At 39.4% G+C, this 144179-nt stretch overlaps 1 protein-coding gene across 2 annotated transcripts; it reads right to left on the bottom strand.

Moving 5' to 3' along the window:
• Positions 1-78377: 78377 nt before the first annotated feature.
• Positions 78378-139405, bottom strand: ST8SIA4 (ST8 alpha-N-acetyl-neuraminide alpha-2,8-sialyltransferase 4). Of its 2 annotated transcripts, XM_087742467.1 has the most exons (6): positions 138893-139405; positions 134084-134215; positions 125296-125553; positions 113694-113987; positions 80212-80285; positions 79113-79255 (listed from the first exon to the last, which is right to left on the bottom strand). In XM_087742467.1, exons 1-6 carry the CDS (start codon positions 139003-139005, stop codon positions 79245-79247), a joined length of 882 nt encoding a protein of 293 aa, XP_087598593.1. In that variant the 5' UTR covers positions 139006-139405; the 3' UTR covers positions 79113-79244. The 2 variants fall into 2 exon arrangements, with proteins under 2 accessions (XP_087598592.1, XP_087598593.1); XM_087742466.1 differs by lacking the exon at positions 80212-80285 and having other exon boundaries at positions 78378-79255.
• Between the last annotated feature and the right edge of the window lie 4774 nt (positions 139406-144179).

The raw sequence follows: 144179 nt of genomic DNA, 5'->3' as shown, positions 1-144179 counted from the left end.
TTATTCAATTTTCTGCTACTGAGAGCAAGAATACAGAGAGAAATGGAAGTTTCCAAAATAAACTCTTAGAGTCAATTGCCATCCTCTCCTAGCCATTTGATATACTCAAAGGCAGCCCAAAAACCTGTCTAAACCCTCAGCTATTCAATATCTGCAAGACATTACTGACACATGTCACAAGTTCTTTCCCAGTCACTCTTGAATGATTTTGTGTGGTTTATTTAGTTTTACGGTTTATGCTGCTATATCATGGAATTCAAAATATTAAGCTGGTCATTTCATTTTAGTTAAAGTGTTACTGCTTATTTTATAGATGTCTTAGGAAGCATCATTTACTCGCATAAAAGGAACTTACTGAAAACATGAAAACCCAGCACCGTGTCATGCATCAGTTTGCTATGATAACATTTTGGAATACAAATTTCATGGTGTCTATGAATATCAGTAATATTATGAGTTTCCAGTTGTGTTAAATGCTTTAAGGAAGGTATGTTCAAGTTGAAACTAATGTAATAAATACTAGCATTTCTGCATTTCTGAAAGTGTAGTTTTTTGTACTCTTCCATATATGTAACAAATGTTTCAGCATAGAACGAACAATCTCAAAGTTTTATGTCACTTAAAGCTATGGGAATACTGAGAATTTAAAGTCCTTTAAAGTACCAGCCTTAGAAGAAGGTAATATTGAGGAAATATAGGAAATGTATTCTGGACTTCATTACAAGTAGTAAAACATATAGTCTGGACATACACAGAAGTGATTCCAGTATATTCATTAAATAACACCAAGTAAGGAGAGCAGTAGTGATAACGATAGTCATATATTATTCCAAATATTTATGTGTCTGTCTGGTTCTGCTGCTGTTTATCCAAGCCTTATACAGTTTGAAAACTGGAGACCTCCAGCCGTGTGAGACGAAAAATGTTTATTCTTTTCCAAAGCGATCTTTTTTGTAAGTGTCTGGGCTATTAAAAAGACCAATTATTCACAGAAATAAAGCTACTAACAGCAAAATATTAATGCTAATAAGAAGGAAGTTCTGCCAAGTTAATCAGGAGGATTATTCTAGGTATCTATCCCTGAACATTACGTTGAATAGATACATTGCAAAGCACTCAACATTACTTTTATGAAAATAAAAACAAGCTTATATTAGGTACTCATTAAAATCCTAAACTGCTGACTTCTTGAAGCATTTGACTGTGACTGTTTCCTCAAAAATCTTGATTCCAGTAAAAAATCCCTGTTTACCCTGGGTAAATATCCTACATATGAAACCACCAGACAGAAACCCTGTTTTCTTTCTGAACTATGAGAAAAGCAATACATGAAGAAAAAGTTGTATTCTGTTTGATTTAGCTTCATTCCTTATGGACAGAAAAATCTGGTAGGGACTGGACCGCATCAGCTTTTCAAGAAAGGAATTAATTAAAGAACTGCCTGTCAAAACTAAACACAAGAAGCTCATTGATATTTCAGCAAAGCCCTTCTCACAAGCTGAAGGTATGAGAAGCAAACACCAAGCGTTGGATTTCTCATCTGGCCACTAAGAAATACCACATATTTGATACAAGCAGGACTTATCAGAGCTGAACACCTTACTAATCTCTCATGAATTCCTCTAGAAGACCATAATAATATTGGAACAAGACTACAGCTGAAATACTACTTTTAACTAACACTGCATTGAAGTGTGTACCTGTTTCAAGAAAGCCTTTGTAAACTGTCAGACACTGGGAAATTTCTAGGTGCAATTCTAGTCTTACTTGTTGCCTGCAGAACTTTTAATATGTGGTTTTTCTTTTAGACAGGTTACAATTTCCACATTGTAAAAAAACCTAAAGCTCTCAAACATATGTATCTTTTAAATGCCCACAAAGGCTTTCATGTACATACAGACTGGGGAATGAGAGGCTGGAGAGCAGCCCCGCTGAGAGGCATCCGGGGATTCTGGTTGGTGGCAAGTTGAACATGAGCCAACAGTGTGCCCTGGCAGCCAAGAGGGCCAGCCGTGTCCTGGGGTGCATCAAGCACTGAATTGCTAGCCAGCCGAGGGAGGTGATTGTCCTGCACTACTCTGCACTGATGTGGACTCATTTTGAGTACTGTGTGCAGTTTTGGGTGCCACAGTATAAAAAGGATATGAAGGTACTGGAGAGTGTCCAGAGGAAAGCCGTGAAGATGGTGAAGGGTTCAGAGGGGAAGCTGTATGAAAAGCAGCTGAAGTCACTTGGTCTGTTCAGCCTGGAGAAGAGGAGATTGAGGGGAGACCTCATCGCGGTCTACACCTTCCTCACAAGGGGAAGAGGAAGGGTAGGCACTGATCTCTTTTCCATGCTGACCAGTGATAGAACCCAAGGGAACAGCAGGAAGATATGCCAGAGGAGGTTTAGGCTGGATATTAGGAAAAGGTTCTTCACCCAGAGGGTGCTGGAGCACTGGAGCAGGCTCCCCAAGAAGGTAGTCACAGCACCAAGCCTGACAATATTCAAGAAGCATTTGGACAACACCTTCAGATATATGGTATGAATTTTGGGGTTGTCCTATGCAGGGAGAGGAATTGGACTCGATGATCCTTGTGGGTCCCTTCCAACTCAAGACATTCTATGATTCTATGATATGAGTAAGAAGCTGGAAGTGCTGAAGCTGTTTATTTGATAAAGTGAGAGATAAGGGTCATGTTTAAGTGATTTTTTTTTTCTTTTTTAGGATGTTTTTGCAGTTGTTGGACTCTGTTCATGATAGTTCTAAGACTCAGTGGGAACTCAGCTTTGGTTCTATTTTTGGTTACATTTTTTAGTTATAAACATCAGAATCATTTCTTGATGAGTCTGCAATGTCAGATTTCATAGCTTTATAGAAGAAATGCATCCAATCCTTGTAGGAGCCCACCTAAAGAGAATCAGAGATGAGGTTTTCAAAGGTGTTCAACCTGCTTTCCTCTGACAATTTTTGTGCTATATGGTCTCAGTCCAGTTCTGCTTATTGTCTTTCATACAGCCATTTCTTTGCAAGATCAGATGCTTTTTAACTTAGCTGCCTGGTATTGCAACACATCACAGCTCAAGGTTTTTTCTCCATGTGCCTCTCTACCTTGTCATTGGTTTACCCACCAGCAAGACAAAGTGGTTTTGAATAGTCTGTTATTCACATTGCCTACAGAATATTCAGGTGTACATTGGGTACCCAGGTTTGTATAGTTGCTCCTGTAGGAACTTAGATTAATTCATTTTAGAATTTCATAAATTCCCTGGGACTTGTGAAGGAGCTCAAGCTGTGACTGCATCATCAAATAGGTGGCGTAGGGTGGCAAAATCAAAGATGCACATTTGTCTGAAGTGGGAACTGAAATTTCCCAAATCTCTGCCATACAGCCAGAGGATGGGAAGTCCTGGGAGACTAGCAGAGCTGTTGGTTCTCAGAGCTCCTTTGATTGTTTCTGAACAAAATTTGTTTGGAATCTACTTTTTGGAAAATTTCAAAAAATAGACAGGATGCCATATTGTTTATCATTATGCTCAGAATAACATAGTCATTCTTGAGAGTTTCTAACAGAAACATACCCTTCAATCAATGTCTATAAAGTCATAAATGTGATGGAAATTTATAGAGAAAAATTGTTCACCAGTCACCATAACCCCCCTAAATTAAGACGTCAGACTTCAAAGGAAGTAATTTTCTACCTAGCATAAAATTAAAATTAATTACCAGACATCTTGCCACAGGATGTTGTGCCTAAAAAACATATGGACTTAACAAATTCAGGAAGGAAAAATCCATTGATATGGGATAACTATGGGAACAGAAGAGCCACGGTAGAATTTCTGACTGAGGAACTTTCTGAATTTTGCTTTTTGGAGGCAAAGAAAATATATCCTCTGTTTCTACCTTCTTTCTCTACAGATCCAGTAGTAGCCAGTGTCTGAGATGGCATACCTGAGCAGAAGCAGCTTTGGTCTTGTTTTCTTAAGGCTAGGCTGTCCCAGAAAGGACAGATTCACTGTGAATGAGAGAAGGACATTTGCTGGAAATAGCAAGAAACCTGGAACTCAGATTTTGTTACAAGAGCATCTACTTTTCATTGTAAAAGCAGGAAGAAATCTTAGAATCCAGATCTATTATTACTGCTCAGCTTTACAGAGCTGTTTAATGCAGCTATGCCTGTGTTTAAAGCACATGCTTAAATGTCTTGTTAAAGGCTTGGAGCAAATATAACCAGAAACTCCAGTTTTCATGATCCATAAGCTTTAGTTCAGGTCAAAATCAATTTCTTTACCTTCTAGTAAGAAACAAAAGAACGGAATAATTGCTGAAATTAAAAAAATGAAAACCATTATGTTGAAAAGAATGAGGTCCTTACTTTTTCCTGGCAGTATAAAATGTGTTTGTTACTAATTATGGGCTAAACTTTCAAAGACTTTAACCTATCAGGTGGCAGTCCAGGTTGTGTACTGCTACACCTGCACCCATATTTACTGCATTAGAATAAGAATATATGTTTAAATATAATAATGTTCTTCATTCGTGTCAGTTAAGCATGAAAACTATTATAATATAAATTATCAGGTTGATTATCCTTCACATATACTGATACCGCATTTGCTAACATATTGTTTCAATTTGGTTTTGTTTTTTTGTTTGCTTCAAATGAACAGCTTCAGTTTTGGTGTTTGAATCAAAACAGTAAAAAAAAATATATCTGAAACAGGGTTTTCCATTTTTTCTATATGATAAGGAAAATGAAGAATAAACTACTTAATTAAATATAAAAAAATCAGAAAATTAATATTTAAGTAATTATCAGTGTTATATTTGTAACCTTTCATGATAAAGGTTCTGAAGAAACATATTAGTATAGAGAATATTACAGCAATTATTCTTGCGATGATGGGCTTCATTAAAATATAATTGATTCCAGTAACTTTTACACTCCTCAGACCAAAAGCAATGGTATGTAACAGGATAGCATCCAGTACCTGTACATGGCCAAAAGAAGAGGTTTCATTATTAGTGTGGTGAGCTGACCTTGGCTGGACACCATGTGCCCCCACAGCTGCTCTGTCATTCCCCTCCTCAGCTGGACAGGGGAGAGAAAATATAACAAAAACCTCATGGGTCAAGATAAGGACAGGGAGAGATCACTCACCAATTACCATCATGGGTAAGACTCGACTTGGGGAAATTAGTTTATTACTTGTTGCCAATCAAATCAAAGTAGGGTAATGAGAAATAAAAATTAAATCCTAAAACACCTTCACCCCACCCCTCCCTTCTTCCCAGGCTCAACTTCAGTCCCAATTTTTTCTACCTCCTCCCCCACAGCAACATAGGTGGACAAAGAATGGGAGTTGCAGTCAATTTATCACACATTGTCTCTGCCACTCCTTCCTCCTCAGGGGGAGGACTCCTCACACTCTTCCCTTGCTCCAGCATGGAGTCTCTCCCATGGGACACAGTCCTCCACAGACTTCTCCAGTGTAGGTCCTTCCCACAGGCTACAATTCTTCATGAACTGCTCCAGCGTGGGTGCTTCCCACAGGATGCAGTCCTTCAGGAACAGACTGCTCCAGTGTGTGTCCCCCACAGGGTCACAAGTCCTGCCAGCAAACCTGCTCCAGTGTGGGCTCCTCTCTCCACAAGTCCACAGGTCGTGCTGGGAGCCTGCTCCAGCGTGCGCTTCCCATGGGGTCACGGCCTCCTTCAGGCATCCACCTGCTCCAGCATGGGGTCCTCCACAGGCTGCAGGTGGATATCTGCTCCACCGTTAACCCCCATGGGCTGCAGAGGGACAGCCTGCCTCACCATGGTCTTCACCATGGGCTGCAGGGGAATCTCTGCTCTGGTGCCTGGACCACCTCCTCCTCCTCCTTCTTCACTGACCTTGGTGTCTGCAGAGTTGTTCCCTTCACATATTCTCACTCCTCTCCCTGGCTGCAGTTGCACAGGGTTCCCCTGCCCTTCTTAAATATGTTATCACAGAGGTGCTACCACCATTGCTGATTGGCTCAGCCTTGGCCAGCAGCAGGTGCCTCTTGGAGCCAGCTGGCCTAGGCTCTATTGGACATAGGGCAAGCTTACACCCCCTCCAAAAAAAAAAAAAACCAAAAAAAACCCCAAACCAAACAATCAAAAACGGTTGGCTTTTAATGGAACAAATTTTTCAAAAAATTTTCTGACTGTTGTTTTCAATAGCTGAGGGCATTTCTTGCACCTCTCGAAGATATATCCACTGAATACAATAGGACCCTAAATTAGACATAGCAATAAGTGAACGGTAATCAAATGGAAAATGGTACGTTGGCAACAAACCTACCTTAATCATACCGCACCTTCCACAAATGATTCGGTTCATTGCACAAATGGAGTGTATTAGACTTTCTCATTTTATCTTCCTTCGAGTAATTATAAAGAATGTATAGTCTGAAAACTAATTAAAGGGAAAGTGTAAACAATGGCAAAGGCTAATGAATTTCAGGCAGTATTTACAGGTGGGGGAGTTTTTCAAATTCTTTATTTAATACATGTGCACACTGAATACTTGCTCAAATGATATCTTCTTGGGCCCAAACCAAAAATAGGATCTATATTCTGTGATACAGAAGAACATATAAATCACAGCAGTTCAATTCTGTTGATTTTTCTTATCAGCTCTACAACTAATATCAGCAGTGACAATACTGGCAAGCACCTGAGCAGTACCAGTGAGGCTTATTGTATCGCTGGTACTGAAGCCATGCACCACGCACATCTCCTCCTCCAGTCCTGAGTCTTAGATTCAGCCTTCCTGAACCCATAGTCAGACACATCAGGGGTACAAGCTGGTTCCTGGAAACATCCTCCTTGGATAAAGCCAAAGGGTCAGGGCTTGGGTTGTTTTCATAACAAAATATTGTCAGGGTAAGGCCTGGTGCTTTCCAACCTGATCATGTTTTGAATCTTGCTATACACATGATTAAATTTTCATCATTCATGTAGAGAACACCATAGCAGCTGCACATAGGAACTGCCTGAGAGACAGAAGAATCAGGGATCTGATTCTTATGACAGAAGTGAGAACAAAGGAATATTGACAGCTGTTTTTTTGCAGCATTTTAAAGATGGAATCCACCCGAGGATACTGAGGGAGCTGGCAGAGGAGCTGGCCAAGCCACTCTCCATCATTAATCAGCAGTCCTGGTCAACCGGGGAAGTCCGAGATGACTGGAAGCTAGCAAACGTGACGCCTCTCTACAAGAAGGGTCAGAAGGAGGATCCCGGGAACTACGGGCCTGTCAGCCTGACCTTGGTGCCGGGAAAGGTCATGGAGCAGATCATCTTGAGTGCCATTATGCAGCAAGTGCGGGACAACCGAGGGATCAGGCCCAGCCAGCATGGGTTTATGAAAGGGAGATCCTGTTTCACTAACCTGGTCTCCTTCTATGACAAGGTGACCTGCTTAGTGGATGAGGGGAAGGCTGTGGATGTTGTCTACTTGGACTTTAGTAAGGCCTTTGACACAGTCTCCCACAGCATTCTCCTGGAGAAGCTGGCTGCTCACGGCTTGGATGGGTGCACTCTGCACTGGGTTAAAAACTGGCGGGACGGTCGAGCCCAGAGAGTGGTGGCTAACAGAGTCAAATCCAGTTGGCGTCTGGTCACGAGTGGTGTTCCCCAGGGCTCAGTACTGGGAGCGGTCCAGTTCAACATCTTCATTGATGATCTGGATGAGGGGATCGAGTGCACCCTCAGCAAGTTTGCAGATGACACCAAGTTGGGTGGAAGTGTCGATCTGCTGGAGGGCAGGAAGGCCCTACAGAGGGACCTGGACAGGCTGGACTGATGGGCCGGGGACAACTGCATGAGATTCAATAAGGCTAAGTGCCGGGTCCTGCACTTCAGTCACAACCACCCCATGCAAAGCTACAGGCTGGGGGAAGAGTGGCTGGAGAGCTGCCTGGCAGAAAAGGACCTGGGGGTGCTGGTTGACAGCTGCCTGAACGTGAGCCAGCAGTGTGCTCAGGTGGCCAAGAGGGCCAATGGCATTCTGGCTTGTATCAAGAATAGTGTGGCCAGCACGACCAGGGAGGTGATAGTGTCCCTGTACTCGGCATTGGTGAGGCCGCACCTCGAGTACTGTGTTCAGTTTTGGGCCCCTCACTACAAGAAGGACATCGAGGTGCTGGAGTGTGTCCAAAGAAGGGCAACGAAGCTGGTGAAGGGTCTGGAGCACAAGTCTTATGATGAGCGGCTGGGGGAACTGGGATTGTTTAGCCTGGAGAAGAGGAGGCTGAGGGGACACCTTATTGCTCTCTACAGCTACCTGAAAGGAGGTTGTAGCGAGGTGGGGGTCGGTCTCTTCTCCTTAGTAACGAGTGATAGGATGAGAGGAAACGGCCTCAAGCTATGCCAGGGGAGGTTTAGGTTATACATTAGGAAAAAATTCTTCACCGAGAGGGTGGTCAAGCATTGGAACAGGCTGCCCAGGGAAGTGGTTGAGTCTCCATCCCTGGAGGTATTTAAAGAACGGATAGATGTGGTGCTCGAGGACATGGTATTGATGGACTTGGCAGTGTTAGGTTAATGGTTGGACTCGATGATCTTAAGGGTCTTCTCCAACCTTGATGATTCTATGATTCTATGATTCTATGATAAAGTGGGCATAACCTTAGAGGGCTAAATCTAAAATCTTGCAACAGTAACATGCATTGCAAGCTGTGGATGTGTATGATACAGTCTTACAGAAATCTTCAAAAGGTTCATTAGGTTTTCCTGATGTACAGAAACATAGCATCAGCCTAATCTCATGGATTAAGCAGGTCATGTCCTTGAGGGAAAAATATTACAACACTAATAGAATAGCTACACTACTTCAATTAGATGCCAAATACTTACTCCTTTCTGAAGCAGAAGACAGTATCCATGAGGACTCTTGCCTGCCTCATGAGGGTTGGGAACAAAAAGTTGGATAGCTCCACAGAATACAGTGCAACAGTGATTTGAAAGCTCTGTTAGTTAATTAACAGAAATGTGAACCATGTAAGAAGTCAATTAAGTGGAATTGATGTGCATAATCTTTAGTTATGCCAGCCTTTGGTTTTTACAAAGAGCTCACAAAATGCGTCAAATCCCTTAGCTTGGATACAGAAAAGCAACTTTTTTTTTTTTTTTTGGCTGCACTTTAAAAGATGATTTGGTTCTTGTGCTTCCTCCAAGACTGTTCACAGTACTGCTCATTCTTAGAGAGTGCCTGCTTCTCTGAAAGAGAACAGGCTTTGGAAATGAAACGGAAATATATATGACAGCCAGTCAGCTGCTTGAATATCAGAACAGAATTAGAGAGTGAGTGATACATTGCAGACATGGTTGCAGATACACATGAAATTGTTTAAAACACTGTTTACCAACAGCTTTTCAGAAATGCCACCCACTGGATGTGACAGTCCCCTCAGATAAGGCAACACAAGAGGTCTGATGTGTGTGTGCAGTCCCTCTGCACTACTCAGACTCACCTCTCTCATCTGGTTTGTTCAATGAGCTTATCTGGGGGGCAGTAATAGCAAGTAGAAGGCCCATAATAAACAGCTGAGGGAACAGGAGGGAGAGAGGTTCAGATACACTATTTCAGCATACCCCCTCTGATGAACAGAACTGGTAACAACAGACAAGGAGAAGGCTGAGGTACTCAACAACTTTTTTCATAGAATCATAGAATCATAGAATCATGGAACCATAGAATCATAGAATCATCAAGGTTGGAGAAGACCCTTAAGATCATCGAGTCCAACCATTAACCTAACACTGCCAAGTCCATCAATACCATGTCCTCGAGCACCACATCTATCCGTTCTTTAAATACCTCCAGGGATGGAGACTCAACCACTTCCCTGGGCAGCCTGTTCCAATGCTTGACCACCCTCTCGGTGAAGAATTTTTTCCTAATGTATAACCTAAACCTCCCCTGGCATAGCTTGAGGCCGTTTCCTCTCATCCTATCACTCGTTACTAAGGAGAAGAGACCGACCCCCACCTCGCTACAACCTCCTTTCAGGTAGCTGTAGAGAGCAATAAGGTGTCCCCTCAGCCTCCTCTTCTCCAGGCTAAACAATCCCAGTTCCCCCAGCCGCTCATCATAAGACTTGTGCTCCAGACCCTTCACCAGCTTCGTTGCCCTTCTTTGGACACACTCCAGCACCTCGATGTCCTTCTTGTAGTGAGGGGCCCAAAACTGAACACAGTACTCGAGGTGCGGCCTCACCAATGCCGAGTACAGGGACACTATCACCTCCCTGGTCGTGCTGGCCACACTATTCTTGATACAAGCCAGAATGCCATTGGCCCTCTTGGCCACCTGAGCACACTGCTGGCTCACGTTCAGGCAGCTGTCAACCAGCACCCCCAGGTCCTTTTCTGCCAGGCAGCTCTCCAGCCACTCTTCCCCCAGCCTGTAGCTTTGCATGGGGTGGTTGTGACTGAAGTGCAGGACCCGGCACTTAGCCTTATTGAATCTCATGCAGTTGTCCCCGGCCCATCAGTCCAGCCTGTCCAGGTCCCTCTGTAGGGCCTTCCTGCCCTCCAGCAGATCGACACTTCCACCCAACTTGGTGTCATCTGCAAACTTGCTGAGGGTGCACTCGATCCCCTCATCCAGATCATCAATGAAGATGTTGAACTGGACCGCTCCCAGTACTGAGCCCTGGGGAACACCACTCGTGACCAGACGCCAACTGGATTTGACTCTGTTAGCCACCACTCTCTGGGCTCGACCGTCCCGCCAGTTTTTAACCCAGTGCAGAGTGCACCCATCCAAGCCGTGAGCAGCCAGCTTCTCCAGGAGAATGCTGTGGGAGACTGTGTCAAAGGCCTTACTAAAGTCCAAGTAGACAACATCCACAGCCTTCCCCTCATCCACTAAGCAGGTCACCTTGTCATAGAAGGAGACCAGGTTAGTGAAACAGGATCTCCCTTTCATAAACCCATGCTGGCTGGGCCTGATCCCTCGGTTGTCCCGCACTTGCTGCATAATGGCACTCAAGATGATCTGCTCCATGACCTTTCCCGGCACCAAGGTCAGGCTGACAGGCCCGTAGTTCCCGGGATCCTCCTTCTGACCCTTCTTGTAGAGAGGCGTCACGTTTGCTAGCTTCCAGTCATCTCGGACTTCCCCGGTTGACCAGGACTGCTGATTAATGATGGAGAGTGGCTTGGCCAGCTCCTTTGCCAGCTCCCTCAGTATCCTCGGGTGGATCCTGTCTGGCCCCATGGACTTGTGAACATCCAGGTGGAGGAGCAGGTCAGTGACTGCCACCTCTTCGACAACTAGGTCTTCATTCTGCATCCTATCTCCATCTCCCAGCTGAGGGGCCTGAAAACCCCAGAGATGACCAGTCTGACTACTAAAGACTGAGGCAAAGAAGGCCTTCTCCTCATCCTTCGTGGCAAAGTTTCCCTCCGCATCCAACAAAGGAGGGAGATTCTCCCTGGCCCTCCTTTTGTCGCTGATATATTTGTAAAAACATTTTTTGTTATCTTTAATGGCGGTGGCCAGTTTAAGTTCTAGCTGGGCCTTGGCCTTTCTGATCTCTCCATGCATAACGTCACAACATCCTTGTAGTCCTCCTGTGTCAACTGCCCCTTCTTCCAGAGGTGGTAGTCTCTCCTTTTCTTCCTGTGTTCCAGCCAAAGGTCTCCGTCCAGCCAGGCCGGTCTTCTCCCCCACCTGCTTGTCTTACGGCACATGGGGACGGCCTGCTCCTGTGCCTTTAAGACTTCCTTCTTGAATAACATCCAGCCTTCCTGGACTCCCTTGCCCTTCAAGACTGCCTCCCAAGGGATTCTGTTAACCAGACTCCTAAACAATCCAAAGTCTGCCCTTCTAAAGTTCAGGGCAGCGGTTTTGCTGACTCCCTTCCTTACTTCTCCAAGAATTGAAAACTCTAACATTTCATGGTCACTGAGCCCAAGACAGCCTCTGACCACCACATCACCCACCAGGCCTTCTCTGTTTGTAAACAGCAGGTCCAGCAGGGCACCTCCCCTGGTTGGCTTGCTTACCAGCTGCGTCAGGAAGCTATCTTCCACACACTCCAGGAACCTCCGAGACTGCTTCCTCTCTGTTGTGTTGTATTTCCAGCAGACATCTGGTAAGTTGAAGTCTCCCATGAGAATAAGGGCTAGGGATTGTGAGACTTCAGCCAACCGCTTGTAGAATACTTTGTCTGTTTCCTCATCCTGGTTGGGTGGTCTATAACAGACTCCCACCAGGATATCTGCCTTATTAGCCTTCCCCCTGATCTTTACCCATAAGCACTGAACCTTATCATTACCATCGTTGAGTTCTAGACAGTAAAAACACTCTCTAACGTACAAGGCTACCTCACCACCTCTCCTTCCTTGCCTGTGCCTTCTAAAGAGCTTGTAGCCATCGATTGCAGGACTCCAGTTGTGTGAGTCATCCCACCATGCTTCCGTGATGGCGACCACATCATAATTTTCCTGTCAGGCAATGACTTCCAGCTCCTCCTGCTTATTGCCCATGCTGCGTGCATTGGTGTGAATTCACTTCAGTTGGGCTATAGATCTCTTCTCCAACACAGGCATGCCACCCCTAGGCTCATCCCTAGCAAGCCTGATTTTATCCCCTTCCTCCTTCGCATGTAGTTTAAAGGTCTCTCAATGAAGCCTCCTAGCTCCTGAGCCATAATCCTTTTCCCCTTTTTCCCCCTTTGTGATAGGTGAATCCCATCTGTCTCCAGCAGGCCTGGTGCCATGTAAACTGCCCCATGATTGAAAAAACCAAAATTCCACCACTGGCACCAGCCTCTCAGCCACATCTTAATGAGGTGGGTCTTCCTGTTCCTTTCCATATGCCTCCCAGCTACTGACGGGATGGAGGAAAACACTACCTGCGCTCCTGATCCTTCAAGCCTCAGTCTTCACTGGCAACCTCTCTCCTCACACCTCCCAAGTCAATGGGCCATTTGACAGGGATTGGGGGGCAAAGGTCCTCCCACTGTAAGAGAAGATCTGGTTTGCGACCACCTGAGGAACCTGAACATACATAAGTCTACGGGTCCCAGTGAGATGCATCCCAGAGTTCTGAGGGAATTGGCTGATGTAGTTGCTAAGCCACTCACCATGATATTTGAAAAGTCATGGTAGTCAGGTGAAGTCCCTGGGGCCTGGAAAAAGGGAAATATTGCAGCCATTTTTAAAAAGGGTAAAAAGGAGGACACTGGGAACTACCAACCTGTCAGCCTCACCTCTGTGCCTGGGAAGATCATGGAACAGATTCTCCTAGAAGCTATGCTAAGGCACATGGAGGACAGGGAGGTGATTCAAGACAGCCAGCATGGCTTCACCAAGGGCAAGTCCTGCCTGACCAACCTAGTGGCCTTCTATGATGGAGTAACTACATCAGTGGACAAGGGAAGAGCTACACGTGTCATCTATCTGGCCTTCTGTAAGGCTTTTGACATGGTCCCTCACAACATTCTTCTCTCTAAATTGGAAAGATATGGATTTGATGGGCGGGCTGTTCGACGGATAGGAAACTGGCTGGCAGGTCGCATCCAGAGGCTAGTACTCAATGGCTCGATGTCCAGATGGAGAACAATGACAAGTGGTGTCCCTCAGGGGTCCGTACTGGAGCCAGCGCTGTTTAATATCTTCATCAATGACATAGACAGCGGGATTGAGTGCACCCTCAGCAAGTTTGCAGATGACACCAACCTGAGTGGTGCAGTTGACACACCTGAGGGACGGGATACCATCCAGAGGGACCTGGACACCATCCAGAGGGACCTGGACAAGCTTGAGAAGTGGGCCTGTGTGAACCTCATGAGGTTCAACAAGGACAAGTGCAGGGTCCTGCACATGGGTTGGAGCAATCCCCAGTATCAATATAGGCTTGGAGATGGAGGGATTGAGTGCAGCCCTGCTGAGAAGGACTTGGGGGTACTGATAGATGAAATGCTGGACATGTGCCAGAAATGTGCTTTCACAACCCAGAAAGCCAACCATATCCTGGGCTGCATCAAAAGAAGCATGTCCAGCAGGTCGAGGGATGTGATTCTTCCCCTCTACTCTGCTCTGGTGAGACCCCACCTGGAGTACTGTGTCCAGCTCTGGAGTGCTCAGTAGAAGAAGGACATAGACCTGTTGGAGAGGGTCCGGAGGAGGGTCACAAAAATGATCAGAGGGATGGAGTGCCTCTGCTATGAGGAAAGGCTGAAAGAGCTAGGGTTGTTCAGCCTGGAGAAGAGAAGGCTGTGGGAAGACCTTATTGCGGACTTTCAGTACTTAAAGGGGGTTTATTAGAAAGATGGGGACAGACTTTTTAGCAGCGCCAATAGCGATAGAACAAGGGGTAATGGTTTTAAACTAAAAGAGGGTAGATTCAGACTAGATATAAGGAAGAAACTTTTTACAATGAGGGTAGTGAAACAGTGGAATGGGTTGCCCAGCGAGGTGGTAGATGTCCCATCCTTGGAAACATTCAAGGACAGGCTGGATGGGGCTCTGAGCAACCTGACCTAGTTGTAGATGTCCCTGCCAATTGCAGCGTGGATGAACTAGATGACCTTTAAAGGTCCCTTCCATCCCAAAGCATTCTATGATTCTATGATTCAGCTGTTTCCTGTGTCAATACATAACACCTGGCAGGAAGTTTCTTGACACTGAGAGAGGACTCAGAAATGTTTTACTCTTCCTCATTCTCAAGAGTGACTGTTGTTTGTTTTCTTGCCCATTTGAAGCTCAATAACTAAATCATTGTTATATCAGGCAGTGAGACTCAGGTATCTCTTTCCTCATTCAGAAAATGCCTAAAAAAAGATCCAGGAGGACTCCTCCTCCCTGGCCTGCTCAGCGCCCCATGCAAATGGGAACTTGGCATGACTCCAGACTTCAGTGTATGTCACCAAGGTGGTTTTCATACCCATCACACATAAGAGCCTCTGTCATATGCAGGTGCAGAAGGGAAAGGGGGAGTGGGGGTCAGAGAGGAAGCTGTGGGTTCAAATTTCCCTGTGCAGAAGAAGAAATGGCAAAGGTGAAATAGTACAGCTGTTAAGTATTGGTTAAAAAAGTGTGCCTGTTTCTGCCAGAATTGTTTTTGAAGAAAGACCAAGCATAAACATCTGACCTCAGAAGGGAGTTCAGGACTTTAAGTGCTAAACATCCTCTGAAGTAAAAGTGGTAAAATCTGGAGCTAGACAGGACTGCAATCAGATCTTGCTCTCCAGGGTTTTTGTTTGGCCAAATTAACTCCTCATTTCCTGCTGTTGGCTGTTGTGGAGCACCTTCTGAGACATTTATGTTGACTGACCAATCTAGTGGTCTTCTACAATTAAATGACTGCTTCAGTGGACAAGGGAAGACCTATGGATGCCATCTACCTAAACTTCTGTAAGGCCTTTGACATGGTCCCCCACAATATTCTTACTAGTAAATTGGAAAGATACGGGTTTGATGGATAAAGCACTGTCTGGATGGCCATGTCTGAAGAGTTACAGTCAATGGTTCAATGTTCAAGTGGAAACCAGTAAAAAATGGTGTCCCTCAAGGGTTTGTATTGGGAACAATGCTATTTAATATCTTCATCAATGACATGGTGGGACTGAGTGCACCCTCAGCAAGTTGGCAGATGACACCAACCTGAGTGGTGCTTGAGGTTCACTTGAGGGAAAGGATACCATCCAGAGGGACCTTGACAGCTTTGAGAATTGTGCCCATGTGAACCTCATAAGGTTCAGCAAGGCCAAGTGCAAGGTCCTGCACCTGGGTCAGGGCAACCCCCAATATCAATACAAACTGGGGGATGAATTTATTGAGAGCTGCCCTGTAGAGAAGAACTTGGGAGTGCTGGTGGATGAAAAACTGTACATCAGTCAGCAATGTGCACTTGCAGCCCAGAAAGCCAATGGTATCCTGGTCTGCATAAAAAGAATTGTGGCCAGCAAGTTGAGGGAGGTGATTCTTCCCCTCTACTCTGCTCTCATGAGACCCCAACTGGAGTACTGCATCTAGCTCTGGGGTGCCCAGTACAAGAAAGACTTGGACCTGTTAAAGCAGGTCCAGAGGAGGGCCACAAAAATGGTCAGAGGGCTGGAACACCTTTTCTGTGAAAAAAGGTTGAGAGAGTTGGGGCTGTTCAGCCTACAGAAGAGAAGGCTCTGGGGACATCTTATTGCAGCCTTTCAATGTACAAAGGGGTCTTATAAGAAAGATGGAGAGAGACTTTTTATCAAGGGCTCTAGTGAGAGGACAAGGGGCAATGGTTTTAAACTAGAAGAGGTTAGATTTAGACTGGATGTAAGAAAGACATTTTTTCCAATGAGGGTGGTGAGACACTGGAGCAGGTTGCCCAGAGAAGTTGTGGATGCCCCATTACTGGAACTGTTCAAGGTCAGGTGTGGATGGAGCAACCTGATATAGTGAAATATGTCTCTGCCCATGGCAGGGAGGGTTGGACAAGATGATCTTTAAAGATCCCTCCCAACCCAAACCATTCTATGATTCTATGACTGTATCTTCATATGCACAGATAGGCCTGTATGCAGGATCAAGTGCAATTTCTCCTGACACTAGACCGTCCTAAACATGAAAGGTGTCTGAAATGGACTAACTAAATACAGAAGTCCATGCAATACAAGGTTTTTTTCCTATTTCAGTTTTAATCTGGGTTAAGTCCCCTGACATGAATCACTAACCCAGTAATGCTCGCAGTTATCCAAAGCCCATGTATTTTCATGTTTTGATGTCCCCAAAACTTTCCAGACAAATGAGCTAGTCCAGTAATGCATCCTTTCCAGGGACTCATATTTCCCTGAGTACTATTCACCATGTGCATCAGCTTGATCTGCAGCATTGGGAGTCTAATCATCTTCGTTTAGAAAATAAAAGCAAAATCTATACACAATGATCTATGACAGATTAGTAATGCAGTGATGGTATGATGTTTTGTGAAGTCCATCATAATGATGAAACAGACTCAGTGGGAGAACAGTGCTGTCTAAATAAAGAAAGGTTGGATCTGAAATCTAGTTTTGTAGGCCACCATAAATTATTACATGAGACGCTTGTCTGATGAGCATTTGCAGACAGCAATAATACTGGGATTTGCCAAGAAAGTGATTGAAAGCAGCTTCAAGGAAAGCTCAGTGAAAACTTTCCTGCAAAGGCTTTGCTGTTAAGTATGTAAGTGATCACACCTAGAACAACAATTTCTTTAGTTTTAAGTTCCATCCATTTCGTTGTCACTGCTCATGAGTTTAAAAGGAGACAAAACAGTTGCAGAAGGATTTGAAGAAGACAAGCTTTGCATGTATTTTCACTGAATGCTTCACTGTAATTCCCCCAGGCTCCCAAAAGCTGGAGGGTCGAACTCTCCCTGTGGAAGAAACAATTCAAGTAATGTGTTTCCACTGCTGTGCATTACAAGGATGAATTTAATATTTAAAAATCTTTCTATGTATTAAAAAATCAATCATCTTTGAACCACACACCTTTCTTGTTTGTCTACATGTGTACTAAAGTGAAAAGAACATGTCCAGGTGCAATGTGCACTAAAAAGCTCTGTTTGTGTAAATTGGTACAGGCCCAGTATTTTACACAAAATGTCAAGCTCTTAATTTGCTCATTCTGTTTCAGAACACGAGAGCCTTTTTTTCTGAAAAGGTCATCTTTCCTGGAAATAGCTGAAATGTGAATTATAAGCAGCCAGTACCAGTTTGAAATTGGGATGGGAGGAGTGGGTGCTATAGTTTTGCTCCAGTTTTTGTAGAGACAGGGACTACGACATGCAAGTAGTATTTTGCTTCTCCAATTCTTTTGCACGCTAAATGAGGACATGTTTTGATTACAATGCATTATACAGTGTCCTTCCTAGATTTCTTTTTTCTTTTTTTTTTTTCCACCTGTTTGTATTGTGTATTGCTGAAGTGTTGTGAAATAGATTTGCTTCTGTATCATGCTTGCCTTGACACTGATTTTGATAATAGCTTGATGACTCACTGGCTGATGGCTGGGATACAAAACAATGGGTAAGAAGAGCATTAAAGAAAAAAGGCAGATGCCTTCGTTAAAGATATCTAAATCTAGGGTACAAATTTAATCTGTAAATTTGTTATAACATTAATTATCCTGATTTAAAATTATATTCATAAGGTGTTTATGAATACTGTTCTGCCAACCACTGCATTATATACAACTTGAAACACATGCAGAAACCAAGAGCATTTTCTGCCTGATGCACAGAAACATATGCTTTTTGTTTGCAAATGCTGATAAAAGGACTAATGTACGTTGCAAACAATGGAGATGTAGACTAAGAATATGCGGTTATATGTTCTGTTAAAAAAGAATTGTCACAAAGGCAAATGCACTCAGTGCTTGGTTGTTTTTTTTTTTTTTCTTATCTCTTAGCTGGGATTAAAGCTTGTACAGAACAAAAGAATTGTGAGCTGAAGTCACAAAGAGACCGTGGGTATCTAAATGCCTCTCCAGACCCTGTACACTGATTTGTGGTCTGTACATTAGTGTCCACCATGCCTTTTACTCCTTGTTGCCTGGCATAAGCAGCTCCCTGAGCTTCAAGGAGAGATAAGTGTGACAGTTTATGCTGTCTGAAAGGTACAAGTCTGGAACCCCTGTATAACTGCACTGTCTGTGCTGACTTACTGCCAGTATGGGTGTCTCTCACACAGTGCTGCATTGTATCATATAGACTTGCCCCTTTTCCTGTGTTAATTGCAGGGACCCCTGACTTCTAGCTTGCAGCCGTGCAGGCAGCCAGGTGGCAGACCACCAACACGGTAGGAGCCCTGAGTCTTGTTCTCTGCTTTTAGCTCTGGTTGAGGCATGTCAAGCACTTTGTTCATCTCATTTCTTTCCACCCAAATGTTCAAGACTGAACAGGAGCTGAGAACCCCTGCTCTGCTGACATGGAGCAGAGCCCAGAATAAATATTCACACTGAAATCAGTGGATTTGGATCAGAACTTACAGACATGCTTAAACCTTTTTAAGTTTATTACCAGCCATACATCTTTCCTGAATAGGCATCACTATAATCAGGTTTTGCAGTTTCACTGTTTCACAGCATATTGCCACCGCTAAGCTGTTAAGAACTGTGCTAGCAAAAACCCTTTTGTGGTTACTGCCAAGAAAATTTCAGCTTTCTTCCTTTAACATTCAGATGTGGAAAAACAAAGCCAAGTGCTTATATTATAGAAACTCTGGGTCACGTGTACACACACTTGCAAAACTCTGAAGACAATCTCTTAATTCCATGCTAACTAGACATCGAGATAGAAATAGTGTTTTCTGCTGGGAACTTACAAGAGGCTTTTTAAATTTTTTTATTTTTCTATAAAGGAATAGAAAGAATTCAGGGAAGGAAAGGATTTATAGTATCAAGTAAAATTCTTCATTATTGAATCTCACAAGCCTCAGAATTGCATAGGATGAGGTGTCTTTTCCCATTTACCCCAGCAGTTAATATTATAAAAAATAGATCTGTAAGTGCTCCATAGTGAAGATACTTCTTTACTGTGTTGTCTTTCTTTTCCCTTTTGTGGAATGCAGACATGAAGTTCAGATACAGTTTTGGATAACAATTTTTTATTTTTATTTTTTAGCAGCAGCATCTGGCATCTTGGTAGACAACACAAGCAGTTTTGTTGGCAGCTCCAGACTTGTCCCTTGGTGCAACTACTGTTAATGGCTTAAGTTATCTCATCCTCTTAACCAACATTGTTCAATAATGAATACTTTTCCTTCAGGGAACTCACCATGTTTCCCTTTGTGCATCAACTTTTACAGAATGGTCTGCAATATGGAAAAAGCCAGGAATTGCTAGAATTTTATGACCAGCTGACCTCATATAAAACCATTTAATCCCTACCTCTCTGATGCTTTTCAAATCTCATATGCAAACAAATTTTTTTTGCCCTTCAAAGAATTTTAATTCTTTATCTCTAATTTTGTTTGTCAGTTCACACAGAAAAGCAGGTTATGAAGCATTTGGTATAGAACTTGCTTGAAAGAATTGCTGTGAAATGTTTCCATGTATTATCAAACTGCAGGCTAATTTTTTGCCCATTCCACCTCAGTAAATGCTTCTATTTTGCATCAGAGTTCATGTTATTTAAATCACATTACACCTGCTTATTAATACGTGAGATATCACTTGCTGTGCCATATTAATCAGGGAAGAGTTCTTGGGTCTGATAGCTTCTTTTGCTCTGAGTAGCTTGATTCTACCATAATTAATGCATAATTCATCTTGGAAAGTAAGTAATCTTTGGCCTTTCTAACCCTTGGAATTAAAACCAGTTAGAAATGCCACACAGGCCTGGGATCATGCTGAATAATTAGCAGTCACTAGACCATGGAACTAAATGAGTTGAAATAATCTGTTAGCCTCCGTTGCCACTACTTTGCTATTGGAAGGGAAAGAAGGGGGAACTGCAGGGTACTGGCAAGTTCCCAGTGGCCCTGTAGAGGAAAATACAAAATACATTTCTAAAACCTTGGGTTTAGTGGCAAGCATTTATTTATTTGTAGATAGATTAAGAAGTGAATAGTGACTCAAATATGGGTTGACTTTTTCCTGCTGAATAGATAAAATGTTTTTTAAATAGGAATTTATTTAAATAAATAACTTTCTCTTTCAAGTGCCGTGAGTGAACCTGCCATAGGCACTTGGGACAGCTGTCAGCAATAGCTGGTGCCCTGGAGATGCAGGAAGAGAAAAACACATCTGTGCATGTGTGTGTGAAAGATGAAGGAGATGGCAAGCCAGTTATGAAAGGGTTAAAGCCAAGCTAGACAAAGCCACTGCATCAAAATGCCTCCTGAAAGAATTAAAGCCTAGGGGCAAGGAGGATATTTTAAATACCTTAGTCACTTAATAAGGGGGCTCCGGGATAATCCCATCTCAGACAACTGGGCCTTGGGAGAACAAATGCATAGAAGATAAGAAAGTTGCAAGCAGATGACAACAATAGCCTTGAAGGACATGGTCCCAGAACTGAAGCAAAGGTCAGTCAGCGAACACAGTGAAGAAGACTACGAGCCTTCATCTGAAGACCCCGATGACCATCTAAAGGAAGACGAGTGAGCATGCGGATCAGACATATGCATATGTTAATAAGTTCCAGGAAATCTCATGTTTATGTAAATGAATTCTCGGAAATCCTGTGAATATGTAGGACTTTGTAGTATAAAATCTCTGAAAGTCTACCAAATCGGTGGAGCACTTATGGTGGAGAATCCCCAGTGCTGCCCAGCGCTGCAATAAAGGATACCTGCTTAATAGTAACTTTGTTGCTATTGAGTTTTATTTCAGGGACTCTCTGAATATTCCGTTTCCCCCTTGGGGAGATTCGGACTGTGAGGAGAAGAATCCCTGAATTTTTGTGTCAGTTATGTCTAATAAATATCAGAAATATCAAATCTGACAATTATTTCCATGGTTGCATTCTCACAATCCCCAAAAATACATTTTCTGCAAGAAAAAAAAAATCACCATTTTCAGTGGAACCAGGAGTTTAGCAATTTTTTAGAAGAATGTATCCAGCTAGTATGACTAATATAGGTCATATATTCACCAGTAAGCACTAAGCTACTATGCAAAAAATGGGGTTTTCCTCTTACATCTTTACTGGCTTTTCAAAAGAGAAGTGAGCCATCATTGTGCATTTTAAGACATGGCTTAGGTACTTCATTCTGGAGGGAATTTTTGACCGTGAATCCCCATACTAAATAGTCATGTCTCACAGCGTTTAAATTCAGGAGGGGAGAAGTGGGAAGATCTCATGTACATATTTAAGTGTTGTGGAAAACATGATAAATAAATATCAGATGGCTCATCCTGTGATTTTGTAGCCCACAACTAGATTGAATGTGTATTGTTTAAAATATGTTAAGTAAACTGTTCCTTTCTTTATGCACCTCTTGCTGCCCCACATGCCTTTTGAGAAATGATTCTTTCTGAGAAGACATCTAGTTCCTCAATGTTTTTCTGCAAGCTAAAGAAATTTCCGTACCTGTTTCTATGAACAAAATATACATCTTTTCTTCTTTAGCTGCAGCAATATCATCAGAACAATAATTCAGGAGCATGGAGAGACTGAAACCACCCTCCAAGACTGCATTGCCACATCTAACCATATATCACACCATGCCATAAAAAAATGGATTCTGAAAGCCTTTTTCCTTTCTTGACCACATCTACAGGAAAATGAGACCCAAAATTTGCACTCACTGCTGGAATCCAGCTATCATTAGTAATGACCAGGCTGGGTTACATGACAGCTTGGCAGAAAACCCCAGGCCCAGTTTTCTGTTTTGTTTCCACCTCTGTCAAAGGACACCATCAATAAAAGTGTAGCTTTATTGTGAGTGTGGATGAGGACTTTGACATTGGCTTCATCTCAGCAATATTCCCAGTCTGGTCACAAGGGAAGAGCATGCCTGTGCTCAGCAGCACATAGTTGCACCAGAACCCAAAGCTGTCTTCCAAGCAGGAGGGCAGGATTCAGCTGCCTAAAGACAGGTTTCTTATGCCATTGGAGAGTCCATGGGGAGTGTAAGACACATGTGTGGCCTGGCAGACATGGAACTTGAAAGCAATACAGCTCTTTTCCCATGGTATTGCATCTCTGGATGCATTGTAGAGAAAGGAGATTACTTTGCCTGTGGTGATGGGACTGCTTTGCTTATAGTACTGGAACTGAATAGACCAGAGCTGCCTTGAGCAATGGCATAGCACTGCACTGGGCAATGCTCCAGGAATGATGCATCTAGAGTTACTACTCAATGCATACCCAGTGTAGGAAAAGGTGGGTTTGGTTATTGAAAAGTACTCTGCTTAACATAGATTAGGAAGCTATTGCTTAATGATTGCTATGCAGAAGACCAAATAATAGACCAAATAGACCAAAGCACACATATAAACCACATGAAACTGATAAAACTACAGGAAAAAAGTTACACAGTCTCCTTTCTCTAGGGTGTCACAGCATCAGAACTTGAATGTTTATAACTTTTTCAAGCCAGAATCTGAAAGGTGTTGAGCAGAAGTGTATTCTCCTAAAGCCAGAGTGAATCACATATTCAAGAATATGCCATTTGGATTTTGATACCAAATATCAAGGCCTTTATATGTCCTTGGGTACTCAAGAACAGCTCTTTTCATCATTGAAGTGTGAATATTCAGAGTTGAAAGTCCTACATCATCCATGCCAATTACAACACTTTTAAAATGTCAGTCTGATCCCCTCCTTTCTAAGCAATTCTTTACTCTCTAAGCACAAGGTCTTTGAAATCTGTTACTGAAAATCAGGCTCCTTAGAACTGTCGAAAGCATTTTATATATAGGTAAAACTTCTTTGACAGTTTAAAAAAGGAGTAAGAGTGCTTAAGGACGATGCAGGAGTTGAAAGAATCAACTCAACATTTCTAAACCCTCATATACTTACACATGAAAAGAGAAGTTGGACATTCATAAATAGAAAAGCTTTCATAATAGCTACTCCAGCAAATGCAGATTTCTGAGATACAATGGCAACACAAACAACATGCAGTGAATCACTGCAGTACACAGAAAGAAGAAATAGTTCCTCAGTGCAATAAAATAAACAGCATGGGTGGAAGATTTAGTTTTGGTTATTCCTAGCAGCCCAGCAGAGAAAAGCATTTTTTAAAAGTAGAGCAGTGACTCCCAGGACAAGCGAGACATGGAGCCTCAGCTCCCAACTAAAGGAATCCTGGAGTAGGCAGGATGGAAACTCCTTCTGGAAATACAAAGAGGTTCAGCTTGAAGCACAGTGTTTTGCAAAGAAAAGACAGGCCACCAAACCATCAGGTTTTCTGCTGATTTTTAAACACCTGACAGCAGCCAGGCAGTGTTTCATCACAGGGACAGTGCTCTCTGAAGACTTACAGAGAATTGCAGCCTATATTTGCATTTTTTTTATCAAACATCCAAACATCAAAAAAGGACTCACCCCATGTTTTTCACTTCTCATGTTTCCTACCTCTCCGCACCATGTAACTCCAACTTCTCCCAAAGGCAGATGTTCCCCGCCTTCCAGTCCTAGCCCAGAAGAGAACAGGATTTGTACACCAACAGTTTAAGATATGTGCTCGCGACTCTGCCATGGAGCACATGGCTGCGGATACTGGCAGCTCCCTCGCAACAGTAGCCTCCTGGCTCTGCCTGCTCTGAAGCCTGCTCTGCTTTATACACTGCCCTGAAGCCAGCTGCAGACTATGCCACTAACTGCCCTGGTACCACCAGTGGTCTGAGAGCCATGCTGGTCTTGTGATTCTGTGACATCTTTCTAACCAGGCAATTCAGACTAGTCAATTAGTCTCTAATGAACTTAACACCATTTTATTTACATATTTACATTTTATTTCTTTCCTTTCCTCATCTCAATGAAAGTTTTAATTGTATAACATACTACTACAAGACTTTCTGGCTTTAATGTTTAGCTTAGAATTCCCCTGTCCTATTCTCTGATCCTTTTTTAGCTATATACTATATATATGAAATTTAAATATAACATATATGTGAAAGTATTCAAAATAGAGGAAAGATATACAGCATAATTCTCCACGGTATGACTCATTTTTTAATCTGAGTTCTAGTATTTTTAGTAGATTTTTCTGGAGTTCTTTTCCTTAGTTCTTTTTCATTGCTCCTAATTATACTCTTTGAGCACATTTCGTAAATCCTCTCTTGCCTTTTATATCTTAGTAGGAATGGTGTCTCAGTGGCTTATTTTTGAGCGTAAGGTATCCATATATTTGTGGCAGAGTTAGGCAGTATAATGAAAAGTTGTAACTGTACCTCAAAACATCCTGTGCATTCTTGTCACAAAGCAAATGCCAGGTCTGAGATCCTTCGGTGCAGATATCTTGTGCCTGTGTTGTACAAAACAAGGTCTTGCTAGAACAGAAAATCTACATGCATGGTGTTTAGAGTATCCAAGAGTATATCTTGACTGCATAGCTACCTCATAAGCCTTTCTTACTCAGGCCTCTGTCACGTGCCCCAAATGCACTACTTGTCTACCTCACATACATTACACTGAATTTACCATCTAAAGAGACACCATAAGTTTTTGTGGACTATGGCACCTGACCACTTCATCTAGTCCAATTCTTCATGGTTTTTATTGGTCAAGAATTAAGTTATTCATCCTTTTGTAGAAGGGAGCCAGGTCCACCATTTGAACATACAATTGGAAATGGCAGTCCTGGAGAAGCTACCACAGCTATTGCTTTAGATCAGATTTAGCAGCATCACATATATCAGTCACAGGCATGGATCACTTGTTGGCTCATGAAAACACAACCATTCTTGCCAGGATCATGCAGGGGTTTTGGCTGACTGATGACGTGCTCACAAATGTGGAGGATCAATTAAAGGCGAGAATGACTATTACCGTGGAGATCACGTCAGCCTGTTGCAGTCTGGGTAAGGATGTTGCAGAGCAAACTAAAAAAAACTCTGTATAATGTGTCATGCCATGCTTTCCCAGTTTTCACACTCTCTGTAGGCACCCACTTTTCACCAGTGTCATCCTGAGGATATGACTGGAGAACATTGGACCAAATGGATCCTACACAGCTGTTCTTACATTCATACATACATACATTGTATCATGCCAAAAGAAAAAACAAACAAAACAAAACAAAACAAAACAAAACAAAACAAAACAAAATTATCTTTCCTTATCATTCCTTTCTTTGCCTCACAACCATTCAAAACAAACTTAAATGGAGTTCCTTCATTCTTATTCCTCTTCCAAAGCCTTCAAGAATAAGAACCCCCCCCCCCCCCTTTTCCTTTCCTTCTGCCCTGGTGTGCTTTTGCAGCCCTGAAAATACTTCGCTTTCCTCTATCCAAAACTAGGGAAAAAAGGTGGGTTTCTTTTCTCCCTTCCAATCCAAAAGACAGTAAGATTTACTTCACCCAGCACTCTTCTTTCCCAGCCATCCTGCATGGATTGTTACTGTTCTGTGGATCATACCTGGATATCCTGATAGTCAGTTATCTAGTCTTCATGCTCTTTTATCCACTTACTATCCTTTTCCCCCCAAATAGCCATGTATGTATGGATCTAATACTGAAAAAATGATTATGGCCACTCACACCAATCCCCACCTCGGGACATAAATATTCAGTCCTGAGCCATTCTTTTCTTGCTTATCCACAGTGCTATGTCCTAGGGGAGGTTAATAAAACAAATAAAGTTACAAATGCAAAAGAGCAGAGCACAGCTAAAGTAAAAAAATATTTTTATTGGATAAAGAGTGCTAAACTAGAAAATTCTAGTATTGAAGGAAAAAATAGAAGACTTTCTGCCCAACAGCTAAAAAGACTGGTCAGGGACAAAAATAACATAGCATAATCATAGCAGTGAAAATCCTGGATAAATGAACAAGAAAGAGAAGCTATTAATAGGCATATAACCAACTGTGAAATGACTGGTATCAAAAAACCTGTGGAACAGGAAATACAAACCTCTGGGGGGCTCTGTAAAATATAATAAAAATTAGGATGTTTGGTGACATAGCCCAGGAACTTCATCTACTGTATCCAGAGCAGATCCATTCCCAGCAGAGAGAAGGCCTCTGCCCAAAGGTTGCCAGGGTAGCTCTTGGCTAAGTAGGGGGATCAGGAGAATTATCAGGAGGTTTAGCAATGTGGGAATGACACACTGCAATGCGGTGTTGAGGTTTCTGCCTATTCCTGAGCCTCCTTTGCTGGGTATCCCCATGGTGGCCTTCACCATAGATACTGGCAGGACCTGGTGTCCAGACTGCTCTGCAGCGTCTGTCAGCAAATATTTCTTAAATGTCTTGTACCACTGTCCCATTGGCACCAGGGCCAATGCCTTGTCATTTGAAGAATCTGGGGCAAAGAGAGAGACCATGTCTTTACTAGTGACTGGAAACTCACAATATTCAGCACTGTGCCTAAATCAGTCTTCCCAATGACCATTCACATGCCAACATCCTTTGAGGGTATGCCTGAAGATGCCAAAGCACTGGGCAGGTGCTTTACAGCGTTTTTTACTTTTGGCCTTGGCCCTAGAAAGGCAGCAGCATACCTGAGACTGCAGCTCCTTTGGCAATTTGGCCATAAACAAGGGCTTAGAAGATCTGCAGGAGACAGATAAGTGGTGTGGTTGGGAATGACATAGTAAAAAGCTGGTAGAGTATTTAAAAGTCTTATAAATTGTCTATTGTTGTGGTTTAACCTGACAGGCAGCTAAACACCACACAGCCATTCACTCACTCCCCACCGCAGTGGGATGGAGGAGAGAACTGGGAAAAAAAAAGAATTGTGGGTTGAGATAAAGACAGTTTAATAGGACAGAAAAGGAAGGGGAAGTAATATTAATAATGACAAAAGAATATACAAAATAAGTAATGTACAATGCAGTTTCTCACCACCCACTAACCCATGCCCAGACAGTTCCTGAGCAGCAGTCACCCCCCATCCAACCAACTCCCCCCAGTTTATATACTGAGCATGACATCATATGGTATGGAATAGCCCTCTGGCCAGTTTGGGTCAGCTGTTCTGGCTGTGCCTCCTCCCAGCTTCTTGTGCACCTGGCAGAGCATGGGAACCTGAAAAGTCCTTGACTAGTCTAAGGTCTACTTAGCAACAACTATAATATCAGTGTGTTATCAACATTATTCGCATACTAAATCTAATACACAGCACTATACCAGCTACTAGGAAGAAAATTAACTCTATCCCAGGTGAAACCAGGACAGCCATCTATCAAATACACTGTAATTTGAAGAAAAGGGGAGGGAAATGGGCGTAAATAAACTTAAAAATTAACAGCACAATGGAAGATGGAAAAAAAGACTAAATACAGAAATATATCTCTAGATTCATGCTCTGCATTTATGTAAGATTTAGGCACAGAGAGTAACAGAAATAGAACCTCACCCAGCTGGCAGTATAACCTCATATTACCAGCCTACTCCTGCCTGACCTATTGAAGTAAGATGCTTCTGACTCCTGATGCTAGAACTTTTCAAATCTGACAAGTTTCCAGGACCACGGACAGTTTCTGTCCTTCCTCAGTAACCATGAGCAAATTGCCACCAAAATCCTGAATGGAGAGGAAAGAAACTGGTAAACACCCCAGTGTGCTTGCCAGTGGCTTCAGCCCTTATTGCCCCATGGGGAAAGTGAGACAAAGCAACCCTGTGATGCAGTTAAGACTGGAGTAGTCTGTTTTATACTAGTATCATGACTTTCAATACCACAGGAAGTGGAACCCAGAAATATATTTATTTCATTTAGGGGAAGATCATAGACTGCAATATTGGGGCAACACCTAAGTCCTTTATGGAGAATATGGCTTGTGACTGCCTATTGCCCTGACATCTGATAGGCAGACCCGTTGGAACCTGACTATATTTTTGAAGCATAAGAATTTTACTAAAACAGCTCATACAGACACTTAGGGAGTGAGCAAAACAACATAGAAAACCAGCCCATGCCAAAGCTAATGGTATTTCATTTCCCTTAATGGAAAATGCAACTTTCACTGATACGGTGTGTCCTGATGCTCTCAGAAAAAAACAATCATTCTGTTTCTTTAGTGGAGTTCAATAAGTAAAGGAATCCTGCTTTCTCATTTCTACAAAGGACATTTGTAAGTTAATTTGGTGGTAGAATGATGTGTGTCAACACAGAAGCAAAGAATGGTAGGAAATACAACTGGCTGATGCCAAAATGAGATGAAATGTGTAAAATTGGCAGGGTCAGGGTACAGATTACTGAGGTGCCACAGCGAAATTTGAAGAGAAAGAAAATTATTTACAGAGAAATATAAGCATGTTAAAGAAAAAGTTTTCTCAGATCCAATGCCTATCTCGTATGTGTTGATTTCAGTTGCCTTTTTTTCTTTTATTTACTTTGTATGCCAAACTCTTTCTGATATGAAGAAGTGGAAGTGTGCAAAACTTACAGCATGTTACCCCTGCGAATCATAAAGAACATAGTCTTTTGCTTTTTGATAAAATACATCAGTATTTAAGACTGGTAAAACAAAAATCTGCATTAATTTTAACATTCATAATTCAGCAGACTTCATACATACCATCAAGTAAATAATATAGAGGCAGGCTACAGCCCTAATAGAAAAGGCAAATAGCACACAGATATCAGATGTAATTTAACAAATTTAAGACAGGTCTGCTGGTTAACAGTAGTACACAGCAGGATTGCTAGAGAAGCAATGTGCCTCTGTGACTACAAATAGAAATACTTGGATGTGGCTGAACATATAAGGAAATCACTGACAAATGAGGAAATTCTGGATTGTTTTCTCAGATGGTATAAATCAGGATGCAACAAACACTGTGAATCGGACCCATGAATTTAAAGATTATTTTTTAGCCTACAATTGTTGTTCTATTTTTGCAAAGATAACAATACAAAATGCACAGCAAAGAAAATACCAATGTAAAAATAGAACAACCTTAATATTGTGTTGTTTCAAACATTATATTGTAGTTACTCTTTTCACTAAAATGTCATCAGCTAGACATTTATCCAGCATTGTTTTAAATGAGTACTTTTTAGAGCCGATTCATTTAAGCCTTGTGCAGAAATTAACTCCCTTTCGTTATTGCTAATTATTATTTCCATTTTTGCAAGATTTACTGTTTACAATATTTTTCCTCAGCAACATGTCACTGCTTATTATAACTATTTTCTTTGACTATTTAATCAAATACAATTGATATTCATTTAAAAAATTAAACTGCACTGTAAGACAAATCAGCAAGTGCATCTTAATCCAAATTTCCAAAAAGGTTTCAAAACCCGTTACTTCTAAAGGGATTAGGCGTATAAACTTCTCCGTGTATTTGGCAGTAGTAATTTCAGACATATGTAGGAATCTAAATGCAGACATACAGAGAAAGGCTTTAGGAGCAAATGAAGCATGCATTGATGAGAAATTAGAGGCAGACCACATATTCAGAATTATACTGGAAAAGCTGCTCACCACCTGAACTGAAATTATGTGTCTGAGATCCGGCTTGCAAATCGTAAATATTAGTCCTGGTTCTGAAAAAAATTGAAGTTGGGGAGAAGCTGACCTGTCTATTTATTTATTTCATATAAATTGAAACCAACGAGTTATGAAAACATTGTAAGGAAGCATCATATAATGCTTCTTTATATTTTATGCATTTTATTGGAATAGTAAACAATATTTGATTTCTGTTCCTCTAAACCAATTAGTCATAGATATCAGTCTTCCTGGGCCTTAAAGTAATTAAAGATGTGAAGATACTACACAAAAATATTTGATAAATTACTGCCTTGTTCACATCTGTTTTCAGGTAAGCATTCCTTATAAGCTCTTTACTGTGCTTAGATTTAGAAGGAGGCTAGATACTTCCATTTGAATTATACTATATTTAGTGCTGAAAGTAGTGGCACTGTCAAAAATTAATATAAGGTTCCCTGAGTACAGAATTCTCCAAATGGATTTTTAAATGTTATCTTAATCTCAAACACTGCCTTTTCTCCTTGCAAACAGTTCTTTCTTTTTTATAACAGCAGCCACAAAAATCAATGGAAGTGACTTACACTACAATTTTAGACACCCACATTATCCCCTTCCCTAAAAGTGCACCTTTGCAATGACCTGTACAAAAGTGTTTTCTGTAGTAGCAAGGCATGTATTAAAGCAGATGTCACTGTAAGGCCCTCTATTCATGTTTCCTCAGAGGAGTTTTATATGGTGTCTTCCCACGTACAAAGTTAGCAAACTATTCTGTCCACACAGCTGTGTGAAAGCTTAGTATACCTGATGTGACAACTTAATAAAAGCTTCTGGCTTCTATGACAGTATGAACATTAAACAACAAAAGCTGATTCTGCATTTTAGTGCCAATCCTCAGTAAGAGGTAAGGGCCTCATCTTCAAACAGCACAATTCTACAGAAAGAGAGTGCACAGTACTTTCTAAGCAAAAGTGGTTTCCAGGCAGGTTTAAAAAGATATATTGTTGCTAGCCATACAGTGAGTTATCTGTAAGTCGTCTTAGAGATTTTCACCTTAGAAAGCAGGATAGACGCTGAAAAATTTTCAATAGAAAACTGCTGGGAAAAGACTTTGCCTAAGGAGGAATTTCAGCTTACCAAAGCATGTTTGACAGGTATCACATATCAAACCTTTGTCGTTGTAGAGGAAAGAGCAGTTGTCTGGTAAGACTAACTGCAACAAAACTTTGGAATCACTTAAGTTATTCTTAAAAGCATGTCCAATTATGATTAGAGTTATGATTAGAGCATGTCCAAAGAAGGGCAGCGAAGATGGTGAAAAGTCTAGAGAACAAGTCTTACAAGGAGTGGCTGAGGGAGCTGGGGTTGTTTAGTCTGGAGAAGAAGAGGCTGAGGAGAGACCTTATTGCTCTCTACAACTACCTGAAAGGAGGTTGTAGTGAGGTGGGGGTCGGTCTCTTCTCCCTAGTAACAAGCGATAGGACGAGAGGAAATGGCCTCAAGCTGCACCAGCGGAAGTTTAGGTTGGATATTAGAAAAAACTGCTTCACCAAAAAGGTAGTCAGACACTGGAACAGGCTGCCCAGGGAAGTGGTTGAGTCTCCATCCCTGGATGTATTTAAAAGAAGGGTAGACGTGGTGCTCGAGGACAAGGTTTAGTGATGGACTTGGCAGTGTTGGACTCGATGGTCTTAAGGGTCTTTTCCAACCTTAACGATTCTATGATTCTATCATAAAAAACACTTAAAAATAACCAGAGTCTGAGGTATGGCAGCCACAAAGTCATAGCATTTAAATCCAGGACAAACATCACTCTTCTTGGTATTACACCAATTCAACTATACGGATAGAAAACAGTAACTTGCATTTACTTGGAGCATATTTCCCAGAAAACATGGCACATTTTGATCAGAAACCAGCAAAAGAGAGAGAAGCTATCACATTCATATTGTAGTGGTTTCTTAGTTCTCAAACCTTTTTTGCATCTCTCTTCCACATTGTATCCAGTTTTGCATTACCTTTTAAAAAAGTTGTGTATTAGAGTTGGTCAGTCTCATCAATTATTCCTCAGGATTAAGTTCTTTCTTGTTTTTACTTCCATGCCATGTTGATATAGGACAACCCTTATAATTTATTGTGTACTCTGGCTACTAACGTATAACTCAAAACCAATCCATCAGGTAGAATTTAATGTACATTTCCTATACTGGTTTTATTACATTGGTTTTGTAGCTTTTAGTCAGTGTGTCACATGGTCAAACAAGTTACAACATCCAAATATATCTATTTGCCTTTCTCGATTAAATTTGTTGTTTCAGAAAAGAATAAAATTAGGCTTTTTTGAGAAGACAGACCCATTTTCCATATAAAAGTATCAGCTGAATTAAATTCGTAACCTTCAAACTGTTTATGAAATGATTCTTGCAAGAGCTTTTTCATTATTTGTGTGGATCTCTCTAGCCCAGCATTATTTAGATCATCATCTTTGGGTGCTTTTTGGTTGTTTGTGTTTTGTTTTTTTTCTTTAAAGTCAGCATAATGTTAATATTCTTCTCCTTTTTTAGAGATTTTATACTTCTCTTTTAGAACCCTTAGGTGCCAATTACTCCAGCTCAATGATATAAAAAAAAAATTTTATTCCCTTCACAACAAAGCACCTTCCCCCATGATTACTGAACTTTATACTGAACTGTATCACTCTGTGATACAATAAAATCATCCTCATTCATAAACACTTACTGGAGAATATCTATTTTTTAAAAAAGGTATTATCAACCTTCTGTCTACTAAATATCCATTTTCTTCTCCCTGAATACTGTAAACTGTCTAGCTGTGGAGGTTTAGCTGAAATCCTTACCTGCCTTAGTAACTTTCTTTATTTCAGAACTCATCTGCACCAGGTGCCATTTGGCAACTGATTTCCTATTCATTATGTATTTTCCATTAATTATATATTAAATTATGATAAATTACACAATATTGCTTTTAAATGTCTAATTCAATTCACAGCTGACCAGAGATGGCTAATCACTAAAGTTTTTTTATTTTATGTTGAGAGGAGCTGGACTTCAACACACCTTTGTAGGTGTTTTCAGCAGTCACTTTTCCTCTACTTTGTTCTTTTAAGAATGCAGGAAAAGGAATTAGGAATTCAGAATTGAGTCTATTTTTGAAGAAGACAATATGATCTGATGGAGTGATTAAACAGCTAAGATGCAAAAGAGTCATTCAAACAGCTGGAGAAAGCCGCCCCAGGAATGCACATGGCTGATATCCTCTTTTCCTTTTATGCAGAGGCTGATCTCATGAAGCTGCTCTAAGTAGTAGCTCTGGCTGAGAGAAAGCCTGTAATTTGGCATTACACAGTATTTAAGTATTTAAAAGATGATTTAAAGAAAAGCGGAAAATTAAATTACTAACCACATTGATGAACTCTATACCTCAGTTGATGGAGTTAATAGGAGATTAAGAAAATGAGATTACGGGTCAGTGAAGTTGAAATGAAAGTGAGTAATGCAGAAGATCTATGTTCTCCAGAATAGAGATTTTCCAGAATAAACTGGAGTCTTTGAATAGAAAATGGCTAAATGAATGCAATAGCAAAGATTGAAAGTAGGTGGATTAGAAAATAAAAGAAGGAGAAACAATCTGTTGTCTTGACTTGTCTGAAGGAGAGGGAAAAATAAGAACAGAAGAATTAACAGATACCTCTTTAAATAAATGTTTATAGAAAATTTTACGGCTGCATCCTTTGTCATGCAAAGAACAGTGGGCAGAGCACCTGGTGGCCTCCACAAAGCAATGAAAATAAAGTTCCTTAATTACAGTAATACAGATAAGCTGTTACAGCTGGCTAGACTGAATAAACATCTGATTTATAATTCAGATAAGTATTGCTATTCCTTGATTGCAGTATGAAAATACAAAGGAAGCAGAATCCATAGAAACTGAGAGGAACCTTTGGGATTATAAAATTGAGTGCTTGTTTTATCCTGCTAAACTTGAAATTGATGCGGTTGAAACCTGATTATTTCTTTTATAGTACAGAAAGATTATCAGTCTTGATCTACACAAAAGAGGAATAAACAAGATCACGATAAAACAGAAGGAGTGATATACTGAATGTCCCAACATACCTGTTTAATAGCTCTCACAAGAGCGAAGAGTCCTCAAGGCCCATTCTCAGGATTACTTTTGGATTTTATCCAGGCTGTTTAAATGACAGTTTAATAGATAATACCCATGCAAGACAGAACAATGTCTTTAATTCTCTTACCTGTTTTAATATTTAATATTAAATATTTTTAATATTATGATTCTTCTTTCTCAAATGCCTCTCCCCTTTTGGGGTGGTGAGGAAGGGTACATACCTGGCACACATTTCAGTAGGCTCCTGGACTCCTACAGAGTATGTTCATACACACATACCTGCACACATATATGCCTACACATGTACAATCACTACACGTGCAAGCACACACACACACATACACAGTCCCTTTCATGAATGTTGTCTAGCACTAGTTTGGGATGAAACCTGCAGTGAGGTGCTGTGGGCTCAGAATCCCACAAGCTCAGGTGCTCACAACCCAATATACTCACTGGAGAGCAGGAGATTAAACTACAAGACCTCCATGTAAAAAGCGGGGTTTATCCACAGCCAGTTGTTGGTTCATTTTAAAAAAGCAAATAATGATGCAGTGGCCCGTGCCCACCTAACTGAGTGAAATGGACACCTAATACTAGAAGGATTTCCTGCCACTGAGCCTCAACCTTACAGAGGAACTTTCCTTAGAGCTTTTATTAGGCATCTAGGAGGGAGAGTGAATTTCAGCACATCCACCTCTTCATCATTTCCTCTTAGGCATATTAAGGATTCTGCTGCTCAGTATGCTGATTTCTGTGAATGCATTTTTGAGTATCTTAATCTGCACAAATTGCTTGCGGGAATTCAGTCACTTGAACTCAGCATTGTGAGTTTTATTTCTAAGAAAGAAATCTAACTTGAAGGCATGAAAAAGCATCACAATATCTAATCCCCTCTTGGCATTTGATCCGAGAGCTTCACAAAGTCTTAGAATGGGAATTATCAAGCTGTCTCAAGAGTCTCTCAGCCCAGCCTCTTGTATGTTGACAAGCTGTCTAATATTCTTATTGGGTAGTGTTACCTGTTTCAGGTAAATGTATTTCCATTTGCAACTATGTTTATCTAAGATTTCTATCTAAGAATGATGCAAGTTGAATAAAATATTTTTGCCTTAAAAATAACTATAGAGTGAATACTTCATAAGTGTTCTGTATTGTGGTTTCTCCTGAGGAATCTCCTGGTAGACAGTTAATGGAAAGAGCATCTTTCACTGTAGTAACTGTGGCAGTTCCCATGTGGATAAAACAGCTGGAAATATGATCTGATTCTCCCAGGCTAGTTCTTGAGAGAGATGTCTCTAAGCGACTTATCATGAGCTCTCTCCTGGCATGGAACCAGGTACCGCAACTGCATTCCCAAGCTTTACACCTTATCATATATTAAGCCTCTCCAGGTGGCAGGGAATATAATAGTCATTAATAATCCCTTCTTCTGCTTTCTATGTTCACAATAAATTGCTGAAAGTCTTCCTGATAATATTAGAAAAATAGAAGAGATCAATTATATACAAAGTATTTTAAAATGACAAGTCCATGCTGGGGTGGCAGAAGAATGGAATTGTTGCACCTCAAAGACTGGTGTAAAATTTGCAAGCAGTATGGCTAATTGCCTATGGGGATTTTTTTTTTTTTTTAAAGAAGAAGAAAGCAGGTGAACAGTTAAGCAAGTGAAAGCAAGTGAAAGTATCTGCCAATAACAATATACCTTGCCTTTCTGTCACATGCTGGATTTTGCTAGAACCTCCCTTCTCCAAACAGAGAAGCAGATTGAAAGGATCAAAGAGCTGGACAGCCTTTGGAAGGGCATGTAGCAGTTTGTATCCCTTGATGGGCCAGGAGAAGATCATGAAGAAAAAGGAATCACCTCATTCACAAATAATTGCCACTTCTAGATGTGCAAGCTGGACTAAAATGGCTGTATAGACATTTTTATTGCAGTAAGGACAGAATGATCTGAAAGACCAACACAGATGAGTTCTGCCATTGTGTAGGAAAACAGCTCAAAAGCCTAAAGAAAACTTTGGGAAACACACTCCTCCATAATACATATTCCAGACTGGCAAGTATAATACACCCCAGATAGACTGCAAAATGCAGAGCGTTTTATCAAGCATGCTGTCAGTTTTGGAAAGGAGAAAACCAAGATGGTGAAGTCTTTATGTGACAGTACAGGTTTAACTCAAAATGAATTTTAGAATTTGTGAATCAGTTTACCATGCACACACTGTCACAAATATCCCTCTGCATTGTTTGTCCAAATCACATGTATTTTTGTAGGGTATAATTCCAATAATCTGAAGGCTATGAATTGTGTTTTCAGTCAGATACACCAAATGTTATTGAGCAATTTTGAAGCTTAGACCATACCAATAAGGGTATAAGGCTCAACAGACCCTCAACCTTTGACAGCATCCTGTTATGTAAATCACAAAATCTGGAAGCACAGAATTGTGATAAGCAGCATTCACTGGAAAGCACAAAAAGTCTCGCAGATCACTGAGTCATCTCTGCTTCCTCTGTAAGCTATTTATTATGCTGATCCTAAAACATACATGAAATCCTACAGAGACAGTGTTTGCTCATGTCAGTTCATGCTTTATGCATTGCCTTCTAATTAGGCAGAACACTGATGGCTCAGTCATTGTATATTCACACACTGAATTTTCAGCAGGCAACATACTTCTTTTATGCTCCAAGTAGAGCTATCATATAAGGATACTGACATGCCATTGAGATAGGAGTTTTAGCAGTAATAATTTCAATAAAATGTAAGAAAGAGTTAAATATACATTATCAGGATCTGGTCCTAGAACACACTGAGGAAATGCATTAGACACACATCAGCTATTTTAATTACCATTTTTAAAGCTTCACTAGTTCTTTTATCCTTTGTGCTTAATAAGCTTTTGTAACAGTTTTGTATTATCTCCAAATTAAATTTTTCTTCTCTATTTTTTGTAGAAGCTATGAAGTAACTCAAATATTTTGTTTCCAATATACAACTATTTTTAAAAAGATTACTTACAGTGTCTCCTTACTATGATATTGTTTGTCTAAATAGCTAATAAACAAGAACCTCTTCCACAAGACTAGTATTTCTCATTTGTTTATCTTCCGCTCTTGAATACAAATGAAAATGGGTTGATACTCTAAATTCCTGAGGAATTCAGAGAACTTATGAGCTAATGCCTTGAGAAGAGGTCAGGATCCTGCAATGCAAACTCCTAATATTCAAATATTCCTAATATTCATCTGAAATGACATGAATCCTTCTATGCTTGGTAAAATTCTTCACAGTGCTTGTTTTTCATGTGCTTTTTTCAATACCTGCTCAACAACAAAGGGAGAGCCTTGCAATAGAGATTTTTCTCTCAGGTATGCTGTTCTTTAAATGGGAAGGCATGCTCCAAAGAATTTTAAAACATTAAAACAGTAAGTGAGAATGCTAATAGAGAATATGTATTTTGAAGTAGACCTCTGTTTCAGGGTTAGATAACAAGAAACTGCTAGTTTCTGGTAATACTGCTGTTACATTGCATGATAGATCACAAGTAAATTTGCAAGCCCAGAGTAACATCACTGCTTTCAAGAACATTACTTGAGATTTATCCAGTGTCACTGAGATCAACAGTAAGATTTTAGTGCATTCCCAAAGGACTTCAAATGCTCCGAATGTCTTCAAGTAAAGCCTGGAAAGAAATACTACCCATAATTAAATAGATTAGAGGGCAGTTTCACTGAGGTGTGACGTCATGGGTCTTCTACCCAGCACAACATGGGAGAAATACTTAGTAGAACATAAATGTTACAGCCACGGAAGTAGAAGTCATTTTAACAGGGTAGGGTTTATTATGTTGGTTTTGTCTCATAATTGTTGGTGGGGTTTGTAAACGTACAGTCATTAGAGTTATTTTTTTATAGCTCTCTTGTTATTAGCTTATATTTTTTTAAAAGCATCTGGGAAAATCTAAAACAATCCCACTTACATATCATAAACACAGCCACAGTGCATACCATATATGAACCTAAAACTAGAAGAGCATTAATATAAAATAATGTAAATGTCTGCCAGGTTCTTAAGCTTACAAGAAGGCATCCAAATGTCTTTACTGCTTACCTACCCATTCAAACTTTGATGCAAAAAGTGACTTAGATGTTGACAACTCTGTTTTGAGCATTCCCAAAGATGGTAAGCATCTAGGAGCTTTGGCTCATCTAAAATTGTTTGAGCTTCACAGGCAATATGTTCCTCCCAACCTGATACGCAATGAAGATCCCACTCTATTGAATGTACTATCCGATACTTGATAAGTTTTGGTTTCACTGCATAGCAAAGGAGCATCAGTACTTTGATTTAAAACACATATACATGAGAAGGACTTGCCTGTCTTCTGGCTGTTAATGCAGAAGAGACTCATCCAAGAAATAAGAGACTTGGCCTAATAGGAGTCAGATTTCCCTGTTTCCCAGTGATCCATGTGGAAGTCAGAATCCAGAAACCACATTTGGAGCTGATTATAGACTACATTATGGGCTTATGAAGAAAACTTGCAAAAGCAAACATTACTGTGAATCCTATGGTAAAGGCAGCCAGGTAGCTCCTGTCCCTCCTTCCATGACTCTTTGTGTCCTACATTAGGATGTTTTTGCATAAAACCCAGAAATAATCAGACTGAAAACATACTTTCTTTATGATAGCTTCACAACAGTGGTAGAAATGCAAGTGTCTGCTTCAATTTTCTTTGCCATTTTTTGGTTCCATCTTCATTCATCTCCTACGTGAAGTCTGTGAGCTCGAGAGGGAGGTTTCAGTAGCACCCACCCACCTCATTACAATAAAGGCACAATACCCATAAATAATAAAGGCCATTTCATGCTATTTTAGTTCCCCAAAATTTACACTTTATTCCTGTATAATCAATAGTTTTATGTATAACATCACAAGCAGTGCCATTATCCTGAATAGCAAAAAACTCTGAGAGCTCAGAGCAGAATAGAGAAGGATTAGAGCTGGACTGATTTGTGAGTGCAAAGAGCACCGATCAGGTTCTTCACAAGGTCCCACTGACTTCATTGTCCTCTTTTCTATTTTTACAATGTGTATGATTTTCATTTTTCTAATTCAAAGGATATCTCAGCAGAACACCTATCCCTGAGTTTGATATTCAGAACTATTTCATAGTCTGCCTCAAAAAAGAAATCATGTTCCGGAAATGTAAAGTACAACATTTAACCAAATATACTGGAGTCCATGCCAAGATAGATTTTGTGTCCACAAATTTTAGATCTTTGTCTACTGTGGCAACAGTGAAAAACTGTAATGTTTAAACAGTTATTTCTCCAAGATGGCCAGAATAAAATATGTAGCAATCCATCCAAGGACTACTTCTAGTCTTTGTTATATTTTTTCTTAGATGTAAATAGAATAAATGTAGCCTAAGACTATTTTAGTCTTTCTTGATTATCACTAGCTGGTATCACTGCAGTCAGAAACACATAGCTTTAAAACCATGAGCCAGAGGAGCAACAACAAAGGGAGGTTTGCTTTAAAAGGTCCTTAAAAAGAACTGTAATTATTTGGAGCCATTAAATCTGTTAGGTGAAAGCGTTTAAAACCCATTTCTCTGAAAAATGAAAATTCATAAAATTGAAATAACAGCCAGAACTACCAGGAATTAATCCTGTATGTTATCCTTTTATTTTTGATTTCTTAAACTCAAAATGTAACAGATTGTCAAAGTCAAGAAATACGTGTGCTAACTTTTTCATTTATTTGAATCTTTCTTGCAATGAATAGAGCTGTCTTCAAGGCCTTTTTTTTTTTTTTTACATTGAGAATTGAAAACAGACAGCAACAATAATGATGGCTTTTCAGTAAAAACAATAACTCAAATAACAAGATGAAGAATGTTGGTAGTGTTGAAACTGCCATTGTTTCCAAAATGGTGCTTCTTTTCCTGTTTTGAATCTTCTACTCACTGTCACTTTGTTGATATTATCATACAAATAATAATACATAAAATGCAGAAATCAGAACAAATTATTAAACAATCATAACATGATCCGGAATTGCTCGTGAGAAATGCCTTTTAGTTTCTTCCAGAGTTTCATTGTGTAAGAGACATTTTCTATTTTGAAACCAGAAGTGCCAACTATATTCTTGGTCCTTCAGGATTCTTGCCAATTATATTCTTCAGTCCTTCAGGATTTTCTCAGATGAAAAATTCACTTCGCATATATACATATATATCTGTAGATAGATAGATATAGATATATACCAATGTGTGGACTTCTCAAGTTCTTTTTTCCCTGGTCTTTGAGATTCTACCTGCTGGGTCATCTAGTAGAGGAAGGAAGGAGGGAGGCAGGTGCAGTGACAAGTGGAGAGACTGCAGACTTTATGCTAGGGGAACACAGCTTTCAGCAAAGTTCCTTTAAACCTGGCGTAGTTACCCTTGGCTGACATAGAGTGACATGAAATCTTCCCAATTTTGTGATTTTGTTGTCAAGACACAGCTGGTCAGCAACCCTTGCTGCGGGAAAGCTGGAATGGTGAGGTGGGAATGGAGCCCAAGGAAGCCTATAGTATACACAAATGGTACGCTATTCTCCAGCTGAGTACAGAGTTACGTTGAGACCTGCAGCAACTTTGATGCTGCAGATCCCTTCCTGGCGAGTGGCATTGTAAGACTCAGTACACTGGAGCCACATAGACCTGCAAGCCCTCTTAGAAAGTACCTAGCAGCAGCACTAAGTCTTCTGCTCTAGGAGCACAGGTCTCCCAGGAGGTGAAACAGATGTCTCCAAGTGCTGTGCAAGGAGAGAGGATGGTGTGATCCTCTCTAGCTGTACCTTAAGTGTGGGAATGTTAGGTTATGTGATAAAAGCTCATCTGCACACCCACAGAGGAGCACAGAGAAACAACAGCAGGTGCGGAAGCCCAAGAACACCCTGCCTTCCCTACTCCAGGCCTATCACAGGACTCATCAGCCCATCAAATGCCCATCTTCACAAGCCCAGAAGACCTCAGAGACACAAACACAAGTGGGAACCCAAGCTAAGGACTCAGAAGAGACACCTTGTTTTGGCTCCTCTCAGAGCCATCCCAGGCATGAAACCCTTCAAGACAAGTCTATTCCAGAGCACCTTTCAGACTGAATGGTCACTCTTAAGGGAAACGGGACACATTATGGCATGCAGAGGAAAAGCATTTGGGGACAAGACTACTTAGGGGATGTGTAGGGCAGGAACCACAGGCAGGGAAAGGGATGGATTTAAGTGGTTTGGGAGAAACAAGATTGTGAAAATAGAGGAATAAGTTAATAAAAAGGGTCAGTTTTGTGTAAATAGTGTGCTGGTCAGTACACTTGTCTAGCCATGCCGTGCACCTGAATAATGCAGTCAGCCCTATCTTCTCTGTGTGTAAAATTAAGACATGGAGCTGCAGCAATTTCAACTCTCTTGGGCTGTCAGATCTGGCATGACATATTTTCCTCCTAACAGTACCAACTACAGTGATATACATGAGATCACAGGCATATGTGAGGCTCACTTTTCTCAGGATAGAATAGAGTATCTTGTGGACAGCTTACACAAGAGCTGAGATTTGGGACTGTGAGCACAGGAATTGTTTCTGCTTTCACCCATGCTGGGGAACAACAGGATGTATATCTTCTGGCGAAAGAAGAACCGCCCAAAGAAACCTACTCTGTCACAAACATTTACATGCTGACAGGTCAAAGGTTCAAAAAAAGGTTCAAAACAGGATAAAGAATTTATAATATTTGACAAACCTAGAAAATTATAGAGGATAACCTAAATGTGTGTTTTCCTCTAAAATGGGGGAAGGAGGACTGTACTGGTCTTGTGAGTTACTTTGTGTCCTAGACAGCAAATGCTGTTTCTGTAACCCATCTCTTCCATACACCACCTTGTGTAAACTGGTGTCTCTTCTTTGCAGCGTTAACCAAGATGGTTAACTGGTTGCCCCTCTGAGTCACATAGCTTTTGGTAAATGTACTTTCTGGATTGAACTGCATATTTTGCAAAGAAAATGCAAGACCAAACGAACAATTTCTAGTGCCTTCCCTAAACTCCCGCTGTGTTTCCAGGAGATACAGTTGTTCTTCCACAGTCTACCAGCAAGAGATCAAAACAGTTCGCTCTCTGCAGCATAAAGAAACAAGGAATATACCCCAGAAGATTACATATAGCAAGAGAAAATTACAATACCTTAGCTCATCTAACAGATTGCTGCTGCTGGAAAGGGTGTTAGACTGGTTTAGTCCATGTAGTGTAATTTTATCCCCAATGGAATACATGTGCAGCAGCAATAAAGCTCATTAAATGTCCTCAGTTAAATCATTGTATCCAAATTTATAACAGAAATGTGAGTCAAGGTGAATGGTGTTTCATATAATCCATAGCTTGGATTTGTTTGACTTTGTTCTAATACTTAAAAGAGACTGGCTCTGTCAGATTCAGCAGAGTTTTCAGACACAGGAAAGACTGAGACTTTTTTTCATGTTAAAATTTTATCCATCTTCCTTTCATCAGGAAAAATAGTTTACTGGCTAGATCTTAATCTTAATGCAGTACCTTTATGTGTTGCAAACCAACTTCTGAATACATTTCAGGCATTTTCACCATTTTGTTCATTTTGCTCATCACTAAACACATAAGGAGACGTACAAAAGCTACAACAAAATGATCTGACCACTTAGCATTACTGCCTACTAGTATTTAATTTTATGTGGCACAAAACTTTTCATATTAGGTATGCTTATTGTGGATTTTGCCAGCTCAGTAGGCCACAATGCTGTTTCAGAACTGAGCTTTATGGTAATAGAGATGTTAACTAATAAGGTAATAGTTGTATTCTTGAGGACATTCTACTACTTGTTCTTCTTCCCCAGTTATCCCTATTTCTTTGAGCTCAACGTGATGACACAAAGACAGATTACTTTTGCACTTGCAAGAACACATCCGGTAAACTTTTAAGTATATGCAGTTATTATATAATACTGGTTTGGGCGATACCACAAGTAACAGTCATGCCTAACAGGGTGTCCTTTTGTAATTCCTTACATTCATGACAATAATGGTCCAGATGTAGATGATCAAAATTCTGTGGTTTTAGCATTTCATGTTGGTAGAAGCCCCTGAAAGCCCCAGGCCACCCACTAGGATGCACTAGGCTGGGGGATTTAGAAGGAATTTAGGCTATGTAAGTCTGAGACAAATTTATTTGGTGTCATGTCTGTTGTTATTTAAATCTTTTGGTTGGCATTTTTGGGGACTATGAGAGTTTCTTTCATTTTGGATTTTTGATAATATGTGTCCTTCTCTTCACCTTTTCCCTCTTGCAAATAAATTACAGTGGCTTTCCAGGGATATCTTTATACTTCTGCTATCTACCTGAGATGCACTACTTTACCAGGTACTTCTCAGCACCTTTGTCTTGCCTTCCGAATTCCTGCTGTAGATACTCTCTTCAAACAATGCCAGTTTTCCTTGCCTGGATACTTGCTCCACTTACCTTACAGTAGGATACATCAATCTATGTATGTACTACATCCTTCCAAAGCCAATGACCTGGTGTCTCATTTAAACATTGTCTTAAGCTTTGAGATCCTAAAGGTCAGAAACCTTCATTCAGATAATGGAGCCACTACAAATAAGCAACATCTTTTTATTTATCTAAATTTATCATTCTGGATCTTACACTTGTTTTATTGACCACAGTACACACTAAAACCACAAGTACTAGGTGTTTGGTTTTTTCATGAGATCCATTAACTTCATGCCTTTTAGAGGCTATAAACCTCCACATTTCTAACTGCTACAAGTGAGTCTGTTTAAGCTCAAAAGAAAGAATTGTTTCATTTTGGCGCCAAAGACTCTGAGCTTAATTTCAGTGTTATATAACTGTCAACAGTACATATGGGACAGGATAGATAACTTTTAAATCTTCATCTTCTTATAAACCTTTTAGATGACAAGCAAATGAATCTCGAAGTTATTTAAAACCTCAGATAAAAATATGAAGAACACTTTATAAATAACTTGTTCAGTCAAGGTGCAAAGTAGTGGAGAAAAGGACCTAAAAATAGTAGAGTATGTGGTGAAAATAATAGTAAATTGAGAATGGCAACAACATGAATTTGGAAGCTAGATCAAGTGTCTTACAAATGGAACAAATCACCTAATAGCTCTAAATCTTTGTTGTAGCCTGTAAATAAAGATAGCTATGTATTTTTTGTTTGTTCTGCTGAAAATTGTGTATATATTTCTGTGCTTGAAGTAGTGAATTAACTAATATAATTAAAAGGGAACAATACTGTCACTTAATCTTGAAATCAAATCTATATATCAAGATATCAATATATATCAATAACAATCTGGAATGAATCAACTAATTCAATTCCTGGAAATCCACAGGTATGATGTTACCTAACTTAGTATGAGCCCTCTGAAACAGTAACCCCAGATGTCAAGATATCAGAAGGACAGGGTTTGACATCAACATAAGGCTGCAACTGCGCAATTTTAGCATTCTATTTTTCAAGCAACAGGTACAGCTAACTCTTATCCCACCTAAATGTCCTCTTGGGATATGGAATGTCTTGCAACCATGACTCTTCCTTTTTATGGGGAACTAGTTTTATGTGTATGCTCAAACTTATGGTGAACAGTGACTAAGTTAGTAATTTCTAGAAATATATCAATGGATACACTAATATTTTAATAGAATTTCAATTATTCTTTGGTTTGCATGGTATCTTAGCAGACATTTAGGAACAAGCATAGATTATGGATGCTGTAGTCTTTGTCAGAGCTAGTATGACATTCAAAGCAGAACAAAAACCAGACCATGTCACTGAAAGACTCCTCCCCAGAGCAATAAGCAGGGATCAAAAGCTCCCTGTCTCTACAATGAGCAGGGATCAAAAGCTGCCATTTCAGATGCCACATGGCATCACTTTTAGTTAGTATCTCCAGCCATGTTTTTCCTTTGGACACTTGGCTCTGGGGTTGGTACAGTAAGAAGAATTTCTCCCTTCTATACTGACAGGACAGCAAAGGCTTCCATTATGATGTGGGTGCTGAAGGAAGACATGCCTTTTTGGCATTTATGAGTACCTAACTTCATAGCTGAGACATTAGGTTTTTTTCTCCTTGGGTACTTCCACAGAATTCTTTGAAACAAAACAGACGTTCAATTGTTTTGCTCTGATAGCATGAATAGGGTAATAGTTTGATCTTAAATCATATAGGCATAGCCCAAAGATCACTTCTTTCCAGTATTTGCTTTGATTGTCTCTTGTTTCTATCAGCAAAAGCTGTGTTTCAAAGGTGCTATGTACAACATCTGGAAAGGACAGGTCCTCACAGGCAGAGCATTAATGTCATCGTCCCTCTCCTCTTCCTGGTGCTTAACCTGCCTAATTTCCTTTCTTGTTCTTTGTATGTTCAATGACCAAACGACTAATATTCCACACACACCCCCCAAACATCTTATATTTTCACTTGCATTTCCATTACCCAAACAAATTTAAAAGTCATCATGACCCCTCTTTGTTACTATGAGGAAACAGAAGTAACTTTCTTTTTTTGATCAGATAAAAGTAATTCTTGACAACACATCTCTCACTCATATTAATATACATTTCTTAGGTATCAATTAAGCAATAACTAAGAAGCAGTTTGCATGTTTAATTTTATACACAAAAAGCCTTGTTCATGTAAGCCAGCATAGCTATAGTAACACAGCTTGTGAAGTAAGATCCAAAATATCTTCTTTAGATGAGGTATATTTGATTTTGGAACACTGACTATATGTGAAAATAATAATAGAGACTATTTTGAGGAGATTTTTCTTTAACTAGCTGTTATAGTGCTTCTATATCACTTTTCGTCCAAATAACAGTTTTATTTCATAGTTTTAATCAATATTTCGCAGTGCAGAACATGTGTATTCTACCTCTGCCAAGACTAGATCATAAACTGTAGGAATTTTTCTTCATTCTTACTATTCTTTAGTCAGCACAAAATATAATTTTTTATTTCATGAGGAGAGACAGATTTTTCTTTGCTGGACCTACAGCTACTGATCTGATTAAGTATTTACCCTGAAAGATATACTGTTTTAAAATAGCATTTAATCTTCTTTTCAAAGTAAGGCCACCTGTCCTTTATTTTTACCTTTTAAATTTAGGAAGCAACATCAAGCTCTATGGGAAAAACATCAAAAACTATAAAATTATTTTCTTAAATATGCTGAAGAATTCTCAATTAGCCAAATTTTTTTAACCAGTTTTGCAGTTAGATCTAAGATGATTCCTGCTGAGAAGCCAAGTTTACAGGAACTTTGGGCATCTTTGCACATGCTGATATGAACCCTGTGGAAGTTCTACGGCTACTACAGTACAGCACATTTCGAAAGTTTTCTCAAGCCCCACAGACTTAAATAAGTACAATTTTCGTAAGCACAAGATAAAAAAAAAAACAGTGATCTCACTCTAAGATAAGATGTCTTTTCAATATCAGATGAAATTTCCAAATGCAAACTCTTGTATTGCATGAAACCACTCTTCCCTCACACTGGTGTTTCCACATTGTTCAGATAAGCACTGGTCCAGGAAGTGAAAGAAGGAGTAAGACTTTCATTTCTCCTATATATCAATGTGGAAAGTCTTTTGCAGTCTGATCTGAAACTGTTGACTTCTCCCTTTCATTATGTCTTTGTCTTCTGTTGAAAGAGAGTCAAACAGGACAAAAATGAAATGAGGTGAAGTGTGTCAGTGGGAGAGTACACATGGAGGCACTAACCTCAGCTGGGCCAAATCATCCTTTTTTTCAGCAAAGTTCTCAGAGCGCTGGGAACATACCCAGGCTGAAGGACTGTTCTGTGTTGAGTAAAAATGCCAGAGAGAAGTGGCCACTTAACTAACAAGGGACATGCTTGCTAAAATTAGAATAATTGCCCTAGTACTGATTAGCTGTAGATAATGCACAGCTAATGAAGTATCTGCTGTCTAACAGCCAATATCATAAAAGGTTTCTTTTTTCATCTCAGTCTACACATTGGAGGCTTCTACACCCTTGAGGAAGAAAGGAAGATAAAACTTACAGGGCAAAAAAATGGGATTAATTAACTGAGAACACATAACATACAAAATAAAGTAATAAAATGCCACCACTTTGTAAGTAACTAAAAATCCTGCAGGAAATGCATGCAATTCAGTTTGGTTTTATATATATATGTTTATTTAATATATACACATTTTGCTTCAAAAGTTTAGTGTTACATATATATGTATTTATATCTATGTATGTATGTGTTCTAAATCTATGAAACAAAATAGGTGCAAGTGCACGTTGACAATTAGTAAAGCAAGAAACTAATTCCATGTCAGTTGGGAATGAGCAAAATTAAGAACTTCTGGGCTCAAAATAGAAATCTTCTATGCTGTTGAGAACCTGACCTGAAACAGACTAACATCAGCAGGAAAACGAGTTTCCTAGTATGTCAGTTTCCTGAAGTTAAAGAAGATTAATTATCTTCTTAGTATGTACCATTAGGGAGTCCTGTGACTCCCTAACAGATGGGTAGGAGAAAAAGCAGAAAAACAGACCTCAGAAACCCAGTGAAGGAGTCATGGATAAAAAGAATGAAGAAACATTAGGCCATTAAAGCACACAGACTCCACTTGGTCCCATCATCATTTGACATGGCAAGGGTACAGAAATAAAACTCTGCACGTACACGGAGAGGATATCCTCCAGTTCCCCAGAACTTCCCCCTTTTCCTTGGGATATCAATGCTTAATATCAAGTAAGATTTTATCCTATTCCAGCTTAACTCTGTTTTGGAATATATACCCTCCATATATATCCATTTGGATATATACCCTCCGTACTCAAAGCTAAGCTCTGAGGCATCCATGCCAGGAGATCGTAGAATAACATACTTCCTGGCTAGACAGCCATTTGTCCTTATCACATTCAATATTTAAAAGTGTGTTATTTCTATATTTTGAGGGTCTGTAAATTTACAGAAATGGAACAGTCTCACTTTAAAAGTTAACATCTTCAGTTACAGGTCCTTGTACAAGTCTTTGTTACAGTATTAAATTCATGCATGTACAGCCAAAAGCTGAGATGACAAAGTATAAACAGGAAAGCTTGTCACTGGCAAGCCTCTCATGTCTTTTTAGTCTATGTATAGCTTTATGTTGTTCAAACCAGAACTGTCTTTAAAATATATACATATATATGTATGCATATATATATACACAACGATGTAAAGGATCATTTTGATAAGATATCAGCTTTTGAATCAACCAGATTTCTATTCTGAATACTATTCTGACAGCTTCTGCCTGTCTGATAATTTCTCAGTCATCTAACTTACTGTAGTTGAAGTGACCTTAATTTATATCATCAGATACAGAAAACAGAAGGATCCTTAGAGTGAAAAGTAAATGCTACTGGTTTTAAGTTTTTGTTTGTACTGTCAGCTTTTGAACATATTTGCTGCCTATCCATATGTGAATAAAATGCCACAGATTGTGAACAAATAAGGATTATATGCCATTTCTTCAAGGTTCTGAAGCTTTGTTTCATTCTTTTTTGATAGAAGGTGAAGTCAAGGTGATGACGACCTCTTTCTGTTTTGCTGCAGATGTGTAAAAAGGCTTTGGAGACTTCAGAGAGTGTCTGTAGAAAGGTTTTTAGCATTGTGAGGGTGAACATACTTCCTTTCTCACATATGCAGTTTGCAATGCTGCCATTCATCTGAAGAAAGGTTATCTCTGTCCCCCTCCATCTGTTTCAGCTTATGCACCCACAAAATTCACAGGAAAGGGAAGAGCTTCCATTGGATACTGCTACATCTTCATTCTGTTGTTGTGCGATATAGTCCCTGCTGTATTTTTTTACCTTTCCTTGGCCTCTTAGAAACTCTGTTTCTTCTGACATTATAATCAACCATGTTCAGTCTTAGTCAAGAAATATACATTTCCCACAGGCAAAGATTTTTAAAGTATCTAGAACTGTGTATTACCCATCTCCAGACAAGCCATGGTAGGATCCTGTGATTAGACAGGGATCATTTAAAGCATTTTGTTAGATATGTAAGATAGCTGTTGTGTTCCTGGTTACATATGTAAAGTGCCCAACACCATCCCAGTTACACACTGTTCAAGCAGAGCAATGTGGATCGATATACACTACCTATTGAGGTGTCCAGTCTGATGCACCTAGGCATGCTTGCTACCTGCTTCATTCTTTACAGTGGTGAATTGGATGACATAAATAATTTGTGCTGAAAGGAGACTGTTTCTCAAGCCAGCTCTTAAGGGACCCTTTCCACTTCTGCTATCAGTGTCCTGATAGCCATTTGGCTAATGCTTTGACTGATGACCACTTTCACTTTGGACTGCCTAGCAGTGAGATGCAGGATTCCCCTTCTTCCCAAACAGCTTGTTCCCTTTAACCATACTTCAGCTTGTTCCTTAGATCCTAATGTTCATTACAGCTCCTCAGCAGAAGTTAAATGATCCCCAGTCAAATCTCTGCAAACCAGCTGAAATCGGATCATCAGTAGGAGCAAACATCAAGATTAGCTGGTATTCCCACAGAGCAACCTCAGCTGAATACTCAGCTGAGAAAGTAATATACTTGATTGCAAGGCTAAACTAGTCATAAAAAAGTAAAGGAGAATAATTATATCTTTACATTTTACATACAACTGGGGGTTTAATATATCATCATCTGCCAGAAATGACTGTTCAAAGCTTACATTTTTATGTTACTATTACTTCTCTATCATAGCCAGAAAGTAAAATTGCATCGAAGAATGATTTATTCTTTTTTTATATACTCTTTAGTAAAGGAAGAAAAAGATAGGACCTGAACACTTTCATTTACCCCTCTAAACTGTAACTCATTTCCAGGAAGATTTATTTAAAGAAAAATCCAACATGTAAAAATTAAAACAGGGTGACAGAGAAAGAAAGAAAGAAAGGAGACCGGTAAGGTAAAGAAGCACAAGAATGTAACATAAACAATTGGGAAATAAAAAAATGAATGCATAATCACAGACTGTCCTTGCATGACATCACCTACATGTCTAACTAAACAAGAGTCAACTATAGTTTCTTTAAACAGTTCATCAGTTAAACAAAGAGCCTGTAGACAAGAAAATATTTTTCTATGTATATTGGCAGAATACAGTTTTTCAATTCATGGCATTCTCTGGATAAGAATAATAGCAAGACTAAGAGCTGTCATTTTTAGAAGAATCTGGAGTTTTTCTTTGTTTCTTAGAGCCCACACTACCATGTAAATACAGTCTTGTTTGCAATTACCCCACAGAAACAAAGAGGCAGGCTAAGTCCAAACTGTTTATAGATATCATTTACCTTAACCTAAGGGTTAAAAAAGCAGATTTATTAGGTGAATTTTCAATTTCACTACTTTTGAGTGAGCTATTTAAAATATGTTCCATCAACAAGGGATTGAACTGAAGACACAAGAAATGCAAGTGTCAGTCTTAAAATAAAAGAGACTTTTACAGGTATTGTAAATAAATATTAGGATTTTGTTTTTAAATCTCATGTATATATATTTAAAAGCTTCTTACCAAATAAGATTTAATCAATGTCATGAGCTCGGAGACACAGCAAGGTGATCCAAGAGAGGGTTTTCTACATTCTTAATTGACTAAACTTCAAGAAGCCGAAATCAAATCATCAGATATCAAGGACTGAACATCCAAATTAGCTGCTATGCATATAGCTCAGTCTCAGCTGAGACACTCAGATGCAAAGCAACATACTTTTCTGCAAATATAAACTCATTGTAGACAAGTAAAAGAATAATGAATACTGGAGCAGAAAATCAGAGACCCTAGTGTCCTATGTTTAAAAATTGCAATGCATTCCTTTTTTAATATCCCAGGAATTTTGTTTTGCTTGTTTTACCATGACTAAATCTGTATGTTTACTATGCTTAAGCTTTCCCTAATGAAATCCATACATCAAGTTTTTGAGGAGCTGGGAGACAGGAAGTATTTTTAAAAAATAAACTTTCTCATTGTAAGTTTGGGGGTTGGAGGGAACAGAGAGATATTGATCCTTATGATCAAGAATTTGGAACTGGGGGGAGAAAAGCATGCAGAAAAAATCTATTTCCATGGGAGGGAGAGAGCAGGAGGTGAGGCTGGGTGTGGGAAGAGAGTCAGAGCATGAGGGAGACAGAGTCAGTGACAGAGGGTGTGTTAGAGAGAAAGGAAGTGAGAAAGAGTGAGAGAGGCAGAGTGAAAGAGAGACAAGAGGAAACAAAAAAGGCAGGGGGAGAGAGAAAAGGAAGAATGGGGGTGGGTAGAGAGAAAGTGTGCATGAGAGAGGACAAGAGACAACTCATTTTTGCTTTATCTTAGTATGACCAAGAATGATTTCTGACATCTAATGAAAAGTAAACATAACTTTTGAAGAAAAATAAACTTTGTTTTCTGTCATAACTTTTCCTATTTTACTAAATTGGATTTCATCTTAATTTTTAAAAACTTTCTCAAAACCAAAACTTTTCCCCTTTTTGCCATCAGTGCCAACCAGCTGTAATCACAACCCTTACACCAACTGCAAGGTCCTGTCAAGGGAATTGGTCTGCCCTGTCAGAGGCTAGTAGATTTGGATTAGAGTACTGCAAAGATTACTTTCAAAACTGCATTTCTACCAGTAAGCAGGTCAGTGAGTCCAAGTGCAACAGACACGGAGTTTAATCTCTCTGCCACACCTTCTGCTGTGAAATGGTGAGTAGTTATTTTGGTCCTGCTCCTTCAGGCATTGTGATGTACTAAGCACAAAAGCAATATTTCTGTAAAACAAATGTATCTGAGGGTCATTCAGTATTAAGCTGGGATGAGAAGAATCAGCAGTTTTATTATAATTTGAACTGGAGTATAGAAGCAAGTAACAAACAAGCAAGCAAAAAACCCCCAACATCCCCACAGACAAACTCCCAGCCCACCCCCCATTCGTCACCTGCCAAAGATTCAGTCTGCAAGAGGCAGTTCATTATATGCACTGTGTGCACTAAATAAAATAATCTCTTCTAGCCACTGATTAAAATGAAGACAGTGTTTTAATAGGGTGACATCAGCTGCAGCACTTCAGCTGGGCTATGGCTGCTGTCTTTGAAAGACTTTGATTTAGCTAATCACAGTCATTTTTCTGGGATGCTAACTACAGACGCCAAGCAGAACAAATTCATTCCTGATGGTGCCTTGCAGTACACAATATGGAATAATATCAATGGAGGCCCAAAAAATGTGATCAACATGAAATTAAAAGCCTCTGTCAGAACAACTGGACAACCTGCAGGTGAGCAACAGAGATGTTAAGGGTTATTGAGCACTTCCTGGTGAGCTGTCACAAGCTCTGAGCAAGTGACCCTAAATTAAATGCCCATTCAATAATTTTCATTGATGTGATTTGTATACTCTTTTCTAAAGGATTTCTCTGACCTCATCTTACAATATTTACTAGGCTGCAAGCAAAAAGAGATTCAGAACACCCTGAAAATGATAAAGGGATCATATTCTGCTTTGATCCATTCCCATGTCAAAACATGGTTAGTAAAGAATGAGAATGGGACAGTTTCTCTACCAATAGTCATGATCACCTTCCCTCATCTTTGTAAGCTAGTGCACAGGCTATTCTGGGAAGTCTTCCCAAATACAACTGTGCTACTGCTCTCCGTGTCTATCTATCACAGTAGCCTCTGAAGTGGTCAGGATGCAAGACACACAAGTCGTTCAGGCAGTAAAGTTCAGTTTGCTGGCTGCAGCTTATCATCTCAGCATTGTTTTAACTTCCTCTTCTCTATGTTACTGGCAGGGGAAAGGAAAAGGGTGTGGTATAATAGGGGCTAAAACAGCATCCTATCACTCGCATCTTGCATCATGCTCACGAGGACAACTTAAAGCACAAAATAAACCCCGTATATGATTAATCTTTCATCTTTTTTTCTATATATTATTTCAGCCAAATTTCCAGTCAGGAGGAATGTAAATTTTTGAAAACCATTGCTAAGAAATAAATATTTTCACTCAAGCAATAAGAATCACCAAGTCACGATGCATTCCTGTGATTCTTACTAGAAAATATGGTTATTTTAAAAACTACATGAATGCCTGTGGCATATAAACCAATTATACACTCATCTGCCAAGCACCATGTTAGTCTGAGGGTATTTAATGCACCAATGTTTAGTCCTGCAGTCCTCCTACAGGCACTTTTCAGAAGATATTAGCCCTCTCAGATTATCAGTGCCAAACTCTGTCCCTATAAGTGCACCCATGTCCAAAGTAATTCACATTATGCAGAGAGGGATCAAAGATTTTGCTAGGATTTACCTAGGTCTCTGCATGCAGCTACCTCTACAAAAAGTTTAGTTATAGCTCTCTGTTATGTTTGGCTGATATCAGAAAAAAAATTCAGGTGTTGCGTTTTCCACAGTGGTTCCCAGACGGTTTCCTGCAGAGAGAGTGACCACAGATCACAGGATTGCTTCTGTTGTAACAGTTCAGTGACTGACAGGTCTCTCAAGGCCACTTCAGCTCAACTCAACTGAGATCAAAGACTACTTTAATATTGCTGAGGGGCCACTCCATGGATCAGGGAATACAGGGAGGGACAAATCCAACTTTGCAGTTCCTCTGTTTTATTGAGCAAACTAAAGATGCCAGAGCTGCGGCCAACCCATTAAATTATATATATTTGAAAGTTATTGCCTTCTGAAAATTTGCATAGACATCCATGCATATTTTATAGAAAAACTGACAAAACACATTTACGGAAAAGTGGTATGAAATAGCTGAATAGTTGGGGGGAAAGAAGTATCTGCAGGATAATTATGAACACATTCACTTAGTGATACAAGATAATGAGTTAGAAAAATGATTATATGAATGTTATTTATTTTTCAAGGACAAGGCTTGTGGAACTACAAATGCAAAATATCATTTTAGATGAGAGACCCATTAAGTAGCTCTTTCTTTTTTTAAGATCTTCAGAATAAAAGGAGAAGTTACAATTTTCTCAATGTAAATGTTAAAAATATATGTAACATAAGGACTATATTTTTGCCTTTTACTTGTGGGTTTGCATTGTTTTTTGAAAAACAAACATGTACATCTTTCCGCCCATCTTCCCTTGCTTACTCACACAGAAAGCGGGGGGTTTACAATCATATTTTTGATAAGACACACAAACACACCCCATACTCCCACCTTTTTTAGTATTCAGTTAAGTAGTGAGTGCTGGTTTGTTACTTTGTTCTATAAATACTCAAGACAAATGAGAAGCATACTGTGGAAGCTGATATTTTGCCGTTCTTTAAAACCAAGCTTTATTTTAAGTAGCACTTCAGTAAGGAGCTCCCTTTCCATTGGATTTGAAACATTTACATATACGTTAAGTGTTTTTTTTGCATAGCTTGTGCTAAAAGTCAGTTCTGTCCTAAAATCTGAAAAAAACCCCATATACATTAAAAAGTACATAGATTTTACCTACAATATGCATAAATGGCCAGAATGTATGTTTACAATCCTGAAGTAGGGTATCTGTACTGCCCCAGGAATGAACTACTACAACAGGAGGAAGAGTGTTACATTCAACTGCCTGAAGATATTTTACTGTAAATATTGCTACCATGAGCACTTCTCTATCAGCAAGCTGATAACGCATCTCTGTTGACAAGGTCTCTGTTATATCCCTCCCAGCAGGTGGCCAAGAATGCAGGACTTTTGAATTTAATTGTCTAAAGCTAAAAATCAAAACACTCTCCAGCCAAAACCAACTCATTGCATCTTACCTTCCTACCAGGTACAGATCCATACTGCTTAACAAATAGAATATATACTGCTTAACAGCTCTGGAGATATTGTGTTCTGCAGCTGCACATACACTGGGAAAAATGTGCTAATGATAACTTAAATAAATCTGCTTGGCCATTTTTGTCTGCAGGGAGTAGGACTTCAGTCAGATATCCAAACACTGGAGAGGGGTAAAGGACTAGGGAAAATAGTCTTAAAGAGAGCCTCATTCAGTGTAGTAACTTGAGTTACTACAAGTTACTTAGTTACTACAAGTTACTTAGTTACTACTTGAGTAACTAAGTGGCTTGCCCCTCAGATGCATCTTAGGCACTCTTGTTGGTATGATACAGAGGCATGCAGTTAATTTTCATGCATTGGATCATGCTCTCAGGATCAAGCATGTCATTTTTAGGCTTTTCAGTACATAAATTGCAGAGTACATAGGTGCTCAAGATTTTGCCTACAGTCATGTCACATTCTCACTATAAAAGGTCTCCCTTCAACTAAGTGGAGTTTGACTGCTGAAAAACTAAAGGATTTGGTGCTGCATTCTGGATCCTACACAGTGACAATATTTTTGTTTCTTTCCCCTTGTCATCATTGTTAAGAGTAATGCCACCACCCTTGAGTACATGGTTTCCAACTACCAACTACCTTTATATAGAAGTTTGTTTATTTTTTAAACACAAGCAGTGTGAAATGTAGTTGTATGTCTCTACATATATCTCTGCATTTTCACAGGGTAAAATAATTTCCTGTCGGTAATAGGATCCTACTCAGCAGATGTTAATTTCATCTGATTACAGACATAGGCAGAAATAAATGAGTACACAGACTTTTCCTAGATCCTTTTAGTCATCTACAGTCCCTTTGAACTAAAACTTTTATCAGCTTTCTTCTGTGAAACTTCATCTGAGGACATGACCATATGAAAGGTTGTTTTGCCCGTATTTTGAGCTAGATAGAAGGAGCCTGCGGAAAATCAAAATATGTTTGGTTCTGTTAGCATATCTTGAAACGAAATTAAGGACTTCTGCTAAAAGGCAGAAGATATTAGTGTAGCAATGGATTTAAGCTAATGCAACAAAATAGTTTTAGGCTCAAAGCTGACTTATATTCAGTGTGCTCAGAAAGTGGGCTGCAATCTCCAATGAAGTAATTCCTCAAGTATCTCTTATATTTGCTACCTGTGTATTACTGCAATTAATCTTCTTTGTGAAGTTTTTTCCACCTTACAAATTTAATTCTCTTGGTGCTGAAAGCTTTTACCTACTGTAAAAGATTTCGTAAAATGTTAATGCTCAGCACATCACTGGAGTGAGACCACAACACCCTGTGTTTCTCACAGAGCTCTCAAGATGCAAGAACTCAGCAAAGCTATTTGGAAAAAATATTAACTGTCGTTATCCATTCTCATTTTTAAAAATGTATAATGTTAAATATTTTTTGGATAATGGTGATGATTTTTCTAAACAACTAAAGATGCCTCTATTCTAGGATGTTCAGCATGAGGGATTTTGAAAAATCCGTATTTTTCATCCAGAAATGCCTCACCTATCAAATTCTGAAAAGCACAACCTTTGAAACTGTTTTATCTTGAATATTAAACTTCTGTGACTAGTCAGTTTGAGAACATTTTACTTTAAATATCTGGAGTATACAACTTCCACTGTCTACCTGAGCACCAAAAGTTTTCTTAATATTAGTTTAGCACAAACTTTCACTTTATATTATATGAGTGAAGTGGAATAGACTTTGCTAAGGCCTATGGGATCCTTCTAAATCTCATGGAAGTCTTGCTATGATTGACATATTTTTCTGGGGAAAATAAACGTGACCATTCACTGTTCTAGGCAAGTATACATGTGAAGTGATAACACTTGAAAGAAAAGAAGAAAGAAAAGAAAATATAGAACACTAGGGATTAATGTAAAAGTGACTGCATCTTTACACCTGAATGAAGATAAACAAGTTTTAAATTATGGACACATATCACTTTCAGCAAGTTATGAACAACTTTGCTGTTTTTCTCTGCTAAATGTTTAACTCTGATAACTACAAAAGAGAATTTGTTTTAAAAGCATGAAGTACCCAAAAAAAGGAGATTGAACTGTACATTTAGAGAATGACAAAAAGGTTACACTAATTTCTTACTTTGTATAATTAAGAGAGAGATGAGCCTGACATCATTTCTTATTTCACATATATTTGCCAGCTAAATGGATGGCTTAATATATTGCTCTTTCACTGAACAAATCTTTTGTGTCAGCTTACATTATTTTGAATACAAGGAGCCTGAAAATTGAAAATCATCTTTGACCAGGTAATCCTTGCCTAATATCTGAGAAAGTCAACAGGATTTATGAAGACTTTATTGACTTTTGAGCATTAAATATTACCTTTGAAGAGACGTTCTGTCATTTCTCAGGAAACAAATTTCATAGTGGTACTTTGCTAACTAGAGCTAATAGCTGAGACAACTTGTAGAGCTTCTGCTGTCCCAGGTTGCCAGGGCTCTTCTTTCAGGGACAGAGTCACCTACGTCTTCTCTGATTTACCTCTCTGGCTGAAGCATTATCAGGTATGTACATCTGGCACTGCATCACAGACCCGTTCAGACACCCATCCAAGCAGTGCCCTGTTAAGCAATGCAAACTACTAAAAAAAATCAACAACAAACCCACTTTGTACTCTTATGTGTATGTATGCAAATTAAGAACAAATTGAATAAGTATGCTTCCTAGGCACTCTGTAATGATGCTCAAGCCTTTTTTTTTGTGTGAGAACAGCTTTAAAAACTAGTGTGTTGTCCTAGCAGTTGTGATATCCGTAATTAAGAAATGCTATGTCTGCTCATTTGTGGTTCCATTTTCTCTCTTTTACCCTTTTTATCTTCAGCCTGCCTTTTAGCTTCAACAGTCATCTTAAAGTGGTTGTTCCATCAAAAATTGCATATTTCATGATTACAAGTGTTTTACAAAGTCAAGAGCATTTATTCTGTGCTCTCTTAACCAAAGATTAATGCAACATGAGGAATGTTGTATTACATGTAAAAAATAATAATCAACATAACAACATCTTTGGTCCAGAAATTTTTCCTAATATAGATTATTTTGAAATTTCCCACTAAATTAAAATGCTCTATTTCCTTCCCCTACCCACCCCATGCTGATTTCAACAAATACAGCTTCAAAAGGCATTCAGATGACTTGTTTTTCCAGTTCTAAGATGAAATTTCTCAGAAAAAGGGAGGAAGATAAACCACCCCACAGATGTTATGTCAGAGGTACTTTAGAGGTGGGATTCCATAGGCTGCTGTTAAGCTCATGGCAGTGCTCACTACCAGCCCTGTGTGTAAACATGTAGCCCTGTAAAACCCTATTGCCATTGCTAGTAACAGGCCATATGTTTTGTACTGAGTCTGCAAGGCCACAGGACTGAGGCTTGTCACAGGCTTGCTCCGTCTGAGTTTTCTTGACCTGCCTGCAGCTTTGTTTTGCCTGATTTAGATGTGACAGCAATTCCTCTAACTGACTAGCTGTCTATGGCTAATTTGTTCTATTATTTTTCTTTGTATGGCACACAACATTTTTTATACTGATAGTAACAAGCAGTCATCCTATGTAGCATGAGATACTATTCTGACACATCATGTAGAGAAGCCCAGGTCTGGTACAACAGCAGAAGCTTTGCAAAGTGGAGGCACAGGATGTGGTGCAGGACAGTGGGCTGAGTGATGAGGCACAGGCTTGGCCCTGAAGACCCCACAGCAATAAGCAACTGATCAGTAGCCAGTTAAAAAATGCAGACTTGTAGCTGGAAATAAAATCTGATTTTAGGTAACAAAGAAATGGTGTCCAACATAAACAAAGGCATTTAAAGTATATATATAGTAAATTTGGGTGTAACAAGGAGCTGCAGACTAATGAAGAAAAAGCTAGATGTAAAGATATGTTAATGAATATAAAAATGACACCAAACAGATCCTAGAGTGAGAAAGAAATGACCAATATGAACATCACATTCCTCCTGGCAAATGACACCGGATGCTGACAACTCCCCATAATTCACCATGAACCATGAGAATGACCACACTGACATATAGACCAAAAAGAGCAGATGAAGGATTAGCATAGCAGCAGAAAAAAAAAAAAAAAACAAACACAGAAATTAAGTGTGTTTATTACAATTTAAATTGTATTGTTACTAAGATTTTTTTTACCTGTATTCTAACTGTATTATTCTTTTTCTGTAATAGTTAGATCTAGGTTAATAATGATTCTTGAATTACATTTTCCAGATTTTGGTGATGTTAACAATAAATTCTTGAATTTATATGTAAAGAGTGTTTTGTCTTTGCCCATAAACAAGATTTTGAAAATAACTTATGTATTGACCTGACATTGTGCCAGAACATTTCTCAGCTGGATGAAAATTCAGGCAATTCAGCTAGCAGTAAAAGTGTCCCCAGGAGACTAGAAATGTAAGAATGATGAAATGGGAACTACACAGACAAACAAAGGCAAAAAAATTTTTGTGGAAAGTCCCAACCATTGCCAAGACATTTCCTGTTTCCATATATACTGTGTTATTCTTTTTTTATACTGTCTGTCAAGAAGTATTTGAGTTAATGCTAAAAGGGACCCTATTAGAGCTGGTAAATCAAAATTCTATCTATCATATGTTCTAGTTATGAGCATTGACGCTGGTTTGTGTTCTCACACTCATGATCTGATCATAAGATTACTTTGAGCACTGAAACAGGCATTTTTCGTTCTGTGGGAGTAAAAGACAAACAAGCAGAATGGAGAGCTGGTCAAACAGTCAGCACAATTTAATTCAGTGCTTTTTGTAGAGCATTGGCAAGTGGCTTGGCTGATAAATGGCAGATTTAACATTTCAGCATCTAAAGCAGGTTAATGTGGACTGAAATATGCTTTAAAGATCATTGCTTGGAAATGCTGTTTCCTTCTGAAGTATATTCAAATCTCTAGCCCACTGATTCAGTTCTTTTTTTTTCTTCTTTTTTTTTCCCCAGCATTTATAGCCAAAAATGCCATTGCCATCAGGCAAAAGACTTTTGTCACTGAACCTATCACTCTCAGTATTTCATAATACCCAGGATTTGTTAAAAAAGTACCTAGAGAAGGAAGACTGATTTTCTGTCACATTTATTCCCTGTCAGACTGCTACAGACATCCAAACTGTCCTCAAGAAAAAACCATTTAACTCCTTTCCACCTCAAAGCTTTTGGCAGTACTGCAGTAATGTAAAACAGCTTCAGCATCATCTCTTGTACTTCAAGTCTGCATGTGAAACTTTGTGCCATAGGCAGTGAACAGTTTCACAGAGCATGCAAGACTAGAAGTGCTTTTAGTTAGCAGTTTTCTCAATTATTTCTATACTTAGGTAAATAATGCTTCATTATTTTAAAATCATACTCCAGAAAAGACCACAAGAAAGGGAGAAGCCACCATTGTCTTACCTAAGCCTTTTGCTAGAACTTTACAGAAGCAAAGACAATGGCACTCAAATTTAAAGGAATATTTCTTTCTTAAATTTAAATTTTGCTTATACCCTTGTACAGAATCATGGGAAAATGAACTAAAACCACTGGTGCTGAACAAGTTAATTTTCCCCTTCCAATAAACATACATTGGTTGGCTTAATACAAGACAAATAACTTGGGGAACATAAAGGGGCTAAGAGTAATTTCCAGATAACACACAGTTCCATGATCCTAAAGCAAACTTGTATTTCCTTTAGAGCCCTGTTCCTTGGTGAGCTGCCTTGGCTGCACACTTTTACTGCCCTGCAGGAGCACCTCCTCATCACCAGGGAACTGTCAGGCAACGCTGACTGAACTGCTGTTACTCTTGGGTACAGTCTGCAGGTGCTCCCATATAGGACCTGCCTGTGCCAGCAAGGGTGGGTGCAGTGTTGAAGGCTTACCTGGTTCTTTTGCAAACAAACAGGAAGCTCCCAAGTTCATTTGAACTTCATAGCTCCTCCCCCCCCGGCCTAAAGCTACCTAAGGCATCCCTTAATAAGCCCACATGTTCATACAGTGCTCCAAACAGAAACTTTTTACCTCATTAAAATAAGGAAGCTTTGGACTCATTTCTGTAAAACAAAAAGTAGAAAAAAGTAAAAGCAAAGGCCTTTTTGCAGGCCTTTAGACCCTGCATTAGTTCTTGTTTTCTCTCTACTAGATTCAGGAGGGTACTTCCTCCAAGGAGGTCTTGCTCTTCCCAGCTATCACCTTTATCCATCCCTAGTGTATGTCAGACTACTTAACCACCCTCCCTGTTAAAATGGTATCACTTCTTTCCTGCTAGAATTTGTCTAGCTTCAGTTCTGGCCACTGATTTCTTTCAAAAACTTTTTTACACCTTTAGCTCCTGGCACTTTTTCTGTGTGTATATACAAGATGTTTTCTCTTGATTATTTCTGCATCCTGCTGGGTTTTCATACAGGTAGAAGAAAACACAAATACCCCTTTACTTTTTCACTATTTAGCACACACAGCATCAGAAAATAATTTAGCGATTGGCTGCCTCTAACTCCTAATTCCTGGTTTGCTGCAGGAAAGCTTTTAATGTAAGAGGAGAGCCTGATAGCAATCAGCAGCAACACAAAAGTGCCTGCTCTGGAATTCACTCTTCAGTTTTAATCCTAGCTGTTGCTTAAGCCTAAAAGCTAAAAAAAAAAAAAAAAAAAAAAAAAAAAAAGAGAGAGAGAGAGAAAAAAGAAAGGAATGACTGATGTCATGGTTTAACCCCAGCCAGCAACTAAGCACCACACAGCTACTCACTCACTCTCCCTGGTGGGATGGGGGAGTGAATCAGAAGAGTAAAAGTGAGAAAACTCATGGGTTGCGATAAAGACAGTTTAATAGGTAAAGCAAAAGTCATGTATACAAGCAAATAAAAGCAAGGAATTGATTCACTACTTCCCATCAGCAGGCAGGTGTTCAGCCATCCCCCAGCAGGGCTCCATCACGCATAACAGTTACCTGGGAAGACAAATGCCATCACACCGAACATCCCTCCCTTCCTTCTTCTTCACTGAGCATGACATCATATGGTACGGAATAACCCTTTGGTCAGTCTGGGTCAGCTGTCCCGGCTGTGCCCCCTCCCAGCTTCTTGTGCACCTGGCAGAGCATGGGAACCTGAAAAGTCCTTGACCAGTATAAGCACTACTTAGTAACAACTAAAACATTGGTGTGTTATCAACATTATTCTCATACTAAATCCAAAAGACAGCACTGAAGGTAAAACCAGAAATGTTTATAAAGTTTCTGCGTTGATGAACCTCATTTAAACAGCTTAAGATTCCAACAGTCTGAGTATATTAAATAATGTCAATGGCTGTGTTGCGCCACTACTCTGAAATACGCTCACCCAAGTGGTATTTGCTAGCAGCACTTTAAAAGGCACTTCCCTGTCATTCCCCCTCTCAAATCCCCTCAGACCAAATCCAACCACCAGCAGCCACAACCTTGTCCCTTGCCTCACAGCTGCGAGGATGCTCATGCAGCAGGGCTCCCTCAGCCACTGGAAGTGGACATTTGCACAGCTGGCAGCACTCCTACTTACACAGCATCAGCAGCAGGGTCACACCATTAACATCAGCTTTCTAAACACACACCGTCTCTCCCTCTTGTCATGTTCATAGTCCTCATAATTTGTCCATTACCTCATTATTACTGATTGCTCACCTGGACTAAGTTTCCTTTCATGTATTTATTTCTGCCAGTGGTTTCAGTCTTTATTCCAGAATGCCTTTCCTAAGGCAACAAAATCTCTATTCTTCAATAAAACTAATTTATGTAAATATTAGCTGTTCACAACATGTTTCAAACATCACTGCTAGGTCACCTTGCTCTTGCTGCATCTTCTTCCCATCCACACTCTAGGGTCTCTGCCACAAAGCAGCCACAACAGTGAACATCCTCTAATTTCACTGTCTCTGGATGATAAATTTATACTGGAAGGAAATATTTCAATTTATCCTATGTACCATCAGAGAGAAGCTGTAAATATACTGTTAAATCAAATTTGAAAACAAAGTATGTTTTTCAAATATCCACACTAAATGTTTGGGAGATTTGTGTGTGAAACGATACACTGAAAACTACTTTGATTAAGTACTGAGGAAAATCTGGTTTCACCAAACACATAGCATTTTCAAACAGCTAAAATCTAAACCACTTCTCTGCATATATTTTATATGTTGTACTGTAGTATAAGCCAAGACAGTGACTCAGGTGACCCTGAGGACTTCCTCTAAGTCAAACAACAGAAGTGTGTCTTTCATATTACTTGAGTGTAAGAAATTGTGGGACAGCAATCCTGCCTACAGTATTATCAGAAACTAAGCTGGCCTCATATGTAGGCTGATAGCTTAAAGCAATCACTTACCCAACGAGGTTTTTGGTCCGCTGTCTGTATAATATATACCCATTTTCTACCTGGCCTCCTTTTCACTGTAGATTGTGTCTCCATCATAGCAGAAGGAAAAGAAAAGCATTCAGGAGAGTTCTTTGCCAGTTGCATCATCAGCCACTTCAACAGTGAGATCAGCCATAAGCAAAGGAAAAAACCCTAGTTCTGATATATACGTTGTTAATGAGCTCAGTTTGAAGTCACATCTGTTATGGCTCTTTCTTGATTTACAATGCATTCTGCATTCAGAAGTAAACAGTTTTTGCCTTTTGCAAATTAGAATTTTGCTTAAAAATTTCATTGATTAGCTTATTCCTTCAAATGCATTTAACTGACTTGGATGGTCAGCAATATTTCTACACTTCATAAATTAAGTAAATATATATCTGCATGTTTTATCTATCCTACTCTGTAAAATATGTACTATTTTTTCAAGGCAACTCAAGAAGAATTTGCTTAAATTAGAACCTGTATGCTTCTGTTCAACAGCTAAGCAGAACAGTGCTACTGCAAACCAGAGATCTTTTCAGATCCACAGCCCTGCAATACTGTGTTCTGCGAGAGGGTACTGTCACCTCCTGTGAAGACCAAAGACTTATATAAATAACAACTGAGTTATTTTCCATAGATCTTCTACTATTTCTTACACAATTTTCACATTGCTATGCTCTCCTGCCTAGCAAGGTGGAGCTGAGTACCTGGACAGGTGACCTGGTGAGGATGGAGTGATTGCCCTGTGAGAAAAGATTGGCTGCACACAGATGTTTTCCCAGTTTACAAGGTTTCTGCTAATTTTCCTCTTAATGTTGGTGGGTATATATAGACCTTATATGTTCTGTTAAAATTATCAAAGCAGCAAGCAAATAAGAATACTGAGGAAGAAAACACCATTAAAACAGTACAGTGTTTCCTTAGCAAAAAATCCCCCCCAATCAAGTCAGAGCACCATCCTCAAAATTTCCGTTATAAATTTTAATTAACTAGGAGTATTGCTATAGCAGATTAGATCCTCTGCTTAGTGACCAAGACCCCATTTAGATGTGTACTATAGAAAAACAGAAGGACATTCCTCTTAACTCAGCTACTTCTTTTCTGTCTTTCTGTTGACTTTCCTTATGGTAGCAACTGAACTGAAACTGAAATTTATCAACACTTTGCTGTATACTAGTTAAAAAAAGTCAAGCAATTGCTGAGAAATATACTTTATGGAAACTATTTCTATGCCTAAGAATTGCAAACACGTATTCTAGTGCTATGTCCTATTCAAATAAGCCCACAAATAAACAGGATACAGAAGTGAAAAAATGTTTCCTACTTTTAGAGAACTAGTAGTTTTCAAACCAGAAAGTTCTCTTTTTCTTTAACTGGGTTCAACAGCAAATTGGAGAAAATCCAAATCATCATCTTTTTTCAGCATAAGTGTTTGCCTGCAAGACAGCTTCCAGATGTATTGGTCTATTTAGCTCTAAAGATATATATCAAAACAAAGCCATAAGTTTTTAACAGATTTTCCATTAATTGACACCCTTTCCAAAATATGAAAGCAACCAATACACAAGTGTGTCTAGAGTCACTTGCTTCAGCATAGTCACCTGAAGATCTGCTTAAGCCAGAAGCCACGTTAAGGCTATACAACTATAATCTGGTCTAGCGAATCCCAAGAATCTAGGAACAAAATTCTCCTGGGCTGCATGGTAACTCTCTTATAGTTCTTGAAAATCAATTAACTTTCCTTATCAGGAATTTTTCATCATCTTTCCAAACTTTGTCATATGCTCCAGATAAGAAGATAATGAAAATGAAAGGGAGAGAACATGGACTGGATTTCTACTCACTTGCCTTTGTTTCACAACTGATACCCTCAGTGATGGGGTTTCAAACACTAGCAGTAGTAGCAGAGACTGGGATCTAGGGTTTACTTTTATTGAGAAAATAAATACCTGAATTCTCTTCAGGTATTTTTCCATCCTATCTACAGTCACATAGCTCTGTCTTTACCTACAGCTCAGTTCAGCTTGGTTTCCTAAAGCAGTAAGGCTTAAATGATGCCATTGCTTGTCTGTCAGTTGATCCTAACAACTTCGCCAATGATCCCAGCATAGGCCCACGAAAAAGATTAAGGGACTGACACATCTTTCACATGAGGAAAGGCTGAAAGACCTGAGACTGTTCAGCATGGAGAAGGCTCAGGGAGTTCTCATCAATGTGTATAAATATGTGATGGCTGGGAATGAAGAAAGAGATAGACTCTTCTCCATAGTACACACTGACAGGACAAGAGGCAACAAGCACAAATTAAAAACTGGAAATACCATATGAACACAAGAAAATGCTTTTTTTACTTTGAGCATGGTCAAATACAGGACCAGGTTGCCCAGAGAAGTTGTGGAGTCTCCATCACTGAAGGTTTTCAAAACTCAGCTGGACGTGGTCCTGGGCTGTAGCTGACCCAGCTTGAGCAGCAGGATTTGGACTGGATGATCTCAAGAGGCCCCTTTCAAGCTAAGTGATTCTGTGATTCTGTACTAATCCCTTGGTCAAATTCAGCCACATTTGCTGGAAAAGTAGCTCTTTTAGACATTTAAATTCCTAAAACTTTCTGGAGATCAGTAAGTTACAAGGAGAGGGAGAGTGAAAACGACTCTTGCTGCTGTAAGAAAGACAAGTAACACTCTGCACTCCCTCAGCAGCAACAGACTCTCTAAATAGGATACAGGTTTATTAGCATGGGCATATTAGCCCTTGCATAGCTGCAAACTGGTATCATACACACCTTCACTTGTCTGGCTTGTGAGCTTCTCCTGCCTTTGCAAAACAGGTCCTCGGTCCCATGCTGCAATAGTGGATACTGGAGGGATGTGGGATTATTGGAAGAGGAAGCAGCTTAGTGAGAAGACTCTGGAAGACACTGGAAGTGGAAAGATGGAAGGTGGAAAAGCAGTGATGCACCTGGCATGGAGCTGAGGTTACTTCAGGACATAACTTTGTGTAAAATCAGGCTTTACATGTTGTACTACTCATAGGATGACTTGTTTGACGAACAGAGTTAGAGCTATTATAGCACTGAACGCTCTTTGTGTATCACACAGCACTCTTCTATGTGCTGTAGAAGCAGAGTAGAGAGCATTACAATGATGCACTGTGCAGGCTACTCCATCCTTCTTCTAAAAGAAGCAATTCATCCACATGGAGTACCATACTACAATAGCTATTCTTACAGGCTGATGCATTGCTACATAACACTGCCTCAGGCTTAAAATAGTCTCTCTTCAGACACAGATTTAGGAGTCAGCTTGCACTTGCCAATGATTCAGCAGGAGTAAGAACGAGAGCTTGGAGAGCAAATGGACAACCATGGAGAGGAAAGGGTGAATGCCATTCAGTTGGGGATTCAGGAGAGGGACATCTGAAAGCATCTTCTCTTATTTTGTTACTGGATTTTTTCTTGCTATCTTCATACTATCATAATGTCATTACCTTCACTTTGACTCTTGCTTTGCTGCAGTCAGAGGATTATACAGGAAAACAATGTGGGAACTGGCTGCTCAGACACTGTTCTTGAACTTACCGGACCTGAAGCTGTTTTTTGGTAGTGCAACAAAGCAATGGATGGAGACAAGGATTTGAATGCTCCAGAACAGCTGCTGAGTCATGCAGGTGAGTATGAGAAACCTGATAGCAAAAGCAGACAGATTAGTTGGATTTGATAGCAGCTGTCAATCTCTGAAAAGAACAGAAGCTACTGAGAATAATATTCATGAGGTAATAGGGAACCAAAAGCAGTCTTAGAAACACTATCTGGGCGGTAGAGCTAGCTCATCAAGTTTTTTTTTTGTTAAGGTACTATTTAAGAAAAGGTGTGCACCAGTAAACACAGAGCTTGCACCTGCCTACCTATTACTGTCTAGGGCAATAGCCTGTTCCAGCCCTTCTCTATTAGTGAAACATTTTGTGAGCATGATTTCCCTTTTTCAGGATTTCATAAACTGACTGATTACTTAATAACTTGAGGCAAGAAGGCCAGCTACAAAAAGCATACATCTCCTTAAAGCATTTGTTAGAGATATACATTAACATTAAAGGATGATGGTGACTATTTGGAAGCATTCCTTCTATGTACAGAGCATATTTTCAGACAGTCAGGGCCTTGGCTCATTCTGATGCTGGAACTAATTACTTTCCCAGCTTTACATTGGTCTGGGGCTTAACTCCTGGACAGCACCCCAGTGTGTTAATAGGCTTTTTTTTTGGGGGGGGGGGGGCAGGGGGGTGCCCAAGAATGCCTTTAAGTGTCTGTTAGAAGAGTACTATGTTTAAAGGCAGAAGTTGAACTTAACTTCAGTAGACTCATAATTGTTCTCTGTATGGTATCCACATGTTGACATAATAGTAACACTCAGAGCTGTACCACCACAGTAAACAGAAGAAAAAAAATCCATTAATAATAATGACCTACAAAATGGTCTAGTTCTGAGGAGAAATACAACAGTCCCATTTAAGCTATTCTGGAAGAACTGGAAGGATTGTTTTATGAAACACAAAAATCTGAATTCATCCACAGATACACAATCAAAAATGCTATTGCTTAGGCAAAATAAACTATTTTGATATTTATTTTTCTCTGGAGCAAATAAAGAGCTGAGAGACTGAAAATTTTTTACATTATATTTGGAAATGTCCATACATGTAGTTTTGGCTTTTGGAGTCCTAGCACATCAGTTTGCCATTTCTGACTGGAAATGTTTTGTTTTGTAATGTTTGCCTGAGCTTTATAGGAGTTATATTTTGGGCAGCTGTCTGCATTTTCCACTCTGGGACAGAAATTCAGCCTTCACACTACCTCTCAGAATGGAAAAGAGTAATGAGATGCTCCCTGGCTCGTCAACAGAGGATGCTCCTTTGTGCACCACAAGAGTCACTAGTCCATAGAGGAGAAAGGGGACAAAACTTCCCATCTAACCCTAGACAGTAGCTTTAATAGCAACAAAGTGAAGACTGTATTTCTTCTCTGAGTCTTTGATGTACAGGTAGTATCTGACATGTGTCTGTAGATCCATTTTTCCTGACTCTTTCAAAAGACTAAATACCATTTTATTTTAAACACACTCTGTACTAAATAAATAGAATAAACTCCACTACTTCCACTCAAATTATGGCAATGTAAAATGAGTGGAAAAGGTGAGAATACCCAGAGTATGTATACAACACCCTAGAGAACATGGAATGACTGTGAGGAGACCAAGAGGCTGACTTGTAATCAACAGACACCTTTTATGGAGAGAAATTTCCTGTTTGCTCTAAACCAACAAAGAGCACTGAGACTCAAGCAATGATGTTTCCTTTAGAACAGACCCTTCTCATTCCATCTTTGCAATTTTATGTTTCTCATTGCATTTCCCTTGGAACACATTTCAGTCTCCCGAAAAGAAGTATTCTTTTTCTTTGAGACCACAGCCTCTCTGCTGAGCTGACTAGCTACCTGTGCAGTTGGCTAGCTCTGCTATCACTTGAGTGCCATAAAGGAACAACTAACCTGAAAGTGGAAATTACACTTTTTTTGGCAATACTCGTTTGAGAAGGAGGCTTTCATATTGTCAGTCAATTTTCTTAAGGCTTAGAAGCAGCACTTGAATCACATCAAATATCTTTAAAGTTTTGTAATAAGAAAATGGTGAAAACATCTCCTTGATTTATGTAAGTATTTATTTTGGGACATAAAAGAAAAACAGAATATAAGAAGGCATACACTGAATACAGAAAGGTGGGGCTCAGAAGGCCACTGTTAAAGGCTGCAGGAGAAAGCACAGCTGAATATTGCCAGTGTAAGCAGGTCTTCATTGCAGTGCAAGAATTTTTCATGGATGCAGTTACTGATTATGAATTACATGCTTATATTTTTGATATAGTAAGTAATCAAAAGACAGCACTTTCCCAATAAAAAGGATAGTCATTTCAAATAATCTAATTAATATTACAGAGCTATAAGCAGGATTCAGCAAAATACGGCCTTTTTCACCTGTGCCATGAAAAAGAACACAGCTCAGCAAAATATTGACTGTCATAGCATTTTCAAATACACACAAGCTCCAACAGTGTGTGAAGGCTGAATCTGCAATTACAGAACAAAAATATCAGATTCATCATGGAAAAGACTGGTTTTTTTTTTCGAGTTTCTATAGCCAGGGTGGAGTTGTGTATTTGCTTTTGCAGCATGGCTGGTAAAGGTTTAGAAATTTAGGTTAATGGTTGGAGTTGATGATCTTAAAGGTCTTTTCAAACCTAAAGGATTCTATGATTCTAAAACTAGATTTGAAAGGGGAAAGGGACAAAACCAGGCTTGCTAGAAATAAGCCTGGGGGGTGGCATGCCAGTGTTTGAAGGCTGGTGTGCTTGTGAGTTCCGTCGGTCTGCCGTCTCAGTGGAGGTAGGGAGGGTGGAGATCCATGCGGCAGCAAAGATGCAAAGGCTATGGATGTGTTAGAAACCATGGAAGCACCTGAGAATGGTCACGTAGAAATTAGGGCTTCTCCCCAGAAAACGGTGGGGGAATCAATAGACCAATTGAAGTGCATCTACACCAAGGCACACAGCATGGGCAGCAAACAGGAGTATCTGGAAGCCATTGTGCAGCTGGAAAACTATGACATAATTGCCATCATGGAAACATGGTGGGATGACTCGCACAACTGGAGTGCTGCAATGGATGGGTATAAACCCTTCAGAAGGAATAGGCAAGGAAGGAGAGGTGGTGGGGTAGCCCTGTATGTTTTGATTGTTTAGAGCTTAACGATGGTGACGATAGGGTTGAGTGTTTATGGGTAAGAATCAGGGAAAAGGCCAACAAGACAGATATCATGGTGGGAGTCTGTTATAGACCATCCAACCAGGATGAAGAGGAAGATGAAATATTCTATGAGCAGCTGGGAGAAGTCTTACAGTCGCTAGCTCTTGTTCTTGTGAGGGATTTCAACTTACCAGATGTCTGCTGGAAATACAATACAGTGGAGAGGAAACAGTCGAGGAGGTGCCTGGAGCGTGTGGAAGATAACTTCCTGGCACAGTTGGTGAGTGAGCCAACTAGTGAAGGCCCCCTGCTGGACCTCTTGTTTGTGAACAGAGAAGGACTGGTGGGTGATGTGACAGTTGGGGGTCATCTTGGGGATAGCGATCATGAAATGATAGGAGTTTTTGATTCTTGGAAAAGTAAGGAAGAGGGTCAGCAGAACTGCTACCTTGGACTTCCAGAGGGCAGACTTTGGCCTCTTTAGAAGCATAGTTGACAGAGTCCCTTGGGAGGCAGTCCTGAAGGACAAAGGAGTCCAGGAAGGATGGACATTCTTCAAGAAGGAAGTCTTAAAGGTGCAGGAGCAGGCTGTCCCCATGTGCCGAAAGACAAGCTGATAGGGGAGAAGACCATCTTAGCTGAACAGAGAGCTTCAGCTGGAACTCAGGGAAAAAAAGGAGAATTTATGACCTTTGGAAGAAGGGGCAGGCAACTCAGGAGGACTACAAGGATGTCGTGAGGTTATGCAGGGAGAGGATTAGAAGGACCAAAGCCCAATTAGAACTTAATCTGGCTACTGCCATAAAAGACAATTAAAATGCTTCTATAAATACATTAGCAACAAAAGGAGGGTGAAGGAGAATCTCCATCCTTTATTGGATGCGGGAGGAAACATAGTGACAAAGGACAGGGAAAAGGCTGAGGTAGTTAATGCCTTCTTTGCCTCAGTCTTTAATAGTCAGACCAGTTGTTCTCAGGGTACCCAGCCCCTTGAGCTGGAAGACATGGACGGGCAGCAGAACGAAGTCCCAATAATCCAAGGGGAAATGGTTAGCGACCTGCTCCTCCACTTAGACAGACACAAGTCTATGGGGCTGGATGGGATCCACTGAAGGGTACTGAGGGAGCGGGTGGAGGTGCTCACCAAACCATTTTCCAATATCTATCAGCCATCCTGGCTAACTGGGGAGGTCCCAGTTGACTGGAGGTTAGCAAATGTGATGCCAACCTACAAGAAGGGCTGGAAGGAGGATCTGGGGAATTACAGGCCTGTCAGTCTGACCGCGGAGCTGGGGAAGGTTATAGAGCAGATCATCTTGAGAGCCATCATGTGACATGTACAGGACAACCAGGTGATCAGGCCCAGTCAGCATGAGTGTACAGAAGGCAGGTCCTGTTTGACTAACCAGATCTCCTTCTATGACAAGGTGACCTGCTTAGTGGATGAGGGAAAGGCTGTGGATATTGTCTACCTGGACTTTAGTAAAGCCTTTGACACCATTTCCCACTGCATTCTCCTGAAGAAACTGCCTGCTTACAGCTTGGACAGCCGTGCTCTTTGCTGAGTAAAAGACTGGCTGGATGGCCAGGCCCAAAGAGTTTTGAATGGAGTTAAATCCAGTTGGCGGCTGATCACAAGTGGTGTTCCTCAGGGCTCAGTACTGGGGCCAGTCCTGTTGAATATATTTATCAATGATCTGCATGAGGGGATCGAGTGTGCCCTCAGTGAGTTTGTAGATGACATCAAGCTGGCTGGGAGCGTTAATCTGCTTGCGGGTAGGAGGACTCTAAAGAGGGATCTGGGCAGGCTGGATCGATGGGCCAAGGCCAACTGTATGAGGTTCAACAAGGCTAAGTGCCAGGTCCTGCACTCGGGTCTCAACAACCCCACGCAATGCTACAAGCTTGGAGAAGAGTGGCTGGAGAGCTGCCCAGTAGAAAAGGACCTGGGGGTGCTGGTCGAGAGCCTGCTAAATATGAGCTGGCAGTGTGCTCAGGTGGGCAAGAAGGCCAATAGCATCCTGGCTGATATCAGAAATAGTGTGGCCAGCAGGACTAGGGAAGTGATCGTCCCCCTGTACTCAGCACTGGTGAGGCTGCACCTTGAATACTGTGTTCAGTTTTGGGCCCCTCACTACAGAAAAACGATACATGGACACACATACACAGAGGACACTGACATGGCTGGTCACACACACTGCCACGGAGGAGGTGCAGCCTCTGACAGCACCTCCATAGACGACTCACACAAATACAAGGGCAGACAGCTCAGCACCCTCCTCCTCCTGCACTGGCAGAGGCAGAAGGTCACTAGTGCAGAACACATGGGATAATTTCCATGTTCACAAGCTCACACACGTTCGCGGACCCCCAGAGCACCAGCATGGCCCTTCTGCCCACCTGGCACCCCTGCCCCAATCCCAGCCCCCTTGCCTGCCCCACAGGTGTCTGACTCTCCGGCTGGTCCGGCTCAGTGCTCGCTGCACACAGCATTCACAGGCTCACCCTTCACCAGGGCCCCCATAGGCACACCAGCATAGACCCTCTGCCCGCCTGAGAACCCTGCCCTGATCCTGAGTCTCCTATTCACTGGTTGGTCCAGCTTTAAGTTTGCTGGATATTACACATGCACATTGGGTTTGGGGAGGATAGAGACTTGCCTCCCGCAGCTGGCATCAGGCACACAGGCTGTGATCTGCAGTCCTGCTCCAGCCACCAGCGCTGAGCCCCTCACTTGCCTCACTCATGCTGGTAAACCCCAGCAGCTGGTTTTGGGAACACACAGTGCTCCCACCCCAATGCTGGAGGTTAAAGACCCCCACTTGCTCCATCTGTTGGCACTGAATCATAGAATCATTTAGGTTGGAAAAGACCTTTAAGATCATCAAGTCCAACTGTGAACCTAAGACTGCCAAGTCCACCACTAAACCACATCCTTAAGTGCCACATCTACATGTCTTTTAAATACCTTCAGGGATGGGGACTCGACCACTTCCCTGGGCCACCTGTTCCAATGCTTGACAACCCTTTTGGTGAAGAAATTTTTCCTATTATCCAATCTAAACCTCTCCTGGCGCAACTTGAGGCCATTTCCTCTTGTCCTATCACTTGCTACTTGGGAAAAGAGACCAACACCCACCTCACTACAACCTCCTTTCAGGTAGTTGTAGAGAGTGACCGAGACCCCCCACTCACTCCAGTAGCCAACACCACAGGCCAAGGGCACCCACACCCCCAGTCTGACTCCAGCTGCTGGCACTGAGTCCTTGCAGTGCTCACACGCATGGGATAGAGAGTGAGATTACACAGACAGCTAGTTAAGAAAAGATTTAATGAGGAGTTAGGACAGACTGCAGCAATCAGGCTCAGGGCTCAGCCAGACAAGCATACTGACTGGCCATGGTTTACACGCAACCGGCCCCTTTTCTGTCTATTTCTTTTCTTCCTCCCCTGCGCATGGCCTCGTCAGTTTGCACAGTTGCACCAACTCCACCAACTCCCCTCCAACATCCTGGACTCTCAGGTCTGCATCCTTACCAGTCACAATGTACCATCTGCCTGCAGTTTCTTGATAGCTGTTCAGTCAGTGTGACTGATGAGGTTGGCTTCTTTTCTTTGTCTCCATTATGATTTGCCTGTCAGGTTTGTGTCTCCATATATTTTACTGCTCCCCCCTTTTCCTTAGGATCCCATTTGACAAGGTCCTCGGTCAGATAACCTTACTGGAATAAACATTCCTACACTCCACATACCCTTACCAGTTAGTGCGACTGATCAGGTTTGCTTCTCATCGCTGCCTCCCTTATAATTTGTCGGTCAGGTTTGTGTCTCTCTGTGTTCTTGTTTATGGCTTCCTCCTTTTCTTAATATCCCCTTTTGTGTTGAGAAAGTCCTTGACCAGACACCTTAAAGGAGCAGACACTCTCCTCCCACATATCCTTACAATTAGCACATAATTGAAAAATATTATCACAACTGTGTTACAAAGGAATATGGAACAGAATATAGCAGAAAAAAAACTTCTTTATTTTACAGTTATACCAATAAAAAACAATCCCCATAGCTGTACCTGAAATAATATTAACAGTGTCAAACATGACAATCCTGACAGAATACATATCAATATTTTAAACCACAGAAACTGTATTACATACGCTCAGTAGCAATAGTACTGTGCAGGAATGAAGCTCTCTGTAAACGCTCTTCCTTTATTTTATCTACATTTATAACAATTGTGCTTTTCCCTACACAAAGTAACAGTGCTCTTAAAAATAAATAATGTGCAATTTCAGAGTTATATCCTGAAATATGCTACTCTAGATCCCCATCTAAATCCTGGACATCTCCCAGGAAAGTCACTGTAAAGAGTGCTCAGCACTTTGCTAGATCAAACACTAAAAAAGGTACTGAACCCACATCTATTTTTCTTCAAATTGCAGTCAATTAGAGAAAAGGTACTGACCTCAAGCACATGTTGATTATGTTGTTTAACAAAGGAATGGTACAGTCTTTATTACACATCAGATTGTGTAAACCAGCCACGGTTTGAAATGTTCAGTAGATCTATCTGGAGAGTGGCTCAGAGCTGTGGGAGACAGAACTGTCCCAAAGCTGAAAACTTAAAAATCAAATATATTTATCTATTATTTTTATGAAATATGAAAAACTCTCTGCCACAGAAACATTAACATGTATGTTAATAAACAATATACAATAAATTTATCTGAATTAAATCAAGTTGTTCAATGTAAAGCTGCCATAAGATTCACAAAAATATACACTGTCTGCTGTCTTGATGTAGCTCCCAGTTCTTATTTTCAACATACATTTAGGAACCGCAGCTGGCAATTGATATGACTGATGTGAGGACACATTTGAGGAACACTCAACTGATGGGCATTCTTCAGTTGTTCCTCACCAGGGCAGATATCATTGCAGTATTAGGGATCCTTCTTCTTTTTATCCTATTTACTTCGTATTAGTTGTTGCTAGTGTTGGACGATAAAAGTGGTAATTATAATATCTGCTCCTGTAGGCAGCACAAGAGGTGTGAATGTATATAAGCAACAAAAATTATCCAAGGCAGCTATGGAGGCTTGAGCTGTTGACTGCTGCCCAGTGAAGGACCACAAGGTGAAATTTATTCCACTGTAAAGTCCCTATACAGCAGTTAAGCCTTTGGGGCTATGCCCCAGGACACTTATAGGGATAAAGAGTCACACAGTGGAAGTAATCTGTTTTTTCATTCATGACCTATCGTGCCTCAATAGAAATGCAGAAAGAGCCCCAGGGCAATACAGAGCCAGGAGGTATAAGGGGAAGGTAAGAAAGGGTGTCTGCAAGGAGTCCACTGCTACAGCTTCCCAGCAGTGAGAACGCTAACAACCAAGGGCACGTACCCTAAGAGAAAATGCTCTGGGCATGTGCCACCTCAGGTCACTCTAGAGTAACCAGTAACTGGTGGCCACAAACCACCTCAAACCAGATAATTTGCAGCGCAACAAACCACACACCATGGAGCCCCAGAAGCTTTGAGCTCCACATGGACACAGATTTTATACAAGAGCAATAGAGTAAAATGCCTCCTAGTGCTTGTGAAAACCTGCATGGTCAAAGACTATAACTGCTACTTGCCTCATAGGATGGGTTGAGATCTACCACTCACTACATTAACACTTCAGCTCAGGATAAAGCTGAGGCAGGTGAAACAGGAGATGGGTTTGTGAGGAGTCCTATGCTTTTGGCAGGGAGACACACCTGGGTGCCAGTTTGAGGGGAGGGTGCTATGAGAAGGATGAGTGTGGATGACGGTAGGGAGCCATGAGACCATGGCTCATGGTGCCAGAAGCGTGCAGTATTGAAGGTGGAAAGCCTGCATAAGGTGAGGTTAAGGCCAAGTTTTGAGAAGGTATGGGCAAATTCTGTTGTATTGGAAGCTGGTGCTACTGTCATGTCTTGAGCCAAACCAAGTCGGAGAAACCTTGCCCTGTATCACCCTGTTCTATCAGATTCAGTGATAGGGTAAAAATTTGGACTCCATGGCTTGTGTACTAAAGTTAATTTCACTTGCAGAGTATCAAATGTGAAGCCTGAAAAACAGGCTGAGGCCAAATTTTTCTTCATCTGCTGACTTCCAAAGACAAACTTTCTCATCTGTCTTCCTGTTTATGTCTCATTGTTTTCACTTATTCAGTTACACAAGTAGTAATTTTTTTTGTACTACCATAGGAATTAGAGTGTTTCTGTCTACTTTGCTCTCAGAGAAATAATCAGTTGGTGTATTAAAACCTTCCCTGAGGTGACACAAATTACCTGTCAATTAATATTTTAGTCTACTTGAATTCCCTTTTTGTTGATGGCCTGACATTAGAGAGAAGAAGAGAAGACACTCCCAGAAGAAAAGATAAAGCTAAACAGATGCTTCTCTGAGCTTCTGTGAGACTGGCACCTGTGAATTCTTTATCTCAATAGACATTCTGTCAATGTATATGAAATATGTTTTAAAAGATCAACAGCAGCAAAATCCTAACAGGAAGAACACGAATATGCCCACCTTTCATCAAGGAAATAACCTTGTCTGAAACTGCAAGTTTACACAGTGTACAAATAACACCCTCTGGCTTATCAACAACAAATTGTCTCTATTTGCTGTTTAGTTTCTTGTGATGCCTTGGTTTCAGTGGTGGTCATGTTAGGACCAAATCCCATACCTTAGCATATAGCCAAAGTAGACTGTCCTGGGTAGGAGAGACTGGTGAATAAGGAAAGATGCTACTGTGTCTTACATATAGCAGAATGACTTTCTATTTCCCATCAACTTTTGGCAAAACTGTCTGCAAGGCAGTGATTCAGCTACTAAATTTGCATAATCACAGAGCTCTAGTCATGCATGATGAAATACATGTGAACTTAAGAGGAAAAACGGGTAATAAATGACACTTTTAGCTAGTAAATGTTTGTGAGTGTTCTGCTACACATGAAATTGCTCAAGCTAGTTCAAAATTCAACAGATACACCAAATACCATATTTGGAGATGAGAACCTAATGTAGAGCTGAAAACTTAACAAGAAAATACCCACATATTGTAACTGCATGCCTCCCCTTTAGTCTAGCCTGACATGAAAACGGTGGAACCATGGTGTTCTTCATTTACCTGCTCCATTAGCACTAAAATATATCATATGGAGACAGGTTTTGTATCTTAGTATGTGCTGTACTGACACTCCACCCTGTCCTACCCTCCTGTAATTTCTTTTCTCTTTTTAGAAAGAGGAGTGTGAAAGAATTCTTGGTTTCATCGATAAACAAAACTGATGCTCAGAAAAATCACTGTGAGGTAATGCAGCTCTGTGTTATTTCAGTCAATTACACATCAGAACACCACGCTGATACAAGAGAGGTATATTAGAGAGAGATATCATCCATTAGAAATTTAAGTTTTAACAGAACTGTTTGATCTGCAGTTCTTTTATTTTCCATTTAATTAGCTAGTTTTTTTTTCTTTGGACATGTTCCAATGTCACCTGAGTTCCTTTAGACTTTGTGTTTTACTTTCAATCAGGAATAAAAATTGTATACATACATATTTGAATGTATGAATTAATTTCTTTACTCCTGCAGATCTGAAGAATTCAATTCTATATGCAAAGCCAGTAACGAGGCTTTGCTTTGAGATGTTTAATTCAAAAATTTAAATAACATAAAGAGTATGTTCCCTTCAGCAGCAAAGAAACATCATACTAAATCTACACCATTTTTTCAAGGAAAAGAAAAATTGTGTATAAGAGTAATCTTTGGTACCAAAAATAAGGGCACCTTTTCATATGTCTTCAAATCTTAACACAACAGAAGAACTTCTCTTTAAAAACGGATCAGAATGACCTATGAGTGGTTCCATGTAGTGGATATTGACAGCAGTAGCTAGAAAAACAATTGGGACATTAAGGGTTGTGATAGCAGGATACAACACAATAAAAATTCATAAAATATTTGATGTTTCCCCCCACCCTCCCACCCTTATGAATTTTTTTCCTAAGACAATTCCTTAAGATATATGCTTTTAATTATTCATAATATCCTCAAAATCCTTTACGGGCTCCAATACTCAAAAGCAACAAAACCCAACCAACAGCAATAAGAAAAACAGCAACAAAAGCTGAGGTTATAATACAAGATCAGAAACAGTCCTCTGACTGAAGGCATTTACTAATTTGTTTGATCTTATGGACTTCACTTTCTCTACTTGATTGCATCATGATTTCTGCCAAAGCTTGGTTTATTTGCTCAAGAAGATATTCCATCCACTGGGGATTTCTTCTGTGGGCTGTCTGATCACAGTGGCAAGTCAGCAGTAAGCAGGCCATATTTTTCTTCTTTAATTCATGATGAATGCATCACTGGATCCTGTAAACACTACTGAGTATACATTCAAGCTTTGTTCTTAGTGAAAGTGGCACTTACTGGAACCCTTGCAGTCAAGATAGCTTAGTTATATAGCACTTTACAGGTATAATAGCTGGTTATGTACTTCTGATAAAATTCCTTTTTCCGATGGCTTAGTGGGTATTGAAACATATCCTCACTGGGATCCCATTGCCATTCCACAACATCTTTATGATGAAGTGTATATTCTGTACTTCTTATTGTACTTTACATGTGCTTTATTGCTGTACGCATTTCCCTGTTGTTAATTTAAGTGCTCCTTTGTTATGTAATACATACAATGTTTTAAACTCTAATGGCATCCTATGAGGACTGGCATTAGAAAAGTACCGATACTTCAGATCATCATAATAATGATACTTGACTGGTTTTCCATGTAAATCCTTTGGGAATGGCCAAAATCCATACAGGTGAATTTCATCGCAAAATCTGGTGGCAAGCGTATACATGAGGAGACCAGTGCTGGGTCGTTTAATGTGGACCTTGTTTGTCAGCCAATAGCTGCAAAGAAAGAAAAAGTACATTAAGAGACTCTCATACAACTTCATGTGAATAAATCCTGTAAACTTACTATATCTATTATGCATTCATTTTACACTGTAGAAAAGCACAAGTTTCTTTCTTCTCCCTAAACTGAGATCATAAATGACGACACTGTTTTGGCATACCTTTATTCCACCTAGAAGAGAAGTGAGATCTTATTTAACACAGTGCTGAACAAAAGCTGGACAACTAAGGTTCTTGGTTCAGGCTTTAACCCTAACAAGAAGTCACCATGCCTGCAAATGCTAGAAAACTGCACTTAACCCCGTCAGCCAGATCGGGGAACAGTCTCCTGCTATAAACTTTGACCTCTTGCAGTATCCAATTCACCTCATCAAGTCAGCCCTACATTGAATATTTGATTGGCTTAGTGATTACTTCACACATTGCTCGCCAAAACAGAAAGAAAATGGAAATAATAAACATAACACCCTAAGAATGTAACTTTCAGAAGTAAACAGAAGTGAAGCTTTAATTACTTTGCTCTTAAGTACATAAAGCTCCCTGTTTGCTAATGGCAGTCTCCAGAAAAGCTACATCTTACACTAGTAATTGTAAAAAGGTTGTGTTTTGTACTCAACAGTACACAGATCCGACTGAATCTATGGAACAGTCTTCCTGAGCCAGCAGCATGATGTCTGGCTGTGGGTTTGGAAGCTGCAGAATTTTCAGAGAGGCAAATGGTGGGTAGGTGCTCAAGGAACATGGGAACTGAACTAGATTCTAGCACATAGCTCACATTGGTACCTTTAAAATCTGCCACCAACATTGTTTTACATCCCCAACCTCTAAAAATAAAACTTCATTAAACTAGTGCCAGCCTATTAGTGGTAAAATGTTTTTCCCAAGCCTGATTCAATGTAAAGATTGTCAGCACTTTACAGAAATAAAAAACGGAATTTAGAAACTTAAACCTGGGCATTCTGCTGGTTCAGACAGACAGCAGCCACGCACACAGTTGTTCTGGTCAAACTGTGGGAACGAGTGGCTGCAAGTAAAGAAGCAAGTCATTACACAGCGTTACCACACAAACCTGAATCATTGCATTGTATCACTGTATTCTTTGTTAGTTGTAGGCTGTGGATTGTTTCTGCCATAGACTAGACAAGGGGTCAAGGGAGATAAGCCTCCTCAGACCAGAGTTAGCCTTGTACTAAACAGGGTTACAATAAGGTTGGAACTCTGAGTATACAATCAGATTGCTTTAAAGGCATTTAGTGATGTAGCAAGAGGAACATCCCACCCGCCACTATGAGACAGGATAGTAAAAATATGTCTTTAATCAAAGCTTAAAGTGTCTTAAAAGCATCAGATGCTGTGAAACTTTAAAAATAACCATCCCCTTGAAACTGGTCTTTTCAGTTTCACTCTTTGCCAAAACCATGAGGCCTAAAGGCTGATGTCTTTGAATCACAGATACATATGCATGTGAAATAATTTTTTTTTTGCGTTGTACTCAGTTTCTTTTTTGAAAGCTGAAAGACTCTGTAAGCAGAAAGCAGTTCTAGGCTGAGTGAGTGCTTCTCCAAAGCCAACAGAGGGAATGACTCAAAATTTTGTTTGGCTGTTAAAAACCAGGATGGTAAAAAAGCATATTTAAGAAGCAATTGCAATGGGGAATGGTTACATGTACAAATGACATTTGTATTGCATATCATTTTTTTCATTGTTTTTATAAACCTGAGTTTTCAGACAGAGGTTTCTGAGATAAGATGCTAAGTAGTTTGCGTCCTGCTCTGAGAAATGGCAACATTTTAAAACAAGACAAGACAAGCCAAAGGAGAGACTCCAATTCTAGAAGATTTTTTTAAAAATGTTTGTCTATAGAAGAATTATTAAAAAATAAATCTGACCACTTTTGGCACTTCATATCACAGGTACAGCTAAAAAGATTAGAAGTGAAAGCTATTTATTTAATTTTTATAGAAACTGGTATTTGTCTCTTCAAAGGTTGGTACCCACTCTAATCACACACAGTCAGCCATCTACATGAGTGTCTCTAGCCAAACAGCAATCAAACCTAATGCACCACGGCACAACTACTATCATCCCAGCTGAGTTTCACCCTTCCAGGAACAGGATGATCATGGCAGAGAATGAAATTAATAGTAAACAGGTGGATCTAAATATTTGAAAAGGACAGTGCATCTTCTTACTTACGAGTTTCTGTACAGGAGTAAGTATGTAATGAAGGAATAAGATCTAATGAAGAGCCTCTCACAATTTTAGAATATAAAAGCAAATCTTTTCTTCTGCTTGTCATATTCAGATATCATACAAAAGGGAAGTTTAACTGTTTGGTTTCTCTTAAAAATGAAAAAGATATCCAAACTCTGTACTCAAAATATGGCACTTGCTGTTATCAAAAGTTTGCAACTTGTGGTCAATTCTACTGCAGATGAAAAAAACACAAGTAATGCAACAAATGAAAGTTAGAGGTATTCGGTGCTCCAGGCTAAAGCTTCCTGCAGATCATTCAATCTCTGCAGATCTCTGGCTCTCAGCCTCTGTTTGAATTGATAAAATCGGTTGTGTAGTTTAAGTAGTCTTTGTGATTATGGTCCTGAAATACATGTGCCATCTTCTTAGTCACTCAAGTAGCTACTCTAATATGAAACTTGGTTAAGGCTGATTTTTAGAAATTGATTGATGTTGTAAATGCTTTAACCAATAAGCATTTTTGCACCTGCTTTCAGTTTCTGGAGTTTTGTTATAACTTCAGTTTTAAGCCTAAAGATATCCTTCTTACCTGTTCATCTGGGATGCACTCATTTTCTGTATAACTAAGATTACAATGTGAGGCAAGCAACTTAGCACAGATCCAAAAGAGAATCTCTTGTTTCTCATAACTAATCTCTAGATCTTCACCCATGACCAACTCCTGATTTTCAGGCTGGATGGAGAAATAAGTTTAATTAACAAAGGAACAGGTGCATCTTGCCATGTTAGAAAATGGAGTCTGCTACTTAAGCATCACTATTAAGCCTGTAGTGGAAGGCTGCAGCCACACAGTGCACCACGACAGTGCTCCAGTCACTTGTTCTCTTGATAGCTGTGATAAAACAACTTTGTGGGGCCATGCTGTAAAGCAGACTACTGAATTTGTCGAAATGTGCCAACGTGTAAACACACTTCACTTCTGTAACATTGATGACTTGAAGTTTAGTAGCTTGAATTGAAACAGATCTCACTTCAAATTACTTTTAATTACATGGCTGACGGTAACTTAGTAAAGCCACTGGCAATATATCATGACTTTCAGCTTAATACTCAGAAGTTAAAAATAAACCTCCAGTGATAAGCAAAAAAACACAGCACCATTAAACACAAAAAACCACCATGCAATAACAGAATGTTGAACTATCTGAAATGAAAGGAAGGCCAGTTCAGTACTCAATTTAGACAAGTTCACGTATCTGATTTTTATAAAATTACACTTAATAATTATCAGGATTGCAACCATTAACTAAAAATAGCACAATACACCGTAAGATTAAAGGACACCCTGCTGATAGAAGGGGACTGCTAAAACTCTCTCTTCCATGAAAAGAAGGTATGATCAAGCAGTTACTGTTTCTTCTACCTATGTCCTTCTGCTGCTACTCCTTCTTCTGATATCGTCCTGTCTATTTTCACCTCAGCAACTCATCCCAAATCGAAGCATCTTTCCCTCCAAAACCTTTTTATCTGCCTCAGACATATTATGCAGTAAGTCATAGCCACACACCTGTAGACCTTCTCTTTCATCCAGTCCAATAAGGATCTCTTTTCTACAATCCTTTCTTTTTACTGGGCATACACACTTCAAACAGATTTCACGTGATTTTAAAATTTGAATGGTGATCTCCTGCATGTTTCACTGTATGTTACATATAAAAGTGGAAATAATCAAAGACACCTTTCAGTATTTCTGTTAAGACTGAAGGTAAGTGTTGTCAATAATGGATTTGTGTCAGCATTATTTTAATAATTTCTGATGCTTTAGGCATAAAGAAAATGTTTTTTCCTTCCTTTTTAATGCTATTATCTTACTGAAACCTAGTTCTTACATGTAGTCCCACACCATGAATAAAAGACTTGCATGTTTTAATAGACTGTATGTAAAACTGTAATTTTTTGCAAAGAGTCTTCTTTATTTTTACTAAGATAATAATAACAACTAGGGTAAAGGAGAAAGAATTATTTGTTACATAAAATAATTTTATTTTAAATTGACACATGGGTATAAAAACTAAACATCTTAGTAATGACTTTTACCAGAATCACAGGATCATTCAGGTTGGAAGGGATGTCAGTAGATCTCTAGTCCAACCTCCTTCTCAAAGCAGGGCCCCTCAGCCACTGCTGACAGGGCCTGCACTCCAGCCCAACCACCTCTGTAACCCCCAGCTCAACTTGCTCCAGCTGGCCAATATCCTTCCTGTATTAGGGAGGCCCAAAATAGGCACAGTGCTCCAGATGTGGTCTAACAAGTGCTGAGTAGACAGGGGCAATCACTTTCGTCAGATGACCAGCTATGCTCCTGACAATACAGCCCCAGATGGTTTTGGCCCTTCGCTGCCAGGGAGCAGTGATGGCGTGTGCTTTTCTTGCTGCCTGCCAAGATTCTCACGTTCCTTCCTGCAGAGCTGATCCAAGCCACTCAGTTAGCCCCCAGCCTGTACTGCTGCAAGGGTTACCCCTTCACAGGTACAGGACTCCAGATTTGTCCTTGCTGAATTTCATAAGGCTCCTGTTGGCCTACACACCCAGCCGAATCATCCAGCTAGACTCTGACCCATCTAGCTGTCCAGTCATCCAGACCACAATACCCTGACCTGGATGCAAGAATATTGTGGGAGACAGTGCTGAAAGCCTTGCTGCCACTGAAGTATACGACATCCAGTGCTCTCCCCTCATACACAAAGTATAGGATGTTTATTAAAAGCTCAGTTATTTTACCAGCTAAACTTGGTAATAAGTGCACAACTGCCCCTTTGTGAGGAAAGTCCCTTTTAAAAGGGGCTTATCTTTGTCAGGCAAAATCATGTTCTTTTCTTTTTTACAGTGACAACAAACAATAAATTCTAATTGTTACTGTTAGACATGAAAAGATTTTCACATTTTCTTGTGGAAGCTTGTTTTTGTACTACCCTAAGCAAGCTAAAAACCATGACTTTGTAGTAAAATATTACAGTTTCCTACTATCTGGTTTGAAAACTATCATCAGTAGCCATCAGTAGTTCTCCATCAACAGAAAGTTGCACATACCATGGGTGGAAAGTAGAGGATAAGACTGAAAATACAAAATAAGCCTGACAGATTTCAGAAAAAAAATAAGATACAATATAACAAACAGGAAATGTGAGTTATGCAGAGAATTGCCTACAAAGGCTGGCAAAAACTCTTAAGGTGGTACTTCTTCAGAGGTGCATGGGGAAGGTAGAATTAGTCATAAACTGCATGTGAGTCAACAGGGCAAACTACAGATACCTTTATTGTAACATGTTTGTAATTTGAGATATTTGCGTGCCAATTCTTGTCATCTCAGGAGCTGCAAGAAGGCTTTCCACTCCAAGTAAAGAAGCAGAAACTGGAAAACTTCTCTCTGCCAAGAACTTGCTGTACCTCCATCAGAATCAATGGGATTACATTAGAAAGCAAGAATTTAAGAATTTATTTCTGTTGATGTCCACAAACTCTCAATCTACTTGAGCTTTGGACTTCTAAATATACATTTGAGTACATTTCTGGTATTTTTAACATTTTACTGTGTCTTTCGATCCTCACAAATGTTCACCTTTTCTTAACCTCAGCAGACCTCAAACTATTTAATTCAATCTTGCATGAAAGAAATTTGAAACAAAGTGAAACCAAATGAAAAACACAGTATGAGCAGAATATAATATAAAACATTCATTCTTTGATCAGGAGTAACCTTCTGGCAAAATGATTGCCTCAGTCACTGATACAACACTTCAATAGCTGTAACCAATTCTTCGCCACTGGGCTCCGAAACAGTTACAATGCAGTACAAGTTACAAATCAGGTGTACTGCACATTGGTCTTAAGCCTTCTGTCATCAGTAAATTGATATGATTTGTAATGATCTGGAAAAATGAATGGAACCATGAAGGAAAGGAGTATGAGTGGAAAAACTCCTTCTACAGCTGAAAACTGTAAGAAAAGCAATTAAAGATGTAGAATTCTGCCCTGATGAATGAGATACCTCATTTTTTTACATCCATAATCACTGTTAAAAGATTGCTTTGACACGTGTGTCCAAGCAATTGTCTTAGTGTTTACGGAACCTCAATATTTTGGCCTTTAAAAATACTGAACCTGTTTCTGCCAGATTAAAGTATCATCACCTATGGTTTAACCTACAGTGAAAAACACCAGACTTTCACCTGTATCTAGCAAGATACCTTTACATTTATAAAAATGGAATGTACTGCTGTCAGCATGATTGCAGAATAAATGTTAATTGAATAACATGTTGCTACCAGATAATGACTTCTTGCAGCTATTGACAAAAATTAAATTCAAATAAACACATAAAACCATAGACATCTGCTTTAAAAATAGTTAATATGATCTTCTGACAAGACTCTATTACAATGACTAATATATGCAACAATTGATGCTGAACATCATTACTTTAAATGGATACTGGGGAATTCAAATGACAATTGTTTCCCCTGTTACTGTGGAATAGATGACTTCTGACTAGGTTGAAACAGGAGATGTGGTTTCCCAAGGCTGTACTCAAAATGATACATGTTGTCTCAGACAAGGAAAGCCTGATATAATGGGCTACATTCAAATATCAGATAAGTTAGCATATTTAACATCTTTATTTGCCATATCTACAAATTCCATAGGATTTCTAAGTATAAATGAGATCAGAATCTGGTTGTGTATATTTCAGTTGATTTTTAAGTCCTTTCTCTGGATAGGACTGAATCTGAGGAAACATATATGTTATAACCCTGAATAGCTCAGAAAGATATACCAAGCTCTGTTCATTGAGTGGCAAGCTGATCTCCAAGTAAACCCACTCATGCATACTTGCCTGTCGCTGAAATTCTGTTCCTTCTAAAGCCATTAAACAGAGACAATATTTTTTAAAAATCTTTCTGAGAAATCTTATATGGCATTTGAAAAGTTAAAATATTAGCATTAATAAGAAGTAAGGTAGGGAAAAAAGATTGTGAGAAAGAAGATAAAAACATTTCAGAGTTACTCCAGAGGTTTTGTTTGGTTTTGTTTTTTTTTTTCCCTTAATATCTTTATCAATGGTCTGGATGAGGGGGTCGAGTGCGCCCTCAGTAAGACTGCAGATGACACCAAGTTGGCCGGGAGTGTTGATCTGCTTGCGGGTAGGAGGACTCTAAAGAGGGATCTGGGCAGGCTGGATCGATGGGCCAAGGCCAACTGTATGAGGTTCAACAAGGCTAAGTGCCAGGTCCTGCACTCGGGTCTCAACAACCCCACGCAATGCTACAAGCTTGGAGAAGAGTGGCTGGAGAGCTGCCCAGTAGAAAAGGACCTGGGGGTGCTGGTCGAGAGCCTGCTAAATATGAGCTGGCAGTGTGCTCAGGTGGGCAAGAAGGCCAATAGCATCCTGGCTGATATCAGAAATAGTGTGGCCAGCAGGACTAGGGAAGTGATCGTCCCCCTGTACTCAGCACTGGTGAGGCTGCACCTCGAATACTGCGTTCAGTTTTGGGCCTTTCACTCCAAGAAGGACATTGAGGTGCTGGAGAGTGTCCAGGGGAGGGCAACAAAGCTGGAGAAGGGTCTAGAGCACAAGTCTTATGAGGAGTGGCTGAGGGAGCTGGGGTTGTTTAAGTCTGGAGAAGAGAAGGCTCGTGGGAGACCTTATCAATCTCTACAATTACCTGAAAGGAGCCTGTAGTGAGGTGGGGGTCAGTCTCTTCTGCCAAGTAGCAACTGATAGCACAAGAGGAAACAGCCTCAAATTGCACCAGGAGAGGTTTAGATTGGATATTAGGAAAAAATTCTCCACCAAAAGGGTTGTCAAGCACTGGAACAGGCTGCCCAGGGAAGTTGTTGAGTCCCTATCCCTGGAGGTATTTAAAAGACGTGTAGATGTGGCACTTACGGACACGGTTTAGTGATGGACTTGGCAGTGTTAGGTTTACAGTTGGACTTGATGATCTTAAAGGTCTTTTCCAACCTAAACAATTCTATAATTCTAAGAGCGTCTGTGTCAGTGGGAGAAGCGAAAGGATGTATATTTTCTCAACTACACTCTCACAAAATACTGTAGAACAGGACAAGACACAGAGAAAAGCAACACAGGGTATCAGAAGAATAAAGTAACTTCTGTATGAGGAGAGAGTAAAGAGTGTAGCTTGAAAAAGAGACAACTAAGTGGGGATATGGCAGAAATCTCCAAAATTACGTAGTGTGTAAAGAAGACAAATGGAGATTTAATTACTACTTTAGCACAAGAATTGTAACATAAAAACTATGGACCCAGTGGAGTTACCCAGTGGTAGGTCCAAAATAAACAGATGCCAGTACTTTTTCATACCACACGCCATTGAAAAGTGGAATTCTTTGCAACACAATGTTTTGAATGACAACAGCCAACTGACTAAAAAGATACAAATTGTTAAAGTTCACAAACACAGTGGTGCAGATCAAGCTCCTTCTCAAGGGTTTGCTAAGCTGCTGGCCATGGGAGCACATATGACAGAGTAAATGCTTGACATTTCCTCTGTTTCTCACTTTTCTTCTAAGCCTCTGTGTTGTCACCTTGCACCAGTAAGACCACAGGCTAGAGAGGGATCTACTTCAAGAGGCACTTTTATGTTCTTGGACCCAGCATCTGCTTTCTCTACAAGGTGTTAGCTAAAATAACTTCTTCAAACTCTGAAAGAATAAAGTCTTTGCTAGTGCTTTCATGTCTTCAGTGGAATTAATCATATCAGTGATATAACAACCCTGCAACTGACCCTCTCAATTTATACAAATGTATTAATTAAAAACGCATTATTAGTCCTTTTCTTACTGGGATATGCCTTGGGCAGGAGGCTCCACAATGGATCTAGAGTGTGAAAGAATTAAAGTGTGAACAATAACACTGAGAGTGTGACAGCCAGCATGGAAACACTGCTGAGTGTTTGCAAAAGATCTACTTTACAGTTTTCAATGTACAATATTTTGAAATAGCATACATAAAATCCATTTAATTAAAAGGAATAATGCACTTTATGAAGAGCTGAAACACTCTCTAAAATTGTCATTTGCTTTTCAGCAAATTTAATTCACTACATTAATGTTAAGGGTTGTTTTTTGTTTGGGGTTTTTTCCTTTACCCCTTCAGTTCTTGCTTATAAAGCAGATTTCAAGGACGACTAGAGAGTTTGGACTCTGCCTGGCAATCTTCCTTAGAAAGAGAAAGAAAAGACCAGTAATATCAATGGTGAACGCAGTCATGTTACATACCTTGCATTGCCACATCTAAACAAGAGCATGGCCAGCAGGCTGCCATTCAGTGTTACTGTCATTGCAGAGAATTTTAACCACTGTGAGCATAGTCTTTACTGGCTATGGCAGAATAATTAAGAATATATTAAAGCTCGCTTTATCTGTCTTAAAATAAAATGGCACAGCTTCCTCGGTATAGGAGACTATTCTGCTTTGCACCATTGCTCTAGCATGATCTGCTCCCAAAGCAGTTTTAATCAACTTCTAGAAAATCACGTCAATAGGAAAAGGATCTGTTAAGGATAAAGAAGTATCAAAATATAGCATAACATTGCTCTTCTGTTGCCAGTGAATTAAGACACGCTTGCTAAAGGTAAGACCAGTTAAGCCTATGAACTGTTTTCTCATACATAAAAAGATTTTGGTGTAACAACTGGAATCCTCTACAGCCATAAGTCACATGCCCTATAAAATATTTCGAAGGATGGGGTAGTAAGGCCTATATACAAAGGAGAAAGCCTCAGGACCAATTAACAGGATATGTTTAAGACTGGGAACGTCTCAACTTCTGTCCCACTTCTGCAGTATTTCCAAGCTATCAGAATACTTTTATCTGAACCCACACTACCTCCTTCAGTTTTCATCTAAGAAAAGAAATTATTGAGCTAGGTTTAGAAGGAAATCACAGGATGAATAAACCTCTTTAACCATTTGATAAGAGCATTCACCCAAAGGAAAAGACCCATGCTTCAATCCTTGATGAACCAATGACAACAGCTTTTTATGTTAAACCATCATTAGTTTCAAAATATAAAAAGCTCATGCTGCAGTCCTTGATTCTTCTTTCATAAACACGGACTTTCAAAATTGCCCACATATTTTTTGATTTTAAAGTAGAAGCATTGCAGCAGGACAGACGGATGACATTCCTTTCCCCAGAAAAGCCCACAACAGATATGAGGCAGAGCGTGATGGCAGAAAACGGGCCTCAATCTTGTCAGATGGGTGAGGAGGCAAGTTTAAGCCTTTGCAGGTGCTATGTACCCTGTGCTGCAGCACAAAAAATGAGAGCCATCATCTCTGATCTGCTTAAGTAACTCCTGGCAGAAAATAGCAGCGTATCTGTGTGAAAACTTACTTTTAACAGGCACAGGGCCTCCTCAGAGCACACCTACAAGACTAAACTCTTCTTACAAGGCTGTGAGAAGGTCATGCTGTCGACATCTCTGCAAAGCTTAGCTCTGAGGTACCTGGCACCCTGCTCACTGCTGTCATGACCAAGGCATCCCAGAACATGAACAAAAGTCAAACTGTATGACCAAATTTCTAAATTTTAGAAAAATCCAAGCTGTTTCCCTAAACGCTTATGCCTGTAAGCAAAACTGCTTGTACAAAATATATTTCAACTGATGCCAGATCATTGTTTTCACTTGGCCATGAAACTTCGGTAAATGCTCTTTTATTTTCATGCTACTATGAGGCACACTGTATATGTGAAATTGGTTAATGCCTATGTAACCAGATGGCTATAAAGTCGTCCAAAACCTGCTAAAGCAAGTAGAGCAGTGACTCTTTGTCAAAAAGGCAGAACTTTCTAAAAGATGTTCTAAAATATCAAAGAAATGTCAAGGTTTCTGTTAGAAACACCCTCCTTGTTTAAGAAGTTGAGCCTCCCTTGGTTTGTTCCAGAGCAGATAGCAAACCCCTGCAGAAAAGACTTCAAGCAACAGGAGTTGCAAACCTTACAGAATGAAAAAGTAATTAAAATTAAACCACATTTAAGCAATAAGCAATACACTTTTATTGTTATTCAAGGTAAAATGATACAATTAATTCTGCAATTAATCCACAGAAACATCTGGAATACTTATCTATGTATATTTTTAAAAAACAATTGAAATTATCTTGAAAAAGAAAATGATTTAACAGCTAGTTCACTTTAGGTTTCACTGATGTGAATAGTTGGCATCAGTGTAAATAGTAACAGTGCACTAAGCTTTTCCAGAAGGTCCATAAAGAACCAGGCTGTGAAGTAATATCTTACATTAAATTTCAATCTTTAGGCTCAGTGAAAGCAACAGGAGTGCAGAGGTACTAGCCCAGGTCTGTACATCTTTTCTTTTGCAACAGTAAGTTACACATAGCACTAAGAAGAAAGGTCTCGAAGAGCTTCTCTGAAAAGAGAATTGATGCAGCTTCCAAAACACTAAGCATGTCAAAGTAAGAAAGTGATGCCTTTTTTCAAAAGACAGCCAAGGTGTGCCTGAAAATGTTTTGCTTTCATTCCATGAGCAATATACTAATGACCAAACTGGCAACATAACTTATCTGGCGATTCATAGAGCTACTATCATTAACATTATTTTGACACTAGCTGAGTACAGGTACTCTGAGAGCAAAAAATAAAATTGCTTACTGCACTTCTAAATCTATTTTGCGTGTACATCAATAGCCCTTTTGAAAATACATAGTGGTTTCTTGTAAGGAACAATATCAGTGAAGGTCCACCCCTGTAACAAGTAACTCTCAAGTGGCTAAATTGACTTACACACTGATATAACTGTGTTCAAAAATAACTTGTTTAAAGATAAGGGACATGGGATTTCCAAGGAGATTACATGAGGAAACGGATTCACTTTGAATTTGAGCGTTATTTACATGCTACTGGACTGTCAAATGTTTTGAACTGACTTCAGTCTGAAAATGCTGTGCAATTAGCTTGCTAGAAGAGATTTCTTGACAAAATAGTTTAAACTCCTACATGAGTTTTCCTTGATATACAGAGAATGTCTCTCAAGTCAGATACTAACAGATGGATAAATACTTCAGCATAAAAAATGAAAAAAAACTGAGTTTAAACACTTGCAAAAGTAAAATTACAGAATATTGTCCTGTACCAAAATCTTATTAACATTTTTTTAGTCAACAGTTTCTGCCAAATCACATGGTCTCAGAATGCTTCATACCAGAATCCATCCTTAAAATCGATTGTAACTATGGAAGTGTAGAGCTAGGCTTGCTTGCTTTTTTTCAGTGTGGGGGAACTGTTCTGTCTTTACCATGTATTACGTTTCCTTCTACAACATAATCAATATTATAATGCAAGGTAGAAAATTGTTTTTAGAATTATATCTGTCTTGCAATGCTCCACAGTTGTACCACCACTCAAAAGCAGAGTGGGCTGGGCAAAAAAGTACTTAAAATGTTCCCAAAGAAAGTTACCTGGATTTTTGCTCCCCCTGGAGTCAGTGACTAGGGCTATATTAGCAAGCAGTGGCGACCACTAGGAGTTGCTCTGTAGGGTAAAACAGATGGTGCTGAGTACAGGATGTCCACATCATACCCATTACAGGTTTTTTTCATCGTAGACTGAGTTGGGGTGTACTTGGTGAGCCACAGGAATGCCCCAGTTTATTTTAATCTGAAAATCACGTGCTTTAAGACCCTTTCATCTCATAAAGAACAGTAAAAGAGAATGATCAGGGCATTTACTTAAAAAATGCCTTCTGACACAAACTGAAAACGCTCATGTAGAGACACCCAGTGACAACTATTGACTTAAAAGGTAACAGAAACAGTGTGCAAGATATTTCCTGAAGACTGTAATTAGCATGTTTGAGGTCTCTCACTAAACCTGGCCTACTGTACTTGACAAAGCAACAGCACTTTTTTTTTTTTAATACTGAAAGCGATGCCCCTTGATTCTCATCAGAGATTACGTCTCTGTCAAGAAGGGAGACCATGAGAAACGGTGCCAGCTCTTGATTGGTAGCATAGGCTGGGTTTACCACTCATCAGGAAAGAATGATTGCAAATCTGATGTTAGCACAATAGCCAGACTTGACTTGCCATTGTCATGCTTTACTTGTCATTATGAAGAACAAAAGTAAATAATGGAGGAAAAGACGAAAAAGGAGTAATAGTGTGCCTGTGTGTAGCTTGTATCTGAGACAGTGAAATAGCAGTTTTGATGCAGAATATCCTCTAGAAAACAGCTACTTATTTTCAGAACAATGAAGACTGAAATCAAAACAATGGAACAAGGACATTTTAAATGTATTGTGATAAAGGTTATCTTAACTGGTTGGAAATTTTATCTTATCAGGTTGCAAATAAGATCACTAGAGAAGCTTGCAGAATGAAACTGTTTATAACACAATGCTATTATTAACAGACTGGGCTTGATCTACTCCAAACTAGTTACTGGTAGGAGGATCATCATGTCCACGATTCCTCTATTCACTCCACAGTAACCATCTTCTCAAAGCCTTACTGGGTAGGCTGGAATGCATGCACATCCTCTAACGCTGACATACTATTTTTAAGACCTACTTAACAAGTTCTGTTGTGCATCTGAGAACCTGTATTAGAATTCCTCAGGTCCTAAGCTTTGGTCCATTCAACATTCCCTTAATAGGTTCCAGAAGGTCACTTTTGTAATTTATATTTGGTAGAACAGCTATTTTCCTGCTTATCACTGGTCTTCCAGATCATTTATTCCATGTCATCTACGATTAGCCACACAGTATTTTTTCAGTGGTGAGGGAAGATGCATTTTCTCTTACTTTATTTTCATGCTTTTCTTACAATGCAGGTCACATACATGACAACTTTTAAAATAAGTTTGCTGTGCAAACCTTTTGCTGACATCTACGGCACACCTTAGTCTTCAGGTTGGGCTTAAGTGCTCAGCATTCTCACAGAAGAACCTGAATGGGGCTTTTCACAGCTCCTTTTCACCTCCTCCCTTCTGAAAGTGTTCAAGCTTCTGGGAAGTCACTTCAATCACTTCCCTTTTCACCGTGACTTTTAAGCCACAGAAATGACTGTCTCAGCCCGCACCATCAGAGCTCTACCTGCACTTGTTACTTCTGTAACAAGTCATGATCTCTGTACCCGCCCACCACCAGTCAGTATTCCCTACTACTCCAAGCATGCCGAGTTTGCCTAGACTGTTGCCTTCCTGCAACTCTCAAAACACCTCAGAAACACTGATCTGCTGCTTGGGTAGTTAGAAATATTCTTTGTGATACATCACACTACAGGAGAGAAAGGGAAAGTAGAGGCTGCTTACTCTTGTAGCTACTGAAAATTGTGAAGAATATCCATAAATATATTTTTAAAGTCATCTAAGCCCTTAGGAATCCATTTACACCAAAAAAGCACTGAACCTTTTGACAGTAACCGTGTTTAGTGTTCTGTTGCATAACAACTTAAACACTTATCCTTGCTTCAGAATCATGGAAGTCATCAGCTGACACTCTAGCACAGTACATGCCTTTGCTGAAAAGCGTTGCTCCCTCAACTCATGCACAAACCCATTTTTAAGAGTGAAACATCTTCTTTTTAAAAGAAGTCAGTTATAAATAATTTATTTAAAGATCACAGGTGCACTACATGTGCACACAGGTACATAGCAAAGGTGCACTAAAATAGACCTAGAGTACATTTTACAGACTAAGAAATCTAATAGATGATAAACTTCTGGAGAAAAGGTTTTCCTTTCTGGCTAATCAGCTCCTCCCTGAGATCTGGTGGAAAGAGATATATCTCTCAGTGAGGTGTTCCATGTCTAACTCATTTCTGTGACATACTTAGACAATAACATATACCTGCAAAACAGATAATGGAGCAAAATACAGAATTCTATAAATTATAGAATCACAGAATCGTTTGGGTTGAGAGGGACCTTTAAAGATCATCTAGTCAAACTGCCCCTGCTGTGGGCAGGGAAATCTTTCTCTAGATCAGGTTGCTCAAAGAGGCATCCAACCTGACCTTGAACACTTCCAGGGATGGGGCATCCACAGCTTTTCTGGGCAACCTGTTCCAGTGCCTCAACACCTTCATTGTACAACATTTCTTCCCTCTGTCTAATCTAAACCTACCTTTTTTCAGTTCAAAACCATTGCCCCTTGTCTTTATACACTAGAGGCCTTGGTAAAAAGTCTCTCTGTGTCTTTCTTATAAGCCTCCTTTATATATTGAAAGGCTGCAATAAGATCTCCGCAGAGCCTTCTCTTCTCCAGGCTGAACAACCCCAACTCTCTCAGCCTTTCTTATAGGAGAGGTGTTCCATCCTTCTAATCAATTTCACAGCCCTCCTCTGCACCCGCTCCAACAGGTCCATGACTTTCTTGTACTGCTGTTGTGGTTTAACCCCAGCCAGCAACTAAGCACCACACAGCCACTTGCTCACTCCCCCCCACCCCTCCCTGGGATGGGGGAGAGAATTGGAAGGGTAAAAGTGAGAAAACTCGTGGGTTGAGATAAAGACAGTTTAATAATTGAAGCAAAATAAAATAGAATAGTAGTAATCATGGTAGTAGTACTACTACTAATGATAATAAAATAATAATAATTCAATAATAATATACAAAGCAAGTGATACACTATACAATTGCTCACCACGCACCAAACGATGCCCAGCATGTCCCCGAGCAGCGATTGCTGCCCCCCGGCCAACTCCTCCAGTTTATATACTGAGCACGATGTCATATAGTATGGAATAGCCCTTTGGCCAGCCTGGGTCAGCCCCCCTGGCTGTGCCTTCTCCCAGCTTCTCGCTGGCAGGGCAAGGGAAGCTGAAAAGTCCTTGACTAATCTAATCGCTACTTAGCAACAACTAAAACATCAGTGTGTTATCAACATTATTCTCATCCTAAATCCAAAACACAGCACTATACCAGCTACTAGAAAGAAAATTAACCCAGCTGAAACCAGGACAACTGGGGAGTCCAGAGCTGGAACGCAGTACTCCAGGTGGGGTCTCATGAGAGCAGAGTAGAAAGGGAGAATCACCTCCCTCAACGTGCTGGCCATGCTTCTTTTGATGCAGCCTAGGATACGATTGGCTTTCTGGGCTGCAAGCATATGTTGCCAGCTCGTATACAAAAATATGAAGATATGTTAATGTTTCCTTCAGGTAAATAAATTCTGACCTGCTCAAAAAAACTGTATTTTTTAAAAATTTGTAGCCATAAACTAGAACCCACCACTGATAAGTAATAAAATTGCATTAATTTCTTTTTGTTTTACTCCCCACACATACATTATAAATGAATGAACTACCTTCACACTTACAAGATAAAAGTCAATGTGTCAGTCTGTAAGTTCAAGACAAACTATTTTTGATTAATATAGACAGACCCTGCATCAAGTAAATTATTTTTTATTATACATTGGTTAAAAGCTGCTGGCATTAATGAGCTTTTTTTCTTCCTTACACTTCCAATAGTTAAGATGAGTATTTTTCCATATATTTTACTTTTGGCCCATGGAACTGTTTAAACACATGGAAATATTAAGAGCTAAGATAAAACCTTAAAAAATGACGGAGAACACTTGAACAGAGTGACCCTTAGGTGTAAAAATGCTGATCAAAATCACGCATATGAATTTATGAGGATTTGAAATGGAAGATGGGACACGTGTTTAGATGATTCATAAACAGTCACATCTAAGCTAATACAAAACAAGTGTCTGTAGCAAGGTACAGTAGCAATGATGAGAAAACAGCACAAAAGAAAAAGCATTTGATTAACTAGGAGAAAACATAGAACCGAAAAGTTGAACACCATACCCAAGCAACTATTTGCCATAATTTGATAGTCCTCCTTTTTCCTGTTTCATTCTTTCTTCATGAATTCACAGAAGAAAAACTGTTTTCCTATGTGTACAGCTACAAAGCACAGATACAAACTGCCTGATGGATGTTCCAATTCAAAACTCTTCTGTGACTTGCCAATGTACTAATTTAGCAAGCTTTTTCTTTCTTCTCCTCAACTTTCTTCCTGCTCCAAATGCTAACCCTATAAAGGCCACGTTAGTGCAAAAGGTGCAATCTGAGTTATATGGAAGTTGATAGGTGTATTGATTTGTTTTAGTAGGGCTTGGGTTTCATCCACATAATCTAACAGGAACATTTCCTCATGACACCTTTTCATTAACACTATACCCTCTGTTACATAAGTATCTCCCAATTTGCTACAACACATTTGGAAAGAAATACCTGGCTGGAACGTCATAAACAATTAGTCTATGTATTAGCTAGAAGACAGTTCAGCTCAATCCTTTCTATGCTCTTCAGGTTTGTGTGAAAGTCCAAGCTTTTATGACCAAGCGGGAAGGTGCAAAATACCCAACAAAGCTTTTCTGAGTGAGGCAGTTCATTGATTTGAAGGACACTTCTATCATACAGTCTTACAGACCTACACAATAACTCGTGATAATAGCAATAGTTCTCCATCACTCATGACTGGAGACAGCAATACATTCAGAGAATTTGTGTTAATGCTAATGCTCATGACCAGTGAATATGCTAAACATAACGGAAGAAAGGAGCTGTGCTGCTCTGCCTAACAGCTGTGCTAATGTGCTTCAATTAGAGCATGTCTCTGCTATTCCAGATGAACACATATCTTCACACCAGTGACTTTAAATAGTGCTGAGCTGTGCAGTTTTCCTTTGTAGTTAAACATACATTTAGGAATATGTAAACACCTCTAAACTCATTGTAACTGGCTAAACAAATCAGACTTCTATACAAATCTTCAGAGAGTAAAGATTGGAGCACCACTATGTCTCCATTCCCCAATCAACAGTTCAACACAAGCAAATAATGCTTACGAAAGTTAAGCACACTGACAGTGTGAATGAAAAACTTTGGCAGGAAAAGCAGTGTTGGATTTCCATTCTGGAAAGCACACTGGGCCCAATTCTAACAAAACAGTTACAAAAGTAAGCAAAAGAAAGCAATTGCATTTTAAGTAAATGGGGCTACAAATGTAAATATGTCTTAGAGAGAGTCAATTCATTTTTCCCTCTCATATATATTATAAATATTACTTATTTCCTTCTTTAAAAAGAGTATTGGTATTAGTTTGGATTAAACAGAAGTGATGAAGCAGAGGGCTGAATGGGAGGAAGAGAAAAATCATCATCAGGTTGGAGATGGCACAAGAATATTATAGTGGTTTTAGAGAAGGAACTACCTTTGCCTTCACAACTAATTTTCTATTCAGTAAAATAACACTACCTACCTTACTCCTTCACACACAGAAACATATGTAAAGGTGAGGGAAATAAGGCAAAACAGAGAGTGAAAGTATGGGAAAGTGACAGACAAAAGAAAATGTGTAGTGTGTAGCAAAAACAGCATTTCCCAATAGCAAAATGACAAGGCAGTCGTAGAAGATTTTCAAGTTTTTAGGACGCTTATAGCCTAAGCTTATACTTTGACTCACAACCATGTTGTGTCTGTTTTTGAAGCAGAACTCCCTCCTCCGCTGAAGGAAAAGCTCTGCCCTGAGCAGTAACCACTGCTGTAAAACCTGCCTTTCCTCTCCACTCATCCTTGGGGCTCCCTTCCCATTCAGGGGTGGCACAAGACATAGCACCGCTGCTCCCTGCTGCTGGCACATTTCATGGACCTAGGGGCTGATCCAGACGAACTGTGATGGCAGGCTAGCTTTCTAGAGAGAAGTTTGGTCTGTGGCATCAGCAGGGTTGATACCAGAGGTCAGCCTCCAGCTGAAGGGCGAAGACACAAGCCCACACTGGGACCTCTCCTATTGCTCAAGCTAAAAATGAGAAATCAGAATCAAGAGCATGTCCAATTTCACCTGGCCCACAGGGGCTATTTAACAGACAGAGATTGGGCAGAGTAATAAATAAGCAGCCTGCTTTCTACCAGCCATATTGCCTTCCTGAAAGAGCAATTCATATGTCTCAGAGTAGCTATTCAAGCCTCAGAAAGGCTACTGAAGCAGTTCCTTGGTAGGAAACCTTGATAATGGCTTGGGTCAGCAAAGATACCACAGCCAAGCAATGAATTTGACCCATGTCCTGCACAGTAATCATGAATCCTCTAATAAATGCAAAATTATAATTTTCCTATTGCATGACTATTAAATACCTGTTAGATGATGGCAATTACACAGATTATCTTTCAGCTGTGAGAGAAATTAAGTAATTTTGAATTTTAGTTTCAATTGAAATAATATGTACCCATGTCGTTGAAATAATATATAATACAACATAACCACATGCTCATGATAATCTTGAATTTACATGCTGTCAAACTTTGCCCTGGAGTCCTGTCTTTTTCTGGGTATAAGTGACGGCATGACAAAATGTTCATTAACAATTACCATGTGCAAAGCTATCTCCCATGACAAACATGGGCAAATAAGAGTGGAAAAGGAATTTGGTTTGTAACAACACAAGAGTGGGACTGATTGGATAAGACTCTTCAACCACGCAGCCAATGCTTCTCTGGGAAAGCCATGTCAAATTAAGAACAGGGAAAAATCTTTTGTTTGAACAGAGATGACAATTCAGCTAAGGGTTAGTAAGAGAAAAAGAACAAAATTATAATAGTGGTAATGTGCAGCAGACTGACTAGTGGACATTGCTAAGTGCTTTCAAACACACAGGTAAGTTTGATTTAAATTTATAAAATACGCATTTCAAAAACCTATGGAATTCTTAATACTTTATGAAAGCGTTACTACAACTTACAATTGAGTATCATTTTTCCTATGAAAATTGCAACAGAATGTTACTGGAGTGGTGTAATTGAAGTTAATAACTTGCTTTCTAGCTTTCATCATTAGATCTAGTCTTCCCTACTGATGTGAAAATGTTTTTAACAGTAATGCCCAGTAAACATATTTCTATAACAGAAAAAATCCTAACGAATTTTCTCTTTGCAAAACAATGCAAATGCTGTCATGTTCAGAAAATAAAAAAAAAAAAAAACCAAAACAACAAATAGATGAGGAATAAGAATAAAATGCAGCGTGTCCACTATGTATATTAAGGAATTAGGAACACAATAATGGAAGAACCTACTCGAATTGTTAAATTCTGTCTTTGCCACTTCAGAAAACCATGGAATAATTTATTTGTTCCCCAGAACATCTATTCCACAGGTCTGTATTCTTGAGAGACCATTTTCTAACACCTTATACCAACTGTTAAATCTACCCTAAAAAAGACAAAAAGAGACAACTATGGGACATTCTGCTCCCTGCTATGGAATATTATATTCTGTGTCCCAGCAACAGGAGGAAATTTATAAAGATGATACCAGGATGAGGACTATGCCTTGTACCATGGAGCATTTCATTAATGGCACTGATACTAAAACTGATATTGAAAAATGTAGCCTGTGAACTTAATATGTTCTGGATGCTCTTTGCTCATTGGACTGATAAACAGGTTAAAACTGCTTTCAGCTTGTGCCCAACTCCCCGTGAAGGCTGAAGTCAATAATGTCTAACATCAACTCTGGATAGATAGAGTAAAACAACATTTTCAATGCTATGTTACTTGTTAGACTAGCTTCAATTATATAGAAGAAAATTTGACCTCTTTTGATTTAATCAATACAATCTGAAGTCTTCCTTTTAGAGATTATTATATAAAATATCCATTACAGGCCCTTAAATTTGATCAACACAATGAACCAGAGCAGCTTAGTCAGATATAAAAGCTATTGATTTTACCATAATAAATCCCACAGTTGTCATTGAATTAACCAACCAGAAGAGCCAGGCTTCATACAAATAAAAGTAAACTACTTTAGTAAAATAAGGAAGCAGAAGATTCTACAAAACTTTTAAGCAGCTAAAAAGCATTCACCAAGGCATGCGCAAGCATGTGTTGAAGAACATGACTGAATAGAAACAATTTGCTGCATCACAACTTAATGTAGAGCTCAAAAGTGAGAGATGGCCTTACACAGTCCTTTAAACATGAAAAGCACACTTAAACAATACACGGGAGTCCACATGCTGCCATGCCAAAGGACTAGTGCCTTTAAAGAAAACTGTTGCTCACTTTTCACATCCTATTAAGGATGCAAACAATGCCAACCATAATGCCAATTAGCAGCAATGAGATGTGATTGGAGTTCTGCCAAGCCCACCAACTGGTTTCACAAGGACATGCAACAGACCAAGAAAAAACTGTTTTCAGCCACTGCTACACTTGGTCAGAAACAAATACATGGTATTTACGTGAAAGGATGCAGAACCCACTACTGATTTTACAAGCAATAACTTCCCAACAGAAATTCCTGTGGTTTTCAAGTGAGGAGATTAATGGATGTTTTTCCTCCAGAAAGATTTTCTGTCTTTAGCTTGCCTTCCTCCAGGATTTTCTGATATGACAGCCTTGTGCATTAATTTCTCTTTTCTATTACATATTTCAGAAAGGAATATAGAGAAATATGACAAAACACTTTGTCATGATTGGCCAGTATTTCCCAAAAAATTTAGAGATGTGTCCTCTCCATTGTATAACTTGTTTTATGTTCTTTTGTGGGTTTCATGCACTCTAAAATGCACCAATAGAGGCATCCAGCAGGTAGGTGTCTACTATTATGACTGCTGTTATAAATCAAATAAAGAAAAAAAGGAATTATGACAATCCTGAAACAAATCAGCTAACCAGTTCACTAAACTGTAGGATTAAAAAAAAAAAAAAAAAAAAAAAAAAAGGCTGTATAAATGCAGGTTAAAAAACTCTTTTAAAAGGAAAGGAAATACTTGTCACTTTCTTGATTAAAGCCTTTACACAAACACTGAACTCTCTTACTTACAATTATGCTAAAAGTCATGGTATATTGCCAGTGGCTTTACTAAGTTACCATCAGCCATGTAATTAACAGTAATTTGAAGTGAGATCTTCAGTCTGAATTCAAGTTACTCAACTTCAAGTCATCAGCGTTATAGAAATGAAGTCTGTTTACACATTGGCACATTTCCCAGATATTTTGTACCCGGAACTTGCTTTGCATATTACAAACAAGTTTATAGAAATTGAAAACAAAAACAGAAAGGCAGATTTCCTCTTCTCTTTCACCTCTGTTTCAGAGGATGATCATTGTACCAAAATAGCAGCAATGGCTTAGCAATCTCATGAGTTAAAACCAGGAGATCTCAGGCAAATTTTGTGCTCTACAACAGCCTTTCTGCATTACCCTTATTGGTGAGGAGCCTACTACTCTCTAAATGGATTCAGTAGGAAAAGGATAGATGTTCACTACTAACAATATCAGAGAGCTGAGATTTCCAAATGCATCAGCCAAATCTTCCTCTACCCATATCCTCTCAAACCCAACCTTCTTCCTCCCCAGAATTCATTCAGTTCACCTTCTCATTGACTCCACAGCCAGCCAGTGTCATCCCTATGGATATGCTCCCACTGTGAAACGTCCCTGGGGACTCAGAGAAACCCACAAACAACAGCGGATCAACTCCTCTATGAAAACTCATGACAAGACCCTGGCAGGCAGCAGAAATCCCAATTGCCATCAATGGTCTACAGGTCAAGCTCTGTGTTTTGTTCCCAGTGCCGGCTTACAGCTATCCCCCATAGCCAGCCACACTGCACCATCTCCTCAGCACACAGGCTCCACACAGCATGGCTTACAACTACGTTTGTGAGGTTTCATGCAGCCATGTAGCTTCCCATTTGGTGCAGGCATGCATGCCTCACTGTTTAGAGAGGAGAACACACTACAGCATTGAGGGGGGGGTTCCCTCCTTGATCCTGTCTTTATCAGCCCTCAGGGTTTTCGCTTTAGTGATTTTAAAATGACTGCTAGCTCTGCAAAGGAAGATAAAAGGAAACACTGAGATTAGTTTCTGAAAGATTCTTGTCATTGAGAGCTATGTTCTGCAGTCTATCTTCTCACGTCGTCTTCTACACTCTGTCCTTTACAGACTAAAGGTGAGAAAGGCCTCACCTGGAAAGTTCATGCCAAACATCAACCTTTCAAACAGTCTGCCAAGCCCACAGATGGACTTTACATTGTAGCAGCAGTTTGGAACAAACACAGGATACTGCCCTCTTACCCCTTCTGCATGTTAAGTTTCATCTGAAGCTAAAGATTTCGATACAAGCATAAGCTGTGCCACCTGTTGGTTTCAGTATGACTCTGATACACCCACTACTTCTTCTCTGCCAACACTTCTGGTGAGTGTGCCCACATTTATACTGAGATGGAAAAAATAAAAATAAAAAAACCCTCATGAGCCTTCAAAATGTTCTGAAACCAGCAGTTGCACTTGTTCTCAGTAGGGTCTTATCTCAGATCCTTTTACAGGTCTTCTTTGCTGGGAAGTTGTAAGAGAAAATGATTACTCATTCTGGTTGGAAATTCCCCTGTATCCCACTGCTAGCCAATAAAGTACAATTAAATTTAAAATGAAAGGCAAGTTCTAGCAATAACTTTCTCTAAGTCATTTTTCTTTGACTACTTCACTAAATATATGCTTCAAAAATGCAAATGATGACTCTTGTTCCCACTAAATGCAGAATGGAAAAGGTAAATAAGCTGTCTCCACAGTGCTCATGAGGCATATCAACTATTATTTCAATGCAGAAATATTGTTTAAAAAAAGGTCAAAATAATAGTAATGATTTTTTACATTTTAGAAGTAGTGGTTATTTTCTTAATTTTTCCTCTGGCCCATTAATTCACTTGTTGAAGACTGAAGGACAAATCTCATGAATGGACTTCAATAGAGCAACCTTATCCTATTAAATTCATAATGTGAATCTACACACAATGTTAATCTCCCATACATGTATAGACATGTCCTTATGTCTACACATGAGCATAAGGACAGCAGGACACCTAAGAACAGGATTCACGGGAATAACCTCTGCTGAAAGAGATGTGTAAGAGTATGCACAGCAGAGCAGAGACTTCAGTCTAGCCTGGGAAGGAAATGAGGACTGGTGAGATATTTAAATCTCATTCCATCCAAAATGCAGGCACCTAGCATCTAATTCAACTATGGTACACCTTCTAACACCAAAGAAGCAGAATCCAGACCTGTCACCTGGTGAATCAGTTATTTTCTTTCAAAACATGTTCTATGATTAAAACATCCCCATGCATGACAGCACTGACCTGAACAACTGTCCTCTTTATCTCCCAAGTGTCTGAAATACAGCAATGGTCACTCTTTCTTGCTTTCTAACTCAGTCCCTTAATTCTTTGATGCAAACTTAGTCTCTGAAAAGCCTATACTTGGCTGATGCAGCAAATACACAAATTCCTTCCCCCACGTGGTGGGTTGACCCTGGCCAGCAGCCAAGCACCCACACAGCTGCTCTCTTGCTCTGTGCTCCCTCCTTGGTGGGATGGGGGAGAGAACAGGAAGAGCAAAAGCAAGAAAACTCATAGATCAAGATAAAGACAACTTACTAGGCGAATGAAAGAGGGGGTAAAAAGGCAATTGCTCATCACCACCCACAAGCAGACTGAGGTCCACCTCGTCTTTCAGCAATGGTCACCTTGGAAGACAACCTCCCCCCCTTCTTCTTCTGCTACCACAGTTTTATTGCTTGCTGAGCATGACGCTATATGGTATGGCATTTCCCTTTGGTCAGTTCAGGGCAGCTGTCCTGGCTGTGACCCTTCTCAGCTTTTTGCCCGCTACCAGCTTACTCACTGGTGAGGGAAGAGTAAGACATGGAGAAAGCTTTGAGGCTGTGCAAGCACTGTACAGCAACAGCCAAAACACTGCTGTGTTACCAACACTGTTTTACCCACAAAACCAAAACACAGCACGTATATTTTGGTACAGGGCTGCCATGAAGAAAGTTAACTCCATCCGAACCAGACCCAGTACACCTCAGAAACAGGAATGAACAGGACTTTTTCTCCTACACAACGGAGAAATACTCTAAACCACAGACTCCTTGTGTAAAAGGAAGAGACAGACTGCTTCCCCACAAGCTGTGTTTGGGAGGAAGGCAGCCATTAGCCTCAGCATTTGGTAGCTTCAGACATAAAATGCCTAAATGCTACTCAGTGCTTCTGACTTGAACCACTTAAGTCTTTCTCCATATATAAACAAGAACCCAGGGACTTAAAAAAAAAAACATTAAAGCATTCTTGAAGAAACTCATGTGCACTAAAAAGGGAGGCTACAGAAGATACTAAGTCAAACTGCTCCTTCCTATACTGACAACACTGAAACTGGATTGTCCCAGTGTATTATTTCACTGAAGGACTGGACTGTTTATTCATTTTCACAAACAACCCAATGACTTGAATTGGAGTAAAAGGTAACTGACAGCACCTGGTGACATCATCTTTCATCATGTCATCTCAATCTAGCTCTGTGTCGTGGTTTAACCCCAGCCAGCAACTAAGCACCACACAGCCGCTTGCTCACTCCCCCCCCACCAGTGGGATGGGGGAGAGAATTGGAGCGGTGAAAGTCAGAAAAACTCGTGGGTTGAGATAAGAACAGTTTAATAATTGGAGTGATATGAAATAGAATAGTAGTAATAGTAACAATAATACAATAATAATATACAAAGCAAGTGATACACTATACAATTGCTCACCACGCACCAAACGACGCCCAGCACGTCCCCGAGCAGCAATCGCTGCCCCCCAGCCAACTCCCCCAGCTTATACACTAAGCATGATGTCATATGGTATGGAATAGCCCTTTGGCCAGTCTGGGTCAGCTGTCCTGGCTGTGCCCCCTCCCAGCTTCTTGTGCACCAGGCAGAGCATGGGAAGCTGAAAAGTCCTTGACTAGTCTAAGCACTACTTAGCAACAACTAAAACATCAGTGTGTTATCAACCTTATTCTCATCCTAAATCCAAAACACAGCACTATACCAGCTACTAGGAATAAAAATCAACTCTATCTCAGCTGAAACCAGGACACTCTGCTAGCACCAATGTGGCAGCTAGAAGTGTAATAGAGAAGAACTACAAAAGGAACAATCACAGGCATGTGTACCCATTTCTGTCTTCCCTCTTTTGGTTTGGGCTTTTTGTTTTGTCCCCTTATCCCCCCCCCCCCCCCAAAACATGTAACAAAGATCAAAAGAGAAAAAAAAGCTTAATCTTTTACATTTTCTTTTTCTAACTATTTTTGTTATTTTCTTCCAAATGAAAGGATCAATTTGGAAAAAAGTTCAATAAATATATCTAGAATGAATAGAATTTATCATACGATAACATGGTACCATAACAACTCTTCACTGTTACTGAAAAGCTCAGATGCAAAGGCATTTTTAGCCAGACGGTAGTGGGCAAAAAGCTGGGAATGGACACAGCCAGGACAGCTGACCTGAACTGACCAAAGGGAAATGCCATACCATATAGTGTATAAAGCTATAGCTTTGTTTGCTTATTTCCACATTACCTCAGTAATTAACTAAGCATTTGAAGAAATCTGTTACTGGCTGGATGCTCAATACAACAGCTCCTCATTATAAAAGTTCAGTAAGATCAAACCTAAATGCATATGTCTTTGAATACTCTTGGTAGGCACTACAATCAAACCAAAAAATAGCAGAATTGTTATTATTATAAGTTTTACCTTAGAAACATCACTTTCGAAAAGGAAGGAAACTTGACAGAACTTCCTCATGCACACATGTATTATACAGAATCAACAGATAGCTCACTTCACATGCCAAAAAAAGAGGGAAGCTACTCCTCATCCTATTAATATCTGCCCAACATGACTCTGTGGACTGCAGTCCTCTCTGTATTCTGCTCCTCAAGTACAGACTATAAAAACTGTTTCTGGTTTGCTTCTCAACTCCACAGCTACAATTCTTGTTACAGGAGTATGATATGGCCAAATGAGAGTTAATTAAGCACACTGTTATAGTTTTCAGAAACACAGAAATTAACAGATTTTATGCAAGTGAAGATAAAATAAAAAAAACCTACAATTGAAAAATAATATTACAGTAGCAAAATAGTTTTCAAAATAAATAAAAATCTGCAAAAACACTGTATGAATAAACTATGTGTAATTTATTCCCTGCTTAGCTGCTAACAGTCATTAGCATTAGCTACAGTGCTGCTGCTCAAAACTAAGCAGCAAAACTTGAAAATGAGCAATTTCATTACGACTTTTCTTATGACTGATTCTGTTGCTCTCCTCTAGTTGAAACCTGAATTCAACCTTAGAAGAGTAAGTTCTACAAGTCTTAAGTATATACATTGCTGATAATCAGGAACAAAGCAGTTACCACAGCAAAAGGGACAGAGGGGGAAAAAAAACCAAACCAACCAAAAACTCACAGAACTTTATTACCAAAAGTAAGTAAAAATAAGAATAATGGTTCCTTCCCTGCAACCGTGACCAGGCTTTTCATGGCCTACTTTGTGGAATGGAACAGGCAATGAAAAATATAAAAAGCAGACAGTTTAGTGCACACTCAGTTTTGCCCTTGTGTCCTCCTCTACTTTAACTGTGTTTGCCCCCATTGAAAAAGCTCTCCTTTCTCTCAAAAAGTGACGTATCTCTTGACAGACCTTGCTAAATCTTCCTGAAACACAATAAAATAGGAGATCTCATGCAAAGGAAATAAATGCTCATCCTGAGAAACTCTGAACCAGAGGAGGAGGCACCCTCATGAGATGCATGGGCTCGCAGCCCTGGTAATTAGCTGCTGGCCTGAAAGATCAACCCTGGAGAGTCTGTGCTTTGGGAATGGGAGCATCACCTCCTGCTGTCCTATTAGCACAGGATCCTGGGATGTGAAGAACGACTTCACAGAACAGATTACGTTTTGAAAATCTAATTGTTCTGGCATCCCATTTGTTTGTATAACTTACCAAACAAAGTCAGCTCTACTGATGCGTTACACAAGGGCACAAGGGTACTGTAATATAGAACTCCTATTTTAACATCCACGTGTATGAAAAATGGGACTGAACTCCACTGAAAAGTAGGGAAATGTGTGAATTTTTTTCCTAATATTTTGAATATTTGTATGACATGATGCAAAAGACATGGTCATTTTATATTAAGTATAGCATTGTATTTTTAGCTTAATGGCCGTTTATTTAATCTTTTGTTTTCTGCAGTGACTATTTATTAATCCATGTACTCCAAAATGTCTTTTCTTAAGTGAAGTCTGTTAGCAGTAAGAAAAGAAGCAGAAGTGTTTACAATATAGACTGCTCCCAGCAATTGTTTCTTTATTCGCACAGAGCTGCTGGAGATCTATTTGATTTCTGCATGTTTGAGTTTCTCAAAGTATTTTTTCTGTAATTCCCACAGCAAAGGACTCTGGAGCCATGGTGAAGTTGTGTAAAAGGTCACTACATTCAAACAGCAGCTGTTTGCTTTTGCTAATAACGGAAAAAAGACTCTGCACTGAAAAGTGACCATAAATAGGCACAGCATACTCTTTACACAGGCAAAACACAGATTTCAGTGGGAATTCTGCCATGTTTAATGCAGGATCAACTCTAATACTGCTCTTTCGCAGGCAGTAGCAAGAAGAAAATAAGTTGAGCACAGGCAAATCCCACAGGATGTCCACGTGATTGTTCCATGCCCAAAAGACAGGAAGGAATCTTCTGTGAAGCAATTTCAGCGACACTGCTGCTGAGTGACTAATAGTTCACGGGATGGCTCCAACAGGAAAAAAATCCAAGAAAACATTCTTACACATAAAGATAAGTGTGAGAACTTTATTTTGTAGAGTTGGGAGAGGAAACATGAGAAAAACTTCTCAGAAAACTACTGTATTGTAAAAGACTGTACTGCTTGGCGGGAGGGGTGGGTGCCTCTTCAGCATATGTCTTCAGATATTTGCTGGCAGAAGCAGGAGAAGAAAAGCTGGGCAAGGCTCTGGGAGTTAACTCTGGCCTTCACCTAATATACCAACAACATGCTTAGTCTCAGGAGCCCTCTCTACTCCCCTCCATGAAACTGCAAGGCAGGATCCATAGCAGAAAGCATCTGCTGATCCTACTTTCAGGTTTGGTTGTCTGCTACCATTGCAAGTAAGCAACAAGATCTGGACTCTAATCCCAGCAGCCTCAGTTCCTGTTTGCCTACTGTTTAATGCATATTCCATTAGAGCTCTGCTACTGATATCAGACTCTATACAGACACTGTCCACACCTCAAACAGTATCATCTGACTTGGAAAATATTACTAAAAATAATCCTAATGAAAGAGTTCAGCATTAAATCTCAGGCATATTAATATATGAAAGTTTCTGAAATTTGTTGTTATATTCAATTTAAAAAAAAAAAAAGAAGTTTTGTGGTTTGCTCATTATAATTACTTTACAATTAACCTTCCCAGCAGTGGCATTAGAGAGCAAATAAATCCTTTTAATCAGTTAAGCTTTTCATTTATAGATTCAAGTTCCATCTTGAACGCTGTTACGTATTGTTTACCTCAATTATTTTGTCAATAATGTGTGCACAATTACATTAAAAGTTCCATAAAACAGCTTTTAGAAAGACTTCATGAAAAAATCATGCAACTTCCCCCAAATCACTTTCCAAATCTAATATTCTAATTTGAAATACAAACTTGTTGATCAAGAAGTACAAAAGCAAAATAGAAAAAATAAATTACCACTTGATCTAAATCTACTGAAGTAAAAGATCTGAATTCAATGTCCATTTAAGATATGCTACTGATTAAGAAAGTAGTTATCATGTTGGACTTAGTATTTACATAATCTGTTCTCAAAACTTTGAATCCCTCTGAGATTTTAGAGGAGTGGCCATCACTCACAGAAGTTTAATAAGGCATGAAATCTGCAAAAAAGCAATTTCTTTTTCAAACACTACATTACCTTTTTTATGACGCAAAAAGTGCCCAAATGGACAAGAAAAAATAAAGTCTTTCAAAATGATCACAGAATGCAGTTATTATTCTACTATTTGATCAAAAGCAACACCCAAATACTATGTGCTGCTCAGAAACTTTCTTTCATTAAAAGAAGGAAAAATACGAAAGAGAATATCAGTGCCGTATGTGACTGCACCAAAACTGCCCTATTATTACATAAAACAGTACATAGGAATACAGAATTTGGCCTCAGTAGATCGAAACAGTCTAAGAAAGTTAATGTTCTGTCTGTAGAAACTGCCTGTGCCTTATGCTTTAAAGACTGATGAAGGAAAAACCTAATTTGCCTGAACAATTCGGCAGTGTGATACACACAAAAAGGAATAGAGACAATTCCTTCCAAACGTTCTGGCCACCAGCCTGCACCCTTCAGCATTAAATGTCTCTATTAGTACTTAATTTATCAGGTTGGTATTATGGACTGTATTGATAATTAGTTACTAAATGTTTTAGCCCACAATACACTGCATTTCCATATTTTTAATAAAATTTCAGGTGCATTACATCAAAGAACTCTTTATATTATTGAAATTTACACTGGAAATTTATTTGTTCTTCCAAAAAAAGGAAGACTTTATAACTGTAACTTTTTAGGATAGATATCTTCTTGGTTTAGGCAGTTTTCAGGCCTGTATCAGTGGTTTATATTTTTAGATTATGAAGACCTGTAGTTGCAATACAATACTTTAAAGTTTCAAATAAAAGCCTCATTTCAACCAGCTGAATGATATGGATGTGGTATAGCCCTTTAGTATACCACATCCACATATATCTGTAGTATAGGAAAAACAGCATGGATGCATAAGTCTTCTGAAACAGCTCAATGGAATCTTTTAGCTTATTAAACATAAAATTGTATCTTTTTTTTTGTCTCCATAAGAATATGGAGAATAAGAATAATTCAAGTTGAGGATTAGTTCTTCAGTAGACCCTCCTGGTATTATGTCTTTGGCATGGTCTAACAAAAATCTCACTGTGTTTAAGTTGTTACGGATTTGGGAGGGTTTCAATATATAAAAAGCACCATAAGACCCACACTGACTCTTGACCGATTCTCTTATCATTAAGTCTAATTTAAAACAGCTCTAACTACCTTCATATAAATTATCATTTAATGCAATATATGCATACTCAAAGAGTAAAGCCAGAATGCTTTGGAATTATCAAGGCAAGAAACTGGAAACAGAAGAAGTGAATACTTGCTTGTGTGGAGGTTAAGAGGAGTTTGCGGATGTTACAAATTACTACAGGACAGCTATTGCAAATGCTACATTCCCCTGTGTCTGCTCTACACTTTTGTAGCCTTCAATGAAAATCATTGAGCTACATTCGAACACAAAGATACAACTATTTGAGAATGCTCACAACCTGCAAAACAAAGGCTGCAGATGCAAGTAGTTTCCTTGTGTAAAGTAAGACAGTCTACAAGAACTGCTTCTTGCAGTTCAGCTTTCCTTATCATGCTTTCATCAATAAATCAAGCTTCATCTCCCTCTTATGGCTTAAGAAGCTGAAAGATGTTGCATAAGCCTTTCATTTTCACAGTCTTGCACATATGCTCAGGCACCCTATGAAGGAGATTAGATGGTCTGCACAAGTCTTACTGTGTGTTTTAACATGCAGGTTTTGTCGATAGATTTCTTGGTTTTACTTCTCATTCAGCTAACAGCAATCTTCACATTATGTTTATTTTACCCTTTCTGTTTTGCAGCACAACAGGCCTCTACAAGGTCATCACTAAAGGTCACATAACATGGTCACAATGACTTAAAGTTGCAAGGAGAGAACTTGCAAAAGCATCAAATATACAATCGAATATATCAAAACAAATACACCAAATATAGTTCAGATTCATAAAACAATGACTGTTTTATAGGAGTTCCTTTTAGGTAGTATCTCTTCAGAGGCTCATAAATCATCAGTGTACATTGAATTTGAAATGAACACGAGCACAACAGATAGAATTATGAAGATTTTTCTTAAAACTAAGTATGTAAGTTGCACACACTGTTTTAAATGGCAGCAGACTTAGCTGTTCATTAGTTTCAAACTGAAGTTAGCACTTGTAACTTGCTTAAACTTTCCCAAGTCTTACTGCTCAAAATAGACTGTTTTGATAATCATGTTATGTAGCTTTAAATTTTACTTTATTTTTCTAGTTAATTTTACTTATTTGTAGAAAATATTATTTTTTAGCTCAAGCACATTTTCATTTAAGAACAGTTTTTGCTTAATAATTCCTCATAATACCATGGTATTCCATTTGACATATAAAACTAACAGATCTTAAAGAGATGTAATTCAACCTGTAAAGAGCCTATACTCCTTCCTTAGGTTTAACTTCACAGTAATACAAACCTCATTATTATCAGGTGGTGTTTTAAGACTGCCTTCTAAGAAATCTAAATAATATTTGTTCCAAATGTATTACCGCCAACTGTATCACTTCTAAACTTGATTCACGAAGTCATATTCACCTCATACAACCTCACTTCACAAAGTCAAGAGTTAGACCAAAGATAAATTTGACTTAGACCAAAGATAAATTTGACTTCTTGTTTTGTTCTTACTCAAATTACAAAAAGGAACAGTAAAGAATACATAATGATATTCAGTTACACAAGAACAAAAAAGGGAAAGCAAGGTGATTAAACAGCAAGGTTTGAAGTGGAGGACCTAAAGTTTAGAGCACAGATTCAAGAACCTAACAAATTTGTGCAGTCATATCAGATGACACTGATAGGTATAATCTGAAATACAGTATAGTCTAAATTTTCAACACCAATTCTGATGGCAGAGCTTTTGTTACCTTTCTTTCAGAGAGACAATGCAGGTGCTAATTCATTTTTTAAGACAAAGACCCCTAAGGGACCTTCAAGTTGGTCAACTGAAAGACTGCACATTCTGAATTACCATTCACATTTGATAATTTTGCTCAGATTTAGCAGATGGAAATGAGAACAGCTGTTTGTAAACTGGAAGTAATCTTATTTATTCAGATTTACACACATGCAAAAGCCACTACACCTATCCATGTGTTATAGGTATTTTGAATACTTGAAAATTCAACACAACCAAGCCACATAAATAGCTAAAGTGTATCTGTATAATAAAACAACTATCTAAACAACTATGGAAACTGAGCAACTCAGTAAAAAATTAAACGATTTCCAAAGAATTTCCAAATTTCAAAGGGAACAAATTATTTTCTTCCAGTGCCAGAAGTGTACCACATGAAGAACACAGCAGTTAACCTATTTGAGACATTGCAGAAGAAGAAAAGCATATTCAAAGGTCCTAATATCGTAAAGAACAACATATTTCTAAGCTTTAGTCTCATACTCTCATACTAGATTGCGTAACAGTTCAGACATCCCCTCTTATCTCACCTCTGCTGCTGTAACAGAAACAACTCTGAAGGCAGACACATAATCAGTAACTGGTGTACGAGCCAATACTAACACTCTAAGGCATATCCCAAAACCCCACAAAGTGACAGCATAGTCCAAGGAACTCAAGCTGAATATTATCATACCGTAATAATTCACTGCACAAACAGATATTGCACTACCATCATCTTATGAATGTTTTTCATGCATAGCCCTATATAGTCTTACTTGTAGTGACAAAGACATTGCAGCCTTCATCTGACAGTCTTGTTTAATTATGGGGTTGAAAAAAAAGTCTCTGCACAAAGCACGGATGCATTTTTTTTTAATGACTGGTTACATTAATGTTTTCAGTGATTCTGATCAATGTTTTTGAATTGCCCAAGCATCTGGCCAAATTCAAAACAAGAAAGTTTGCTATAAAATCCCAGATGTTTTAGGAAGGAGCTCATTATTTTCAGATCTACCAGACTTCATTATTTACATGGTTGTTACCCTACCCTCTATGCTATATAAATTATATTTTCTATCTCCATAGTCTTGCCTAAAAGACGACATGTGGCACTTTCATTGTCCTCTGATTTGATGACTCACAGGTATCTTTTGAGTTCAGACTATTTTTTTATTAATTTATCACTATAATACCATAAAAAAATTTTGTACATAAAAGTGAAAGTGAAAAGTTATTGTGCTAATGCATTTCAGTTGTTTGCAGGCTAAATGAGTGGGTGACATTTACTACCAAACAAACTTATTTTATCATAAATGCAATCCATTACAACAATAATGGAAACATCATACTCCTTTTAACATTTTGCTTGAGCTTTTTTCTGCCTGCTAGGAATTCTAGTTATGAGCTTCATTCTGCCAAGGACAGACTAGTCTTTTCCATACACTTACCCTCTGACAGCATGAATAAGCCTCAGTGATGGATAGGCAGTTCGCACTTTCAATTTATTCTTAAGGATTAATGCATTAACCCACTCCACATGCTTCTCTCCGCCTTTGACCATGAAAGCAGGGATCCAAAGGACACTGTCATTCAGCATGGATAGTCTATGCACAAATTTTTCTCTGTCACTCTCATTCCGAAAGCCTCCAAATGCTCTTTGTACAACTGATGGGTTCATGGTAATAAAATCAGATTTAGTTCCCACATCGGCAGCAAACTCCACCACAGGAGCTAGATTGCACCTGAAGAGGAAGAAATTAATGGAAAAATGAAAATAAATATGAAACATTAACTCAGAAAAATGTGTGCATGAAGGGAAAGCTGAAAATGAACACGCAAGTCCATTTCAATTTAACATGAGAAAAAAATACCAGTGATAACAGGTGTGATAACATGTAGCATTTCACCCAACTTGGACACTCATTAGGCAAATTTCTTAAAAACATTAAATGTACATAATGCTGCGAGAGAAAAAAGTTCTTTGTACATTTGAAAACCATGTGATCATGCTTTAAAACGCACTGACAGCTAGAGTAGCACTTATGAATAAGAGTATGCTTTCTTTTCATTAGTGTTCATTTGTCATCATGTTACCAACAGCTCACACTCTTAAAGGAAGCCACGCCAGCCAATTAAGGTATAATTTATACAGGTTAGTCATTGCACTTTTTTTTATAATACAGTATTTAAATATGATTTACATATGAACTTTACCCCATGTTAAATGAGTTTTTGCTATTTTGGTTTCTAATATTATCAGTGCGGCTGATTGGATGTTTTGAAACTCAGTATTTTCATTTCATTCAGAAATGAAATTTTTTGCAAAAAGTATTAATCTTTCCATTTTTCCTTGATGTCTCATTTTCAAACCTTGCTTAATTTTGCAGTAACTGTGCTTTTTTCTAGGCTTGAGAAAAAGGTCTCATCAATCCTTTGTTCAGCATAGTTTTCTACCTCAGTTATAAATACACACAGATATGTAATCACACAGAGGTAGCCTTCTCCACGGGCAGCACTGGATGCAGGTGACAAAATGCAATTCAGAAATTGTGATTTCAGTGACCAGTATAATCTGACTGAAGCAAATCACCTCCACAACATCCTCAGTGAATTAGCCTGTACCTGCTATGCCCCAAGTAAGTATCTTGACACAACAGTATTTTCACAATTTAACAAATTGCTCTGTTGGGGTGAAGGAATGTTGGGAAGAAGCAATGTTGGAACTAGGTCCTTCAAAACATTTGCATGTTATTGTATTCCTAATATAAATAGTATTCTATTAGTTCTGCAATTCTTTTCTGGTACAGTAAACTTTTTACTTAAGCTTATCCTCTAGCATCTTCTAATGGCCAGATCTCCAATATCATATAAAAATAACTGAAGTCATCAGGGCAATATTGATTAACACCAACTGATGACTTAGTCCGGATTGATAATACTAATTCCTCAGAACATAATTTTCATTCCGTAACTATCAGCTAAAGAAGTGGTCTTATCTTCTTCAGAAAGAAATGTTCTGAACACCATAAAGCCTATATATTCTTAGGAGATAAAGCTGTCCAAGTTTCTGATGACATGTGAGGCAGATGTAAGCTTTCTCAGGAAACATATTTCCATTCTTCAGTATCGTTACGCATCTATTTCACAAATGATCTGCAGGCTGCTAAGAGTAATGTTTTTTAGGAAGTGGTAGTTAGGGCACAAGAAAAACTCCCACTGATTTCAATACTGGCTTTGAAAATTGTTTCTAAAAACCTTAATGCATGAAACTATAACCTGGAATTGTCAGAAGTTTGGTGTTGCATAAAATCTAAAAATAAAAAAAAATCAAACCAAAGACTTAAAATCAACCAACCAAATTCACTGAATTATTGCTGCTTTTGAAAATACCTCTTTTAAGGGCAGACTGCACAACATAATGAAGGATTCTTGCACAGCAGGATTTTTTTCAGTAGTCACACGTATATGTACATGATGACATCTATTACTTACAAACATAAAACAGAGCTTGACATTGCAAATCCTGCTCTCTCTGTGTCCAACTTTGAGAAGCACCTATGTACCAACACCACCTTGTTTAAAAAGCTGTACGCCATACGCAAAGCGTGCATGTATAACATAAGCCTTACGGTTCTAATATGATTCTGTGTCGTTTGACAGCTCCTTTCTGATCTGCCAACAGCATCAGTGCCTAAATCTTAAACATGCATGCAGTTTGAAACAAGTATACAAATGTAATTTCACCCAGATCCTGAAAAAAATCATCATAGGCATATCAAATACAAGGTCTACCAACCCTGCACGTCATTACTGCTTTATCAGTAGTATACTTGATATTAAATACTGTATTTTAGAAGAGCATACAGCATAAGCAGTATAAATTCTTAACATATTGCATACTCAGATTTTTCAAGTATAACTTCAGAAAGTAATGAGCAATCCAAATGCACTCAGTAACAATGGGGATGTCTATGAACAGTTATTTAAAATATTAGTCATATTTTTCAAGCTTTAGTGTCTCAAATTAGACACCTGATTATAATATTAGAGGCAGGTAAGGCATTTTACTTTCCAAATGCTGAGCACCTCTTAACCTTTGATCTTTACAAAATTCAGTTATATAAATATGGATTAGTAGCAGTGCTGAAGTTTGAAATAATGTGATAAGTACGCCTGCACTTTGAAAGGCTCTGTTTTCAAAGAAGTAAATAGATGCTGTCAGCTGTACACTGCTAAGATTGTTATTTTAGTAGAATACGAATGCAAGACAAACTCTACACAAAGTTCTAGCTCTGTTAAGGAAATAAGCATTACTAACTTAGTTGTAGTTGACCAAGTTATAAAAATATTACCCTCATTAAGCCACTTCTCATTTTCTTAAAGGTTACTTCCTTCAAAGAATGATTCTAGTGCTCATTAAATTAGAAGTGTCAATACTGAGTAATTACTCTATATGTACCCACGAAGTTGGAAAATATAAAACACCTGCTAAAACCCATCAATTAAAATCAGCACATTCTTCAGTAGGGAGGAAATGGAGCAGTTATGTCAGAAGTGTTTCCACACGAGTTCAAGAGTTTATGTGCTAGTGATGAACTGTAACACTTACCATAAACTGCTAGTACCAGGTAATTTCTATTTCCAGATGAGTTCAAAAAAATTTTATAGAAAGGTATGTTTTAGGGCTAATAAAACTACCTGAGTATATGTAAATAGCTTTCGTTACCTGTTTCAGAACTTTTATCTTAACCTCTAATGTATCTTTACTCTATGTCATAGTTTCATGGATTTGTTGGAATTTTTAAGTTTACTTTGTTGGCAGATGTCAATGATCTCCCATCAATTCTCAGGACTCCTTCAAGAAAACTTTGTATTCAGATCATACATAAACATATACTTATTTTCTTTTAAGTCAAATTAAGAAGGCTATTAACTGAACAGCTTTGAAATAGGCAATGCTATACCCTTCCCTTGTTATATTCTTTAATTCTAGCTCATTTGTCGTAAGGCACAGAATGCCGAATATATCCACAACAGCGATGAGGAGGTGAGGGGGACTCTGGACCAGAAGCTTTACCATTCTGTGTCTAGGAATTTATATAAAAGCTTACCTTTTTTTTTTTTTTTTTTTTTTTGTCATTGCTATATCAAATCCAGCAGGAAGAATAAATAGAAGACTGTAATTTACTGAGTTTCCTCTTTCTCACATGCTGCATTATTGATACCTTACAACTATATGACTGCTTAAAATTTGACTCTAAAACAACAATTTTTTGCAACATACCATCATCTTCCATTCATTCTAAAATAACTTCAGTATTGCCTTCGTGTTAGTCAGCCTGCAAGTAAGCAGGCTGCAGGTCAAAGCTGAGCAAGACAAACTTGCTATGAGGTTACTAACACTGAGAATATGAGAACAGGTTGGAATTAACAGTAACATAGCACTGACGATTCACTTAAGCAATTAAGCAAACAGCTGTAAATATGAGCATTGAGAATATACATCACATTATATAAAAGTTTGTAAGCCTCTTTCTCCTGAGCCCAAGCTATTGACTGTTTCCAGAGAAAATGATGAAGTGCGGCTTGCCCCTTTTTCCATAAAAATTCACTGTCTGTGTATTCTTTAAAACTAAAAAGCTTATGGCTGTTTTTTCTATACCATTTTGTTAATCAGAAGCTCTAGCTCCTTCTTTTTTCCCTTGCACTAAACTAGCAAATAATTAGTTATTAATTAGCAATTTAAAAAAATTCAAAAAATATCTTAATTAGCAAGTAATTAGAGTCATCATTTGCTCCCTTATTTCTTTTAGGCACTCTTTATAGTATAAGTGTTCAGAAACTGGTTGAATGAGAAAAAGATTGGTACATTTGGGAGAGGGGGCTAGGAAAAAACCTAAGTGGGAAATGTTCATAATCTGTGTGACTGGTAGTATCACAGGCAATAATACGCAAGGTACCTCAAATAAATGCTGCAGTTCTTGTTCTTCCCATGACATCAGTCCAGCCCATATCCAAAACCTCAGTGCAGCTATTTCAACAGGGTAGTTAGTCTAAACTTAGTATGAGGCATCAGTTTAGATTTAGGTATTAAGTAAGTTTACAGGGCCACCTAATTTACATAGTATTCGTGTATAATCATGATACTGAAAGGCAACTATATATATAAAAAATATTCATAGTAAAAATGCAGAGGTTCCCACACATGAGCTTTCAGTGTGATAGCAAATTTTCATCAGGAACATGCACTGCAATGCTATCACTAAAAAGAGATCTGGGGTAAAAGGGAAAAATTAGTTCATGTCTGAAATACATGATATTTGGGTAGCTGTAGAATAACTGAGATCCTAAGATCCACAGACCAAAAAGTCTCAGTGATTGAAAACCTGCTTCTTCCACAACTGTCTGTTGCACATATTAGTTACAGGGAGATATATTAAGAAAAAGTGTGGGGAAGAAAGAACCAAAGTGCCAATGGCTGGAGTTGCACACCATGAGAAAAGACTGAAGAATGGAATAAGTGCTGCTATACCACACTTCCATCAAAGTAATCAACTCTGAGTTTGCTGTGACACCTTTATGGTCCAAACACATCTATAACATACTTAGCCTTTTAGAGAGCAGAGCTTAACAAAGAAAATAAGGAAATCATATTCACAAAAATACAGTCAAATGAGAAGTCGACAGAGTCCACAGAGATTCAGTTGGGCTTGCTTGGTCACTAATAAACATACAGCTCATGTATACGCATGCAAATGTCCAATACATAATATTCATAGGCCACATATAAGTATTCTTTTTCAACTTAATTTCAAATAAAAGCCATAAAAATTTGCTTGAGTAAAAGTGATTACTATTTCCATTTTATTTGACATCGAGAACTAAAAGAATATTCTTCACACAGTAACAATGCAAGAATTGGCCAGGAATCTGTACACTTGTTAATCCTTTAACAATCTGTGCACTTGAGATTTCCAGGTTGAAATAAATATTTAGAAACCACTCTAAAGCCCAAGCTGCACAAAAGTGTGGTAAAAACATTCTTTGTTTCATTAGTATCTTCTTCTTGTAGAGCAAAAGCAAAAATATCCATCACACAATATTAACCACATACACTCTGAGAAGCCAAAAGACATAACATTAAACCTCTCTGAAACATAAGGCATTACCTAAACTAGTATCAGTAACATACACTGTTTCCTGAATAGCCTGCAAGCTTTTATATTTAGGTTCATATCCAGATTCCTGTGAGAATCAAAATTGCAACCTTGAATTCAAAGATTCTTGACACTTTAAGACACACTTGGATGTGAAATTAAAATTCAAGGCTCAAGCACACAGGAGGAAAAAAAAAAGTTAAATTCAAGGCAGCAGACAACCTAATGGAGTACTCTCCACCCAGTATACTTGCAAGAAGCACATCACCCTAATACCTGTGTGTATGTACATCATTTCACCTGGTTCTTCAAATAAAGGTGTGCAGCAGCACTGTTACAACTTTCACATACAACGAAAAAAAGGGAGATATACAAGAAAAACATGCACAAACCTCCTATCTCCCCCTGCCAAATCTAATGATTAGTAAAATGTACGGATTCTCACATGTTCTGTGTACTTGTTTGGCTCCTGATAAAACTAAAATTGCTTCAAATTAACTACGGGGATCTGGATTAGCAGGGAATCCCCGACATATTCTATTACATCCCAGTCTTTATCCTCTGCATGGCACAACAGAGAATGGCTTATGAGAGCTGCAAGCTGTGTAGAGGCTCACGTGCAGCATAATTATGGATTCTATTCACACACAGGAATCATAGCTGTCTTTTAAGACATGCCATATAAAATATACCATTATTGACCTGAGATCCCCTTTTATAACACAAGTCCACAAGAATCCTGAATTTATGACTGATTTCACTTTAGTTAGAAGATGCATTCTTGTAACATCACCTGCTAATAAACTTCATTACTTCTTGTTGCCCAAACCAGAACTTATATTGATAACCACTAAATTCTTTCTTCCTAGCATCTTCCTTAACACTAGTGACTGAAATGCAAGTTATCCTCAATTGACACAGCACAGTGAAGTGACAGAAAAGGTCTAAGTGGTATTTTAGAAACAGTGGCAAAACACATTATTTACCTCTGTATTGTGAGTCCTTGCTGCAATATTACCCACAAATTACAGTCTTACTGTTCTTTTCAATACCATTACTTTGACACCAAAATAAAGAAAGGAATTTCTACCACTGAAAGTTTGTTGCATATGGAAAAAAAACCCTACAGCAGTGAAATATTGAGAATGATATTTTAATGTAAGAAAACCTGAGAAACGGAACTTAGTAGTTTCCTAAATAGCTGTATCTTTTCCTTTTTATGTGAAAATATCTTTACACATTCCTGTCTATAAACGGCATATTCTATAGGGCAATTATCAAAATGCTACAGAAGAGTTACTATTCTGATATAGAAAACTTTAGAACAGTTCTGCAACACCATGAGACAGAAAGGGTTAAAAAAAATTTATTATCCTTGCAATACATTCAGGCAAAATGATCGGTTTCATTGTTTTGGAGACACACTTTGGGAATGTGAGTTTGGAATGTAAAAAAGAGCACTAGTTTGAACATTCAAAAATGGAGAACAGCAAAAGAGGCAATGTTTAGACTATGACTGTTCTGAACATCGCCACACCTCTTAATCAAGACACTCGGTCAATGAACAAATGGGATTAATGAAGCTTTCCTGCATTTGAAACTGTTCAGAAAACTACTAAACTAAAAGCTCTGTGTTATGGAGCTGTCAACAATAGGTGTAAGCAACTTTAAAAGAATTTTATCCTTTTATCTCAGAATAATTATAGAAAGAGTCAGGCTAACCCTATGCACTCTAGATTTAGATGCTCGTAAGACACCTATTTATTTAAGAAACCACTTTGGAATCTTTGATCATTTGTATATGGGTTTACAGAAGTCACTTCTTACTGCTGTCTCCTTAGCCCTGTAAACTCACATCCTTAAATCTCCTCCCATATCACCTACTTAAGAATTAACTTCCTTTTTTATAAAAAAGTAGGAAATTACACCAAAGTTGGAATTATAAATGCTTATGGAGGGTACCTAGTACTGTGGCCTACCAGTACAGGGAGCACCAGGTGCTATGTACCAACTGAGCAAGAGATTCAGCTTTATAAGAAGACTTCTCTATCAGCTCTTGCCCCTCGATGGGCTGCCTGGAGTAGCTGTCATGCAAGGACCCTTCCAGCAGCTGAAGAAGTCGTCAGGTGAAGCCAAAAAGGGAAAATGTGGCCACAAGAAGTCAGACTTTCTCCAAGATTCTCCTGAGGTGGACACCACCCACATCTAACTTGGCTGGAAACACTGAACAGCTACACTGGCACTCCCCCTTTCTCAGGCACCCAAATCACTGAGCAAGAACATCTGAAGACAATAGCTTTCTGCTTTCTTCTGCTTTCATTTAATGTTTCAACGTAGTGTAATAATTTGTAGGAAGAGACAGAGGGCAAAACCAGAGCTGCCACATTTAAGAGCTGAAAAAGGTTTAATGAGCTAGTCACGATGTATTCAAATGTTATTTTTAAGGGAGGAATCATGTTTTAAAATAAGTCTGTAAAATAAAAAGCTCATCTGTTCCGTAAAATGTAACAGCTAACACAGCCCTGGCATGGGAATTTCAGCATGAGAAAGTGTAGACAATGGGGGAAGATGTATTGCATTTAAATCTCACAGGGAGTGAGCACCATATATCTATCCCAACAGGCAGAGAAACAGCTGAAAACAGTACCATGCAAAAAACCAGCTCCCTCAACAGCACTGTGCCATTTATATATTTTAAATGTAATCTGGTTGATTATCTCATATTTTGATTCTAATTTATTTTATGGAATCGGAGATTTCAGAATGCTTCAGACCCTTTCTGGGTATAATATCTCAACGCAGCATGCTTTAGCTCACCTCAACAAAAGTAGCAGAGGTGCAAGGATCAATAGTCACTTAACAGGGTGTAAAAACATAAGAGGTAAAAAGGAAAGGCATGTGAGAAACAGGAAATAGTTTATAGTCAGCACAGTTTTCTTTTAATAGCAAAGAGTCTCCTTGCTTCCCATTTTAACTAGATGGGTCACATTTTCTACTGTCAAAATAGGCACAACTTCACTAAACTTGTGGAACTAATCCATTGTATCCTAGCAGAAGATATGTCCCTAGACTCTTGATTTCTAATGCCGTGAGAACAAAATAAGGCCTTATGTGATCAAGTAATTAAAACCAAGCCACTTTGAAATGTTTGGTAAATCTGCTTATGCTGACAAGATATTACCTTCCTTGCAAAAATGACCCATATTTATGCACTTTCAGAAATGTCTAAAGAAGAATTGTACTGTTTTACTTGTAAAATTTGCTGACAGAATTATATGCTGACTTGCAGGCATGCTTATCATTTGATCTAGTTTAGGTGCCTATTTTTAAACATTTTGCATAATAGAAGTATTCCAATTCTACTGTCTCTCTGTTGGATCAATGTTCTTTGAGAGACATTGTTATATAGAAGGTACTGAATATGCTGGAATAGCTCAAAGGAAGATGGACAGTTATTAGTAACTTTCAAATGACCTTCAAAGACATTGACAGATACTATCAACCTTAAATTAATTAAAATGCTAGGTACTGACATTCTTCTTTATCCTTAATAAAGAGTATATTCTGTGTCTTTATCAGTTATTACTAACATCTTCATACCACCTTTATAGGAGCATTAAAATTCAGGATATTGAGTTTATTGTACTGTAATGCAAATACTGCTGGATGTCTGTTGTGTCCTCTTCATTTTAATGGGTCTTCACTATCGGTTTTATCATTAAATTAACGGTATTGTTGGGTTTTAGATCTAACATCAGAACAGCTGCTCTAAGAAACAACTCTCTCAAAATTATACACTTTTATTTCAGATCTCAAAAAGAACATACAGTGCTATCAAAATCAACTGGATAATATATTTAACCAAAATAGTCACAGCACATAGGCATAATGCACTCAGCGTCAGGAGATTCTACAAAAATTTTGTTCATCAGCTTATACACCTAGCTGCATACAGTACATACAGTAACTGATTTTCAGAACATCAGGTGGCAAGTAGAATGAGTGCATTTTACTTCTAGCGAAATCAGCTGAAAGCAAAGAGTAACAAAGTGTCATGGTACATTTTAATACCAGAATCCTAATAGCAATAGAGGTGAGTGGTTACCAAGTATACCAGTACCATTAGATCACAAGATTACATTATCATGTTGTGTACAACTTTTTTTCTTTAACTCAAAATACAAATGAATTCATTGCTATTTACTTTAAACATATGTTATGTACCTATGCATCCGTTCAAACATAAATAAATAAATATCATATAGTTTAACCTATGAGATAATCTGTGAACTTCTAAAATGCTTTAACTTTGATTCGTAAACCCAAAAATTTCACTGCATTAAAATTCTCTATAGGCTGCAGGGTCAAGTATTCTATTCCCAGAACCTTATAAAGATTATTATCTACAATATTATCAGACCGACTAGTTGTTATACTGATCACTTTACTAGTCATACACCATGTAATAGATGTTTCTCCAGTCTAAATAACTGGTTAGCTACAGTAACTTCCTGATGTTCCTATTAAGATTCACCATTCTTTTATTCACACACAAATATTTAAGAATATTATCTTTACTCCACATGGCTTGAATTAGTTAAAATCTCCTCTCAGATATCATCACCTAGTTCCATGGCTAGTTACAACATGGGGAAGAGCATGGAGATGACTTCAAAGAAATTCAGCACATGATTTAATTAAAAGTATGTACCTTGCCTTCTGAAAGAAAATTTTCACCTAGAAAATCTAGTATCTAAATTTTCCTGGAGTCCTGTTAAATGAATCACATTTAATCTCAGAGAGTACAAAAGCATGCCGTAGGCTAAATATGGTTTAAAAATGTGGCGTTTATTTTTGGATTCCTTCTGCAATAAGGATGCTAATTTGGAAGACTACCGTGTGGTGCAAGCAAAACAAATAGGGAAAATGAAAGAGTGGTGTGTTATTGTTTCAGTTGCCACTTGCTAGTACACCTTTCAAACTAAATACAGCTTTCATGTGTATATCCTGTGTTGATTTATGTACTGAAAAACTGTAATTTTTCTTTTTTCTTATCCTTTTGATATTTTTTTGCCATCATCTTTCTTCAAGGTGAGAAAAGAAAAAGCAAATAACTTGCAATGACAACTATTTCTATACTGTTTTCTGTTATTGCCCTTCTGTTTTCTGCCCTTTCACCCTTCTCAAACCAAACCAATAGAAACTTCTACTTCAAAAGCAAAAGGATCTATCTCTTGCCCAACCTTCTCCATATCCATATAATGCCAGACTGTCAAATGAGACCAGATATTCTTCTTTATTTCCTATTGATATGTGCAGTCCAAAGGTCACTGTGCATGTTTGAAGAATGAATAAAAAGTGAAGCATATCAACATTTTTTCTCAAACTGCAGGGATACATTTTTAGAGCAACGTGAAGAGATTTAGATGTGTGACTTCCAGTTACCTTAATGGCAGTCATCTGGTTCAACATCAATGCATCACACTGAAATTTTACCCCACGCTGCACATAAGTAATGTAGCAATTTACAACAGGCCATCTTTATTGGCTAAGACCTAAGAAAGAATGTTTTTGAAAGAGAAAACATTTTGCATTTATTCTACTAAGCCCTCCATAAGAATATTTATTTTGTCTGGAATAAAAACAACGAACATCAAAAATAAGTAGCACAAACCTCTCTCCTCTGGCCCTTGTTTTATATTCATTGTAAAAATAATCTTCTTGTGAACAACATAGGCATGTATTTAAATTTGGGGAATCACATAGTGAAGGATACCGTTTCAGATTAATTTCAGATAATGACTGAAATCTCTATCTCGGATTAAAACATTTCTCCTAGCTTTTGTCCAAGAAACATAGCACGCTGTATCTTCAACAGCAGATGAAAACTCACCTTATTACAAAGTCATGGCTATCAATCTCTTTTCCACATCCACTGTCCAGAAGGATGCCAGAATTCCCAACAACTGCACAGGTTTTAAATCGGCGATTCTTCATTGGGGAAACTTCAGGCAGAAGGCTGTGCAAATCCTGAGAAATGTTTAGGGTGCGACGTCTGTCTAGTACATAATGGATTACATCTCCTGGCTTGAAGCTGCTTTTGACCACTGAGACATCTCTTTCAGCATCCAAGAATCGAAGAATGTTCTTTCTGGGTTGACAGAAAAATGCATAGATAAAATCCGATGCTCACTGGAGTTTATCTAATACTAATATAGACTGTACAAAGCATACAACATAAAGCAGAGGGTAGATAGTGTCAGACCGACTAAGGTCATTTCCCATGCTCTAGGATGGAATTAGAGCAAAGCTGTTAGGACAGAGTTCCAATCTTGGTTACAATATGACACATAAATACTACAGTGATAAAGCTTAATGACTTCCTGCAGACAAAGGCACTGAGAGACCAAGGGAAGATGACTTTGGAAATGAGAAAGCATACCATTTTTTGAGTATTTTACAAAACATATATTTGAAAAAGGACCACAGAAACGTCATAGAAACATAGTTAAATATATGAGGTATTTATGATTTAGGAAATAAATGCTTCACTATAATCTCATCTCTCACAAATCAGCTTCATTCAGGAATGGCCATGTTTTCTTATAGATTCTTACTTCACCATAAGAAAAATGTATGCAGTTAAGCATAAGCTTGCTCCTAATTAACAGAAGTTCAGCCAAAGTTATCCTAATTAACTTGAAGCAAGAACAGCCATGGTCTTTGTACCAATTTAAACAAAATCAGCTTAAGAACATAGGCAAATTAAAGTACTGCAGCTCAGGGTCTAGTCAAGCTGTTAGCTGAACTCATAGAAACACTTATGAACTCTATCATCACTTTAAATCAGGTTAGTCCAGTCCTTAATCTTGCTTCTCTGCAATTAATTGTTTAAACAATTAGCAGGGTTCAGACACATATGATCAAGATATGAGGGTTTAACAAGTTACCACGGGTTGAGCAAACTATTGTAATTAAACAGTTGTATACTCCCAGTCCACAGTAACAGGTGAGGAATGTCTGCTTAAATGTCAGCTGAAGAAGTTATGTCATTGTAATCATACCTGCTTATGGGGGTGGGGGCAGGGGTCTAAAAACTGACAGACCTTCAATACTTAAATTCAAAAAAGACACTTTCAATGACTGCTGCTATGTAATGACTGATACCTGTACTGGCAGTGTTGAGAAGTTTTCAGTACACATTTATCCTTGGTAGAAAAAGCTGGGAAGGACTCCAGGCCAGAGCTGCAGGAGCCACTGGTAGCTGAGGACTGCAAAGGAGCAAAGCCTTACAAGCTTCTGTTCATCCCTGCTCTTCAAAGCATGTATGCTTGTGAAGAGGCATAAAGACCACATCTGAACTTAAGCACATACTTAAGTACAATACACTTATGGAACAGATGGGGAGTGCTGAGCTGGGACAGGGTGCTCACTATGTGTTAATTTGAATAGAAACTTTTGCCTCTGCAACTCTAACGAGACAAGAAGAAAAACAATATCTTTTCCACTGCTGTCAGCAGGTAAGGTGGAATTTAAAACAGAATAGACATTTTATTGAGTAAGAGAATGCTATTTTTATGTAATAAGTTTTTAGAGCTGAACTTCCTTAAAGCAGTTCAAAACAGGAAAAGATAACTAGAGAAGCCACTCTAGCAACACCCACTGAGAGACCTAAAGGGGAAATAATCCCCCACGAGTGAAAAGGGATGACCTATAGGAACACCATGCTCACCACCAGCCAGCTCTTGTGCCACTGCTTCAAGAGGGAAGAATATGCCTGAAACTTGCAACCAGTAACACAAAATACTCACCCTGGAACTGACCTTAAAAGCTGTAGGGGAAGTGAAACATGATTAAAATGTTTTTTCAAGTGTTCCCTCTCATTTCTTAAACTAGGACCAAAAAAAGAACATCTTGGGCTGTCTGTTACAGCTGTCATGTATGAATGAAGCAGCATCAGAGCAAAGACAGCTTGTGCTGAGGCATATGAGGGACTGAAAATAATGGAACAGGATAGACAAGGTTAAAATCCTGAGTGTCTAAAGCTTTTGCTAAGGCCAGGCAAGGTATTTCTGTAAAAGGAAGATGAAGACTCCACTTCAGCCTGTAAGTTGATTGGACTTAAAATCTCCATGGGTTTGATAAGCTTCATTTTATGGGTACTCTGCAATAGATATATAATTACTACGAAATGAAAAAGAGCAAGAAAGAAGGAATTGCCCAATCTAGCAGTATTAAAAATTACTAAAATTTGTCAATACTTATGAACAGAGCTGCCAGAGCTGTGGCTGTAAGAGACAAGACGAATGCATCAGAAGTTATCAATAGCATCAACCAAGCTATCCGTAGACTCACTACACACACGCTCTGATGTGAAAAGGGGTGACCACAAATGAGTCTCAAAAAGCAAAAGAAATTATGTGAAATGTACAGAAGCCTAGGGCTCTCACTAAAAAAAGTCACATGTGATCACCAGAAGATTCACTTTAGTAATTTAGAGCGCCCATCCCCAATACCTAGAATGAATGGGCCTAATACTGTTTCTGTTAGCAAACAAGTAGCAACATTTGTGCATGAATAGGTATCCCGTGTATTATTTTAAAACATAAGAGGAATGCAGTGAAGTTATGCAAACAGCTCCAAAAAAATAAAAGCACCTTGGCTTCTGTTATTAATTTGGTTACTTACAGTCAAAGCTTATTTCTCTATCTATGTGCTCATAGAAGTCCTCCATAGGGTTTCAAGTGGACCTGAATTAGACTCAGATAATCAACCACTTATTTAACAGAGCTGAAATTTCAAAAATGTCTAGGGAATTTATTTTGCAATAAAATTTTGACATGAGCAAAAGTCACTCAAGCTTAATATCTTCTCACATATTTTAAAACATTTTCTTATCTGAGGTTGTCAGTACCACATTCAATTAAATGTACACACAGGTATTACAGTATGCATAAGAATCCTTGTATAGGAGATGCGTAATAATGTTAACATTAAAATACTTTAATTTATTCATCTGACTGTATTCAGATATCTTTTAATACTGAAAGAAATATGATTAAGAATGCAGACGTTCATGCTATTGTTTTAAGTTCCTCTGTGCTACTGACTCATCTGTACCATGGGGATAGTAATACTTCCCATTTTCATGTAAGTGCTAAGAGAAAAAAAATTTACTAAGGGATACGACAAAAACTGAAAGTAGATACACGAATGTCTCAGTCTTGATGCTGGTTAATAATAAGAACTGGTTTAAACCTCTGTTCTGTCCCACAAAGAGCACTGAAAATAGCACAAGAAGGTTATTCTGACTAAACAGACATGACGAAATAATTTAAAATAAGTGCTAATCCACATCCAGCTGCATATAAAATTCAAAAGTAAGCTCAATTAGAGGAAGGAAAAAACCAGCATGATTTTCAGTAAACCTGGAAGCAAAGGTGTTCTGCAACCTTAAGCTAAAATGTTTAAAGAAATTATTTTATTTGAGGTGGTCTTCAAGTTTTGTTTTGATGAATAAAACTGTATCTGGGGTGTGGTCTGAGCCCTTTGTGGGCAGGTGAGGCAGATGTGGCTCACCCTTATCTGAAGCTAAGCACCTGTTTGCAACATGTTTACATGATTCGCAGAAACATGGTGTCACAATCTGTGGTTGACCTAGGGTTTTTCTTTGATAATCAGCAACAGATGTTCATAATATTTAAATACCAACTACAGCTTCATCTGATAAAGTACATGTATCAGGCAGCATTGCCTCTGAACAGCTTTCCAAATGATAGAAATATGTGTTGCTCTGGGGCAAAATGGTGACATTTTTCTACTTATGTGCATTTTTCTGGTTTTATTTTGTACTGTAGTCTTGGTACTAAACAACTATTATATAATGGCAAACTCTCCCTCATCTCTCTGAGTTGTGTGGATTCAGGGTAGAAAATAAATCATTTAAACATTTGACTTTAAGATTACAAATAGATTTATATTTTTAGACACTGTCAAGAACACTGAAATACAACTTCTAACACTTTTCCTGGAAAAATAATTCCTTTAGCAAGGCAGCACCAGAAATACTCACTGCTGGGCCATCTGGGCTTGTCTGGACCCCAGCCATGACAGGAAGCCCCTGAAGTGCACCCTCTGTATGCAGGAAGCTGGGCTAGCTCACCAGCAGCCACATTATGGAAACAGAGACAGACTAAGTGATTACCTAGTCCACACTCTGCTCCCACTGAACATGAGCCTTTATCTACATCACCCCCAGCCCATGTTTACCTAATATATTCCTAACAACCGCTCATGATGGGGACTTAGCAAACTCCCCATGCAGTCTATGTCAGTGCTTCCCTACCCTTACCGGCAGCTCGATATCCCTCGTGCTAGCTCGGACCTTTCCCACATCAACTAAAGCCTGTTCTTGTTCCTTATACTTCGCCTGTGGAGGACAGGCTACTTCTTACTCTTGGCAATAGCCTTCATTTACCTGAGGCTAAGAAGCCATCCAACTTTCTTTTAAACTTTTCTTTTTTAACTGGACAGGAAATGGGTTGTAGATATCTGACCCCTCCTGCTGCTCTCCTGCAGACTTTCTCTGAGTGATTCACACAGGTCTTTAAAAAAATTTGATTTTCCAATGATTCTACTCTAACCCTAGCAAGTCCTCGCGCTGCTTCACACTCCCGAGTTGGAAGGGAGAAGGTGGCTCTCAGCCTTTGAAATCACCAAGGACTACAATGTAGGTAAAGCATAGTTTTTGCCAGCTAATGCTGCTTTCCTTGAAGAGGTTTTCTTGAAACTTCCTTTCGGTCAGACTAAAGCCAAACCCAACACAGGTGCAAATACTTGCAGTCCCCACTGCTTCCTTAGGAGGCCAACAGGAGCTGTAGCCACGAGCAAGGGCAGGCTGTGACCTTATGTTACCACATAGTTCGTTCTTGTTTTGTTTTGTTTTTTAATTAAACACTAAAAATACACCTGTCCTAAAGGGATAGTGCTCTTCAACTCTCTGCTTGCCTCTAGTGCTGAAAGAGAAACAAGTACTTAAGACCAAACTGTGTTTGTATGTTTCAATAAGGGAAAAATGAATAGTTTAGTTTGATTGTCTTTCCTTTCTCATATTTCCTTTTTGTGCTCTCTCTATGCAAATTGATCACAAGCAGACTTCTAAAAAATTCAGATCAGTTCACACTTTTAACCACAGTTCTAACAGTTGAGCTCTGTTTCTGAATGTGCACTTCATGCAACTACAGGGAGGATTTTTCACATGCTACCAAAACAAAGTATTATTTTTTTTATTTTTCTAAAGAGCTGTTTATTACTGAAAGGCCAATAGTTATTCATATCTAAATGTTTTTATTTGCTTTGTAATGCATCTGACCACAAGTAAGTATTTCAATTTCTAAATACTGTCTTGATCACTTTGACAGTAACTAAAGAGTTTGTTTAAGTGCTGACCTTAGATCTCTTTTAAATTGAACACAGTCTTCAAGGTTTAGATTTTTTTGGACTCATTTTGTGCCTTTTTTTCCTTTTTTTTCACAAGACAAACAAAACATACAAAATCCTTTTGATATATAATTAGTAAACGTCCAGTGACATCTCACCCCCAAGAGACTCCCATCCCACTGTAGTTACTGCAGATTCTCATTCACCTTCTTCTATTTAATTTTAAAAATTTTCTAAGATTTGGATTTGTTAAAAACATGACTATCTGCAACCAACCATGGAAAGGTTCCTGGCATTTCGCAGCCCATGGAGGACCACAAAACCAGAAGTGCCATATTATGGGAAAGTTGCTGTCGGGCTCTGTTTCCATTCTAGCCCTGCTTGTGCCCTTCAGGGCGCCCCACTCTCCCTTGACCAGAAAGGTCACTTCAGTAGCTGAAGCACATATTAATCAGGCACAAATCTTCAATGGGCCTGCAAAACGAAAAGAGGACTTTTAAACAGAGTGTGACCCAACTACTGCTGGGTCACATATGAAGGCCAGCCGTATCTCAGCTTTTCAAGAATTTAAGCAGGTTAGAGTCAAAAGAAAGGAGTCAAAGGAGTTAAATCACCCCAACTGACAGTGAACACTGACTTTTCAGTTGAAGCAAGGGTCTAAGGATGCAAAAATCTCTTAAGGTTTATTATGACTGAACCAGACTAGAAAGCCTCAGTTTGCATGTCTTAGAGACACAGAAGATCTGAAGGAAACAGCACAACTGAACCCAAAATGTTGCTCCAAAAGCTTCAGAGCAATTGCGTTGCTCCATTACCAATCCAGTATTTACTGCTAGCACTTCAGGGACTTATCATAGCTGTTTCATATTAACTTGAAAGATAAACAAAGATAATAATCTGAGCCTTTCTAAGGAGGAAGTTGCACTTTTTTTTATGATGCTGTTAACATCTCACAAGTTCTTACACTCTTTTGACAGGAAATTTCCACTCATCGAGTTCTCTGTTACATTGCAAAGAGACAAATACATCCTCAACACATTTTTTTTTTCATTTTGCCTTCCTGCAATTCAAAACCATCATTTTCTCCTTCCAAAACAAACATCCATGTTTAATGAAAAATAAATGGAAGAAGAAAGTCACATACTGAGATGTCAGACTGTAGTTCATTTCACACAGGTCACAGCTGTGCTGGCATCAGTTCTGTGTGGAAGGCTTTCCCAGATAGGTTTGTACCCTCTCAGCCACATCTCTCCTTTCTGCAAGTATGGCCTTCAATACAACCGAAACGTCCTAATTTCTGTAACTGGAAAACCTTCACATTGCTACAGAGAGTAGAAAGGAGTTAAGACACAAAACCTTGCAGAAGGTGGATTCTTTCTCTTCTTCATGACAGAAATCATCCAGACAGAAGGGGAGAGAAGCAGTCTTCTTCCCTTAGGCACAGGAATTGCCCATTACTCTTCAAAGAAGTTTTCAGCAATCAGGAGGCAATATCAGTTGGAAAAATCACTCTCCCACTAGAGCAATCATGATCGTCAAGGAAGCAAATTTGCTACAGTCTCAAGTAATTAATAATACCCTTAATTTCCACCTCAATCACAGAAAGTCTAGGTCTTTCTTCTAATGCCTGCTTAACATCTCCAAAGGGCTGCTGCCCTCCCGAAAGAGCTGCTACACATCCTAGACTGCCTCTTCTGGCTGCAAAGTCCGAGAAAGAATCTTGTGACACCAGAAACCCAGTGGAAGCTTTTTATCCCCCCATGAGGTCCTGATAAAGGAGCTTTTTCACTCATTGACACCTATCTGAGCCTGGCCTGGCCAAGAATTCGCATGACCTTTGAGGCTGATAGATTGGTCACTAACCTGTGCAAAAATATGACGACCAGAGATGATGCCCATGGTCAACAAAGCAAATAGCAAAGCATAATATTTCAGCTACCAGCCAAATAGGTCCAGACATACCATTGATCAACAGTCCTCACACAAAGCAAAACTCACTATCAAATATTGTCTACAGTTCAAAATTGCTAATGTGGGTGTCAAGCTGATGTAAGACACAAAAGTAGCTGCCATTTACAGGTGATTGTAAGTTTTATGAAATGCTTTTATCCTGTACACTAACAGTTTTACAAATTATTTCTCCACTGCTAAGAACTCATAACTTTTTATATATTATTTAACAGGCGCTAGCTTTTTTTTTTCCTCTCTTACCGTTATTTGCTGTGGTCAACCTCACACCACAAGACCACCACTGTTCACATTAACAATTGCAATAATAGAGTATGAATCATCTTCATGGTCTACACAGTGCATGTAATGTACTTTGGAGGGCTGAACAGTTAGTTTAACCATGAGAACACTCTACGAGATTGCTAGACACATTTGAAGTTAGTCCTGATAGGTCCATAAGTGTAGAAATATTTACAGCTAAGACGCTTCTTACTGCTGTGACAGGGAAGAAAGGTGTATAGCAAACATATACCCTGTATATGCAGGGTTCCCAGACAGGGAAGATACAATGACAATACAACACACTAAGAGGCTTCCACTTTCTCTTCTCTTCTCTCAGGCCTCAAGGTGAGTAGACCCACTGTAACTACTAAAACACATCAGAACTATCACTCTAACTCTGCTGCTGTGTTTCCTCCCTCAGCAAAAAGAGCCCTAAGGCTCTTTTTGGCCTCTCTGACTTCAGGAAAGAAAACTGCAGGGTATTGGCAACTGACCTCATGTGTTGGACCAGCCACAGCCAGAGCTGGATTCACAGCACCTGATATCCTAACTCTTGACTCCTACATCTAAGTTGTCTGCCTAAGCAACCTTTGTAGTTAAGGGAGAAAAATTGGTATGTTCAGGCTACTTCCATCTGTCCTATTTCAGACCTTTAGGATGAGAGGAAATCATGTCCTAAAAGTGCCAATTTCTCACCACTGAATGCAAGAGAGTTCTAGACAACCAGCTACAATGTGGACATGCATAATGCAGATACTGACTGCATTAGTCTGACTGACACAGCCAGATGAAAACATTTTATTTATTCTTAAGGAGGATAACTTGACTTTGGAGTCTAATGTAATTTAGTCGAATTTAACATTGCACCCTAAATATGTACAGTTATAAAATATCCACCTGCAACCATAAATCAAATGACTGTTTTCCAGACCAGAAGAATTATAGGCAATATGAAATGAAAAGAATTCCAGGTAATATGAAATTAACTGCTTCTTATTTAAGACACTCACCTTATTTCCAGTACCAAAGAAGAATTGATTTTCCAACCTTCTACAGCATGCTGGAAGATTGAGGAGCCACCCTTTCGAATTATCTTATCAGAGCTATTGATCATGGATCTACTCAAACTCAGTTCACCATCTCTGCAATGCAATATAGAAAAGACACAATTACAACAAGGCTAACTCTAATTTTAAGTAATTTACATCACAAGCACCAGTGATACTTCCTTTTATTCACAACAAAAAGAAGCAATTATCTACCCTTCAAACTTATTCTGCTTGCCAAAGCAAATAAACTGTACCTGTGAGAAATCTATGGAACACTCATACCTAATATTTGAATATGCAATTTAAGACCTTAAATATGTTTGTATTTGTAATGAAACAGACATAACAAAAATTACAACTCCAAATTGTGAACTTAGACGAAACTTCAGTATGTTTGTGAGGCAAAAGTGTTAATTTTCAAGCCTTTCCCCAGCAATTGCTCGTGTTCTACAATAATGGCCTAATAGACTCCCTTTGCCTCCTATTGATACTAAAAGACTGTCATGCATGGAATTCTAGAGTTTAACAGTATACAAAACACAAAATTTTCCAAGACTTCCTGAAACTTTTGTATGCATGGTCAAACAACCCCAGTTGTCTTACCCTCTTCATCAATCTTATCATATTTATAAATTTGGGTAAGGTAACCTTAAAAAAATAAAAAAAAGGTAGTAAGCTGTGGGTGATGACCAGTGAACATCTGATGAGGTATCATAATGTTACCAGTTGCAATGATATTAGCCAATAGGCTCACACAAATGTGAGAGAGAAGCTAAAACACTGCAAGCACAACTTAAGGTGTTAGGTCTAAAATCTGTTTTTATCTCCATATGTTACCATTATCTTCCATACTGCTTCCATTTAGGTGCCAGAACAATGCTCAGCTGACTTCAAACATAGCTGTTAACCATAAATATATCAAAGTTGTTGGATATAAGATTCTACCATGTACAAAGTCTTGTATCTCAGGAGTATATATAACAGTAATATACAGAAACCTCTTCATGCTCTGAAATACTGCCAATAACAATAACTTCACTTAGCTTGCAAAAAGAGCTTTTGACCACTAGGCATTCAACCAAGAAAATGCAAAAGATGTGAAACTGTAAGCTTTCCAGGGAATCACTGACTCTTGTTTGTTGTAGCTGTAAGTTCTTAAAACAATTGGATCCTGGCCCTTAGTAAGAGCTACAGAAACATTACTGCAGTAAAGTATTAATATTTGCTAAATTATATACCAGACCAAACTCAAACTAACCTGCAATGGGACATTAATTAAGCTAAATTAACAAAACCGGTAACATGTAGTCATTTGTAAAAAGTGTTATGCTTGCAAAAGCCTCTGTAATTAATAAACCAGTATTATACACTTCATCAAAAACATTGATTACTATCAATGCTCTCCCTCCCTCATCCCCTCTATGCCAACATGCTGCAGCATTGACATTACATTGACTCATAGGTAAGACTGCCACCTACTGAAAAACCTACAACTTGAAGCAATTGTGTATGTACAAGATCTGTATGCAAATTAACCAAATCACACTAACTTGAGGGCATGGGAGGATGCTGCAGAAATCCTGAAATTCAATAACTAGAATGTAATTAATACTTTTTGCTATTTTAAAATGTTTTAGTCCCTAAAACTTTTCCATAACGATTGTAAACATATTTATTACATATATTTTCCTGCATATATTTTCTAGATGCATAGAGTGTATGCATCTAAAGGAAAATTACCAAAACACAGCCAGGTAAAGTACTCAGTCTAAAAGTACTTCAGAGATTTCTCCAGTTTATGCTGGGTTAAACCTTATCCAGTAGACTCCTTAGCAGTGACACAGGCGACAAAACTTACCAACAAAATATGTTTCCAACACCTAAAGCATGGTAGCATTTGAAATGTGGTTGTCTTCCATACTCACAAGGTACATCTGCAGTGAGCTATATAGACTGTACAGTAAAACAATGTTAAATTATGTTCTCACGAGCTAAAAGAAGTTCCTAGGCACTTTGTGTTAAAGTTCTACTATGAACACTTACATGCTCCTCGCCCTTTTATTGGTATTCTTTTATTTAATTTTCACTTAAAGTAATATTAAATAAACTAACACATAAAAAGCTAAATTTACTCCAGAAAATTCTTCATTGTGCAAACAACTGTGAAAAAAATTTGAGCCACTTTGTTTCTTCCAGAATCCCTCCAAGTCCTCTCTGGTGTAAAGGAAACAGCTGCCATAGTGCGACAGCAACTTGTGGCTGACAGTGTCAACCTTCACTCTGAATTACCTTGCCTTGGTGACCAATCAGATCAATACAAGACGACTATCCCCTGAAGGTTCATTAAATATAAATCACTGTCTTCAAGCACATTCCATATCATGGAATGACAACACTGTTTAAGAAACACTGCACTGCACATAATAGGCATCTCTTATTACTTGCTTAACCCTTAAAGGGACATTACTGTCTAGTTAAAGAAGGGCATGCTTTTGCAATTATTGACCTAGCAAACTTTGCTATGAGAACACAGATGATTTAAAGTTTATCACATACTTCAGAATCACACATAGTCCATTTTGGAACATCTGGGATTTACCTGCAGTGTCACTAATAGCCATAAAATGGCCTTGCACATTCACAGCTCTGCATTATTGGTACTTCTGGAAGTAAAACATCACACGGAAAACTGACTTTGCTTTCCCATGAGGTCAGTCAAAAACAACCAAATGGCATGAGCCCTTTCTTCAGGAGAAAGGCAAGTGTAACATCAATAGTGGCACCAGATACTACTAGTACACTCAGGGTTTTTCCTCCTGCTTCATACAGTAATGGATGGGACAACGGGCTGGGAAAAGAAGCTATATACCAATATCCTTAGCCAAAGTGAGTAGCACCATATTGCACAAGAAGCCTCACTGATACCAAAGAAGCAGGGTTATCACTAAATGACTTGGCAGAAGTACATTACAGCTATATTTTAAAGTGTTGTTAAGGACACACATATTTATGACTAAATACACTTATTTTCTTTCATTTAATATTAATTCATCCATTCATTTTAGTACCTTTTAAATCATGTCAAACAATGTATCATAAGCTGAAGGGGGCTTTTTTGTAAATATATATGAATTCTACCTAGTGACTAATTTCTGAATCATTTTAGCAGCTACCTCTAGCCTGACAGGAAGGAGTACATACTAAGAAACACAGGTATCTTTAATGCTGATTCTCCCTCATATGTTTGTTTTTGCATGTATTTTTGCACACCTACAACCTAAACATGTTAAACTCTTGTACATCTTGTAAGCACACAGATACCACAGCATCATGGCAGAAACTGGGTTTACACCCAGGCTGAACAAGAGGGAAAGTTACCAGCAAGTTGTGAAAATCTTTAATACCAAGGGAAGCAAACATCGCATTATCAACCACGCACACACACAAGCAAGGCCACGCCGGGCTCCCGAGAGATGCCAGGGCCACTGACGCCCAGCTGTGCTCACCTGTGCCTAGCTGCCTGCGCCCCACACCCGCACCGGCCTGCCTGGCCCGGGGAAGAGGGATGCACTTTCTGCCTTTAAATCTGGGGACCGCAGGGGCAAAGGGGGGGACGAAGTACGTTGTAATTGCCCCAACTTCCTCCAGGCCCACACGGGCACTTACAACCTCCTTATGCCTCCTCCTCAAATTAAGGCAAGGGCTTACACCAAAGGACGAAAATCTGCTGTGAATGCATCTCCCCCCCAGTCGATTTGCACAAGCAAACAGAAAAGTGTGAGCCCCTTCTGCGCCTTCGCTGATTTCACTATGCCACCACGGAATTTATGCATCCCTCCTGCGAAAACAGAAAATTACAACCCTCCAAGGAAAAACAGGCTTGGCTGAAAACCCAACATGTTCAAAAGATAGCTGCAAGTCGGGAGAAAAATGACGAATACAGGCATGCACGTACACAAACACAATGCGTGACAAAGAGAAAGCTGAGGTGCAAACAGAAAAATGGCAAGGGACTTTTCGCCTTTTATTTTCAACCGAAGACAGGCAGGAGAGGGAAAATACGTAACCAAGGGTCTCAGCGAGGGACCAGCGGAGCAGCCTCGGGAGCTACGGGGGATGTCCCTCACACTGTCAGAGCAAGCATCCCCAAGGAGCAGCGAAGCTAAGCACAGCTCAGCACAGCTCCCAGGCAAACTTCAAGGGAGCCACCCGGAGCTGCCAGCGGCCGCCCACCGCGGCACGCTCGCCTCTGAAGGGCTCCCAAATCAGGAAAGGAGGCACAACGCGCTCCGGCGGCCGCCACCACCACCTCCAGCCAACACGGCCCTCGGCGAACAGCCGCGGCCAGGTGAACTTCCCCGGCGCGTCCTATTACCGGAACCCCAGCCGCAAGCACCAGTGCGCGCTGAAGCAGCACCAGCCGCAAGCACCAGTGCGCGCTGTAGCAGCACCAACCGCAACCTGGGAACCGGGCAATCTCCCATCCGTCCCCGTCCCCCTCGCCCCCAGACCGCAGCCGCTGAGCTCCGCCAGCCAAACCCGCTCGTAACCCGTCCCGCAGCGGTACCCCTGCCCCGCACACGCACCCCCCTTCCCTGAGCCGACCAGCGAGAGCGCCAAGTTGCGGCGGCACCGCAAGCGAGCAGGTCACAGCCCGGGGGTCGCCGGGTGACCTGAAGACCCGGGCGGGGCCGCGGGGAGGACCTCAGGCAGCGACATCGCCCCGCCGCCCTCTCAGGGAGCCCTCCCGGCGCGGCGCTCCGCAGTTACCCGGCCAGCGGTGCTTCCTGGCGCTCCTCGGTCCGCGCTATTTCTTTCGTCTTATAAAAGATGAGGAGGAGACTTATAGTGCACACAGTCCACCTCTTCCTGACTGAACGCATGTCTTCTGCGAAGCACGGTCCCCCTCCCCCTTTTCCTTTGTTTGCCAGGGGTGTGCGGAAAGCAACTCCACACGCGGCACAAATTGCCAAAAACAACGTAGTATTTTTTTCCGAAATAATTTAAGAAAAAAAATAAAAATCAGGAGGGCGCAGACGCTGGGGGTTGTTTGGCGTTTAGTTTGTCTTTCTTTCACCCCGTCCTCCCCTGCCCAGGAGTCGGGCTCGCAGGCGGCGGCTCGCTCTCCTCGGCGGGGGGGACAAGTCCATGGAGCCGCCGCTGCGCGCCCGCCGAGCGGTGCCGAGCCGAGCCGAGCCGAACCGAACGGTGCTGCGCTCCTGCCGCCGCCGCTCCCCTCTAGCTCCGGCTCCGGCTCCACTGCGGTCCCGTTGCGATCGCGGCGGCGACGGCCCGAGGGCGACGCTGGCACCACCCTCCCCGCGGCGGGGCGGTGGCGGGCGGAGCGCGGCCAATGGGCGCCGCGCGGGGGCGGGCAGCCGGCGCCGGGCCGCGGGTAGCGGTAGCGAGCGGCGAGCGGTGCCGGCTCGGGGCTGCGGGGGCCGCCGAGGGCCGCCGGAGCCCGCGGGAGCGGGAGGTGCGCACCGCGGGGCGGGAGCGCAGGGGCGGCAGCCGCTGGGCCGAGGCTGGAGGCCCCCCCTTTGTAGCCCCGCTGTGCTTGGGGGGAGGGTGTCTTTCTCTCCTGAGGCACGTTGTACCCCGTCGCCTCTTGGGTTTCAGGAAGTTTGAGTAAAGGACCGCCAGCGCAGTGCTACTAAAAAGAAACGACACGCTTCCTTTTCTGAGAAGGATAAGGGCTTTGTTAATCTTTTTTTTTTTTTTTTTTTCCTCTCTCCGCCGATGGACTGTTGGAGCTTGAAAAGGACATTGGAGGTTTTTCCCAGCCGCGGAGTACCGCCTCGGCAGCTCCTCCCGCCCCAGCACCAGCGGGAGAATGCGGGCGGGGGGGAAGAGGGGGAAGGGAAACGCCCCCGCCGGGAGGTTAGCCCCGGAGCCTCGCTAAATCCACGGCCCAACCCCTGCTCCCCGGCGTCCTGTTTCATCTACACGGTCGCAACATGGCCGTTACTTTCCTACTTCTGCTAGGACGATTTCTCTGAAATGCACAGAAAAAACCCGAACCCCAAAACAAAATTAAAAAACTCTTTAAAATGCATAACGCAACATGAAAAGAAATCGTGAGCTATATCCACTTTTCTCGGTATTAATTTGGCCTCTTCCAAGTGACTGGGCTGTCCTGGACTATCCTTATTCTGCGTGGCAGGGTTCTGCCCACAGCCCTTAAGTTTGCATGTATGGAGCAGGCTTCAACACCAACATCACTCTTCTTCCACGGGGATCCAGGAAGGGTTTGTGACAAATCTACTGTGACTCCTCGCCTCTTAATTTAGGCTAAGAGTGGGAGCTCATGGGATGACAGAGCCTTTCCTGGGTCTATTTGGTCTGATATGCTGCCTCCGGAACTGTTTGGTAACAGACATTTCACAGCAAGAGGCAAGCAAATTTGGAGATAAACACGGATTTTTCTTTCCCAAGAGACTATTCCCTCACAGGCATTGAAAGTGAAGAAAGGTTAGAGAAATCCTTGAGAATGTCAGGGTTGTTAATAGCTGTTATGTTCTAAAAATCAATTTTGTTTAATAGGAAAGGTTTAATTCAGCCTCAGTGGAATGGAATGGAAACTTTGCAATTTCTTTACACACAAGCTAGATCAAGCTGTGTTTCTGTGCTTTTCTCTGCTGTGGCTCTGATAACCTAGTCTCAGAAAGTGACCTTTAAATAATATCAGCAGCAAAAGGAGAAAAACCCATTCTATCTGTGAGCGTGAACTTCAAATTTCACTTGGTATAATTCGTGTCAGACAATCTCTTCTAGAAAAAAGTGGATTCAATGCAAAACCCTATTTAATACCATTGTAAAAACTGCCTCACTTGTTCAGCTTTAAAGTTAGGATTCCATCAGTCTTGCCAGCCCTGTTCAACATCTGTAATACTCTTCTTTATATGTTATATTATTTTTGTATATTAGATTATTTTTATAGTTAGATGGGCTCATCAGCAGCAGCTATTGAAAATGTATACAGAAGATCTGAAATTCAGCCACCTTCAGTGGTGGTTTTACTCGGTTCCACCTGTAACTACCAACAGCAGCTTACAATATCAGTTAGCCACAGCAGCTCTTGGTTTCGTGCCAGGCCATGTGCAGTAGTGTGCCTTCATCTTCTTCTTCCCCACCTTCTGCTGTACTTCCTTCCCCCTGAAGCTTAAAATCCAGGTCCCCTGCTACTTCATATGGACTAATCCTCACCCCACGCAAGGAATCTCTGCTTGCATCCAAGAGACTTGAAGAGTGATGGTGGTGGGTGTCATGAGGTACCTTGCCCAGCAGTGTACTTTTCTCTCTGTGCTCAGTCTGCTTGCAACCAATCTGACTGAAACTGACCTCCACCACCTGGAAAGGCCAAAAAAGTTGACTCTAAACTGACTCTATATACAGGTAGCCACAGCAACCTCATCCAGGCAAGTGGAAACTTTTGGGGGTTTTTTATGTCTGTATGGTTTTAAATACCATCAGCAGTACTAGCATGTGCTCTATGATGCTCCCTGCACCCTCGAGCAACCTGTCTAATATTGTAACTACAAGCTCTAAACCACCAAGACTCCAAAACTTTTATTCATTTATTAAAATGTAAAACTGTTAGTTTACACTTGAGTAAAATATGGAGAAAAACACTTCTCCAAAAGCACACATTAATAATCTGTGGCCATTTTCCTGAAAATTCAGGCTGTTCCCATGCCTGTCATTCTACTACCACAAAAACACACTGCTGGATCAGAAGAGGACTATGGGATCCTGAGAGGTAACCTAGTGCATACTCTGTCACAAGGCAGGGTTTGCGATAGCACTCATGTACCTGACCCGTATCATCTAACCTGTTTTTGAAGACTTCTGTTGTCAGCAACTCCACCACCTATCGTCTCCATTTTGCTGATCCTGCAGTGATTTGCTGTCTTCACCTTCTGTGCACGCTATTCTAACCTCTGAGGTTATCTGTGTAGCAGAGTCACAGGAGCTGCTTAAAAGTTGATCCAAGGCAAGTTCCCGACTTGTTCAGTGCTCTTCCAAATCAGTCCCAACCTCTATTTCAGAAATAGCCTTACAGCTGTGACTACAGTGAGGAAGACCCCTCTCATAGCTGTTCTGACCAGGTTTCTCTTCCAGTATACTCTCTTATTCTCTAGCTCTCCGATGTACTCAAGTAACAGGCAGATGCATATAGTAGATAAGTATACAGCATATATATAACATAACTGAGCCAGGTGGTACATTTCAGTGACAAAGTTTATTACAACAAAAAATGAGTTTACTGTATAGAGAATTTAAACATTCAAATCTAGTACTTCACCAATTCCTTTAATTACCTTTCTTTAATGTATCATCAACAGCACTTCATAACTCTAACAAGCTACCTAAATTATGCCTTGAAATTATTTCCTCTTTCTCATACAATCTAATGATATTTAAATAATGACTAGAGTTTATATCAAATAGTATGGTTTATTTTATATGAATTAAAGGAATGGTTTAGCTCTGTGAACCCAGAAACATGTTCAGTAAATCCTATTTCATGGCAGCTGGTGATGACAGTAAAATTTCTTTCATGAAGACTACTGGAGGAGCAAAAATGTGAATAATACAAATAATCATGCATTTAAGCATTTCAGATTTCAGAGTGCTAATTAGTTCCTACGGCAAAGAGTTCTTGAAAGGCTGCATTTCATGCTGAAGAAAGTAGCTAGAAACTTGAAACATTTACATTTGTTAAAACATATTACCATATAAAGTCCTTTTTGCATTAAAAGTATTTCATGTTTTGTGTGGGTGCCCAGAAATATCTTCTGACTTATTTCTGTCCTTGTTATCACTGAGGATAGAGAAACACTAGAAGAGATTGCCTGGGGAAGCTGTAGCATTTCCATCACTGGATGTCTTTAGGACCAAGTTACACAAATCTCTGGGTTCTTAACTCAAGGTGGAAAGATGGATGAGGTAACTTTTTCAGATCCCTTCTAGCTATTTTTTTTTAATATATTATTTTAATGTAAATCTGCTCAATTTACAGTAAATAGAGCTTTCTGATTCCTATATAATAACTTCTAATGGAATACTTAATATTATGGAAAGGTCATGTGTTTGTGCATGCTTCTGTTTCAGGAACAAGTGTGGCTGATGCTTCATTCTTGCATTTACTTAACACTTTTATCTCTGATTTAGTCCTATGCAATCTGTTTAATAGTATTAACAATTTTGTTGTAAAAAAGAAACATAAATTATGAATGATTCTTTGAGAAATTTTTAAGTACTACTGATACTTAGATCTGTTGTCATGCAGACATCAGTATCCTTCAATATTTTCATTGATGGCTCAAGCAAAGACACCAGACATCCCCATTGTTTGCTTAATGTTAGCTTACACAGAACACTAATACTTTACAAAAGTAGTACTTTTACAGCCAAAATTTGAACATCTTCTATGCTTCTGTTTGTTGTCATCCACATATACTTTTGTTAAAATGTCTTCCTCTTTGAAATACACTCTACTTGCTATTGTAGTAGAAGTCTAGTCCTGTATTACATTTTTAGCATTACTGGCATTGCAACTAGCAGTATTTTAAATATGTCAGCTTTCTAATGCAACAGCTTTTCTATAGGCAGCAGAACTAAAGATGATGCCAGTGAACTGCATTTTTGTATAGTTATTCCACTGTACAGGACTCAAGGTTTGGGTTGGTGGTGCTTAAATTTGTCTTGATGTTCAGAAACACAAAAAGCAGGCCAAAATCCATATTCAGATTCACCTCCCCTTTCATTTTTGTGACTAGCATGCAATGATGACTTAGTGTTTGCAATTGCCTTGCAGAACAACCACAGGCTCAATAATGTGGAGACAGTTTCAATAAGCTTACATTAATCTCTCAGTAGTTTCTTTGTGTGTGTGATAGGAAGAGAACGTGTTTTTCTCTAGACGAAACACTACAGCAATTCCTTAGAAAGTGTTGGAACTAAATCCCAATGAAGCCATATTCTCTGTTTTATGTTCCTTTGTGCAGTAATGTATTTATCCAGTATAGAGGTCCCCAGATGAAGGTGCAGTGCA

The sequence above is a fragment of the Nipponia nippon genome, unplaced genomic scaffold (assembly GCF_047370975.1).
Source record: "Nipponia nippon isolate SJK-2023a ecotype South Korea unplaced genomic scaffold, ASM4737097v1 scaffold_8, whole genome shotgun sequence".
NCBI lineage: Eukaryota > Metazoa > Chordata > Aves > Pelecaniformes > Threskiornithidae > Nipponia > Nipponia nippon.
Note: the sequence above shows the minus strand (reverse complement) of the source record. Positions and strands in the feature narration are given on the sequence as shown.

Excerpts from the sequence above, each read along its gene's own strand:
- ST8SIA4 (XM_087742466.1), bottom strand. The coding sequence starts at position 139,005 with ATGCGTTCAGTCAGGAAGAGGTGGACTGTGTGCACTATAAGTCTCCTC. Across the intron at positions 134,216-138,892 it reads CAGGAAGCACCGCTGGCCGG|AGATGGTGAACTGAGTTTGA; the intron begins GTAACTGCGGAG and ends ATTGCATTGCAG. Across the intron at positions 113,988-125,295 it reads AGCCATGACTTTGTAATAAG|GTGCAATCTAGCTCCTGTGG; the intron begins GTGAGTTTTCAT and ends CTTCCTCTTCAG.